This window comes from Triturus cristatus, chromosome 10 (genome assembly GCF_964204655.1).
Source record: "Triturus cristatus chromosome 10, aTriCri1.1, whole genome shotgun sequence".
NCBI lineage: Eukaryota > Metazoa > Chordata > Amphibia > Caudata > Salamandridae > Triturus > Triturus cristatus.
Genome location: NC_140593.1, coordinates 916,880,915 through 917,025,093, shown reverse-complemented (window position 1 = coordinate 917,025,093; position 144,179 = coordinate 916,880,915).

Below are 144,179 nucleotides of genomic sequence, written 5' to 3'. Positions count from 1 at the left end.
AGCAGGTCCCGGTGAAGATGGTCGTTACACGGTCCGCGGCAGCGCCAGCAGGTCCCAATGAAGGTGGTCGTTACAACGGTCCGCGGCAGCGCCAGCAGGTCCCGACGAGGATGGATGTTGCAGAAGGCCGCGGCAGCACCAGCAGGCAGGACGATAGTTCACAAGGCAGGGCTACGGCAGCGCCAGTAGTCCGTCAAGGATGAGTTCTCTCGGTGTCTCTCGACTCCAGGATACAACTGCCTTCCTGCTCTGGAGCTGCCCTAGTTATAGGTCTGGCGCCCTTTGATGTCCGGACCCTCGCACTTGGAGGTCGGGGGGTCCGGGATGAGGGAGTCCAGACACCCAGCAGGGGGTGGAGCCAGCGCCTGGGGGAGCTGGAGGGTGATCGGCACCTGGCGGGGGAGAGCCCTCGACGCTTCTTTCTCCCATTGACCTGCCAAGTGGTCCGTTCACCTCCTGGGTGGATGGTGGTGCCGGGATGTCGGGGCCGGCCAGGCCCAGGGTTAGGGTCGGGCTGAGGCCACGCAGCCTCGTGGCGCAGTGTCCAAGATGGCGGCTGATCCGGCCGGGGGAGCCGGTAGTGGTTCGGCCCCATGATACATGGATGTCCGGGGGCAGGAGTTCCGTTGGGAGACGGGGTGCGGGTTGCCCTTGGGGGTAACACCTGGGAGTCCGGGGTTTGGGCCCTGTCGTGCGGGGAGGGAGCAAGCCCTTCATGTGGCCTGTCCAACATGCGTCCCCCCCAGCTGAAGGCGGGGAGAGTCACCCATCCTCTTGGGGACTCTCCTCGTCGAGGCAGAAAAAGCGTGACAGGCCATCTGCGTTGGCGTGGTCTTGGCCCGGTCGATGTTCCACAGTGAAGTCCATTCCCTGCAGGGAGATGGACCAGCGCAATAGTTTTGGGTTTTCCCCCCGCATCTGCATTAGCCACTGCAGGGGTCGATGATCGGTTTGCACCCGGAAGTGGGTACCGAAGAGATAGGGCCGGAGCTTTTTGAGGGCCCACACCACTGCGAAGGCCTCCCTCTCGATTGTGCTCCAGCGCTGTTCTCGGGCCAGGAGGCGTCTGCTGATGAAGGCCACCGGCTGGTCAAGACCCTCGGGGTTCAGCTGGGAAAGAACCGCCCCGATGCCGTGGTCGGAGGCGTCCGTTTGTACAATGAATTCCCGACTGTACTCGGGGGCCTGGAGCACAGGGGCGGTGCACAGGGCGGCCTTCAGCTTCTCGAAGGCCGCTTGACAGTCGGGGGTCCAGTTAATCTTCTTCGGGTGGTTTTTGGACGTGAGACCCGTGAGGGGCCCCACAATGCTGCCATAGTCCCTCACGAACCGCCGGTAGTAGCCGGTGAGTCCCAAGAAGGCTCGAACCTCGGTCTGCGTGACGGGGGGTTGCCTGGACTGGATGGCAGCAATTTTGAGTTGCAGAGGGGCCACCAGACCGCTTCCCACCTGGTGTCCGAGGTAGGTCACGGACCCTTGACCAATTTGGCACTTGCCGGCCTTAATCGTGAGGCCGGCCCGCTGGAGGGCCTGCAGGACCTCTTGGAGGTGATGGAGGTGGTCGGACCAGTGGCGGCTGTACACAGCGATATCGTCCAGGTAGGCGGCGCTGAACTCTTCGAGCCCCGCCAAGACCTGGTTCACTAGACGTTGAAAAGTAGCTGGGGCATTCTTCATGCCGAAGGGCATGACCTTGAAGTGGTAGTGGCCATCGGGGGTAGAAAAGGCAGACCGTTCCTGGGCCCGGGGTGTGAGACCGATCTGCCAGTAGCCCGCTGTCAGGTCGAAGATGCTGAGGTAGCGGGCGGCCCCCAGGCGGTCGATCAATTCATCCGCTCGGGGGATAGGATGAGCGTCGGTCCGGGTGACAGCGTTCAAGCCCCGATAGTCGACGCAGAATCGGAGTTCAGGAGTGGTGCCGGGGGCAGCGGCTTTGGGGACCAGCACGACCGGGCTGGCCCAGGGGCTGTCCGAGGGTTCGATGACCCCGAGCGTGAGCATCTTGGATACTTCCTCTTGGATGCAGGCCCGCACCCGATCTGGTACGCGGTAGGCCCGGTGCCGGATAGGGGGACTGTCCCCGGTGTCCACCTCGTGCAAGCACCAAGGGGTGATCCCTGGGGTGAGGGAAAACAGTGTAGCAAACTGCAGCAGGAGGTCCCGGCAGCCCTGGCGTTGCGCTGGGGTGAGGGCATCGGAGAGCCGGACCCCGTCCACGGAACTGTCGTTCTCCTGGGTCTTCAGGAGATCAGGGAGGGGCTCAGAGTCTTCTTCCGCCCCACTGTCTGTAGCCATCAGGAGGCTGAGTTCCGAGCGCACAAAGTGGGGTTTGAGTCTGTTGGTGTGGAGGACCCGGAGGGGGTTCCGGGGGGACTCCATGTCGATGAGGTAGGTGACGGGGCTCTTGCGTTCGACCACTTTGAAGGGCCCCGTCCACTTATCTTGCAAGGCACATGGTTCGGTGGGGGACATCACCCACACTTGTTGACCAGGTTCGAATTCGACGGAGGAGGCATTCTGATCGTACCATTTTTTCATGTCCTCCTGACTGGCCTCGAGGTTCGCTTTTGCCATTTCCCTGAAGCGCCGGGTCTGATTGCGTAGTGCCAGGAGGTACTTGAAGACGTCTGGGGGGGTCTTTAGGGGGGCCATCTCCCAACCTTCTTTGACTAGGCTGAGGGGCCCTCGCACAGGGTGCCCGTACAGGAGTTCGAAAGGGCTAAAGCCGAGGGACTTCTGGGGAACTTCTCGATAGGCGAAGAGGAGGCACGGGAGTAGTACATCCCACTGGCGACGGAGGGGCTCTTCCAATCCCCCAATCATTCCCTTGAGTGTGCGGTTGAATCGCTCAACTAGTCCGTTCCCTTGAGGGTGATAGGGGGTTGTGAATCGGTAGGTGACCCCGCACTGTTGCCAGAGGGACTTCATATATTTCGAGATAAAGTTTGTGCCTCGGTCGCTGACGACTTCTCGGGGGAAGCCCACCCGGGAGAAGATCCCCATTAGGGGCCGGCCGACCACCGGAGCTGTTACAGTTCGCAGGGGCACAGCCTCGGGGTAGCGGGTGGCGTGGTCCACCAGTACCAGGATGAACCGATGTCCTTGTGCTGTGCGGGGGTCCAGGGGCCCCACAATGTCTATTCCTACCCTCTCGAACGGGGTGGTGACCACTGGGAAGGGTTGCAGAGGGGCTTTGAGCTTACGGCCGCTCTTCCCGCTGGCCTGGCACGTGGGGCAGGACCGGCAGTGGTTGAGGACGTCGTTCCGCATCTTCGGCCAGAAAAAGTGGGTCACCAGGCGACTGTAGGTTTTGTCCTGGCCCAGGTGTCCAGCCAGGGGAACATCGTGGGCCAAAGTTAGTAGGAAGTCTCTGAAACGGAGGGGCACCACCAGCACTCGACTGGCCCCTAACTCCGCGATTCTTTGTTCACTGTATAGCAGGTCGTTATCCCAATAGACCCAATGGGTTCCGGTGGAGTCCCCTGCGCTCTGGGCGCTGGCTTGCTGGCGGAGTCCCTCGAGGGAGGGGCAGGTCTTCTGTTCCTGGCGGAACTGTTCCTGGGTGGGCCCCCCTTCTTGACGCCACTGAGCCAGGCCGGGAAGGTCCTGGGGCTGGGCGACCCCTTCGGGCGTTGGCTCTGGGGGGTCGGTATAGCCGTTGTCCTCTACTGGAGCGACCGGGGGAGGAGGTGCTGGCCATTCTTGTTCTTCTGGTCGGGGGACGGCACGGGCGGCCATGGACCGGGTGGTTACGCAGGCCCAGTCCGGGAGGCCCAGCATCCCCAGGTGCTCTCTTCTTTCGACGGCAGCCCACGGGGAACTCTCAAGGTCATTCCCCAGGAGACAGTCCACGGGGGCATCATCCCGGACCGTCACCTTCAACATGCCGGAGACCCCTCCCCATTCGAAGGGGACGCAGGCCATCCGACACAGACTTTCGGAATTGTCGGCTGAGCGGACGGGGCAGAGAATGTTCGGCAGGATCTGCTCTGGTTTCACCAGGTGACAGCGGACGGCCGTCACACTGGCCCCTGTGTCACGTAGGGCTTCGGCCCGGCGCCCATTAATGTTCACCCACTGGCCATATTTCCGGGTGTTGGCGGGTAGGGGAGCCCGCGGGACCATGTCTTTTCCCCCTAGGCACGCTAGAACCATGGCGGCCGGTTCCCACTCTTGTTGTGCCTGCTCATATTCTCCCTGTTCCTCGGAGATTTGTTCTCCCCCCAGGGCGGCGGCAGCTACCTGGCGGGGCTTTGGCGTTTGGTTCTGCAGGCAGCTCGGGTCATTGGCGTAGTGGCCGACTCGCTGGCATCGGTGACACGTGACGTTGGCTCGGAACCCCGGGCGCATCGGGGGGTTGCCCCGGCCGGCCGGGGGCGGGGTGCTGGCCGCGGGAGTGGCCGGGATGGTGTCTCTCCCTCGCCCCTGGCCTCCTCCTCCTCCTCGGGGACGGTGCTGACCTTGGTGGTTTCGGTTTTGCTCGTGTGGCCCTCTCCGGCCCACTCGGGTGCTTTCCCACCGGTCAGCTTCAGCGGCGAGTTGCCGTGGGTCAGTCAATTTACTGTCGAGGAGGTGCTGCCTGAGCTCGACGAAGCAGTTGTTAGACAGGTGCTCCCACACCATAAGATTAAAGAGTTGCTCGTAGGTCGTTACGTGGCTTCCCTTGATCCAACCCTCGAAGGCTCGGCTGAAATAGTTGACGTATTCCACCCAAGTTGTACCCGGGATCCGGGTGCAGTCTCGGAACCTCTGGCGGTACATTTCGGGTGTGAGCCCATATCGGGTGAGGAGGGCAGCCTTCATGTGGTCATAGGATGACATCTGATGATCTGGGAGCTGTAGTAGGGCATCGCGGCCTTCGTTGACGAACCTCCCCCATAGGCCGGCTCCCCAGTCACTCCGATCGATCCGGTGGGAGGTCATGGCGATCTCGTAGGCTTTGAACCACTGTTGTATGTCGTCCTCTCGGACATACTCTCGGACAATATCCTTGGGGATGTGGACTTTCTTCTCGGTTGCTCCCGGGGTGTGCGGTCGCTCAGGCACCCCCGGTTCTTTATTCTGTTTCCAAAGTTCTATTTCCGCCAGTTTGCACTCATGTTCGAATGTTAGTCTTTTTTCTTCGAGCTCTCTCTGCCTCTGTTTTTCTTCCCGTTCTTCTCGGAGCCGCAGATGTTCTAGATTTAGTTTTTGCTCGGCTAACTTTAGTTCACCGTCCATCTTGAGTCGTGCCATTTCCAACTCATGTAATCTGGTTCTTTCTCTTTCTTGGATCTCTCCCTGCGAGAGGCCCGTTCCTCGCTCCTCGGGAGCTGTGGCGTTCCCCTCTGGTGCTACACCGTTTTGGTCGGGGGATCCGGCGACCCCGGTTTCCGCCCACGACTCAAGGGCGTGCTTCAAATCGTCTTTCGTACTCAGGCCGGTGGTAGCAATGCCTAGTTCCATGCAGAATTGTTTAAGTTCGCGATGGCTATACTCTTCCAATTTATCCATCTGGAATTTCTCGGTGGAACCGCTCTCTTTGGTTGACATCGTGGTTTTGTCGTGGGGTGAGCTACTCTCTGTACGATTACGCGTTGATTCGGATCCCACCGCTGCCACCAATGTTAGACGGACCGGGAGGGTCGGCCGAGGACAAGGGGAGAGGTCTCCGGGGAGAGCCGTCTCCAGCGATCGTACAGATGAATAACTTCCCCCCCACAGATATACACCACACAAGGATAATATTTAGCGTTCTTTATAGGTGATTTCTTAAGGTACGATGAAATGGTACAAGGAGGTCTGGACTCAGGGGTCCCCTCGACTCGAGTCTCTTGGTTTGGGGAAAGGGGGTAGCGGGACAGTCTGGTTACCAGTCTGGTAGCTGAGATGGTATGGTGGATAGCTCACAATCCTCGAGCTCGGTGTTCTAGCTTGGACGGGCCGCGGCAGCGCCAGCAGGTCCCGGTGAAGATGGTCGTTACATGGTCCGCGGCAGCGCCAGCAGGTCCCGGTGAAGATGGTCGTTACACGGTCCGCGGCAGCGCCAGCAGGTCCCGATGAAGGTGGTCGTTACAACGGTCCGCGGCAGCGCCAGCAGGTCCCGACGAGGATGGATGTTGCAGAAGGCCGCGGCAGCGCCAGCAGGCAGGACGATAGTTCACAAGGCAGGGCTACGGCAGCGCCAGTAGTCCGTCAAGGATGAGTTCTCTCGGTGTCTCTCGACTCCAGGATACAACTGCCTTCCTGCTCTGGAGCTGCCCTAGTTATAGGTCTGGCGCCCTTTGATGTCCGGACCCTCGCACTTGGAGGTCGGGGGGTCCGGGATGAGGGAGTCCAGACACCCAGCAGGGGGTGGAGCCAGCGCCTGGGGGAGCTGGAGGGTGATCGGCACCTGGCGGGGGAGAGCCCTCGACGCTTCTTTCTCCCATTGACCTGCCAAGTGGTCCATTCACCTCCTGGGTGGATGGTGGTGCCGGGATGTCGGGGCCGGCCAGGCCCAGGGTTAGGGTCGGGCTGAGGCCGCGCGGCCTCGTGGCGCAGTGTCCAAGATGGCGGCTGATCCGGCCGGGGGAGCCGGTAGTGGTTCGGCCCCATGATACATGGATGTCCGGGGGCAGGAGTTCCGTTGGGAGACGGGGTGCGGGTTGCCCTTGGGGGTAACACCTGGGAGTCCGGGGTTTGGGCCCTGTCGTGCGGGGAGGGAGCAAGCCCTTCATGTGGCCTGTCCAACATTTTCGTTTTCTCTCTCCGCCCTGTATGGCTCTGTGTGTATTGATTTCTGGGCCTCTATTGCTCCCAGCTCTAAGTGCAGACAAAAAAACTGCTCTTCTGAAATCACCAAATTGTTCCTTCTAGTTTGTTCTTTTTGTTACCACACACCAACTGCGCTCCTGTCGGTGTGTGAGATTCCCCAACTATGCTCCTTTGAAATGTTCCCTTTGCTACGATTTGCCCGACACTCTCCTGCAGGTGTGTGCGCTTTAAAACGCTGCTCCACCTCGGTAGGTGATCGGCTGGTCTCCTATGTGGTTGGGGGAGAGGAGGCTCGAGCGCTGCGTTGCTACGGCCACAACTATGCTAGGGGAGCACAGCGGCCTGTACGCTGCCTGCCGCTGGCTCCGGTGCTCTTTCCAGGTGGCGGGGTGGATGCTCAGCCCAACGCTGCTCCCGTTGATTCCGGTTGAAGAAAAACAAGGGGGGGAGGCACGAACATAGTTTGATCATGGCCTACTGCTCCACCCTTTGCTCTCTGTCTTCTCCGGCGGGGCTGGGAAAAGGACTTGAATGCGGCAGCCCTCCCGTTCAGCGTGGTCCTATGATCCACTCCGGTTCGCCAAGGCGGGGGTGGAGGCTCGGCTCATGCTGCTCACGCCGCAGGACAAAGGAAAATTGTGGCGTGAAATTAGAGTGGATGCACTCCATTGCCACCTTTTGAACAGGGCGCAGTCCTTCGGCGAGCAGTTGTCCAACGGGCGTCCAACAGCTAGTCAGCCTTCCTTTCTTCTTCCTGCAATGAGGATGTGGAGATGGAATGTGCCTATTTCGGGCCGTGGTCCCCTTTTTATCCCCCCCAGCACGACCCTACTTGCCCCTTGATTGGGAGGGGGGCTCGCTTTGTTGACTGGGCCAATCTTGTCCCCTGACGGCATGCTAATAGGGGGCGGGGGGAGTGCTCCCGCCTCCGAAGGTCGTTCTACCCGGGCCCCCATCTGGTCCTTTCTACTTTCTCGCGCTTAGCATAAACACACTCCATTCTCCTTGCTCAAACTAGAATTAAAGAAGATCTGCTTCTTTTTATATTTTGAAATCTTTATTTCAGCCATGAACGTAGCCATAAATGTGCAACAGATAAAAGTACATCATAAAGTTAAAAACAATAAATAACATTGCTGTCCATAACAACGCAAACATCATGAACAACCGTACACAAGAACAATTCAGAATTCAGAACATCAGAATGTTTCTAGCAATTCACACGAGGAGGCAGAATCCCACTAGTAATCTTACCTCAGTACAGCCAAATAACGTGAACGTGACAATTTGTTTTGCGAGAAATAAATAACATCATAACATTTCTGCCAGTGCTTAACAATTATTCATTTGGGAAAAAAAAGAGCAAAGTAAAAAAGCATTGGGTTCCTCCAATTAATAGTGCATTCTAAGAAGGAGTGTATATTAACACTGTTCGTTGGGGACTCGAACATTTGGAGGCATTCTAAAGCCGCCATCAGTGGCGGCTCCTTGAAGGAGTGCTGAGGGGCAGTGGGGTGGGGCAGGGGAGGGGCAGGTTGGGGGGTAGTAAACTCCGGAATATGGCGGAACGGAGTTGAGTAAATAAATAGAACAATTACATTGCGCACTGCATCGTCGATTTGGCGTTGCAGCGCACGCAATGTAATTTGTTTTATTTATTTACTCAACTCCGTTCTGCCATATTCCAGAGTTTACTACCCAAACCCTGCCCCTCCCCCACCCTGCCTTACTGCCCCGCAGCACTCCCTCGAGGAGCCGCCACTGGCCACCAGTAAACTTTGAATACTATATTTCCTGATAATGCAAATGAAATACTTTTTGCTAAAATCATGAATAAATTTGCAGAAAAAAGTCAAATGTAGCAGACTCTGGGGTGACAATTTGTCACACGGGCACAACAACATTTTGGACTTGTCGAATTGTCCTGGGGGAAACACAAATGGCATCTCACAAAGCCCAAGTGATAGCGAATGAGTAACATTCTTGCCCAAGAAGAATCTGTCCACTCCAAATATAGGGCATGATTGGATGGAGGAGGGACTCACGTCTGCCTGCCACCCTAACGGAGATGGTGCCCATCCAACATATTGTTGGGGGTCCCACAGGTGAAATTAAAATGCGACCACCACTGTGGCTGTCGCATTGTGCATGATTTCCATTGTGGCGGGTGCTGCTGGCTGCAGCAAAAAGATGCAATGGAAAAAATGCAGGTTTTGCATTTCCATGCACTACGTGGCAGGCACCAAGCGGTGCCTGCCACATGGTGCAGGGAAATGTATGGGGCAACATAGGTGCCCCCCAAGTGAAAAACAAAGTGCCTGGGGAAAATGAGGGCCCGCTACGGGCCCCAAAAGTACACCTCCGCCAACCTTTCCATGGCAAATGAACCACTATGGAAATGCTGGCGGGGGATGGACCATCATAATATGACCGGTGGTGCCTGACAGGCACTGCTGCCATTCTGGGCAACGCGGCTGCTCCAACAAGTGGTCAGAAAAGGACCGCCTGTCAAAACCCTGGTGGTCAGTTTTTCTGAATGCCACGTTTCGGCCAGCGATTGTAATCTGGCGGTCGGAAAACCGCAGTACTATGGCGGTGAGCCTGCCACCAGAAGCCTGCTGGTGGCGGGTTCGCAGCCATCGTAATCAGCCCAATCGTGCCTTGCCCGGTGTATTATGTGGGGCAGTATGCTCTATAACAGTAATTTTGAAAGACTCATTTGCCTCTTTGAGGTTATGTTTTTTAATGTTATATAAAGTATTTACCCGGGCCATATCACGTCTCTTTCCTATTTTGCCACATATTTTTCAAAATTAACACTAATTATACTCCTCTGTCGAGTCTGCAAGGCCGAAAGCACACAGCGTCAATCTTATAATTTTCTGGTCTCTGGCCCCTGTTTTTCTTGTCTTTACCATGAAATCTCCATCTGTTTGATGCCTCAAAACCTGTTTTCAGTAATTTCTGGGTCCAATAGCGCATGTCGCCAAATATTGCTGAGATTCTATCACAGAAAACATTTGGATAGTAGCAATATTTATTTCTTAGATAAATTAACATCTAATCAACAAGGGGCTCAGACAACTCACTTTCCTAGAATGCCCAGCAGTCCTGACCTCACTACATTCTAATAAATATCTACATTGTATTATTAGGACATCACCTCAGGTGTTTTATAGTTTGGATCATTTGTGTTCTGCTTTTTTGCTGTTCCCACCACTAACAGCCCAGCAGCATCTTCTGCTTGTGTTTTTTGGGAATTTCATGGGAACTGGCTGAAGGAGGTCAACCTTTTGCAGTTGCTCAACATCCACTGGAGGAGGATTAGGACGAAATTGCAATGGAGGAGCAGGAGTTGGAGCAGCACCAAAAACGTAGTTGCTTGTATGACAGTTCTTCTCCATCCCACCAGGTGACAAGAAAGTGAACGCACAGCAGTTGACTTGTTGTTTATGCATCTAACATGGAAAAGGGCAGCAGTACCCCATGGGTCAATTGGAATGAGAAAGTCCTTCTTGTATAGAGCCTTTAAAGTGCAGCAGGTGCAGTTTTTCTGAGTGCAGTCCTCTGTTGTGCAGTCCAAGGGTCCAGCAGTGCAGTCTTTATTCATCAGATGTTTCAGGTAAGGATCTCAGGTGCTGTTGCAGCTCTCCCAAATATATTTCCTTCTCTGGGCTGGCAAGAGGGGGGGGGCCCAACCAATAGGGTTCAAGTTTCCACCCTCTGTCATGACAGCTTCCTGGGAGGTGTGGCATGTTTGTGTCCCAGAATGTATATCTCTTTATAAATCAAAAGGGAAAACATCCCTCCTTGGCTTCAGGTCTGGCTAAGTCAACCCACAGGTGTGGCTACCTGTTTCCCACACCCCTCTTTCAATCCCTCTCTTAATCTAATTAGAGGGGCTCCCATCTGGCTGCAGATCAAGGAAGTGGGGGCTATTATCTCCCAGGATGCTTGTTTACGGTCCAGGAAAGACCCAGCTTTGCAGTTCGGGCTGGACTGTTCTCATGAGGCACAGGGCCAAGACTGATTTGCATGCAGCTGGGTCTTAACTAGGGTGGTGAAGTGAGCTAAAAAACGATGATGGATTCAACCCAGATCTGTGACTGGGGGTGAGAGTCTTAAATGTTTCAGTGCTCCGTCAATCATCTCCTTGTGTTTGCTTTATCATCTCCCAGCCACCATCCTGTTCCTGGCTTCTCTAAGAAGCAGATCTCCTCCCACCAAATGGTTGTATTGTTTAAGCCCTAGGACTCTTCACACCTAGCCTGGTTGCAACAAATCTCCGGCTGTCAGAGACTGGCCAATCTGAAGTGGCTGGTGCAGGGCTAGTTTAGGTAACTTCAGGAAAGTAGGTTCTAAAACTACTTTCCTGCGATAGCAATAATAAATCAGAACCTGGCATGCTGTTGGATTAATTGTAACTATTATTTTGATGTTTTAAATTATTTTGCTAGCTAAATCTTATCAAACATTAGACTTTATTAAAGTCTACCCATGATAGCCGATGAAACTGATAGCACTACAATGGGGAAAAAATACTTTGGCTGTTTTTCCCTCACCAGGGAATATAAAACATATTTTATAATGTCCCTGCATCTTATAAGAAGGCACCCTACATTTGAGGCACCTAGAGGGCAGACCTTAGTTGGGACTTATATGTAATTAAAAGGTAGTTTTAGACTTTAGAAGTAGTTTTAATTATAAAGTCGAATTTTAATACCATCCTGCAAGGCAGGCCTGGCTTTACAATGACACTAGACACCACAGCAGTCCACACTTAAGTGCATTAAATTCACCGTGGTCCTCGAACCTCCATGCCTTGCCATATACTAGGGACTTACAAGTAGGTTATCTTAGGCAATTGTAATTGCACTAATGAGCACATACCTTTTAAGGACAGAGCACTGGTCCTGGCCTGGTAAGCAGAGCCCAGCGCACTCTCAGAGTCAGTAACAAGACTCAGAAAACGGGGGTTATAAGGGCAAAAAGGACTTTCCTACACATTTAATTTATTTCCAGGCCCGTGTGCTACAGACCTTCAGTATCCACCCAGCACCCTTGATTAAAAGCATACTCTGCAGAACATTATACAGGGTGTGAGAAAGTCATACATTTATACCTGATCACCCAAATGTTTTGACTGATACTGGTGGTAACTGACTCTGACTGCACCTTGGACCATGCAAACCAAGCCCAGTGCTCAGATTAAAAAGGTATATGGTAATAAGGTGTAATTACAATTGACACTGACAACCTACAAGTAAGACCCTATTATATGGTAGGGTCTGTAGATTTATAGGCCCAGCAGCTTTGTGGCACTTAAGTGTGCACTGCTGTGTGTCCCGCTGTCATTTTAAAAGTCAGCCCTGCTGTGCAAGCAACTTTTAAATTGAAATTACATTCAAAATCATCTTTGGATTTAAAGGTGGTGCCAAAGTATTAAACTGCCTTATGTTTATATATAAGTCACCCCTAAGGGCTACTATTGGTGCCCCCAGGGTAGGATGCTATGTAAGAATAAGCAGGGACATTTTAAAATATGTTTCTATGCCCTGGTGAAGGAAAAACTGCCAATTTTGTGTTTACCCCACTGTAGCATTTTAGCTCCATTGGCTAACATGGACATTCTGTAATACAGTGTAACAGGAGTGAGCTAAAATTATATTTCAATGACTTAAAAGATTGGTAATGATAAATCCAACAGCTTGCTACTGTTGAATTGATCATAACTAATACAGAGAAGAAGTTATAGAACTTTCTTTTCTGTGAGCCAAAATCCAGCCTAGCCTTCTAGCAGCCTCTCTTGATTGGCCAGCCCTTAACAGGCTTAGCCAAACTGATTTGATGAGGTGATAAGTGGCCTGCATAGAGACAGAGATTATCTGGTGGGGGATCTCTGCAGCTGCAGAGAACAGGCCAGGATGGGGGCTGGGTAATCAAACTAAGCTTCAATGAGAGTAGGACAGTAAGAACCACCAGCCAGGCCTACCTCCACTCCCTTTACCCCCCACCCCCAGTCCGATAGGAGCCCAGGAATGGAATTTGAAGGAGGTCTGAAAAGGGAGTGTTGAGGGAAATTACCCAAACCAGTAGGGTGGCTTAGCTAGCTCTTATTCCCAAGAAGAGAAGTTCCCCTTCTTGAATTTTAAAGTACAGTTCTTTGTGGGACAAGAAATGCCACACTTTGGAGGAAGCAGTCATGCTTTTGGGTGGCACCCTGTATCCAATTGGGCAGTGGATATCCACCTAATTGTTGCCTCAGAACATTCTATACATATGTGAGAGCTGCTTAGCGACTCAGATTTGCCGCCTGAAACTACAAGGAAAAGAATGATTGCCCTGCTGGAATCCAGGTCTGTACCCCGACAGATTGCACTCTGAAGGACCGCTCCTGCTGCACACTGGAAACTACAGCCCTGAGGAATTTGCCTTACTTCAAGAAGGATTAGGGAGTAGACCCCTTGAAATCAATAGATTAATAGAGCCCCCCTTCACCATCTTCCCCAAGCAGTTCCCAGCCTGGAGTGCATCCAGTGGACTTTTAATGATTTGGCCTGGTACATTGTGGGAATTGTAGTTCCAAACTTCTGAGGACCATCTCAGGGCTTCTGGATCCTTGGATTTGTGGTTTTGGCACTTTGAACACTCAAGAGGAACTTCAGGAAGAAGTCCCAGAACGTTGGAGAAGTTTGACGGAACTTTTCAAAAAAGCTCTATATTGTGACCAGCCCGTCGTCGACAGTCAGGCCACCGATGTCGAACCGTGACCCCGCCTGGATTTAAGGTTCGTCCCACTGAAAGCTTTAGAGTTCAAGACTTCCAGGATCCCCCTAAGGCCTTACGCAGTGCCAAGCTACTGTCGTCGACTCAAATCCCAGCCTGAAGAGGAGCCTTGCTCTAAGACAAGAGAAAATCCTCCATCTAAGCAAGAAAGTACAATTTTGACCGGGGTCTCCCGCTTAATGTATCCAAACAGGGCTCCATTGTGGTCAGCCTGAAACTTTGACTTTGTCCTGGTCAGGCATGACCAGATGTCTCAAGTTGGCGATATATGTTTCTAAGCACTAGAAAGTGTTTATTCTTTAAAAATTCATATTTCCTATTCCTTATATTGGATATTTGTAATTTTAATCATAATAATATTTCCAATTTGTATAAATTGGTTGTGGATTTTTATTGTTTGCTGTGTCTTACTTATTTAATGTACTGGTGTTTTTAAATGCTTCACACACCTGTCTCCCAATTTTCAGCCTGCTTGCTCACAACCATCTACCAAGGGTTGAGCCAGGGTCTAATATATTGAGACCTTGACTAGCCCTTATATTGTGTGTGTGGCCTTATTGCAAGTGGTAGGTGCACACTTACCCCTTCCCATAACCCACCTTCCAACACAGGGCTAGAAGGATTTGTAGTACTGAAACCAATTATCGGTTGATAGAACAGAAGATGGAAGGTAGATTCAAGAAGAGAGGTTATACAGAAATAATTGTGACGGCAGCAACCTTTAGGCTGAGGAATTGCAAGTTAGAAACTGCAGTTGTTGGCACTAAACTGAGTAAATTACGAAGCACTGGTTTCATCACAACATATAATGCAGAGCACATGAGGGTGAGGGCTGTATCAACTAAACACTAGCATTTGATCAGGGGTGATCCAGTAAGTGGCCAGGAGGTTTCTAGATATCCTTTAATTCGTTTCAGGTGTGATAAGTCCATGAAGGATCACTTAGTGAGAAGTAACACAGTGACGACTGGCAGCAAACACAATTGTTTAACACCTGCAGGGAGCTTTCCTAATTGTAAGAAAGGTGAGGTATGTCTTAATGGAGTAAACATCACCTCAATTGACACACCATCGAGTAAGAGGGTCAGTGTTAGAGGAGGACTGACATGTGAGTGACTTTACAGTATTTATGGTGACTTCCTAACCTGTAGATATACGTAGGTAGTACCACACTGCCATCACAGAAAAGGATCCTACAACACCTGATGCCTGTCACGAACAAAGACCTGACCTATCCTGTAGCCAGAAGTTTTAAGGAAAAACAAGAGGGGGATACATCTCTATTGCAGTGCAGTGGAAGAGCGCAAATCTCTAAAAGCTTGCAGAGAGGAGGCATAATTTTCTCCGAAAATGGCTGTATACAACTCTCTAACACAGCAGTTGACGACATTGCTTAGGTACAAGGATGACATTTGCTGATATTTTATCTATTGTGAGATAATTTGAAAGTCCCCCCATTTTTCCGGTGTCTTTTCTTTTATACTTTTTGCAATAAAGGAACACCAATAAGGTAGAGGTTACTTAGCTTAATGGCACCCCATCCATGTACAAGATGGACTTCACAGGGCACAAGAGAGGTTAATACTGTGGATGATGAATAATGTATTCCCTGTGAGTATTGTACCATTTGTCCCATGCAATCAAATGTTTAGAGGCCTAGTGCACTTTGAATATTGATAAGCATTGTTTTATTTTGAATTAATGGTGCTCAATTATTAATGTCCCAAGATATTTCAATTATCGTTTTATGCTGTTTTGTGTTTAAGAGTTGGTTATTTACTCTGGATATGCCTAAATGAGGTACATATGATCTGATATGGTATACGTGATGGCATGAATGCTGTAGAGAAAACATTACCAAATATCTAGATCAATTTGAAAATTGTAATATATTTAGCTGTGCTTTATTTATAATATTAATTTAAAGTAACATGTTCTAAGATGGCTAACCCTGTGCAAACTTGTAGCAAGTTATTTGAGTGCTAGCCTAGTTCTTAATCTACGAGTTGGTTCTCCATTAGCCGAAGAGGGTACTGTGTTTACGAATTAATGTAATATATGGCATTCATGGCATAAGAACGTTGTAAAGGACGAATTAAGAAATATGAAGATGTGAGTATTTCATTCTAATTTAGAACGAATCTAGCTGTGATTTACCTTGTTATCCATTTTATTTATCTAATATATCATCTTCCAAGATGGCGACCACTGTGTGATTATATTGGTCCTTAGTTTTAATTTGCTGCACTGGTGTTAGGGGTGAGATTTAGTGATATAAAGTGACTGAAATTCAATTGCATCTTCTATAGTGAACAAGGCTGTTATGTATAGCCGAAATGCTTTGATTCTTTAGCCTTCAATCTATATTAAAATATTTTGGAACCAGCGTTGTCCTGGAGAAGAGTGAGTAATTTTGAAGACATGCAAGCAGGCGCCTTCCCAGCTGAGCATGCTGGCAACTGCACATTTGCTTGAAAAACAAATATATATATTTTAGTAAAATAGTCTTTTTTAATGTATTTTTCTTTTTTTATGCCACAATGAACATTTAAAAAAAAATAGCCAACAGTCACCCAATCCTTCTGTACTAACCTTGGTTTGACCTCAACGGATGTAAAGACAGTCCACACCCCCGATAGGAGACATTTGCAGTGGGATTTCAGAGCTTCCTTAAACTGTGGTGCCACTAATTTGCAAAATATTGGACTGTTGTCCAATCTTCAAATGCATACATGTGGAACAATATATCTTTCGATTTCATGACTGTTTAAATGAAGAAAACACAAGACTCCAGTTTTATTTTTGTGTTTTTATTTGTAAAACGTTCACCCCTCATTTTCATTGCTTCCACTGGTGAGGACTTTGTGCGCCTGAAGTGACTGGAGGCAAAACGTTCCTGTTTATAATGAATGTTACATGCTTGTTAGTAATATTATAGATAAACAAATCGTGAATGTGCCATTGAAAACTTTGTAAAATATATGGTTTATTAAAAATCTTTCTTATGAATTACTTGTGTTTTCCTCATTAGACAAAATGTTATTGGTCACATTATGCGTTTAATTTTGGTCAAATATTTTAGCTTAAGAGGCAATTGTGTGATTCTTTTAAAAATGGCGTTAGCTAAATAAACGTTTGTCTAAAACGTTTCTGATAAATACCAGTAATTTTCGATTCTATTGCTAAACATGAATGTCTTTGGGCACCATCTGAAGGCGTCCCTGAATCTACGGAAACCGTCTAGAATCTCGATAGTACGCGGGATAATTATATCATTGGGAATGAAAATGTTAAAAATGAAATTGCTTCCAATTTCGCATGTAATTGATTGCATTTCAGGCAATGCGAGATTCATAATTAGAGAGTACATTAGAGAGTTATGTTCTCTATGTAATTGCAAACAATTGCAAATGGCCGGCGGCTCGCACCAGATGCTCTCGTGCATCTAAATCAAATGCCAAACATTCCGGGGGATGTATGTTAGCAACCTGATTGGAAGAGGGAATGCATCGTGTTCGAGGAAATACAAAATGTAGCCAAGTACGCTCACATAATAAACAAAACCTGTCTTCAATTTCTAAAATACCACTATTTCTGATCTGCCTACGCCATGGTCCCGACATGTCGCTGTGGTGTAAATAACACCAGGCTTTCCCCAGAAGGATCTCTGCGCTCCTTATTTTTCGATGAGTCAAAATCTGCTTTTCGCTACCACATTACAAGAAACACGAGAGTGTTTGGAGTGCATCTCATGGAAGTTTCTGCTTTGATTTTCCACCAAACAAGAAATGATGAATTTAAATGGATTTCACCTCCCACCCCCAGGGGCAGGAAAATAAAAAGACTTTTCTGCTCCTAATAGGATTTTGCATTTGACTATAATGAAAGGCACAAGCGGGGAGACGTCTAGGAGTGCTGTCTTTCGCACAGAGCGCTGTTTGTAAAAAGGGATCTTGGTGAAACTGAGCAGGTGAAGGTAGAGTTATTGCGAGCAGCTTTTAAGAGATGATGAAAGAGAAAAGAAGAAAGTAAACTGGACACAAACAAATGGGTCGCCTCTGCAGCAACATAAAAACATTCAAGCATGTAGGCACACCTGCTTTCCTGGATAAAAACAGTGTGTCTGTTGAAGACGGATGTCGGAACATGTTTTTTATCACTATCTAAAAATATAGGGGGATATGTAAAAGGAAGTGGGGGAGAGAGGCGTTACCCTTCCTAGTTTAACACCTCTCTCAGCCACTTCTGAAACGCAAGGCTGCACCATATTTACAAGAATGTGGCGCGGCCCTGCATTTCCCCTGCGATAGCGCCAACGCAGGCACCCTTGCACCATAGGGCAAGGGTGTCTGTGTGCAGGGAGGATTGTTTACGTGTAGGAAGGTGTCCCTTCCTGCACATAAACAATCCTAAAATGCCATTTTGTCACTGTCATGTGTGCTGCTTTGTGCAGCACACCTGAAAGTCACACAATTGATTTTTTTAAAGGAATGTTTATATACAGGAAGGGACACCTTCCTACACATAAACAATCCTTGGCATTTCGCTTTTTCCATGTGTGCTGCACAAGGCAGCACACATGGAAAAAGCAAAAACGAGCAGAAATAATGCATTTCTCCTCGTTTTGCCAACTTAAGATCAGGTTTTCCCTGGTCCTAATTTTGGCGCTGTCTCCTATGTATGCCACCCATGTACATCGGGGGCAGCATCAAAATCAATGGATGTTGCGGTGGAACGCCCACCGCAACACCCACTGCCCACCCCTTTCACGCTAACCATAGCGTGAAAGGGGACCTTATTTACAAGGCAGCGTTAAGACACGTTAAGTGGCTTAATGCTGCCTTGTAAATAAGGCTAAGCCCCTATCGTCACCACAACGTTGGTAAAAGAGACGTTGTGGTGGGGATAGGGACTTGTACATATGCCCCATAGTATGCCTACAATGCGCGATTCGCCCCACTACTTAACACACCCCACCACCATACCTGAACCAGTGACAGAACAGAACAGTTGTGTGGGTCAGCCACGGCGTAGTCCTTTATTCACACTTCACATCAACTTTGGTCTTTAAGCAAGCATAACTGTCATCAAAATATTTTCCTTAAAGTTAGATGAAAGATAATCAGATGCAATCCATAAGCCTGAAGGTTACATTAGGAGACAGAATGTATTTACATTATTACATTACAGTAGGGTGAAATCTCCAGCGTCATTGTGCCAGTAGTCCCCAATTTGCAACATCCCCAGACTTCCATCCAGGGAAACACATTGAACAGCAGTCATTGGCAGCAACTTTCTGCCAACCCTCCAATATATGGGGAAACTACCAATCCAGGGCACTGCCTAAGGCATTAACGCCGGCGGGGCACCTTAACACAGGCACAGTCCTAAAAGTTATAAACCAGGCATCTTTGATAGGGCAGGAGAGTCCAGGACCCTTTCCCACCAGGCGGGTGCTCTGATAAATCCCCCCCCCCTTTCCAGGGATCACTCAGTCCAGTCAAAGAGTTCACTTCTCTGTATCTCCTGCTATTTTGTTGCAAGGGTTCCCGCCCCAGGGTGAGGAGCTTACTGGCACTCTCGCCCTCCCCTTACCGACACTGACCATTCTAGGTCTCTGCAATGGCCACCAATATGGCCTGGGTAAATAGCTTTTGACCCCTGTGGTTCAAATAAACGCCATCCTTGTGGAACATCACTGCCTTTGATACCTAGATTAAATTGTGTCCACCGTGCCCATTGAGGAACTCCCGGAATCTTCTTGACTGAATGGTTCCATTTCTTGACTGAGTCGTTCACAACCTGAACGGGAGTCCTAGACCATACCTGCTGTGGAATTACTTCAGTCCACAAGATGTTAGTTGATGGAATATATAATTCGTAATCCTTGACAGTGCAGATAATAAAGCCTCCCATAGTCCTCTCCGACCAATGGGGACAATGTCATTGCTGCCAGCATGAATAACAAGAATGTTGGGGTGGACATCCTACCAGTTTCCAGAGCCCGCCACAGGTGATCAAAGAGATCCCCTAGCTGCATCCCCCAATCTCAACCCAGTGATGCCTGACACCTGCCGCCAACTGCGCCCTTTCCAATCCAGATCCCTGAAAGTACAGTGCTGATCTGCGAATAAAAAAGTGCTCACTCCAGCACAGATGAGACTGCCCCTGCCTGTCAACTGTGGTAAAGAAAAAGGGGAGACAGGCGTTACTACAGTGGGGGGGGGGGGCTGTGAACACTATCCTCTCCCTTTAGCCAAATGGGGCTGAGCATAGCACTCGAAACGCAATGGCTTCCAGCTGCCCATTGTTTTGATCGCATCTGCTGGCAACCCAAACTATGCCGCAGTGGTGGCTGCCCCAACACTGAAGGAGTGTGACGTGAAATGCGATGTCTCCTCACCCAGCCGGGCTAAGGAACACTTGCATATTAATGTAAATTGGAATCGGGTTGGTGGGGCACCGCCCATGTGCACCAACAGTTTTGTCCCCACTCTCTGGCCGCATCCACAAGAGCCCCTGCATCAGTGCCAGGGCTGCACGTAGGATCACCCATGCCTATTTCCCAGTGGGACTGTCTTATATCTCTTAGCCCTGACCTGGAGGAGGTCCCCCGACATGGTGACATCCAATATGTTGACACCAGTGCCTAGGTTTGACCTTGATGAGGCCACGAGTTTAGACATCCCAAATGGCGCGGAGAAGGCAGGCAAATGGGCAAGACTGAAGAGGCTCGCCTCATAAGGTGATGGACAGGCCTGAGTTAAAATATACACTATGCATGACAGCCTTGTGATGTCAATAGGTCTCCTGTCGTCTGCCGCACCCGGGCCATGCACTTCCAGGCCTTCACTGCCCAAGGAACACTGGGATCCTTGGTCAGATTTCCAATCCCCTTCAACCCTGTGAAAAAGGCAGTAGCTAATAACTGCTTTCAAATTAAGGACAGGGACTTGCCACCCCTTTCAGCCTAACCAGAAAATATGGTGCTATGCAAAGAATTGGTGGACGGAATGCTGAATTAATCATACATTCACCCCCAAGTCAGGAGATCTGGGTTAAATCCATTGTTCGTTTGCTGACCATGCCACCCCAGTTTAGACCCAGCCATATGCAAATCAGTCTTGACCCTGTGCCTCATAGGAACAGTCCAGACCGAACTGCCGGGCCGGTCCTCCCTGGACCAGAAACAAGCATCCTGGGACCGGTTTCAGGGTATGTCACCCTTCATCAGGCAGGCTAGCTTGAATCCAGTAGCACAGTGAGCAAGGGACCCACGTCTGAGCATACCCATCCCACTTAGGGCGAAAAGTGTATCTGCAACACATGATGGACGGAATGCTGAATGATTCAGACATTCTCCCCCAGTTAAGAGAGCTAGTTTAAATCCATTGTTCTTTTGCCCACTACGCCACCCCAGATTGCACCCTGCCATATGAAAACAGTCTTGACCCTGTGCCTCATGGGAACAGTCCAGACCAAACTGCGAAGCCAAGTCCTCCCTTGACCGGAAATCAAAAATGCCCACCTCGATGTCCTTTTTCTGGGATATGAGCTGTCAAGTAGAGGCAAAAGACTTGCAACATACTTCCTGGAGAAATGTGTGCTTCTTCAACCACCAACTACATTGAAAAGAGTACAATCCATTTGAGGATTCCTAAATTTTGACAGGATATACATTTCAGATTAAGCAGAATGTGTTAAACCATTCTACGACTTAAAACATCCTGACTTTTCAAGCATGCATTGGATACACAAACTCTTTACATTCTGTACAAGCTGACATGATATCTTCCAAACATTTACATACACATGTGAACACAACAAACGTGGTGATCTGCGTCATCGTGGGAACATCAGGATACCCATATGTAACGTTCAATGAAGGTGACACATTACTTATTGCATAGAAAGTGCATTTATACACCAATGCTGAAATGAGTTTTGCACCTACTGAAAAAATTCTGGTAGCAATAGAGACTACTGCAGTGAGACAGAGTTCCCTGGCTCAAGATAAACGCATAATAGTCATGACCCCAGTGCAGACCTTGGAGGCTTTCACCAAAGCAACTGTTCCTAATGCTAAGGCTTTACATCCACGATGGATACATTGGGTTAATTCTTTTACTGCAACAGATGTAGACTACAGATTTTGAGCTACACTTTAAACACAAGCTTTTCTGCAGTATGAACAAGAATATCCTCTGCCCAATGAAATAATGCCACTAGATCACTATGATTACATCATATATATACCGATTTCTATTTTCTATTTTCTAGATTTGGTAAAGCGCAACAGCTACCCCAGCAATGGGGTGTCCCGGCGCTAGCAACAAGCAAACTCCTACTAAACGGGGGGGGGGGAAGGCCAAGAACCCTAGAAAGCGGGGAAGAGGTGGGTCTTGCTAGCTTTGCGAAAGATTGGGAGACAGTCTATGGAGCGGATGCTGGGGGGGAGATCGTTCCATAGTTTGGGCCCTAGGACGCTAAAGGAACGGCCACCAATGCGACTAAGTCTGACTCTGGGAACTGTCAGAAGAAGTTGATTAGAGGAGCGAAGGTCACGGCCAGGGACATAGAGTCGGGCCAGCTTTCGCAACAGAGGGGGATTTCCCTTTCTGCAACTGATGGGTCTTCCCAACCTGCCGTAGGGACAAAGCACCAATACTCAGCTGCGTGCGTGAAAGGGTGCATGCATGAGGGAGAATTCCATCCTGAGAAAACCTACATGCAGTCACTAGGTGACAGCAGAGCACAGCTGGTGGAACTAAAAGCTCTAATACTGGCAATAGAAAATACAGATCATGTATTTCCCACACTTATTGTGTGTGGTTCGGATTACTGCTAACCCCGGGTGGAGATTTGCCTACTTCATGCTTCATTGAGAATGCAGAGTTCAGGCAAAACTATGACTCCTTGGTGGAGTGGAGTTAACCGGTCCCTCTACCCTCCCTAATTTAAAATATTTTTCAAAAAGCACTTACCTGCAGTGGTGTCTCCGGGCTGCTTCCTCCTTGCCGTGGTCTCTCTCTCCTCCTCGTCCTTGTGGTCTTCATCCATGCAAACCCAAATACAGCTCGCTATTGGTGGCCCAATCTCTACAAACAGACCAAGGACTTTGTCCTTAAATGTGACATCTCGCAACAAATGAAGGACTCTACAGTAGCAAGTCCACCAAAGACACCTCTATTGATTTTAAACAAACCATTGGCTTGTGTCTATTTGGATCACTGCAGCACCCTGCAATCAGATGGGGCTTACAAGTACATCTTGGAGGCAGTACATTCCTGCTCTAGATTCCTGTGGGTATGGCAACAGCAGTTGGCTGACGCCTGAACTGGTATAAAGGATCTCTGAGTTGTTATCAGAAAATATGCAATTGGCACATTACACTCCAACCAGGGTCCGGTGTTTAGCCCTATGGTTTACAAAAAAGGCCATGGGAAGTTTGGGTATGAACATACGTGACTCCTCACTCTATCATCCCAAGGGAAATTTGGTAGTGGAGAGGAAAAACAGTGGCTTAAAGCAGACTCTAACAGAAAGGGTCCTAGGCTGAGTTCACAGTTGGGTCCATCATTTATATGGGGTCCAAAGGGCTTCAAATGACATGCTAAGAATATCCCTGGGTGGTTGGACTCCTTATGAGATCCTATTTGGGGTAAAAATGTGGGTTCCAGACCTCTACGGTTTCAGCACAGTGGTGGCAGAATCACTATTTGTCAGTGTAGCACTAAGCATTGCATTATTTCTCCATTACAAAGTACACTCCTGTAACTGCAATGTCCCTGTGGTAGAGGGCCTGCATCCTGGTTCTATCACCCGCAGCCGGGAAGTCCATCAAGGTAATGATTGGTCTAGCCTGGCTTTTGGCTGGTAGGGGGTTGTGTAGGACTTGGCCTTTTTGGCTAAAGTTCTCTAAACTTTTTGCTTTCCCCGTAGACCGTTTTCCTGACATAGAGTTGCCAATATAGACGCTTTGGGTACTTTGCCACTGCTGATCAGTGTAAACATACAAGTGTTCCTTGTGTAATGGTAATTGGTTGGCCATGATTTGTATGTTTGCCTTTCTAGTAAAGTCCCTAGTGATGTGCACTGTGTGTGCCAGGGCTAGTAGAAGTGAACTCAGGCCTGCAGTGTAGGGCTTGCACGCAGTTTGCTAAATGAGCATGTTGTCCTGACAAGTGCAAGCACTTGTCAGGCCTTACTTTCCCTGTTGCGTACACTGTGCGCACCCCTGTGGTAGGTCCCGGGTAACCCCTGGGCAGGGTGCAGTGTAAGTAAAAGGCAGGACATATACTGAGGTGTGTGCTATGTCCTGACAGTGAAAAACACTCCATTTCGTCTTTCACTGGTGAAAGACCATCCTGCCCATAGGACAGAATCGGGGGAGGCTGGGTATTGTGTTTGTTAGCCTAGTTTCCCATAAGTTTAAAATGGAGAGGTGACGTTTAGTATGTATGAACTCACAGTGTCATAACACATCTTTCTATGAAAGTGGTTTTGTCACTGTGTGTTCAGAAACCACTCTTCTAAAAAGTGGCTGCAGCCGCGGTCGGTAGTAGGAGTAACTGCAGGGCGGTGACGTGGGGAGGGGGAGGGGCAGGGTGGGGGGTAGTAAACTATGGATTACGGAGGTTTACAGGTAAGTTAACATATACATTAATAAAAACGAATTTCGTTGCGTGCACTGCATCCCCAAATGCGATGCAGTGCACGCAACGAAATTCGTTTTATTAAATTATATGTTAACTTACCTGTAAACCTCCGTTATCCATAGTTTACTACCCCCCACCCTGCCCCTCCCCCTCCCCACGTCACCGCCCTGCAGTTACTCCTACTACCGACCGCGGCTGAGTGGCTGAGCTTTGTGCTTTAAGCATTTCTGTGTGTCTCTGCTGAATGTGGATTGACTGTCTGGATCTGAGAGGTGAGAGGAACTGAGGGAGGTCTTGACCCAGGGAGGGTTTGAGATGGCACCAGGCTGACCTGCATCTGGAGAGTAGGTGGAGGAGAAACCCCAGGAGGTGAAGAGGCCAGGGTTGCTGCTATAAAACAATTGACCTGTCTCCTGCTGAGTGATTAAGGATCCAGACACCCAGTATCAAAGGGAGGAAGGTGACACTGGGAGGGAGACACCCAGAACTGATTTAGGCAGGCATCAGGGACCCCTGAGCACAACAAACTTCAAAGACATTTAGGGGTATAACTATGAGAGCGGAGACCTCTGAACGTTAGAATAGAAATGGATTGAGACTGAAATGGATTGGACCCATTTCGTGGTCAACAGGAACCTCTGCTAAGGAAGGAACAACTGAAGAGACTGCTGGGAAGGAAGACCTTTGCTTCGTGATCTGGGTCTGGTCTGCAGTTTGCTGTTTTAACCAAGGAAGAGGCTGTTGGGACTGTGCTTTGTGCGTTGGGTCCCCCTGCTTGAAGAAGACTATGCTTTGTGCTGTGTCTTGTAACCCCAATGGCCCGAGGTGAGCTGGCTCCCTGTTTTGAAACACAGGAACATAAAAGTTTCCAGAGAAGTTTCAAGTGACGTGGTGGGCGTGTGTTGTGGCAGCTTGAGACCCTCAGAAGGTGTGCCCAGTGATCTTGGACACACTTAGGAGAGGTGAGACTCAGACACGCAGGGTGCGTGTCGTGGTGCACAGGAGGCGTTGGTGAAGAGCACCTGGTCAACGTGTGCATCAAAGGTGAAGTGAGTCTCGGACGCGCTGGATGAGTGTCGCGGTGCACCGCAGGCATTGGTGAAGAGCGCCTGGTCAGCGTGTGCATTGGAGGTGAAGTGAGACTCAGACGCGCAGTGTGCGTGTCGTGGCGTACCGCAGGTGCTGGTGTAGAGCACCTGGTCAGCGTGAGCATCGGAGATGAAGGGAGTCTTGGATGGCAGGACGCGTGTCATGGTGCACAGGAGGCATTGGTAAGGAACGCCTGGTCAACGTGTGCAACGAAAGTGGAGGGAGTCTCGGACGTGCAGGGTGCATGTCGGGGTGCACTGGAGGCACTGGTGAAGAGCGCCTGGCCATCGAGTGCACTGGAGTAGAACTGAGGCTCGGACACGGTGAGCGTGTCCGGGTGCGGCCAAAGGCGTTGGTGAAGAGCACCTGGATATCAGGGCACCGGAGTTAGAGTAAGTCTCAGTAAAGCAGTGTGCATGCTTTGGTGCAACCTGGGACTGTGGAGGTGATCGACTGATCATCGTGTGCATTGGAAGAAAGGGAGTCTCTGCAGCGCAGTGTACGTGTCTTGGTGCCAACTGAGACCGCAGGAAGGAGTGCCTGGTGAATGTGCACTCGGAGTCGACATGAAGTCCCATCAGCGTTGTGTGTGTGGCTTTGTGCCAGAGGGGACCGGGAGGGTGCTGTGGTGAACGTGCACCCGGAGTAACGTAATCTCAGAGGCGCGAGGTACGTGTGCCCTGCGGCCGCCTGAGACCTTCCTAACAGTCGCGGCCCAGTCCGGCAGCCCTGGAGGAGCTGAGCTGTCAGGCCAAGTTGCTGAGGCCCATTGAGAAAGTTCTGCACGGAAGGCCCAGTTCGCTGAAGGAGGAGAGGAGATTGGGGTCGTGCCCCCAGGTAACGTGGATCACTGCCTGGGCGGGGTGCAGGCTCGGAGGGAAACTCTCTCGGCCTCATAGTCCTTCTGGTGACGTGAGCCTTTGCTTCGACTCAGATTGGGGCCCATACTGACCAAAGGAGTGGCAGTACTGGGGCCAGAGTGAGAAGCTGTACTTTAGATCATCGCTGATACATGTGGGGGGCAACTGTTATCAAAGAGGCTGACTGTCGTAACACATTGCCAATATTGCTGCTATCAAACTGCCAGACTGTCTTATGACGCCTGACATTATTTCTGCATAACAAAGTAAACAATTGTAGCGCTACGCATTGCATTATTTCTCCATTGCAAAGTACAGGAGTGTAGTGGCCCGCATTGCATTGTTTCTTCATTGCAAAGTACATGATTGTAGCTACACATTGCATTATTCCTTAATTGCAAAGTACATGACTGTAGCGGTGCGCATTGCATTTTTTCTTCATTGCAAAGTACGTGATTGGGGTGTGAAGCATTGCATTATTCCTTCATTGTGCAGTACATGATTTTAGCGGTACGCATTGCATTATTTCTCCAATTGCAAGGCACCGGGGTATATCGTTACGCATTGTATTATTTCTCCTTTGCCCAGCACAGGATTGTATTGTTACTCAGTGCACTATTGTTTGTCCATTGCAACGTGTGTGATTCTATCATTGCGAACAGCATAGCATTTTGAAAGCGGTGGTTGGGATTTGAACCTACCAGCCAGCCGGAACTAATGCTACCCTTTATTATATGTTGGCTTTTGTATCGTGTGGTCTGATTGTATATCTTTTTATATAAAGTTAATACTCGTTTTATCAAACTCGTGTGGAGTCCATTTGTGGAGTCACCAGTGGGTTGCTGTGAGTGTGGTTGCACATACTGTACACTCGTGCCTTGGAGATAGCCCTGGCTGCTCGTGCTAAGCTACGAAGGGGGTGAGCAGAGCTATCTCAAACGGTGTCCTTACTTGTATGAATTGCTGTTTGGGTGGAAAGTTCTGGACTTACAGCGCTACAGTTGTTAGGGCCCAATTTTATATGTGGCACAGTCCTCGTAAATGGCTAACACCCAAGAGCCATTGTAGAGTTAAGGCTGAGAAACGGTAGAGGGTAGTGCCTTCTTAATTAGTCCACATCATTGGATAATCCACATCAAAAATTTCTCAAGTCGAAATCACTTGTCTGATTTTATTTGTATTTTTTGTCAAAAGAGTAGGACTAATTAAGAAGGCACTACCCTCTACCGTTTCTCTTGGTGTCCTTACTTGGCCTAACGTTGAGTGAGGAGTCCCGGGTCTCGCATTTGGTGACAGTGGTGCGGGACTGGGACTCCGGCATCCAACAGTCATCAATAAACCTTTGGCTGTTTCACAGGAACTGAACAATTTCTGGAATGAACAAAGCACCATTCAAGTAAAATTAATCGCCACTGGATAAGTGAAGGTAGTGCCGGCAAGACCTGGCTGGGTCCCTAACATTGGGGTCTGATCAGGGAGAAAATTGTGGACAAAAAAGAGTTTGGACTATCCTACAGAGTACTCCTAGCTGTTCTGGCAGTTGAAGTTACCATAACTGTTCCTCTTCAGCCCCTTGCCAGTCACAAAGACAAACAATGTTTCTCAATTGTTGTGATCAAACCTCACTATGTGGCCAATTCTCAACAGTAAGCCATGTGGACTCCTGGGTATCTACCTGCCTCCTCTCCCTACTGTTCAAATGTTCAGATGGAAGATTTGATAACAGAAGAGGCATCCTCCCTCGCACGAGAGACATCAAGTAATAACAATGAAGTTTATCTTCTACTTGTTGCAACTACAACTGTACAGTCAAATAGTATGAAAACACAAAATTTGATTTCAAAACTTGACAAGAAAAGAGTCTACATCAATGTACCACAGATTGAGTCACCTCCCAGTTCTACAAAACCCTGCTGAGCTGTGAAAAATAGATCAGATGGCCTCTGGCTATTTCATCGACTTTGATGACTTCTCATTGGATTTAACTGATCCACCCACTCCACCGCCACAGCCTCTCCCTTTTAGACTGAAAGTGCATGTTTTCTATCTTTGGTTGAAAAGGAGATATTTTGTTCCTCTTCAGTTACATCGTTGGATTAAAATTGGGTTACTTTGGATCGGTTGGGTAACTGTCTTTCTCATGCTTTAAACTGACACTATCTTTCAGAATGCTCTGCAGTACAACTGATGAACTTTGCACTCAAGCCTCATCACACCGTGAACGGAGAGACTTTTCCCTGGTGAACATTACTGTGATTCCATTTCCCGAGGGCATTGAATAGGATAGGGTTTTGTGTGATGAATATGGCTGCACTGAACTGCTAGATATTCCATATTTGTTTAAAATTTCTTTGAATGATGTCATTATCCCTAGCCCTGTTTCTGATGACTGGGACAGTGGTATGGTGCATGAATGGCTAGACGATCTAAATCATTCTACTGTGTTTTCCTCTGATTAATTGCATGATGGTACATCTAATTAGGATGGCATATTTTGTTTTCAACATTATGATCATCATTTACTGCATAAAGCCAATGTATCGGAAGCTGTATACAATTACATTCAATGGGAACATTGCCCTACACCATCAAAGGGTAGTTCAAAAACATTTGCACAGACGTATACTTATTTTTCTGGTTTTGACACATCTGACCCAGCCTCATATTATTATAGACTTGCACCAACACCTGCAAAGAAAAATATGCTAAATGACACCAAGTTGATATATTCTGCATGTTTTCTTTCCCAGCTGTCTGTACAGGGTTTCGACTTCTGGAGGGACACTATAGATGTAAAATCTACTAGGAGGTTAAGAGACTGGCAGGATCAGGGAACAGAGACTTTGTTTAGATCATGTCTGATACCGCAACAAATGATTATCCTGAACAAAACTGTGCATTATACACCATGTCTTGGAATAGCCAAGATAAAAGACTTGAACACACTACAATTCCTACAATTGCACATTTTGACAGTTGTCAACAATTTACACATTACAGTAAAGATACATTAGATGCCATGGCACGTAATGGCCTGTACAATTCATCTGACCACAATTGCAAGGACGGTTGGTTTGGCCCCTGGACACTACCAGGTATCAGGCATGATTCCTTGATAACCCCAAGGGTTTCAAGGCTAATAGACCTGATGTGTTATGTACAATCTGAACATTCGGGGTGGTGATAATTTACATTGTTGGGAAGGTGTGCCTGCCCTTGATTAGCTAAAAACCATGACACTCTCTCAAATGCAACAACACTTGCCCCTTTTGTCAGATGACCTGGATCTCAGTGATTTTTTATTGAGTCCCCAGAAGCCACGTCAAAAGTGCTTCTTGTTTGCAACATACATTGAAAAAATGAAGGTTTCTCAGCAGGATGCTACTAAGGGACTGTGCGAAATTGACAGGGTTAAATCTGAAAATGCTTTTGCAGTGATTGACAATGATATGACCATTTCAAATGATAGAATATACTCTTTGGGTAACATATTGTCGTCAGCAATAGATGTTATACAGCAGGACATGTCTACCTTACAACATGGGCAGTCACAACTTAGGTCTATTATGCTATTGAGCTGGAATCTTAAAACATTACCTTCAGGCCACAAGCGATGACGACATATTAACACCACTAGTCAGTTTTCACCATATCAACTGACAGAACAGCAGATACTCAAGGCACGAAAAGATCCTAAGTACACCATGTTACACATTGAAAAGATAGAGAAATTACCTTTCATCATTGCGTAAATGCCATCCGCGGATTGGACAATCCATGGGTATACTACTTTGCCAACTTCGACATTCCACTTCCAATATTGTCTGCAATACCAGAAGAAGGCAGATATGAAGCAGTATGGGAAGGGTATGTACACGAGTATTGGGAACTGCCTTTCAAGTATTGATGTAGAAATGTGGTACTGTAAAAATCGGAACCGTGTAGGTGGCATGGTCCCACCATGCCAAGTTTGGTATCAGCTAACCGCAAATGAGCAACGCGATATGTATGAGTGTTTTCGTCATGTTTCACTGATGAATTCACTGTGAAGGCGATGCCACATATCGTACCCTTTGGGTTCCATTTTAGTACAGTAGCCATTTTGTGGTTGCCCTCACATAGGCTGCGCACTAAGGCCATGCCCAGGCCTAAAGGACAAGTACACCTTCTGTGACTTCTCCCTGACCTGTGCAAGCCGACTCCGCTGCCCGAGGTCAATCCTGTCCGGCCGGTTCCTTTCTCGCGGCCTAATGTGATTAACATCAGGGCTCGACCCATCATAAAGCCCCTGTTCGCACACGATCCCTGACTAAGCTGTTTTCACACCTGACTCTGTTTCCTACTTTATGGCTTGTTATACGAGCAGGAGGTGCCCGTTTTATTGGGTTCTGCTATTATCTGATGAGGGTTCTGAGCCTTGCTGGGTACAATGACTGCATGCTTAATGAACTGAAATGTGGGATTGTCGTTATGGCTCTGCTGTTCCTTTGAAACTAAAATATGTGAATGACCACTTGTAAAACAGGGGCGGTGTAGCCCCCAAAGCGTAATTTTGGGTATATAAGTAAAGACTGGTTTTTGGTTCAGGAGCAGTCTCCTGAGAACATACATCGTGTTGTACTTCTCGGATATCTGTGATTGGTCTGCAGCCAATAAAGACGATCTTTGATTTCACCTAGAAGACTCTGTGTTTCTGTGGGTCTGAAACAGGAAGAATCTGAAGTCTTAGGGTGTGTTCCCCTGCACCGCTGGGTTCTAAAAACCCGGTACTTCAGTTGGCGCCCAACTCGGGGCGATTTCAGTGGTACCGGTCCAAGCCAGAGGTTCGTGAGGAGCTTCGTGTGGAAATTCTGGAGGAAGGCCGCCACTTCATCGACCCCTGCATGTCGACGTGGTCCGAAAGTCTTTTCTGCGAGGTTCTCCGCGTCCCGACGGCTACGAAGGACTGCTGCCCTGATTAATCGCCCTGTTTTGGACCCTTGACGATTTGATAGAGCGAAACAATTGAGAGAGTCTTCTGGTGAAGTCATCGATACCTCAGTTAAGTATAAGTGGAGCATCTCCCAGTTTGTTTGGTATCCTTCGGGATTTTGGTATCCTTCGGGATCGCTTTGATTTGGGTCTTGCAAGTGCCAAAGCCAGAGGACTCGTGTATTCACGAGACTATCGTATTCGATAATCCTTTGAAGTTTGAAACTAGACTAGTGAGCAAAGATACCTGGTTCTAGTATATTTGGAAATTTGTTTTGTTTTGGTTGTAAAAGGGACTCCCGATTGGAGGATTCGTGTCCGGTTCCTCCAATTGGAACTCCAACTTATGAGCTTTATGTGAAACATGGTGTGGGCCCCATTACGTATAATGAAGTATGGGTTCGGTACACCAGAAAGGATGGTGTTTTAAAATGGCCCCAAAATGGTAGTTTCGACACAGAGATCCTAGATAACCTAGAGGTTAAATTGTTCAAGAAGAAAGCCCGGCCGGCGATGTTTGATTCCTTCCGCCTATGGCGAAAGGAAGCCAAACAAAAAGAAATTAAATTAGCAAAGAAAAATAAAAGAGAGAGAGGTATGTCAATCATGCAAGCAGCTTTGCAGTTTAAGGATAATGAAGAGGACCGAATGGATGAGCAGTTGCATAGGCAACGCAAACTAGTGATTGATAAATGTTACCCAGTTTTGTCACCCCTTCAACAAGATGAGTCAAAAGAGAAAGATTCCCTAATGTCCCATTTGCTAAGTTCGCCACCCCCTTATGCGCAAAATGGTACAGCGCCTCCACAGCCCGTAAATGTGCAGCCTCCAGTTAATGTGCAGCAAGCTTTTCCGCAGCCGCCAGCTCCTCCTCAGTCGGCTCCCGTCCTGGTAGCACAGCCTTCCCAAGGGCCACCGATTTTGCAACCTACCACTTCTGCGCCCCTTGCGACTTTCCCTAGCACATCAGCTGCCTCTTTTGGTGCCCTACCTGCTGCTACTCCTGTATCTGTATCTGCACCTGTTTTTCTCCCCTCTGTTTTTCCCCCGGTTCTTACCTCGACTTCTCCTTCTGCACGACAGCGAATAGCTAGTGCAGTCACTAGTCTTATATCACCCCTCTTTGGGTCGTCTACTACGACCCCTGGTCCTCAGCGTAAGCAGTTACGTAGTCAAATACCTGGTTCTAGAGAGAAAAAAGAACTGGACCGCATGGCACGTAGATGGATTGTTTATCCTTCTAGGTATGATGTAGAATCTGTTGTTAATGTTTTTCATCAGTGGGAAGCGCCACAACAGCGGTACGTTTTTGAGAAAATGTGTGAAATTATATGTGAGGAATTGGAAGATAATGATGTAGACTCCAGTCCACAGGAGTTGTGTCAAGTGCGATTCGAATTTGGAAAAGGTACGATTGTGGGTTCTGATGTTGAGAAAGCAGTTGCGACACTGCTGTCTTTCAGGAATGGGGATTGTCAGCAATCATTGTTTGGACAGGAATTCCCTGAAGGGAAACAGGTAAAAGTGTGACAATATCCAATGCGTGAGGTTCCTCCAGTTTGGAGACCTGGTGATGCGAATGCTGTTCCACCTGTTCTACCACATTTTCAGCGTGTTTGGGTACATGTTCCCTGGAAACGATCTGAAGTATTAGCCCTTAAACAGACATTGCCTGACCCCCGTAAGAACCCTGCAGGATATTATAAAGAGTTATCGCAGACCGCAGAATCCTGTGTCATGAACCTGGCAGACATAGATATGTTGTTCGGAAACGTTGATCCACAGCCTATGTGGGGATTGATTCATAATGCAGATCATGCTGCAGAATTAGGTGACACATGGGCTAATATCCTTAATGCGGACAATAGACAGGTCGGTGGTGCCAAGCCTGAGCCCGTGGTAGCAGAACTCCCTGGTAGAATAATTAATTATATGAAAACTTTAATGCCCGCAATACGTGTAAATTGGGATAAATTATCCGCGTGCAAACAGAAGAAAGATGAAACAGTGTCCGATTTCTTCACTAGGTTTGAAGAAACATTTATAGACCACAGTGGTCAGGACATGAGTACGGAGGGTGGCCAACGGTTATTTGTCGATAAATTCGTGCATAATTTGCTTCCAGAGTTGTGTAAGAAATTAAAAGATTCGGAGAGTTCTTGGGCCGTTTCCACTTCAGCACAAATACTGGCTACTGCACAGTATTATGAAAATAGGGAGAAAGATGAGAAGGATAGAACAGACAAGAAAACGAAAGAGTTGAAAACGAAGGTTCTTTTACAGCAGGCTTATCCGCCATGTGCAGGTCAGAATAATTATAGGCAAACCCAGGGTATCTATCAGCAACCCCAACAGTTCCAGAATAATCAGCAAATGTATGGGTATTATCAACCACGTGTCCCTATCGGTCCCAATCAATGTTCATATTGCAAGGAGGAGGGTCACTTTAAAAATAATTGTCTTAGATTGATGCAACGCACAAATAATGCTTATGGCGCAAGAGGTAGAGGTGGCCAGCAAGCCCCAAGAGGTAGAGGGCGTGGAAATATTCCCCAGAACGCGCGTCCTCTTCCGCCTCAAAATACGTTGAATAGTTTTGATCAGCAAGCCAATGCGACTGGCAAGACCGCGCAGTACTATAATAATGACTACTATGCAGAAGATGATAATGCGGAAGGGAATGATTACTAGGACAGCCGTAGACAGAGAGAGGGAGTTGTTACAGTGCCAGTGGATCAGAGCGGACCGTATGTTAAGGTGACTACAGCGGGTATAACAGAGCCCTTTCGGCTGGACACTGGTGCTGCAAAGAGTTCTATTATGCGCTCCAAACTCCCTGGCGCGCCTTTGTCTGGCGAAATGAATGTTTCCGTAGGTTTTTCTGGCGCCCCGGTTAGGAACCCGATCTCAAGTCCTATGGCCCTTTCTGTTGGACCTTGTGAGCTGAAAGCACCCCTCATCCTGACGACAGGATGTAATGAAAACTTGTTAGGATTGGACCTGTTGAAGAGATTACATGCAACATTATATTGTTCTCCCTCAGGAGTACAACTTACGCTGGGTAAGGAAGTGATTTCTCCCATGTATTTGTCAAAGACTGAACTACCAGCTGAATTGTCGTCTTTTCCTGATGCCCTGTGGGCCACTGGCCCTAATGATGTGGGCCTTTTGGAAATACCGCCGTATGTTGTCACTTTAAAAGCCAATGTTAAATTGCCCCGCATTCCCCAGTACAAGATCTCTTAGGAAGGTGAAAAAGCGTTATTAGCAATAATCTATGATTTAATTGAGAAGGATGTCATTGAAGAGACAAGAGGCAACGTTTGTAATAGTCCAGTTCTGCCCATTTTGAAACGTACTGACCCTTCTCAACCACCTGTTTACAGATTTGTGATCGACCTTAGAGAGGTCAATAAGGTAGTTGTGCCACAGTTTCCAGTGGTCCCTGATATAACCGCCTTGTTAACTATGATCCCAGCTTCCGCTGCTTGGTTTTCAGTAATTGATTTAAAGAATGCTTTCTTTAGTATTCCGATTGCAGAGGAGAGTAGGGATATTTTTGGCTTTTGTTTAGGAGGTCGAAGTTTCCGTTTTAAACGTGCTCCACAGGGCTACTGTGAAAGCCCATCAATATACAGTCAGGCTTTGAAAGCACAGCTTGATGCCCTTGTTTTACCTAAAGGTGCTACCCTTATCCAGTATGTTGACGATTTACTAATCGCCGCAGATACTGAGGAGATTTGTAAACAAGCTACATCATCATTGTTGCGTCATTTGTCTACCTTCCATCACAAAGTGTCTCTCTCTAAGCTGCAATATTGTCGACAAGAAGTGACCTACTTAGGTCATCTCTTCTCGAAGGAGGGAAGGAAGCTGACCCCAGAAAGAATCCAAGCCATTGCACAATTAAGCTTGCCAAAGACAAAGAGAGAAGTGCGTGCTTTCCTGAGCATCACTTCATATTGTAGGCACTGGATCCCGAGTTTTTCTTTATTGGCAAAACCATTGCTAGCATTAACATATAAAGATATACCAAATCCTGTCCCATGGTCTGAAGAGTGTCAGAGAAGTTTTGTGGAACTACGTGAGGCATTATGTTCAGCTCCTGTGTTGGGTACCCCTGACTATAGTAAGCCTTTTACCTTGTATGTTTACGAAAGGGACGGTTGTGCATTGTCAGTACTGACACAGCCTTTTGGAGACAGACCGCGCCCATGCGCGTATTTTTCATTGACTTTGGACCCTGTAGCGAGGGCATTGCCAAGTTGTTTAAGAGCGGCAGCAGCTGCGTCTATTCGACAGTCTGCTGGACTAGTGATGAATAACACATTGATTGTAATGGTTCCTCATGCAGTGGACACATTGTTAAATAGGACCAAGACACAGCATTTAACTAATGCTCGATTGTCAAGTTACGAGTTGACGCTGCTAGCGAGTCATGTGCACATAAAGAGGTGCAATACGTTGAATCCAGCCACATTATTGCCAATTTCAGCAGACTCAGATGAGGTTGAACAGCATGATTGTCTGTTCAGAACAGAAGAAGAAACAAAAGGGAGAGTGGATCTTAAAGATACTCCCCTGGTTGAATGTGATGGTACCTTATGGGTGGATGGTTCATGCTTCAAGCTTCCGAATGGTGATACAACTGCTGCGTATGCTGTCACGACTCTGCACACGATTGTTGAAACTGCACGCATACCACATAATTCGGCTCAAGCAGCAGAATTAATTGCACTTACAAGAGCATGCGTGTTGTCGAAAGGAATGAAAGTGAACATATATACTGACAGTCAGTACGCTTTTGGTGTGGCCCATAGTTTTGGGCGTTTGTGGAATGAACGTGGGTTCCTGACTTCGCATGGAGCTAAGATTCAGAATGGTCAGTTGGTGAATGTTCTCCTTGAGTCGCTGACCTTGCCACTACAAGTTGCGATTGTGAAATGCAGCGCACACAAGAAGGTTACCGATGATGTTGGGCGTGGTAATGCATTTGCTGACGAAACTGCGAAAGAAACAGCAAAAGATGTGACAACCCGAATGTATGTTGCAGGCCCTGCAAGATGGGTTGGTGATGTTGGAATGTGTGAAGACACGATAGAGAGTGTGAAGTCCCTTCAAGCTGAAGCCACAGAGAAAGAATTAAGTATGTGGAAAGAGAGTAAGGGTAAATTAGATGAAAACGGTTGTTGGATTGATTTGTCAGAATACCAGCGATGGTTGTTAGCTGATGCATATGTGCTTCCAGTGGTTACGATGGCGCATGGAATGGCACATATCAGTGTAAAAGGAATTTGTAAGTTGTTGGCTCCAGTATGGCAGAATGCTGGGATCCCTAAATGTGCAGAGAATGTAGTCAAAAATTGCATGGTATGCCTGAAATACAATCCTGGTAGGGGAACCCCAACTCCACCTGGTCATTTTGCGCCTCCATCATATCCTTTTGAAGTTCTGCAACTAGACTTCATCCACATGGAAAGATGCAACAATTTGAAATATGTACTGGTTGTTGTTTGTGCTTTTTCAAAATGGATAGAAGCATATCCCCTAAAAGACAATACTGCCTTATCCACAGGTAAAGCCCTAGTTAAAGAATTTTTTCCTAGGTTCGGACTGCCAAGGATGGTATGGAGTGATAACGGGAGTGAATTTGTAGGCCGACAGATGAAGAATGTGTGTGAGGGACTAGGCATTAAACAAAAGTTTCACGCTGCAAATCACCCCCAATCAGCTGGATTAGTAGAGTGCTACAATGGCACCTTGAAGCTTAAGTTGGCCAAAATTCAGGCGAGCTCCGGTCTTAAATGGCTTGACGCTCTGCCCTTAGCACTCCTATCAACGAGAATGACTGTGCATTTGCGAGTGGGACTTAGTCCATATGAGATAGTTTTTGGCCGTCCGGCCAATGTGTGGGGAGTGCCAAGGCCAACGAAGTTCAGTGAAATCGAATATCCAGTACTGCTTGATTACCTGTATGAATTGACGGCTAAATTGCGTGTCTTACACCAACATGTTCACGATACTCTGCCCCAGGCCTCTGAAGCTCCAAGACACCCTATTAATCCTGGAACGTGGGTGCTAGTTAAAAATTTTCAACGTACAAAGAATGATGAGCCCCGTTGGATCGGCCCCCACCTAGTCCTGCTGTCGACAAGATCAGCAGTTCGAGTGAAAGGGAAAAAGAATTGGATCCACGGCATACACTGTAAGAGGATCCCTTTACCTCTACCGTATGATCAGTGGATCCAGGAGGGGATCGCTGACTCCGAGGCTGAGACTGTGCCTCGTTTTGTGCCTTTTAGCGATGCACGTGTAAAGGGGACAAATACAGAGCGAGAAAGTGACGACATTCTGCAGGAAGCTATATCGCCATCAATTCGATTGGATACCACAGAGCCTGAACTCTTGTTTCAAGACCAGACAGTGCCTGGCAGAAATAGGTATAACTTGTGGCCAAGAACTATGGACAAATAAAAATTCTTTTTCTTTGATATCTTTAAAAAGTGCAGCTCTCTCACCTGAAAAACCTTTTGACCTTTTTGTTTTTCGAACCACCATCCGGGTTCAGCTGCAGGGTCGCGGTGCCAAGACTTTGGGGTACAAGCCGAAGACGTTAGGTCAACGGTTCTGGTTGGTCTAGGGCGTTCCCTGAACTGACAGGTGTACTCCTTAGCAGAAGATACTCATCCGCCGCGAGCAGCACGATTAGAGGATGGAGTTTTTCAGGATGAAGAGGCCCACCGAGGAAATAAAATTCAAGAGCAGAATATGTAAAATAATGAATAGCAAATGTTTTATAGTATTATGTCTGTTTGTGCTCTCTAGCATAATGATGTTTTCTGTAGGTTGTGTATTATTGTCTTTCCAAGTGTCATTTGCACCCACTGTACAGCCCACACCTCTTCCTACTGTCTCCCAACACTCTTTCCACCCTCTGCCAGAACAGGAACAAGCTAGACGTGCTGAATTTGTAAACAATTCGTTCATTCAACTCCTGCACCAGCACCAACTAGTTATGAATACAACGAACTGCTGGGTGTGTGGTTTGATGCCGCACACCATTAATAAGGGCATCCCATACCTAGTACTGCCGTTTAGCTATAATGGTTCATCATGGGCATTCCAGACCATGTTTCTTTTTGCGCTCGAAACCTACTCCCAGCGACCACCGCGTTCCATTAGACCTAACTCGAATAAAAAAGCCTTGATGAAGGGAGTTGCAGATATGAGTAGAGATATCGATGCATATACATCTATTCCCAAGGATGAGTTGCGAGCTTATGTAGGCTGGAACGCGACTGGGTATAGCATCAGTTTGGGTGAAAAACAGCGCAAAAGTTCATCCCCGATTTGGGTCGTACCCCACATTGGTCGGTTCTGTCTACACGGTAATGGTCAGAATCCAAGAGCTCAGCTAGGGAAGAGTAACTGTACTGAGACATACACTTTTCCATCACAGTTTTCCCCTGCGTTTTTGGCTGCCAAGGGTACATACTTTGTCTGCAATGATCGAGCATATAAATGGTTGCCCCCTGATTTCTCGGGCACATGTTATGTTGCGAATTTGCTGCCGCCAACATTTACTGCCGCCTCTGATTATCACAAGACCAGAGTTGTGAGAGGCGTTGTCAGCAAGGAAGATACTGCCGGTCAGGAAGCGGGAGACTTTTTCCTGGGTTTCCTGCCGTTTTGGGGACCAATGGTCAATAGTCGGAACCTGAGACAACTGACTCGTGTAGTTGAATCCACTGTTAATGTAACGGCCGGTGCCCTTGGTAACTTGACAGCGGAGCTTCAAGCGGATCGCCTGATGATGTTGCAGAACCGTATGGTTCTAGACGTCATACTTGCAGACCGTGGTGGGGTATGCAAGGTCATCCAATCGAGCTGTTGTATTTTCATACCAGATAACGCTCCGACAGTCTACCAGGCCATTTCCAAACTGCATAAGATTTCCGAATCCATTCACGTAGATAAAGGAGATTGGTCACTGATGGGATGGTTCTGGGGACTGATATCAGCTTGGGGATGGAAGATCCTAATAGTCATTGGAATGATTTTAGCCATCCTTTTTCTGTTCTGTTTATGTGTACAGTGTGCCCCTGTAATATGTAGCCTCTGTGTTACATCATGTGTAAGGGAACCTATATCGAAGGACGAGCTAAGCAATAGGATGATGCTACAGCAACATCTCAATGACTTTGTGAATGTAGACTTGGACTCAGATTAGTATAGTTCTTGCCTATGTAAGGGCAAAAGGAGGGTCTGTGGTACTGTAAAAATTGGAACCGTGTAGGTGGCATGGTCCCACCATGGCAAGTTTGGTATCAGCTAACCGATATGTATGAGTGTTTTCGTCATGTTTCACTGATGAATTCACCGTGCATGCAATGCCACATATCGTACCCTTTGGGTTCCATTTTAGTACAGTAGCCATTTTGTGGTTGCCCTCACATAGGCTGCGCACTAAGGCCATGCCCAGGCCTAAAGGACACGTACACCTTCTGTGACTTCTCCCTGACCTGTGCAAGCCGACTCCGCTGACCGAGGTCAATCCTGTCCGGCCGGTTCCTTTCTCGCAGCCTAATGTGATTATCATCAGGGCTCGACCCATCATCAAGCCCCTGTTCGCACACGATCCCTGACTAAGCTGTTTTCACACCTGACTCTGTTTCCTACTTTATGGCTTGTTTTACAAGCAGGAGGTGCCCGTTTTATTGGGGTCTGCTGTTATCTGATGAGGGTTCTGAGCCTTTCTGGGTACAATGACTGCATGCTTAATGAACTGAAATGTGGGATTGTCGTTATGGCTCTGCTGTTCCTTTGAAACTAAAATATGTAAATGACCACTTGTAAAACAGGGGCGGTGTTGCCCCCCAAGCGTAATTTTGTGTATATAAGTAAAGACTGTTTTTTGGTTCAGGAGCAGTCTCCTGAGAACATACATCGTGTTGTACTTCTCGGATATCTGTGATTGGTCTGCAGCCAATAAAGACGATCTTTGATTTCACCTAGAAGACTCTGTGTTTCTGTGGGTCTGAAACAGGAAGAATCCGAAGTCTTAGGGTGTGTTACCCTGCACCGCTGGGTTCTAAAAACCCGGTACTTCAGAAATGGGGAAGCAGAAGTCTTTTTCTACAGTTCCAACTGTGAGAACATATTAAGCGGGTCCTTAGTCTGCTAGGACATTTTGCTTCATGGGGCTTCTAATGTGTCTGGGCCGACCCTGTCCGGTTACCTGAAAGGTTCCTCTGCAGCCATGATTTGTCCGGCTTTCAGATTGCTCTTTAATGGGAGCTATTTGATGCTTAACAGTCAAGGTTGATGTGGGATAAAACACTACATCGCCTATCTGGAGAAGATAAATTCCATAGTTACTTGTACTCAACTTCTGATTACACCTGCCAGCACAGCTAAGGGGGCAATGCTGTGGCCTTCAATAAGCATTTTCAACATACGCTTTGATGCTCTGAGCAAACTGAAGGCCATGATTTTTCTAAAAGTTGTGGCCTTAATATTTGCTTAAGAGATGTTTGATCTCCAGGTTGCAAGGTCCTCTTCAGAGATACAGGCACTACTTCATAGTAACTTCCCACTGCATTTTGGGGAGCTGGTCCACCACATTTTTAACATGTCTGATATGAAGGGAATAGCACACTTTTTTAAAGTCTCTGGGATGGGTAGCAGCTTCTAGACAATTGTCGGGGTCATTCCACCTTTCATACACCCTGTACTCTGAAGCATTTTATGAGGTCTTCTACTTGTCCTGCTCCTGATTGTTGGGACTCTGATTTATTTTTTTCTACTCTGCAATCGATGTCCCAGCGCAAACCGAAATAGAACGAGCCCTGCCATGTGTGCTGGTGTGCTTTGAATGCATGGTACATTGCCTCAGCACACCTCTTCTTCAGGAACTGAATGAGCATTGGTTGTTTTCCTTTCGGCATTCCTGGTTGCACTGCGTTCAACCTGAATTCTGCTGTCTGCTGTGAACTCTCGAATGTGCCCTGAATTTATGCCTCGGTCCGCAATTGGTTGAGCCATCAGACATACATGTAGTGGTGAAGCCCTTAAAGACCCATTTGTATAGTTGTCCCCACCATATTCCATTTCTGCTGAACGCATGTTTTGAGCAGTCGTGAGATAATCTAGGTGAATTTGCCAGGTCAAAATGGCAGTTTAAGATTGCACACACAGGCTCTGCAGTGGGAGGCCTCAGACATGGTTAAAGGGCTACGTAAGTGGGTGGAACAATCAGTGCAGCAGCATTCAATTTATAGTCCCTGGGCACAGGTAGTCGCTTTACTAGGGACTGATAAGCAAACCAAATATGCCTGTCGTGGATAAATAAATTGTCATAATATTTTAGGTACAGAGCACATGCACTTTAGCACTGGTCCGCAGTGGTAAAGAGATCAGAGTCCTAAAGCCAGAAAAACTGAAGAAGAAAGCAGGAGGTCATAAAGACAAATGACAGGGGAAAACATACCAAAAGATGCCAGGTCTAGCAGTTGTTATAAAGGATATGATGTAACTTGCTATAAGTGATGTAATATAAAAGGGTATAAGCAGTGCATAGAGAAGGCATGAGTAATAGTTCATGTAGTGTGGCTAGCAAGTTGACAGCACTGTGTATGGAGGTGTGTGAGTTATAGTATGTTTCGACCAGGACACAGATTATAACTGTAAGTTATAACTATAACTGTAACATTTCTAATGGTTGTGTAGTTCAACTAGATTTGCAAAAGAAATATAGTAATTGTCCTAACTATACCTAATCCTTAACTTTTGTTTTCTTTCATAGAATGTTATTATTTATTAAAAAATATATATTTTTAATCACACAGTGGAGTGTTGTCAAAGGGAGTGTGATCGAGTAGAGTGTCATTGCATGGAGTGTCTTCAAGTGGTGCATCATTGAGTAAACTGAAATAGGCTGAAAAATAGTGGAATGGAGTGTTGTAAAGTGGAGTGTCATACAGTGTGGAGGAGAGTGGGGGGCCAAACAGTAGAGCAGAGTCTTATAAAGTTGAGTGGTGTTGAGTAGAGTGTGGTAGAATGTGGTACAGTGGAGTGACATGGAGTGCCTTTGAGTTGAGTGACGTAGAATGGCATACAGTGGAGTAGAGAAGAGTGGAGTAGTGAAGTAGAGTTTAGTAGATTGGAGTAGTGTCTTGTAGAGTGGAGTAGTGACTCATACAGTAAAGTGGGGTGGAGTGGTGCAGAGGAACAAGTGTGGAGTATTGCTGAGTGGAGTAGAGTGATGTACAGCAGCATAGAGTGGTACAGAGTGTCATACAATGGCATAGAGTGAGTAGAGTGACGTAGAGTGGGATTGAGGGGATTGAGTGGGATTGAGGGGCATAGAGTATAGAGTGGACTAGAGATCATAGAGTAGGACAGAGTGCAGTTGAATGTTGTGGTGTGTGGTAAAGTGTTGTACTGTGGAGAGGAGTCAAGTGGAGTGGCATAGCATAGAGTGGAGTAAAGAGCCACAGATTGTAGTGCATTGTCAAAGAGTAGAGTGGGTTGGAGTAGAGTAGAGTGTAGAGGAGTGACACCACAGTGGAGTAAAAGTCATAGAGTGGAGTGGAGTAGCATAGAGTGGAGTGGCGTGGTTTAGACTGTCGGAAAGTGTCATAGAGTGGAGTAGCTTAAAGTAGAGTAGACTGCTGTAGATGTGAGTACATAGAGTAGAGTAGAGTGTGGTAAAGTGGAGTGGCATAGAGTGTCGTAGACTGGTGTGTAGTGGAGTAGAGTGGAGTTGCGCAGCGTACAGAGGAGTAAAGTGTCACGGAGTGGAGTAGTGTGTCATAGAGTAGAGTGGTGTGGTGTAAAGTGTTGAATAGTCTTGTAAAGTGGAGTGCCATAGAGTGGAGCAGAGTGTTCTAGAGTGGAGTGTCATAGAGTACAGTGTGGTAGAGTTTGGCACAAAGTGTTATAGGGTGGTGTGGTATAGAGTGGAGTATAGGGAGTCGAGTGGCATAGTGTGTCATAGAGTAGAGTGGGGTGGAGTGGCATGGAGGGAGTTGAATAGAATGTTGTAGAGTGGAGTACAGTGTCATAGAGAGGAGTAAAGCTTCATACATTGGCAGAGTGTTGTAGGGTTGAGTGCCACATAGAGTAGAGTGTGGTAGAGTGGAGAGGAGTAGACTGTCATACCTTGAAGTAGAGTGTTGTAGGGTGCAGTAGAGTGGAGTTGCATAGAGTGGAGTGCTGTATAGTGTCATGTCCTAGAGTGTCATGTTAAAGAGTATTGTGTCATGGCATACAGTGTTGTGGTGTACATTGGAGTGGCATACAGTGTCATAGTACACAGTGTTCTGGCTTAGAGTGGTGTGGCATAGAGTAGGGTGGTGTAAAATGAAGCGGTGTAAAGTAGAATAGCATAGAGTGGAGTGACGTAGAGAGGAGTGGCATGTTGTAGATTAAAGTAGAGTGGTGAAGAGTGGAGTGGCGTGGTGCATAGTAGAATAGATTGTCATGTCGCAGAGTGGTATGTTGTACAGTTTGCTATAGTGGATGGATGTAGAGTGGAGTGGCATAGAGTGGAGTGGCGTGGGGTGGAATGCTGCAGAGTGGAGTGGCATAGAGTGGTATGGCATAGAGCAGGATAGCATAGAGTAGAGTGTCATAGAGTGCAGTGGCATAAAGGGGAGGGCATAGACTGAAAGGAGTGGTCTAGAATGGAGTGGCATAGAGTGGAGTGGCATAGGATGGAGTGGCTTAGAGTGGAACAGTGTAGACTGGAAAGGAGTAGAGTGGAGGGGTGTGTCCTAGAGTAGATGAATTGGTGTAGAGTGGAGTGGCATATTCTAGAGTACAGCGGAGTGTCATGTCATAGAGTAGCATGTCATATATTGTCTTACAGTAGAGAGGTGTAGAGTGGAGTGGCGTAGAGTGGAATAGTATAGAATGGAAAGAGGGTACAATGGAGATGCATAGAGAAGAGCTGCATAGAGTGAAGTGGCATAGAGTTGAGTGGCATAGCATGGAATAGCGTAGAGTGGAACAGTGAGTTGAGTGGTATAAAGGAATAGTGGAGATGAGTGGAGTAGTGTGTCATTGAGTACAGTGGAGTAAAGTGGCATGACTGTCATAGAGGGGGTTGCGTAGAGTGTCCTAGTGTAGAAAAATAGTGCCGTAGAATAGCATAGATTGGAGTAGAAAGTTGTACAAAGGCACAACATGGTGTAGAGTGTTTTAGAGCGGAGTGCCATAGAGTGAATTACAGTGTGATAGAGTGGAGGGGCTTAGACTGTCATACAGTAGAGTAGAGTACCGGAGAGCAGATTAGAGGGGAGTGGCACAGAGTGGAGTGTCATACAGTGTCATTTCATAGAGTATCATGTTGTAGAGTATCGTGGCGTACAGTGGCATTGCATACAGTGTCATGGAATAGAGTGGAGTGGCATACTGTGTTGTGGAGTAGAGTGGAGTGGTGTATAGTGGAGTGACATAGAGTGGAGTGAAGTAGAGTGAAATAGCATAGAATGGAGTGGCGTGAGTAGAGTGGTGCATCTTAGAGTAGAGTGGAGTGTTGTGTCACACAACGGGGAGTCATACTGTGTCTTACAGTTGGGGGTGTAGAGTGGAGTGGCGTTGAGTGGAGTGGAGTAGAGTAGAGTAGCCTAGAGTGCAATGGTGTAGAGTGGAGTGACGTAGAGTTGAGTGCCATAGAGTGGGATAGCATAGAGAGGAGTGGAATAGAGTGGATAGATGTACAGTGGCATGGTGTAATGTGGAGTGGCATGGCATGGAGCAGTGTAGAGTAGAATATCATAGAGTGGAATGTCATAGAGTGGAATGGTGTAGAGTTCACTAGCATGTCATAGATTAGAGAGGAGTGGTATAGATTGGAATGATGTGTCCTGGAACAGAGTGGAGTGTTGTGTCATAGAGTTATATATTTTACAGTGTCTTACAGGGCATAGGTTTGGTGTAGAGTGGAGAGCGGTGCAATGGAGTTATGTAGAGTGGAGTGGCATAGAGTGGAGCAGAGTAGAGTTGGGTTGCGTAGAGTGGAAAAGTGTGGAGTGGCATAGAATAGAGTGGCATAAAGTGGAGTGGTATACAGTGGAGTGACACAGCATGGAGTGGCATAGAGTGGAGTGGAGCAATGAAGTAGTGGAGAAGAGTGTGGTGGAGTAGTGTGTCACACAGTGAAAGGGATAAAGTGCCATAGACTGGCATTGATGGAGTTCAGTAGACTGTTGTAGAGTGGAGGATAGTGTCATAGGGTGGCAAACAGTGGAGTAGGGTGTTGCACAGTGGCATTGAGTAAAGTAGAGTGTTGTGAAGTGGTGTGCCATGGAGTGGATTAGCCTGTGATAGAGTGGAGTGGTGTAGACTGTTTTATAGTGGAGTACAGTGCCATAGAGCAGAGTAGAGTGAAATGGAACAGAGTGAAATGGCATAGAGTATTGTGTCATAGCGTATCATGGCATACAATATAATTGCGTAGTGTTGTGGTGTACAGTGGAGTGGCATACACTGTTGTGATTCAGAGTGGGGTGGTGTAGTGTGGAGTGGTATAGACTAGATTTGTGTAGAGTGGAGTGGCATAGAGTGGAGTGGCAGAGAGTAGAATGGCGTAGAGTGGAGTGGCTTAGAGTGAAGTGGTTTAGAGTGGAGTAGCACAGTGGATTGGTGTAGTGTGGAATGGAATGGAGTGAAGTGGCATAGAGTTGAGTGGCATAGAGTGAAATAGCATACAATTGAATGTCATAGAGTGGAGTGGCATGCAGAGTGGGGGGAGTGGTGTAGAGTGGAATGGCGTGTTCGAGAGTAGAGTGGAGTGTTGTGTCATAGAGTAGCATATCGTACAGTGACTTACAGTGGAGGGGAGTAGAGCGGGGTGGCATAGATTGAGGTGGTGTAGAGTGGAGTGGCATAGAGTTGTGTGACATAGAGTAGAGTGGTGTACAGTGTAATTGAGTACATTGGAGTGGCATAGATTGGAATAGAGTAGAGTGGTGTGGCATAGGGTTGAGTGGTGGTTCGTGGAATAGAGTGAATTGGCATAGAGCGGACTGGAATGGCGTTTCGTAGTGTAGAGTAGAGTGTTGTGTCATGGAGTAGGGTGTTGTACAATATTCAACAGTAGAGGGGCATAGAGTGGAGTGGCATAGAAGTTAGTGTTGTAGAGCAAAGTAGGATACAGTGGAGTGGCATAGAGTGTAATAACATAGATTGCAGTGGCAAAGAGTGAAATGGTGGAACATGGAGTTGGGCTGAGTGGAATGGAATGCCCTGGAGTAGAGTGGTGTGTTGTACAGTGAAGTGACTTGTTCTAGAGTGGAGTGATGTGTTATAGAGTGGCATCTTGTACAGTGTATTAGAGTGGAGTGGCATATAGTGGAGTAGAGCAGAGTAGTGTGTCATAGAGTAGAGTGGAGTGAATTGATGTGCAGTGGTGTACAGGGAGTTGCATAGAGGGTTGTAAAATGTAGGACAGTGTTCTAGAGTGGCATAGACTGGAGCAGAGAGGAGGATCATAAAGTGGAGTGGGGTGCAGTGGCATAGAGAGAGTGCCATAGCGAGTATTGCCATAGAGTGTTGTGTTGTAGAGTGTTGTGGCATACAGTGTTGTGGCATATAGTGTCATAGCCGCGTACCATGTTGAGTCATAGCGTGGAGAGCATAGGCTTGAGTGGGTAGACTGGAGTGGCACAGAGTGGAGTGGCATACACTAGAGGGACAGAGATTGGAGTGGTGTACAGTTGAGAGGCATGTTGTACAGTGCAGTGGTGTGTCATGGAGTGGAGTGGTGTGGTGTGGAGTGTCATAGAGTGGAATGGTGTGTGGTGGAGTGGAATGGCATGTCACATAGTGAAGTGGCATGTCGTAGAGTGGAGTAGACTGTCTTTTGTTATATATAAAAAAATTGGTTTGATTTCAGTAGGTACTAAGGAGTGGAGTGGCATGTCGTAAAGTAGAGTAGAGTGCCATGGCAAAGTGTAGCATGTTGTAGAGTCTCTTAGATGGGAGGTGCACAGAGTAGAGTGTCGGTCAGTCGATTGGCATGTTGTAGAGAGGAGTGGGATGTTGTACAGTGAATTGCCGTGTCATACAGAGCAGTGGCGTGCCATGCAGTAGCGTGGCATGAAGTGATGTAGACTGTGGTGGCGTGTCGCAGACTGGAGTGGCATGTCATAGAGTGAAGTGGCGTGTTGTAGATTGGAGTGTTGTGTCATACAGTGGAGTGGTGTGGTGTGTCGTGGAGTGTATGTTTTGAATATTCTATCAATTTTTTAGACAGATGTCACAGCAAAAAGTGTTTTTAAGATATAGGAAGAAGTGAGGCACTTTATTAAAGTGTGAATAGTTATAGAAAAGTATTTTTGCTTTTGCATATCTTTTTAAATGATGAGGTGTGAGAAGAAATAATTGCTTGACCCTCTTAGCAGGAAGACCTGGTTGTGAGGTGTGTGACATATCCTCCATAAAGGAAGGCTTTTGGGAAGGGCAAAGGGAATTCCTTAACTGAATGAGACCAGGGGGAGGCCTGCCCATTCATTCTTAAGTGTAAGGGGAGACACGGGGAAGATCAGCCTTTGTTCGGTGGACACACAATTGGACAGCTTTGCACCAGCTGGGTGGGAGGGGAAGCTGGTTCCTGAACCAGTTTGATGAATCTGGGTAGGAGGGGACTGCTCAATTCCCTAAATACACACCTCGCTGTGACACCAGAAATCTCCAAGACAGAACGGTGCTGCCATGTTGGATTCACTAGCAATTCACTGTGAATAGTTTGCATTAGTCAAACAGGATGTGCTGCATAAGTGGAAAGGATTGCTCCTCTAAACTATTTTCTCATTGGTTAGGGACTGTCCAGGAGACACCCCACCTACTGGCTAGTGAGACCTAAAAAAGTGACATGTCGCACCCAGCTCATTAGAATACATCTGGACCGGAGGAAAATTAAAAGAGGACTGACCCTACTGCCTGTGACTTGTGTGAAGACCTGAGGGGCTGGATATGCTCCCACTATATTGCAGGACTGAGAGGACTGTGCTGGAAATAGCCTTTAACCATGACCCCCTGAAGATTTTTGACTTCCATAAAAAAAACTTAGGGCCAAATTTAGAGTTTGACTAACAGGTTGTCCATCATAAATGTGACAGAGTACCCTGTCCGCCAAACTCTCCGCCTGCTTGCGCTATAGATGATGTATGATGGTACAATACAAAATATTACAACGCATACCTTTACAACGTGGTTTATGCAACGCAGCTTCCATTATAACACATCCCATTACAATGCAAGTCATTACAGCGCATGTTCCATTACAACGAAAATTACTATTCTTACACCACTGGGTTCCTACCTCAGGGAAGGTGCTGGTCAGTGAGGGATGTGTGTTGTAATGCCATGCGTTGTAATGGGACTTGTGTTGTATTGACTGTATTGTAAAGGCATTGTGTTATACTGCCTGCGTTGTAATGGATGTTTCCCCAATAGCCTGCATTACACTGCCCTCTCTATTTAGGGCAGACAGTCTTTTTTTGTGTCTGTCACCACTAGAGAAAACCTGTCAGTTATTGTGAAAACAATTACGCTCACTGACATGGAACATCCTCAATGGCTTAGGGGGGCATTAATAATTTATTTTTCGAAAATAAAGTGTGGGTTTGAAACAGCAAAAAAGTTTGATGGGCAATGTCAAAACTTTAGAGGGCCATCCATCAAACATTTTGTACCTTCAGAAGAACCCCAGTGACTGCTGTTCTTCTGAAGGTACAGGGATTACTAGTGGGTTAGCATTGAGCACTAAATATGTCATATGGTAGTCATCAGGGTTATGGATGTAATGTCCTCCTTCACATCGACTAGTGATGGACTATTGTCTGCTAAACTGTAAATGAGACCCTAAGTTAAAAAGTAAAAACTTTGAGTATGATGACCCGCTTGGTGTATCTGACTTCCATTCCATCTCGGTCAGCCAAAATAATGCCTTTATCCTGGTCAACTGCCATCATTGACTTCTTGTTGAGCTTTACTTTTTTGGGGGGACTTTTTGACCTTTCGCTTTAAAAATTCATATCTCTGGTTACCCTTTTGAATTTTTATCATATTTAAGTAATTTGTCTAAATAGCATTTTCTCGAATTTTACAAAAATTGTTCGTGGGATTTTTATTGTATTGTGTTTTGACTTTTTGGATGTTTTGGTACTGCTAAATACTTTGTACACTTTTCCTTAAGTTAGGCCAGTCTGCTCTGTGCTATAGCCACTGAGGATTGAGGTGAGGTTGATTTATTGAACTTGTGTGTTGGACCTGAAATGATTAAGGATGCATTTATAGAAAATACTCACATCCTTCACATGTGATACACATTTTCCCACAACCAGGATGAAACCATTCTTGATATACAAGCCAAAATATTAAGGGTTTTATATGTGAGGTAAAAAAACTGGAATCCATAAAACGGATAACAGGAAAGGTTCCTCTGGAGTTAGAAATAGGCAAAAGCAAGTAATGATATGTTCCTTTCATTGGAAAGATTAAAGTTAACTTGGAATTGGTTTGAATGGAAACAGGGTGTAATCACCTACCATTTTCAGAAGGGAAAATATGTTATATTGAGAAGTAAGTGAAAATTCACAATCTGAAATTCCAGCACGGATTATGAGTTACGAAGTCAAAAAATACAGCCACCTCTCTATCTGGTCAGACAGATCATCGACTAGGACAGAGAAGCATCTAACTGCAGGTAGGGACACATTGGCTTACCCTAGAATGCTATGCCTCCATGCCATGTTCATGAGGAAAAATATTATGCGTTTAACTGACACTCCTGAAAAAACATGGGTGAGACTTTGTTTCCACCCTTGCTTCTACCTTTTAAGTTCAATGGAGGTTCCAAAACACTGCCTTTTTCAGAGTGGATGTAATAGATTCCTAACACTCTGTCTCCTCTCCAGTGCTCCATATACCTGGACAGCTCCCATCCACCTCTACAGGACTCACCTATCTATAGAGCATCCAAAGTGCGCAGGCATTGGCAGCACCAAATGGGGGCTGGTAGACTCCTGGAGAGTACAACATCCAGGGGATAGAGACTATTCTTTCTTCTCATATTTACATGAATTACACATTAGGCTTGATGCTGTGCTGTGCTCCCCAGAGCACTAGCGTAACGAAAATTGAGGGGGCCTCCCTGCATGGTACAGAAAGGGGCCCCCTCCAGGCTCAATCAGGAGCTCTCTGGCCAGACTGCAGTGCCGAGGGGGCCCCCTGGACCTTGGGGCCCCCCACACTGCGGGGGCTGTGGGGGCCTGTGTTACACCCCTGCCCCAGAAGTGCACAAATGTATTCAGACTAGTGAATATCAAGCACGGACGATTTTGGACCATAACCCAATCTTATTGGGTCTTACCTGGTCACAAAGTAGGCCTAATATTCCCACCTGGTGCCTTAGACCAGAGGCATTAGAAATTCAGGTGTATCAATCCACAATATGTACTGCTACTACGCTAAACTTTGACGACAATGCAGGCACTGCTACAAATCTCATGGTGAACTGGGAGGCCTTCAATGTGGTGGTCAGGAGTAGATGTATTTTTGAAATGGTAGGAGTGAGGCGGACCCTACTAAGGGATACACAGGAGGCTAAGCAGTGACTTCGGAAGCTTGAGAAGGCGAGGCCGGAGGATTGAAAAATGCAGGGGGAGTTACTCACAGCCAAAGAAACAGTAGCGGAGCATGTGGAAAGACTGTGCGGCTTCAACTATAAACAGTATATGACACGAGTGCATGCAGAATGAGATAAATCATGGGACTACTTGCATGGCTAGCCAATCCGGCCAAGCAGAGTTCGGGTATACTTGAATTGAGGGACAAGCAGGGGGAGGTGCAGTACTGCCAACAAAACATTAAGAGAGTATTCCATTATTGCTACACAGAGTTATATAAAAGCAGGACGTCACCCACGGAAGGGGAAATAGACGTCTTTATAGGAAATGGGGCACTGCGAACAATTAGTGAGGAGGAAGCGGTGGAACTGGGGAGGGATGTAGAACTAAGTGAGGTGAGACTTGCTATCAAAGTTATGGCCAGGAACAAAACGCCTGGGATCGACAGATTCTCAGTAGAGTTTTAATCCATGTGTTAGACGGCGACCTCAGAGGAGCCTGGAAGGGGTCCTGACTACCCTGAGACCCACCCTCAAAGTATCGTAGCCGGGCACTGGCGGGAGACTCCCCAGGGGGAGGAATCTCGTATCTAGGATCGTACTTCTGGCACCACACGACACAGAGTGACCACACCGGGTATTCTGAGAAAACAATCTTTATCAAGTAGGTTATCACGGCAAATATGTACAAGGTGAGCACGGGCTCAAGAGACTCGGAAGGGGTAGGGGGTAGCGGGACAGTCTCTGGTAAAGGTTCAAAGCAGGGACATATCCGGCGCACAGCTCACAATCCTCGAGCTGGGGGATACGATGTTGTAGTCGGGGTCCGGCGGGACCGTGAGAGTCTGTTGGAGCCGCGAGTCACTCAGCGGGCTCAGGTACAAGTTCGGAGGTCTTACGAGTTTCAAGGAGCCGCGAGTCACTCAGCAGGGCTCAGGTACAAGTTCAGAGGTCTTACGATCTTCAGGGAGCCGCGAGTCACTCAGCAGGGCTCAGGTACAAGTTCGGAGGTCTTACGATCTTCAGGGAGCCGCGAGTCACTCAGCAGGGCTCAGGTACAAGTTCGGAGGTCTTACGATCTTCAGGGAGCCGCGAGTCACTCAGCAGGGCTCAGGAGGGTCCAAGTTCCAGGAGCCGCGACCACGTCGGCAGGCTCTCGTTGTTCCAGCGTCGAATCTGCCGGACAGACCCAGAGCACCCCTTGTTATAGGTCGACCCCTCTTTGATGTCCGGAGTCTGTGCAGGCAGGGGTCTTGTCACCTGGGGGTCGCTTGTCGGGATTTCCTGCTATTGTCTTTTGATCCTTTCAGGGCCGGGTCGGGAGGAGTCCCAGACACCCAGCAGGCATGGAGCCAGCCCTCAGGGAGGCCGGAGGGCCGATCGAAACCCATCGTCCCGGGGGAGTTCAGAGGTGCGATAGAAACTGCTCCTCCCTCTCTCATCCCCTGGAAGCGTGATGTCCTCCAGCCGGAGTGGCGCCTCTAGGCCCAGGTCGCGCTGGGGCCGGGCGGCCATCTTGGTGCATGAAGTGGGCACGCGGGCCCGGGGTGGCCGAAAGGAGAGAGGCCAGGGACGGGGATGTCCGGGTCGGTGCGTGTGTCCTGGTGGGGAGGTTCGGCTGGGCCGTGTGCTTGGGCTGCAGGAACCAGGTTTCGGTGGTGCGGGGGCACGGAGGGCCATTCTCCGAGGCTGGGTCCAACACGCGTCCCCCCAGCTGAAAGCCGGAGAGAACTGCCCATCAGCTTGGGGGGTTCTCTTCGCTGAGGCGGAAGAACCGAGAGAGGCCGTCAGCATTGGCGTGGTCCGTACCAGGGCGGTGTTCCACGGTGAAATCCATCCCCTGGAGGGAGATTGACCACCGCAGTAGCTTGGGGTTTTCTCCTCGCATCTGCATGAGCCATCGCAAGGGCCGATGGTCAGTTTGGACTCTGAAATGGGTGCCGAACAGGTAGGGTCGTAGCTTTTTGAGTGCCCAGACCACGGCAAAGGCTTCGCGCTCTATGGTGCTCCATCTCTGTTCTCGGGGCAACAGCCGCCGACTGAGGAAGGCGACGGGCTGGTTAGGCCTTGGTCATTTACTTGGGACAGGACGGCCCCAATGCCATGCTCGGAGGCATCGGTCTGGACTATGAACTCCTTGGCGTAGTCGGGAGCCAGGAGGACGGGGGCAGTACACATGGCCTTTTTTAGGGCATCGAAAGCTTCCTGGCAGGCAGCCGTCCACTGCACTTTCTTTGGCTGTCCTTTAGACGTGAGTTCTGTGAGAGGGCCGACAAGGCTGCCATACCCCCGAATGAATCTTCGGTAGTAGCCCGTGAGTCCCAGAAAGGCTCGGACCTCCGTCTGGGTGATGGGTGGTTCCCAGGCCAGGATGGCGTCGATCTTTGGCTGTAGAGGGGCGACCTGGCCACTCCCAACCTGGTGCCCCAAGTAGACCACGGATCCTTGCCCGATCTGGCACTTGCTGGCTTTTACTGTGAGGCCTGCCTGGCGCAGGGCGGTTAGCACCCTCCGGAGGTGCTGGAGGTGCTCACTCCACTCGGAACTGAAGACAGCGATGTCGTCCAGATATGCCGCGCTGAACTGTTCTAGCCCGGCCAGGACCCTATTCACCAGTCGCTGGAAAGTGGCCGGGGCATTTTTCATCCCGAAGGGCATTACGCGGAAGCGGTAGTGCCCATCGGGGGTGGAGAAAGCGGACCGCTCCTTGGCCCCTTCGGTGAGCGCAATCTGCCAGTATCCGCAGGTGAGGTCGAATGTGCTGAGGAACCGGGCTGCCCCTAGTCGGTCAATGAGTTCGTCGGCTCGTGGAATGGGGTGGGCATCGGCTCGGGTAACGTCATTGAGCCCCCGGTAGTCCACGCAGAATCGGAGCTCGGGGGCGACACCGGGGGCCGCTGCCTTCGGGACCAGGACCACGGGGCTGGCCCAGGGACTGTCAGAGGGCTCGATCACCCCCAGGGTCAACATCTTCGAGACTTCCGCTTGAATGCAGGACCGGACCCGGTCAGGAACCCGGTAGGCTCGGTGTCTCACCGGCGGGCTGTCCCCGGTGTCCACATCATGAACACACCAGTTGGTGACCCGGGGGGTCAGGGAGAAGAGGTCGGAAAATTGTCTTAGGAGCTGGCGGCAGTCCGCTTGTTGCTGGGCAGTGAGGGCTGGGGAGAGGTTCACTCCTTCCACGGAGCCATCCTGCTCCTTGACACACAGGAGGTCCGGGAGGGGATCCGACTCATCTTCGGCCCCGTCATCGGTGGCCAGCAGGAGGCTCAGTTCTGTCCGCTGGAAGTGAGGCTTGAGGCGGTTCACGTGCAGGACCCGGAGGGGATCCCGAGGTGACTGGACGTCCACCAAGTATGTGACTTCACTCTTCCGCTCAACCACTTTGTAGGGCCCAGTCCATCGGTCCTGGAGGGCGCCAGGCTTCACGGGGGCCATGACCCACACCTGCTGGCCCGGCTGGAACTCGACCAGAGTGGCATTCTGGTCGTACCAGCGCTTCATCTCCTCTTGACTTGCCTCCAGGTTGGCCTCGGCCAGTTCTCGGAACTTCCTGGTCTGGTTCCGGAGGGCCAGGACGTATTGGAACACATCTCGGGGGGTGGTCTGGGGTGCTGCCTCCCACCCTTCCTTAACCAAACTGAGGGGACCTCGGACGGGGTGTCCATAGAGTAATTCAAACGGGCTGAACCCTAAGGACTTCTGGGGGACCTCCCGGTAAGCGAACAAGAGGCAGGGGAGCAGGACGTCCCACTTACGCCGGAGGGGCTCTTCTAGGCCAGCGATCATCCCTTTCAAAGTCCTATTAAACCTTTCTACTAGGCCGTTCCCTTGGGGATGGTACGGGGTGGTGAACTTATAGGACACCCCACATTGTTGCCACAGGGACGTCATATACTTCGGGATGAAATTAGTGCCGCGATCGCTCACGACCTCGCGGGGAAAACCCACCCTGGAAAAGATCCCCATCAGGGCCCGGCCCACCACGGGGGCCGTAATGGTGCGTAGGGGAATAGCCTCAGGATAGCGGGTGGCGTGGTCCACTAGGACCAAGATGAAACGGTGGCCTTGGGAGGTGGGGGGGTCCAGTGGTCCCACGATGTCGATTCCGACTCGTTCAAAAGGGGTACTGACGACCAGGAAGGGTTGGAGGGGAGCCTTGCACTTCCCCCCACTCTTCCCACTAGCCTGGCACGTGGGGCAGGACTTGCAGTAGGCTTCTACCGCTGCTCTCATTCTAGGCCAGTAAAAATGGGTCACGAGACGGCTGTAGGTCTTGTCCTGACCCAGGTGGCCGGCGAGGGGGACGTCGTGGGCTAAGCCCAGGAGGAAATCTCGGAAGCGGAGGGGTACCACCAGTACCCGTCCGGATCCCAGCTCCACCGACTTCTGCTCACTGTACAAAATGTTATTTTCCCAATAGATTCGGTGTGTCCCGGTCTGGTCACCTGCGGCTTGGCCCTCGGCCTGGCGCTGCAGCCCGACCAGGGAAGGACAAGTGGCTTGCTCCCGGCAAAATTCTTCCCGAGTGGGCCCGCCCTCGTGGCGCCAATGGGCCAACTCGGGTAGATCTCCCAACTCGGGGACCGGGGCAGGGTCGGATGGTGCGAGTTCGTCGCGGGCGACGGACCCTTCTGATGGGAGGACGGGAGGACCCTCGGCGGGGACTGCACTGGTCGGGGTGCTTTCGACTTCTCTCCGGGGAGTGAGTCGGGCTGACATAGATCGGGTGGTGGCGCACACCCACTCGGGGAGTCCCATCATTCCCAGGTGGGCCTTGCGCTCGACGTGCTTCCAGGGAGAACTCTCCAGGTCGTTCCCTAAGAGGCAGTCGACTGGCTGGGAGGTTCTTACGGCCACCTTGAGTTTACCTATCACCCCTCCCCACTCAAACGGCACCAGGGCCACCTGACACATACTTTCTCTATTGTCTGCGGATATGACTGGGCAAAAGACGTTGGGGAGGATCTGCTCCTCGGGGACTAGGTGCCTGAGGACACCGGTGATACTGGCCCCGGTGTCCCGCAGGGCCTCTACCTGGTGGCCATTGATCTTGACGAGCTGCCCGTATTTCTGTGTGTTGGAGGGTAGGAGGCTACCAGGGATCATCTCCCTATCTCCCAGGGATACTAGGGCCATCGCTGCGGGTTCCCACTCCTCGGCTTCCTCAACCTCCTCCCCCAGGGCTACGTTGGCTATCTGTCTCGCAGGGGTGGTAGGGGAGACTTGGGTGGCCATGGGGCACTCTGGGTCATTGGCGTAGTGCCCGGGTTTCTGGCAACGGAAACATGTGACGGTCACCCGGTGTCCCCGCCTCCCAGGGGGCCCTGTCACCGGTGGGGGGGGCGCCGGGAAAGGTGGAGGTGGAGGTTGTGTCTTCGGGGGGCTAGGCTGGGACTCTCTCGGCCCTCCCTGGTTCCCTCCCCCTCTCTGGTGGGGTGGTCCCTGACTGGCTCGGGGGTACTCTCCTACCATGCCCCGGGAGACCCGGGTGTTGTTCCACAGCCAGCTTCCGGGGATCTGTGAGCTTGCTGTCAAGCAGATGCTGACGGAGTTCTATGAAGCAGTTCGCCGCCAGATGTTCCCACAACATGAGGTCAGTGAGTTCGGCAAGGGTGGTGACTTTGCTGCCCTTGATCCACCCATCGAAGGCCCGACTGAAAAAGTTTACATACTCCACCCAGGTGGTGCCCGGGATCTTCCTGCAGTCCTGGAACCGCTGACGGTACATTTCTGGGGTGAGGCCGTATCTTGTGAGTAGAGCCTCTTTCATGTGGCTGTAGGAGGTCTGCAGGGAGAGGGGTAGGAGAGGGGTAGGTAGAGCAGGGTGTCCCTTCCTTCGCTCAGAAACCGCCCCCACAACCCCGCCCCCCAGTCCTTCTGCGGGATCCGATGGGAGGTCATGGCGACCTCGTAGGCCCTGAACCATTGCTGAATGTCATCGTTTTTATAATATTCCTTGACCACATCCTTGGGGATGTGGACCTTCTGTTCCGCTGGGGAGGCCGTCTCTCGGTTTCCCGGGGGCCTTCCTTCCTCGCTTCTGGCCTTGAGCTCGATTTCTTTCAAGCTGCGTTCGTGCTCTAGTTGGAGCTTCCTTCCTTCGTGCTCCTGTTGGAGCTTCTTTTCTTCTAGTTCGCCTTGTACACGCATTTGCTCTACTGCTAGCTTTTTTTCCGCTAACTTCAATTCGCCCTCGATTTTGAGTTTGGCTAACTCGAGTTCATGATTGCGGCTTCTCTCTCTGTCCGCGAGCTCTTCCGGGGATAGGCCCCCGTCTGGTACGATGCCTCGCACCTGATTGCTACTGCTTTCACTTTGGGGGGGTTCGGCTTCGTCGGGGCGCTCCCCCGTGCCTTCCGGGCGGGAGGCCCCGGTCTCCACCCAAGTTTTCAGTGCTTTCTGCAAATCCTCTTTAGTGTTGAGACCAGTGGTAGCGATTTTAAGTTCTTTGCAAAATTGCTTTAGCTCTTTGTGTGTGTATTCTTCTAGCTGCTCCACCTGGAACACCCTGTTGGCGTTGGTTTCTGCGGGGCTCACGGCGCTTCCTTCTGCCATCTTTGTCGGTAGTGCTTCCGTTGTTCACGGTACGATCTCTAGGTGATGGGCCCGAATCCCACCGCTGCCACCAATGTTAGACGGCGACCTCAGAGGAGCCTGGAAGGGGTCCTGACTACCCTGAGACCCACCCTTAAAGTATCGTAGCCGGGCACTGGCGGGAGACTCCCCAGGGGGAGGAATCTCGTATCTAGGATCGTACTTCTGGCACCACACGACACAGAGTGACCACACCGGGTATTCTGAGAAAACAATCTTTATCAAGTAGGTTATCACGGCAAATATGTACAAGGTGAGTCTCGGAAGGGGTAGGGTAGCGGGACAGTCTCTGGTAAAGGTTCAAAGCAGGGACGTATCCGGCGCACAGCTCACAATCCTCGAGCTGGGGGATACGATGTTGTAGTCGGGGTCCGGCGGGACCGTGAGAGTCTGTTGGAGCCGCGAGTCACTCAGCGGGCTCAGGTACAAGTTCGGAGGTCTTACGAGTTTCAAGGAGCCGCGAGTCACTCAGCAGGGCTCAGGTACAAGTTCGGAGGTCTTACGATCTTCAGGGAGCCGCGAGTCACTCAGCAGGGCTCAGGTACAAGTTCGGAGGTCTTACGATCTTCAGGGAGCCGCGAGTCACTCAGCAGGGCTCAGGTACAAGTTCGGAGGTCTTACGATCTTCAGGGAGCCGCAAGTCACTCAGCAGGGCTCAGGAGGGTCCAAGTTCCAGGAGCCGCGACCACGTCGGCAGGCTCTCGTTGTTCCAGCGTCGAATTTGCCGGACAGACCCAGAGCACCCCTTGTTATAGGTCAACCCCTCTTTGATGTCCGGAGTCTGTGCAGGCAGGGGTCTTGTCACCTGGGGGTCGCTTGTCGGGATTTCCTGCTATTGTCTTTTGATCCTTTCAGGGCCGGGTCGGGAGGAGTCCCAGACACCCAGCAGGCATGGAGCCAGCCCTCAGGGAGGCCGGAGGGCCGATCGAAACCCATCGTCCCGGGGGAGTTCAGAGGTGCGATAGAAACTGCTCCTCCCTCTCTCATCCCCTGGAAGCGTGATGTCCTCCAGCCGGAGTGGCGCCTCTAGGCCCGGGTCGCGCTGGGGCCGGGTGGCCATCTTGGTGCATGAAGTGGGCACGCGGGCCCGGGGTGGCCGAAAGGAGAGAGGCCAGGGACGGGGATGTCCGGGTCGGTGCGTGTGTCCTGGTGGGGAGGTTCGGCTGGGCCGTGTGCTTGGGCTGCAGGTACCAGGTTTCGGTGGTGCGGGGGCACGGAGGGCCATTCTCCGAGGCCGGGTCCAACACCATGTATACTGAACTCCTAGCCCCCTGATTAATGGAGATGTATTACCGAGCAAAGAAGGTTGGGAGACTACTGGGATCCATGAGAGAAGCTCTAGTTATCCCGTTACTAAAACCAGGGAAACAGGCCTCCAATAAAGCTGGGTATAGACCACTCTCCATGCTCAATCTGTATTACAAAATCCTGAGTAAAATTCTAGCCATGCGTCTCCTGCTGCATATGTCATACCTTAGCCAACAGGATCAGAAGAGGTTCATACTGTCTTGCAATTCAGCAATGAACGTACGGAGCATATTGCGAACATTAGAGGCGTATTCTTATTGCGAAGAGGAAGCGGCCGTCTTTACAGTTGAGTTAGAAAAGGCCTTTGAGAGTCTTGAATGGCCATATTTATTCCAGATGATGCTGAAATTTGGATTAGGGGCAGACTTTGTGGCATGGACAGACTTACTATTCATGGACTCTAGAGCTAGAGTTAAGATTGGGAGGCTAATATCAGAAAGTTACAAGGTAAATAGGGTAACGCGGCAGAGGTGCTCCCTGACACCACTTTTATTTGCCCTAGCCATTAGGGCCAGCACGGCAAACTCCTATCAGGGCCTGGAAGTCTTAGGTCAAATTCATCATATAGCGCTATACACTGATGATTTCCTGCATTTTCTTTGTAATTAGAGGGAAGACCTGGATGGAGCACAGGACCTCCTAGTGAGCCTGGGGAGAGTGGAGGGCCTCAAAGTGAAGTAGACAAAATCATGCCTCTTCCCCAACACAGCGGGACAAGAGACACCACAGGCCGCAGACAGAGTACTATGGGAGAACAGATGCCTGCCCTACCTAGGAATGCAGGTCTTCCATATCCAAACAGACCTATTAGAAGGTAACGTGGGAAAAGCGATCATAGGTGTTAAATCAGGCTTTGAATTCTGAGGGACTCTTACCTTATCAGTGGCGGGTAGAGTAGCTTTGCTGAAGATGGTGACTCTACCAAGATTATTATATTTCTTTTGGTTACTCTCGGTCTGGATCCCGGAAGGGGTGCTCCTACACCTACAGACACTGGTGACGTCACTCATATGGGGAGTGGATGCAGGGTAGCACTGACCACCCTTACGAAACCAAAGGCAGCGGGTGGGCTGACATTGCCAGATTTTTTAATATTACTATATAGCTGCACAACTGCATATGGCTCACAAGTTGGGTTGCTAGGCGAGTGAGGGGAAATGAACAACTGGACGCTGAAACCACAAACCTGAACCTCTTATCCCTTGTGGTCTTACATCTGTCCATTAAGGAGAGAGATTGTACCACCGAATTAAAAGTGACTCACAAATGCTGGATCAGAAGTTTACAAAGGTCCACAACTAGACAACCATATGCTCCAGATACCCCTCTATTAATTTGTAAGGAACTACCACATGGGGGTGACTGGGGAGGGCTAGAGGAGTGGGTAATAGCAGAAGTTACCACTGTGGGAATGGTATATAAAGACGGCACCTTGTTGCTGTTTAATGATCTTAGGTAACGATATGATGTGTCTCAGGGACACTTTTTACTACTCTCTGCCCTCACAGCGGCAAGACATAAAGAATGGGGAGGGGGGCTCTCAGAGCCACCATTATCAGAAGGGTGACAATAAGTAGTGTCTGCCTCTGGGACATAAAAGGCAGTTACCTGCCTATAGCGACAGCTCCGTAATGCGTCACTCCCAGCCCTAAATACTCTACAACAAAGGTGGGTAGAAGACCTAGGGGAACCCATAGATGAGAAAACATGGGATGGGCTTGTGGAATGAGTGAGCAAGTTCTCTGGAAATGCCAGGCTTCAACTAATTAACTTCTAAGTCCTTCATAGAGCATAACTCACACCGGCCGCGTTAACAGATAATTTAACATAAGGATAGCGGTATGCCCCAGATGCAATGACGAGGGAGAGGAATTCTTCCACATGATTTAGACCTGTCCGAAACTACAGAGCTTTTGGAAGGAGATAACCACAGTACTGACAAAAGCGACAGCGAGGGAAGTGGCCTCAACACCAGGACATTGCCTTTTACACTGGTTTCCCCACAGTTCTAAAAATAAGGAAACCAGTCAATTTCAGGACATTGGACTTTTAATGTTCAAACGAGAGATCACTAGTCATTGGAAGATACAACAGGGCCCCAGAGCAGATAGGTGGAGGAGGGAGCTCATAAAATGGGCAGACTGCAAGGAGGCAAAAGAGAAGCCAGAAGAAATGGGAGCGAGAAATCCCTAGAATCAGCAAGAGCAAGGGGAACGTTGGTGACTTTACTTAAACACCCAGAAACAGACCGGGGGGGGGGGATATGGAGGCACAATGACACCTGGGGACAGAGTTGTTAGAGCTCACAGCCAACATGAGCAGGGACCTAGCATAGCCTGATCAATACAGAATACCCAAGAAACGCGCACTAGGGGCGGAGGGGGAATAGATACACTAGAGACACGTCTACCCAATGTCATGTAGGATATAGGTAAAGACAGTCACACACCAAGACATTCTTTGCAGGGGAAGGGGCGGGGGGGAGTTGATGGCCACATACGAGAAGCAGATGAGTACACTTTGTGGCCCCTAGCACAGTGGCTATAGAATATCGCAGATGACGGACAAGTTATTAAATGACAATTAAAGGTAGAAAAGAGGAGCGCCCACAGTGCTTGAAGCTGTCAATCGAGAAGTATCACAGGAGGAAAGGTCAGAAGGTACTAGGAGCCATTATGCTCTGTATGAAACTAGTGTACTTGTACTGCCGACTGTAAGAAGTTTTTCTTAATTAATTGTTCAATAAAATTTGTTTAAAAAAAAAAAAAAGTAGCAGCAAGAACAAAGGAAACTATTGCCCAGGATTAATTACAAAGCCCATAACTCTTGATAAATCTTCAAAGACGAGGGAATTTTTAAGTGGACAGTTACAGAATTTATGATTCTAACAATAGGGAAAGGGCCATGAAATGTTGAGCTTAATTTAGAGGAATGAATAGAGTGTGGTAAATATTTAGCAGGCGGCCAAACAATATCCCCTATCTCATAGTCGGTGGCTGGATGTCAGTGACTTTTAGCCTGTAATCTCTGCTTTTCTTGCATTGCTTGCAGTTGTCGAAAAAAGGTATTTTTGCTTTTTCTTCCGAATTTGGGTAAATTCTAAACAGCTGGAAAAAAATCTTCAACATTTGTGATACTCGGAGGGAAATGGGGATTAATTAATTTGCTGTAAAAAAATGGACTGACGTCGGTAGAAGAAGGTCTGACATTATTAAATGTAAATTCAGCTGTTGGAAGAAGACATGTTAATTGACTTCACAGGCTGTAGGAAAACATCCAAGATATTATTCTAGAAAATGATTTAATTTCTCAATTTGTCTAATAACTTTTCTGTGGCTCTTTAACATTTTAATTACTTTCTTAGATATTTCTATCATGTAGAACTATACTGTGGGCCTCTGTAAGACAAAGTGCTGTCCAAATACCATATAGTGTGAAAATATCAGTGAGGAATGTTTTGACAATATATATAACATTTGGAATCTTATGGCTTGAAGAAAAATTTGCTCTTTTAGTGATCAAAACAACTGGAAAGGTGTTGCTGATTCAAAACTGATTGAACATTTTTTAAACTGTTTTTAGAGGCATTTTAAATACATTTGTACGCAGTCCAATTGAGAGCATCAATAATTGTTTACATAATAGTAACCACAGATATTCCACAGAATACATTCAAATAAGCATGCCTCAGTTAAGGTTTCAGTGAATAGGCTGCATCATTTCAAGAACGGAGAACAGTATGACGCAATAAAGCCTGCTAAAATGTTCTCAGTTTGGACCTTTGGGTTTGGCTTCTCCAAGTGCTCCTGTCTGCCTTCTTCCCCAATGGGTGTAAGCTGTGTCCCTCACATGGAGTCGTGCAATTTTAAAATACGAAAGACAGTCTATCCCAGCTGGGGACTGACAAACCAATAGAGCACAATAACATTTCTGAACAACTGTGTGGGGGGAATCACAGTACCCAGCCATAGGTGGGTATATGCGGGAGAGGCTCCCAAGGTGCTCATTAACTTTGAACAGGAATACGGCCAGCGGCAGTCCAGTGAAAATTCTCCTCAAGTAGGGGTCACTAGCTCAGGGGGCTTTTCGGTGAGTGGGGGGGGGGGGGCGCAGAGGCCCCTGGCAAGAGCAGGCGTGTTCTGAGTCACTCTCCCAAAATCCCTCCCTTCGGCCCTCACCCAAGGTTTCCACCCATCGTGTCTGGGTTAATAGGTAAATCAACGACTGGTTCCTCTTCAACATTGGGGCATTCCCAGGTCTCAAGCACCTCTGCACAGGCCCGATATGGGTCACCTAGGTACCACTTTTGCCTCTTCCCTCAGTATTGCCCTCTCCACTGCACTTGCGGTGACGTCATTCATCCATACTCCCAACTCGGGGCCTTCTCTAGACTTCCAGGCCATCGCTATCCTCCATCTCGACAATGCAAAGGCCAGATCCAGAGAACTGTTCCCCATCGTTCGGATCTTGGGCCTAGAGAATCTACCCAGGAGGCACACCTCTTATCAATCCTACCAGGGTGCGAATAAGGGAGGTGTTCAGTTTGCCCAGCCCCCCCTAACGTCTGCAAGCAGGGAAGTCCCACGTGATGTGGCAACAATCTGCATCAAGATGTGTGCACATCGCAGGCAGCCTCTGGTGTCCCCACCAGATATTGTCCTGAGTCAGTGAGGCATCAGATATGTCTAGTGTATATAATAGAATGGAATATATTTCAGTCTTGTATTGCAAGACACCTTATGGGGATATTCATGTGCTCTTTTCCACTCTGGCTCAGTGAAATATCTGCCCACCACTGTTTCCCTAATTTCCTTAAGCGTGCCCAGATGTTGCATCAGCATCCAGTTCAGTGCCTTGTAGAGCCAGGTTGCCAAACGACTACCCGACCCCAGCATTAGCTGAAGTTGGAGCACCAAATGGGTCAGAGGTTCATTGTTGCCTCTATCCCATAGATCCCAAAATGCCCGCACTAGGGTCTCGTATATAGGGAATTGGCCTAGGGGCAGTGTGTGTCCACTGGCAGCTACTCCAAGGGCATCAGGACACTCATATGAAAGCAGTCTTTCATCCTCGCCAGCCCAAATATAGACCATTCACTCAACTGTTCCGTTATAAAGTGAGATGATGGTGTGCCATGCGGGAGGCCTATAAGTGTCAGCCTTGGGGCGTAGAGATGTTTCCTCCCAGTCACAGCAGGACCAACAATGAAGTGCAGCCGCCAGCAGGGGCCGAGTCTCAAGTTCTTCACACCCTGTTTAAGCAGCCTGGCCGGGAGGGCCCCTGTGTTTGGCCCCAACCCCTATCGGGCCAAGCTCCTCCTGGTGGTTGCCCTCAAGCCAAAAGATGACCGATCGGAGCTGAGCTTCCATGACTTAAAGCTCAAAGTCAGGGAACCCTCGCCCACCAGCACTTGGAAGGCATTGGAGAACTGCCAAGGACACTCTGTGGCGACCACCATCCCAAATCAGGTTTCTGGGCACTATGTCAAATTGCTGTGACCATGGCCCAGGCACGTTAACCGACAAGTTAATTAAGTACTATAGCAAACTCAGGACCATCGCCATTTTGAAAATGGCTGTGCGCACCGCAGGTGGCAATTTGAGCACCTCTAGAAGGGAATGCACGACTTTAGGGAGTGCAGAGCTCCACCCAAATTACTTTCCCGTAAATCCTCCAACCTGCAATAAATCTGAATGCCCAGATATGAAAGGTTTGCGGAGCCCAAGTCAGGCCCGTGGGATAGGCCGTGGACGATCTAGTACAACTGGGAATAGACATGTTTTTACTCTTTTGAACCTCAAGTCGGAAAGAGAACCAAACTCATAGAGCAGCTGTACCATGTCTCTAGCATCTGAGGCCCCATTTGCTAAATGAAGCAGGAGGTCATCAGCCCACAAGGAGACTATTTTCTCCTGTCCACCCACCATGAAGCCTCTGCCCTCCTGCCTAAGGCATTCCGCAAAGGGCTCAATCTCTAGGGAAAACAACAGAGGGGATAAAGGCCATCCCTGGAGAGTTCCTCTTAGACACCATACTGCTTCGTGACTGTGGAACCCACCCACGCTGTGACCATTGGGTGGGAGTATAATAACCGTATCCATCAAATCCAAGGATCCACCAGAGCCATCCTATGTATTACCACCTCCCAAAAAATCCCACTTGACTGTATTGAATACTTTCTTAACATCTTCGGACATGATCATGGCATTAGGTGCAGAGTGCAAGTCTGGGTGGTACAGTACATTGTACAACCGCTGTAGGTTAATGAAATTATTATGTGTGGGTATAAAACCATTCTGGTCTGTGTGGATGAGTAGTTGAACGCGCTGCATCGTTTGCATCACCAACATTTTGCTCAGTATTGGGGAGTGAGACCACCAGTGTCTCCTTGGTTGAGGCTGGAACACTCCAGTTCTATATGACTCAGCATAGACTGCTGCCAACCTGGAAACATGTACATCAGTGTAGGCTGTTTAAATTTCCACTAGTAGTCCATCAGGCCCTGGGGTTTTGCCTGCAGCCCTGTCTTTATTAGCACTTTTAATTTCCGCCAAAACCTCCCTCACCCCTTGAGGCAATGTCTGGATTGTTAGTCGCTCTAGGTAAGTACCCATTGTCTCAGCCGGCACCCAAGTCAGGCATTGATAGAGGTCAAAATAATAATCCTGGAAGGTTACATTGATATCCTTAGGGAAATATAGTGTTACTCCACCCGGGGCTAATACGCAGGTTATAGGAGCAACTTTATTCTCTGACCGAACAATCCAGCCCAGCAGTCGGCCGGTCTCCCCTCCTCCTTGTGGGCCATTTTAACATATGTCCTATAATTAGGGCGCTGCAGGTGCTCCAACGCCACATTGCACTCCTCTTTCACACCCCACAGTTGTGCATGTGAGTCTGGGTCTGTGCTCACATTTTTATACAGAGTGTGTAAGACGCCCTCTAGAGTTTTTAGTCCCCTGTCCAATTCCCTTCTTGTTCCCACCAATTTTTCCAGGCAGTGTCCCCGGATAATCCCATTCCACCAAATGCTGTACCTGGATTGAGTTCAAAGTATCCTGTAAGGGGCATCCGTGAGGACTGCCGTATTCAGTCTACATGCAGGTATTTCTGGGCAGTCATCTCACAGCTGAAAGCCCATCAATAAGAGGCTATGACCTGAAAAATGCGGCCAAGGCATTCCTTTCTAGTCACATACTGGCTCAGGCAGCTCTTTCAGAAGTAGTGATCGATCTGTGTGTGGGGTTGGTGCATGTGAGTAGTAGGAATAGACTCTGGTAACATTGTTTTGCATACTCCAGGTGTCTTCAAACCCCCAAGTATAACCAGTACTAAACGTCCACACCCATCTTATGAGCTGTCGCCCCAGGCAATGGCAGAAGTGAGAAGTCAAGATCTGTGTCAAGCACACAGTTGAAGTCACCCCTCTAATCAAAGCGTCAGTGTGAAGGTGACTTAGAGGTGCAGAGACTGAATGTAGGAATGCGACTTGGTCCTCATTAGGTGCACAGACAATTTCCAGTGCAATCTGTCTACCATATAATCTGCCCTAAGACCCATACATACTGTCCCTCCTTGTCCATTGTAGTGTTCATTACTTTGAAGGAGGCCCTTACCTGCACCCACTGGAGAGCCCCCCTGGTGAATGCAGAGTATTCTGTCACAAACATCTGCCCTCTCCAACGGCACAGCAAACGTGCAACCTTCACCCCCACGAGATGGGTTCCCTGCACCAAGGCAATGTGTATCCTAACTATGCCTAAGATGACTGTGTATATTGTGCAGTTTAGTTGCAGACCCCATTCCTATTATGCTCCAGGTCGGAATGTGAGGCCTAGGCATGCGTCAGCCATCAGGTGGTTCAGTTAGTGTTTTTCTCAGCAGCGCCTCTGTGCCTCCCCCTGTTACAGGGTGGTTTTTAACCCTATAAATGTGCTATTTATAATAATAAGACACATGTGTGAAATGCAGGAACTGAGTCAGAACTGAGTCAGAGTGACACTTTATTAAATAACAATTTTAAGCCTTAAGGTGCCGATTCCGGTCCTGTAAAACCCGGGTACGAATGGTCGTACGTAGCGTATTCTCCGTACGACTCGTACCCGGGAAATGCACCTTACAAACCAGCAAGTACGATTCGTACAGAAATACCATTTCCGTACGAATCGTAAAAAACTACTTGCGACGAAAAAATACCCACAATTCCGATCCGGGACATCGCGTACGTGACGTCCGGACGGAGTCAGGCAGCGTTCTACGGACCAGCAAGTACGATTCGTGCCTACGTCACTTCGCACGGATCATTTTTTACGGCAGCCAAAAACTCCCGGGAAATTGAGGACGACCCGAAGAAGGAGCAGCGGTACGCGACGGACAGCCATGGACCCATCCTACGTGTCATCCCAGCCCTCCTAGCCTACGACCTGGTGCACCGAAACCGCCGCGCACGCCGCAGAAGGTCAGCACAACACCCTGGGGCAAAGGGGGGGCGAGGGGCAGGAAACATAACCTCTACCTAATTTAAAATATACCATATACTGGCCATACATCACCTCCAGGGTCTGGTCACTTCGGGGGGCGTGTCCACCAATCCCCGCGTACGCGTACCCGTCACCACTACAATGGTGGTACGGCCCGTAACCACGCCCTCAGAGCGTGGGTACGGCCCGTACCACCATTGGAGTGGTGATGTAGGGGTATGCGTGGTACGGGCCGTACCCACGCTCTGAGGGCGTGGGTACGGCCCGTACCACCATTGGAGTGGGGATGTAGGGGTACGCGCCGTACCCACGCCCTCAGAGCGTGGGTACGGCCCGTACCACGCGTACCCCTACATCACCACTCCAATGGTGGTACGGGCCGTACCCACGCTCTGAAGGCGTGGTTGCGGCCCGTACCACCATTGGAGTGGTGATGTAGGTGTACGCGCTGTACCCACGCCCTCAGAGTGTGGGTACGGCCCGTACCACCATTCGAGTGGTGATGTAGGGGTATGTGCTGTACCCACGCCCTCAGAGCGTGGGTACGGCCCGTACCACGTGTACCCCTACATCACCACTCCAATGGTGGTATGTGCCATACCCACGCTCTGAGGGCGTGGGTACGGCCCGTACCACCATTGGAGTGGTGATGTAGGTGTATGTGCCATACCCACGCCCTCAGAGCGTGGGCACGGCCCGTACCACCATTGGAGTGGTGATGTAGGGGTAGGCGCCATACCCACGCCCTTAGAGCGTGGGTACGGCCGGTACCACGCGTTGAGGGTGTGGGTACGGCGCATACCCCTACATCACCACTCCAATGGTGGTTCGGCCCGTACACACGCTCTGAGGGCGTAGGTACGGCCCGTACCACCATTGAAGCGGTGATGTAGGGGTACGCATGGTACGGGCCGTACCCACACTCTGAGGGCGTGGGTACGGCACGTACACCTACATCACCACTACAATGGTGGTACGGGCCGTACCCATGCCCTCAGAGCGGGGGTACGGACCGCATCACCCGTACCTCTAGGGCACCAGTACATTAGTGATACAAGGCGTACACACGCCACGAATGTTGGCTTAGGGCCTGGTGCAGCATATAACCAGTATATTGGGGTGTGTTCATGGCCAGGACAGCAGTGTACAGCACCAAGGGTGCGGGTGGGTGGGTGGGTGTCTGCCAAGGAGTCCCAGCAGTGGACATAGACATGTGAGGGGTGGGTGCCTGTCACTCCCAGCAGTGGACAGAGACATGTGAGGGGTGGGTGCAGAGGAATACCAGCAGTTGACAGAGACATGTGAGGGGTGGGTGCCTATCACTCCCAGCAGTGGACAGAGACATGTGAGGGGTGGGTGCAGAGGAATACCAGCTGTGGACAGAGACATGGGGGTGGGTGCCTATCACTCCCAGCAGTGGACAGAGACATGTGAGGGGTGGGTGCCTATCACTCCCAGCAGTGGACAGAGACATGTGAGGGGTGGGTGCCTAACACTCCCAGCAGTGGACAGAGACATGTGTGGGGTGGGTGCAGAGGAATACCAGCAGTGGACAGAGACATGTGAGGGGTGGGTGCCTATCACTCCCAGCAGTGGACAGAGACATGTGAGGTGTGGGTGCCTATCACTCCCAGCAGTGGACAGAGACATGTGAGGGGTGGGTGAAGATGAATACCAGCATTGGACAGAGACATGTGAGGGTTGGGTGCCTATCACTCCCAGCAGTGGACAGAGACATGTGAGGGGTGGGTGCAGAGGAATACCAGCAGTGGACAGAGACATGTGAGGGGTGGGTGCCTATCACTCCCAGCAGTGGACAGAGACATGTGAGGGGTGGGTGCCTAACACTCCCAGCAGTGGACAGAGACATGTGAGGGGTGGGTGCCTATCACTCCCAGCAGTGGACAGAGACATGTGAGGGGTGGGTGCAGAGGACGCCCAGCAGTGGACAGAGACATGGGGGTGGGTGCCTATCTCTCCCAGCAGTGGACAGAGACATGTGAGGGGTGGGTGCAGAGGAATACCAGCAGTGGACAGAGACATGTGAGGGGTGGGTGCCTATCACTCCCAGCAGTGGACAGAGACATGTGAGGGGTGGGTGCAGAGGAATACCAGCAGTGGACAGAGACATGTGAGGGGTGGGTGCCTATCACTCCCAGCATTGGACAGAGACATGTGAGGGTTGGGTGCCTAACACTCCCAGCATTGGAATGAGACATGTGAGGGGTGGGTGCAGAGGAATACCAGCAGTGGACAGAGACATGTGAGGGGTGGGTGCACAGGACTCCCAGCAGTGGAGAGAGACATGGGGGTGGGTGCCTATCACTCCCAGCCGTGGACAGAGACATGTGAGGGGTGGGTGCCTAACACTCCCAGCAGTGGACAGAGACATGTGAGGGGTGGGTGCAGAGGACTCCCAGCAGTGGACAGAGACATGGGGGTGGGTGCAGAGCACTCCCAGCAGTGGACAGAGGCATGGGGGTGGGTGCCTATCACTCCCAGCAGTGGACAGAGACATGTGAGGTGTGGGTGGAGAAGAATACCAGCAGTGGACAGATTCATGGGGGTGTGTACATCATGATCAGATGAGCACAACTCCATGGGTGTATGTACGCATCCCTAATGTTTGACTATGTTGATAGTGCCATAATAACACATCACTGACAGCAGTGTCCCACTCCCATGAGGATGAATGTCCTTCCCCCACTGCATGACACAACACATGTGGGTGTGAGGACAAATGACACATGCATACCCACCCCTGGCGGATGCAGCACAATACACACACAGAGATCATGCCACAAGACTGTATACTCATGTCAATGGCCACTACACTAAGAGAGCCAAAGGGAACACACACTGTCACGCACATCCCAGGACTGATAGGAATGTACAGGTGCTGGGACAGGCACCAAGATGTTGCCTCTCATGGAAGGAGTAGGGTGGACTTCCTACAGATACAATGCCCACATTTGTCAGTCAGGTGCTCAAATACCCTGCAGAACAAGTACCAAATGTGTGCTAGGCTGGGATGACACACATGCATAGTGCGGAAAATGCTGAATGTCGCCATTAAGGCATGAAAACATACTCAATACACAAGTACAGTGACTAGCAAGGATGGCACAGAGGATGCAGCCGGAGACATTGCTTAGCAGGCATGGCCATAGTTGAAGGGATCCGTCACCAACAAAGGAAATGTAGACACAGGTCAGCACAACAAAAGTGCAACTCCCTGCAGGGTAGATGTCAGGTGCCACAGAGGAAGGAACAGTCCTTGGGACAATGTCTCCAAACACAAATAGCACACATGACCAAATATACTTTACAGAGACATTGTGACGGCACACAGATACCATGGTCCACCCCATTAGCATCAGACTACAACTTTTTCCCAAAACATAACACATTACCACCCCCCCAACTCCGGGACCATCAGCACCCACATCAATACCTGAAATGCAAATGTGTTCAAACTGAAAAGAAAATGCTTTATTCAGCATTAAATGAAAATGTAGTTAAGGACACTATTTACAAAGGCACATGGCCAGTCCAGATCTGAAGTCCTTGGGGGGGCACATGGCCACGCGTCTCCCCTAGCTTGCCTGCACATTAGAACCCTCAGGTTCGTCGACTGGGGGGGGGGCATCATGTGGGGAAGGACCAGGCACCGCAGGGACAGGAGGTGGAAGGGTAGGTGTGGTGGGTGCAGGGACGGACGCCTCCACCACAGGGGGTGGGGCAGCGCCAAAGGTGGAGGTCAGCTCGGCTCTGCACACTGCTGCCAGGTTGTCCAGTGTCTCCCCTTCACCCGAAGAAAACACAGCCTCAAAGGAGGGGGGGGGTTCGGAGTGATGGGGTGCAGCGCTACTGGGGGAGGGGAGGACGGGGGGGGACTCAACTCCCCCACCCGTGGAGTGCCGTTCCCATTTGCGGGAGAGCCAGAGGGGCTGAGGCCCAGCACAGCCAAGTAGGCCTCTTCTTCAGGATGTGTGGAAGGGGAGCCGAGGGGAGTGCCTTTGGAGGGACTGGTTAGTGCGCCATGTGGCCTCGGACTGTGGCTGCGTATATGCGTGTGTGCCCCAGACCCATTGGGTGTGCCCTCATCCCCCTGAGTGTGCGTGCCAGGAGGAGTGCGCTTGCCCTTACGTGGTGGTGTGCAGCCTGTGTCTGGTGGGGTGCGTGCTTGGGAATGTCTGTGTGTGCTTGGGACAGGTATGGGAGTGGGAAGTGTGGATGGTGCAGGGGTAGCGGGGGGGACGAAGCACTGCAGGAGACTCACTGCTGCCGTCAGTGAAGAGTCCATGGACCTCAGCAACATCCGTTGGTCAGACATCGCTGATGACATGCCCTCCATGTACGACACCATCTGTGTCATCATTCGGGTGCGGCCATGGAGGACATTCAGCATCGATGTCTGGCCAACCTGCAACTGCCGCAGAATGTCCACAGACTCTGCAGTGAGGGCAGCAGGGGAGACAGGGGGCAGGGGGTGCGGTGCCTGGCACGAAGGAGACACGGTGTTGCCTAGCACGGACAGAAGGGACCAGAGCAACTGGGAGGGCGGTGATGGGAATGGAGGGGGCGGTGACAGATGTAGTGCTGCTGCCAGGTGTCGTAGCAGCCTCTGCCCCCTGGAGGAGCTCAGCCTCGGACCCGTCAGCATCGTAGTCAGTGTTGTCACTAGACAGGTCCTCCGCCTGACTCCCCTCGCCCTCCGTGCCACTTGCTCCCACAGACTCGGCAGCAGTGGTGGCAGCGGTGCTGGATCCCTCCTCCACGTCCGTGCAGGTGTCTCCCTTGGTGTCCTCCAATGATGCTGTGGGCAAGGTGAAGAGACAGAAAATAATCAGTCACCTGTATACTACAGACACATGAGTCCAAACAAAAATGTCACAGTGCATATCAGGAAATGCATCATGAGTAACATCTAGAATAGTCCGCACATATGTAACCATGCACTCCCCAGTTGGTTGACCCACCATGACACTTGGAAACAATGGAGATCATGACACAACAGCAAATAACTTGACATCGAATTATACTGAGAAGCCAGTGTCTGGGGACAGTTGAGCACAGCAAGAATATGAATCCATGCCACCTCTTGTTCACTGTGAACGAAACAGTATTGGTGCACCCAAGGGCAAATAACACACCTCAATGCTGAAGGTGTCCCCACACTCTGAGACCTGTGAGTACTAAGGAAACCATAGCCAAAAACATTGCAATCCCTTGGGACTCACAACACTTTACACAATGTACATGTTTAGAATGTGTGAATGTGCCACTTTGTGAACAGAAGACACATCTGCCTGTATGACAGAAGTCACACAATGATGTGCACACAAAAATACATGTACACAGTCATTGTATGAGCTGGCAGCCAAGTTTTAAAAAGCCACTGTAAATAAGAAATGGGGTATCAGTAAGTACATATACATGGCACCACGGTGGTCTGGATGACTTGACACTCGAGGGTTTTGTATCAGCAACAACCAAGGACTTACACACATGCATACACACTGTGTGAACATGGATATGTATAATCAGAAAACAAGTGGTAATCAAACTGTGCCTTCCAGTAAAATGTGCCAGCGTGTCCACGGAAAGTATAAAAGTACTTTATTTTGCACTTCCCTGGGAGACATCTGTCATGCAGGCACATTATTGTCCTTCACAACCAACTAGCAAAAAGAAGCATATGAAAAATTGAGACATGTTGACAAGTGTAGTGAGTGCCAAGGTACAATACTTATTGACTAAAAACTTGAATCATGCCACCTGTCACATGGCCATCCGTACCATGATGACACAGTTGGCAACACAACTGACCCATTGCCTGTCATGTGGAGTGGCACACATGTCCAAAAACAGGACAATGCATTAGCTAATGGGCCTGCAATGTGTCGGGATAAGGAGCCCCTCCACTGAGGAGACACCCTCATGGCAAGCAAGAATGTCCACACAGATGTCAGCACACACAGACCAAACTACGTAGCATCTCGACCACACACTGGTGGCAAAAATGGATGAGCATGAGCCATGTATTTACATTTTTGACACATGCTGCAAAGCACAAACATTAAACCCAGCACAACATGACTGGGTCACTGCATGTTGAGTGTCGGTCCAGACAATTATCACACACAGGTCAGACCCGGCAAGGAGACATAAGGTTTGGACATGTAGGCCTTGCCCGCACGATCCCCCCATGCCTGAGACAATGTTATTGAGACAGATCCTGAAGTTACACCTCTTAATCTGGGTTTACTCAAATGTGCATCAAGAATTCCTAAATGTACTCCACATCACCTCATGAGGCTGCCAACACATATTTGTGACAAACAACCATCAACAGATAGTTGTACATAGACACACAGGCACTGCCCAGTGTGAGGATGCACAAGCAAAATGGGGTCAGCCTGTACAATGGGCACATGTAGCACACTTTAGATAAATACAAATGAGGGCAGGGAACTATGCCACAGAGGCCAAACTATGCTGAACACACAGAGAATGGGCACAGTGTTGGATGACACACATGATTCCGATGCAAGGGTCGCTTAGGGGACTGTAGTGGGAACACTGCTCCATGGTTCTGGAATTATCTGACTGTAACATAAGCTACCGTCCCGGCACCATGCATATCTCCCACTCATGCACATCATGTCTGAGGCCACAACATCGGTCATGCATGCTGCAAGTCTGTTCATTTGAAAACTCACACTCCTATGTTGAGACTCAGCATCATTGCCAACTAATATGGACCCCCAAATGACTGAACAGGACAGGGCACAGGCAAGGTAACAACACATGTCTCAGACCCCCCCCCCCCCCCACATGATGCAGAAAGCAATGTGCACTTGGATTAACTGGCAGCCTAGATGACCATGTGCAATAGTGATTACACACAGACCAGAGAACACATGTCAAGGAGGGGAAGGGAGAAGGAACAGCACCGTTTGACTTTGGGGAACAGGATATGCACTGCACAAATTAACCGTCGCTGTGTATCCAGGCGACTGAGCACTTCCAAAAGCTGGTGACACACAACAAACACACATGTACCTACCCCCTTCCTGCTGCTGCAACTCCTGTAACTGCCTATCCAAGTCAGGGAAGACCACCGCCAGGACACGCTTCATCTGTTGGGTCAGTCGTCGGCCCCCGCCATGCTTGTGTGGAGGTGAGTCCTTCAACTGCCACCGGGCGATCCTCCGGGTCCAGCACTGGATGTCCTGCCAGTGTTTCCTCACCTGGGCGAGGCGCCGACTGCGGCCCTCCACAGATCTCACGGCCCTGACGGCCCGCTTCCATATCTCCCCCTTGGCGTAGGCAGTTACCTGTGAGGATGACAAAGTGAGACAACATCACTACACCTGCTCCATGTCACAGAGACACATATTTGAACATCTTTGATATGTTGAACAGGGCATAGTATGCTGGCAACAAATAGCACCTTTGTCAGAGGGACATTAGCCTATGTGGAAGCCCCAATGCACTACATGGCATTGAAAGTACACAGGTGGCATGAGGGGTGCAACACACTCCCTGATCATGGCACACGCTGTGCATCACATGCAACACCAGGCTGATGGACAGCACCTCCAAGCAGTCACATGCCCCAGGCCACTGACGCAACCTCAGCAGAGTACACAGACACACACAGGCACAGATCAATCACCTGCCATTGGCAACAGCGGATACAAACCTCACTCTGCACATGTGCCACTTGCCTGTGGGGTGTCACAGGTGTGGTGCTAGCTCAGCAAGTCAGACACTCTGCACGGCTTATTTCTCACATCAGATGGGTGGAGCTGTTGCCTCCTCCATGCAGCTGGGGTGCAACACTCCACATAGACACTCACCCACATGACAAGGAACATTCACACACATCAATGTCCAGGGGCGTACACATCATTTGGACACTCTCACCACAGCTCCACTCAACTCACACACATCTGTGGGTACAGTCACCTGTCACACCGGGGGGGCCAGTGAATCACCTCTGGACAATAGGACAAAAATTGCCCTAAGGATTGGGCAGGCTGAATGTGCCATGCACTATGCAGTGAATGTCACAGTAAGCACAATGCAAGTGAGGAGTGCACACAGGAACTACATCATGCTCTGCATGGGAGACCTAAGCCATTCCCCCCCCCTGGGATCCACTCTAAACAACATTGCATGTCTGTCACACCTGGACACAATGCCAGAAGTGACACTCACAAAAAAGGTGCACTGTCAAAGCTAGTGGAGTCAGCACTCACCTGCTCCCCTGGTCTCCCATACAGGCTGGGGTACTGTGGGAGGATGACATCAAGCAATACCTCATTCTCCTCATGGGTGAAAGGCTGGCCCCTCTCCACAGACCCTGACATGGTGCCAGAGGAAGCACAAGCAGCAGCAGTGGTGTCGAGTGAAAGGTAGTGCAGGCAAGTGCCCTCTCATGGGTTCTGGCTGACTTATATCTGCCTTGCTGGGCTGTTTCATTTACAGGAGTACAGAGTGATTGGTCAGTCTCATTTGCATCCTACGTTTCCTCCAATCCCTTTAAACATACCCCAGTGAGGGCCTTTGCATGGTTCAAAATTTGAGCATAATGTGAAGTCAACAACCACTTGGCAACATTGTATTTAGTTGCCAACTGTCTATTCCAGGCCACATGATTGAAAATTTGAACTTGAAAATCGGTATCCATGACAACCAGCATGCATTTAGGCCTTAATACTTGTCCCTCATGTGTCCCTATGTAATTTAGCTATTTCACACGTACTCCTACCGCATCAGTTGCACAGTGCGTTTGACACGTACGTGTATGACCAGTGTGTACATGTATGTGTACTACCAGTGTGTACATGTATGTGTACGACCAGTGTGTACACGTACGTGGACTACGGTCATACCTGTACGTGTACTACCGTTGTCCATGTACGTGTACACACTGGTAGTACACGTAGGTGTACACACTGGTCGTACACGTACGTGTACACACTGGTAGTACACGTACGTGTACACACTGGTCGTACATGTACGTGTACACACTGGTCGTACACATACATGTACACACTGGTAGTACACGTACGTGTACACACTGGTCGTACATGTACGTGTACACACTGCTCGTACACGTACATGTACGACCAGTGTGTACACGTACGTGGACTACCAGTGGGTACACGTATGTGTATGACCGGTGTGTACACGTACGTGTACTACCAGTGTGTACACGTATGTGGACTACAGTCGTACACGTATGTGTACGACCAGTGTGTACACGTACGTGTACGAGCAGTGTGTACACGTACATGTATGACCAGTGTGTACACGTACGTGGACTACGGTCATACACGTACGTGTACGACCAGTGTGTACACGAACATGTACGAGCAGTGTGTACACGTACGTGTACGATCAGTGTGTACACGTATGTGGACTACGGTCATACGTGTACGACCGTCATCCACATATGTGTACACACTGGCAGAAGGCATGAGATCCATTGATGGATGGCTGAACATCAGCCACCTGAGGCTGAACTTGTACAGGACTGAGGTAATCATCTGAGGATTGTCCCCTTACAGATGGGTCAACTGCTTGTGTCCCACCCACAAGAGCCCTGCACATGCACCCAGTGGCCACGCACACAAGATGGTGTGCATCATGGGTTTGTCACTCACATTTGCCATGCTAATCACCAGCATCTGTACCTCAGGGTGCAACACCCTCTGCATGATGCACATGATCCACAGATAGATCCACTCCAGGGAAAGACAGACCATGCCCCAGGACCACGACACCAGCCGTGTCAACTACTGCCCCACCCTCTATGGAGCAAGTACATCCTAACACCCGGGAAACCAGTCCACATTCAGGCTGCATGTGCACACCTCAGCTTTAACATCCTGCGCCCCAGCCACATCACCGTCCACCAGAGATAGCTGCAATGTATCACTGTGTGCTGCAGGATGACCTTCAGACTCCTCACCCACACTCAGGAGGCAGGCCACAAAACCAGACCCCACACCAACCTTGGCCGTCTGTCATCCGAGACCCCGTTGTGCCAACCCCGTGCATCCAACCTTGCCCTGGCCACCATTCTTCACATCCACCGTACTCCAGCATGCAGGACATAGTTCTCCCACCTGGCAAGACATACCTGCTACTCCCTCCCCGGCAACATCCACATGAGCCATGACCTCTACGCCTTCAGGATACTCTTCCCAATTGGTCTGTCCGCACAGTAATGCATGCCCCCCCTCAGCAGCTTGAGGCCATCACGGGTGAGTATTGTGCTCCATGTCTGTATAGTATGATACATTCTGACCCATGTGTGTCCTGTCCCAGACTCAGATTCAATGGTATGAATGGCTGGAGTTAGTTCAACACTCATGCATAGTTTGACATTTCCCCACACGTAGGTTGTGTACTCATGCAAAATGAATGCAACATGTGATTGTAGAAAAAGAGATTTATTCTCGGTGGGGGGGCCTGTTTAGTGTGGACAAATAGGTGCTATACAGTGTGGATGGAATCCAAAGTTCACAGGGGGAGATGGCATCCTTGTCAGTTGGAGTCATCAGAGTCCAGACCACTGTGTTGGTCATCATTGGTCAGACTGTGACCAGCAAGTCCATGTGGCAGAGAATGTCATTGGATGAGGTGCTGCTGTTGCGCCAGAGGGCCAGTGGCCAGGCCAGGTGACCTGGGAGATGTGGATGGTCCGCTGCCTCTCACGGTCTTTTCCGTGGACGACCCACCTTCCTTGCGGGACCCTCATATGTAGGCCTTGACGATGCTTGGGACGCTCCGTCGGACGAATCCTCCTCCTCCTCCCTCCCTGTGGCTGGTGCTGGTCTTCGCCTGGTGGCACAGGGAGGGTTGCCCATGTTGTCGGCGATCCGACGGAGTGAACTGCTTATGTCCGTTTGCCCCGCCAGGAGCTCAGCCAGTCTTGCCTCCATCCGTCCTTGGTGTTGTTGTTGACTGGCGTGTTGCTCGGCTTGCTGGTTCTTAATCTCGTTGAGGGTCCCCACTACCTGGCTGATGCCCCTGGTGTCACGCCGGTATGTCTCCAAGATGTGGCGTATGTGTGACATACCGATTCCCTCAGCTGGCTGGTCAGGCTTGCGCCTCCGCCTGCCTCCACTCCCACCACCCCTGCCCACACAAGCCTGGCCTGCCGTTGTGGGCACATCGGGTCTACCGGACCCCTGAGGGATGGCATTTGCAGGGTTGTCTGCCTCCTCCCGGGTGGCCGGAGAACCTTGTCCCTCCAGGTCAGACTGGCTCAGTTGTTCTGTGCGGGCAGGGCTCCTGGGTGTCTCCTGGGATGTGGCAAGAATGGGGGTGGTGGTTGGCACAGATGTACCTGATGCAGGTGCTGCAGGGGCTGGGGCACCAGAGGGTCCAGGTTGGTTGGGGTCATCCACAGAGTGCTGAGAGTTGTCGCTGCCGGTGGGATCATCTTCCTGCCGAGCCTGGGCCTGTGATTGTTCCCCTCCAGTGTTGGGGGGAGATCCATGACGTTGCCCTGTGTGTGAGAGAGAGACAATGTTAATGCTGTTTCATGCGACATCCATGTTTCATACATGTTCTGGTTGCCACAGTTACTCCAGGTAGTTGTATGTGCCTAGCATTCACATCAATGTTCACTTGTGGATGGGTATGTTGCAGGGGACTGATTGAAAGGTTATCCAGGGTCTTTGACATGTCGCATTTGGCCTTGGATGCTTTTTTGGCTGTGGCTTGATCTTGTTGTGTCATATGTCCATTGTGAGAGTGTGTGACTCCCTTGGCTGCCCCGGGGGTGTGTGCTTGTGTGAGGGGTGAGTGATCATCACTCAGCCCGACACTGTTCAACAACCACATGGCCCCCCTCACACAAGTGGCCCGCCACCACAACCTCTAAGACATCTCCTACGCCGACGACACCCAGCTCATCCTCTCCCTCACCAAGGACCCTCACACCGCCAAGACAAACATCCATGAGGGTCTGAGGGCCATCGACGACTGGATGCGGAGTGGCCATCTGAAACTGAACTTGGACAAGACGGAGGTCCTCATCCTGGGACCCACACCCTCACCCTGGGACGACTCCTGGAGGCCAATCGCTCTGGGGACATCACCGACACCCACCAAACACGCACGCAACCTAGGATTGATCCTCGCATCCTCCCTCTCCATGTCCAAGCAGGTCAATGGCGTCTCCTCCTCCTGCTACGACACCCTACGCATGCTCCGCCGGATCTACTGGTGGATCCCGACTTAAACAATAGAACAGTGACACAGGCCCTCGTCAGCAGCTGACTGGACTACGCCACTGCACTCTACGCAGGACTCCCATCCACACACCAACGGCGGCTACTACGCTTCTGCAACGCCTCGGCACAAGTGATCATCAATGCCCCCCGCCACAGCCACATCATCCCCCTCCTGAGAGACCTGCACTGGGTCCACATCGACAAGAGGATCTCCTGTAGGCTCCTCAGCCACGCACACAAAGCACTCCACACCGCTGGACAAGCCTACCTGCACATCAGACTCAGCTTCTACACCCCCACCCGCAAGCTCCGCTCCGGCATCCTCGCAGCTGTCCCCCGCATCCAAAGAATGCCCGCCTGCAGCAGATTCTTCTCCTACCTCGCCGCCAAGCGCTGGAACACCCTCCCAACCCACCTACGACTGACCCAAGACCTACTTGCCTTCTGATGACTCCTCAAGACCTGTCTCTTCGAGCAGTATTGGAACCCTCCCCCCTCAGTGCCTTGAGACCCTCACAGGTAAGTAGCGCGCCTTACAAGTACCCTGATCGATTGTTGATTCATTGACGGTGCCTGCTGGTGGGTGTAGTGTGTTTTGGCAGTTGGTCTCCCAGGTGATGTATCTGTCCCCCCATGGAGCATGCTGCCATGTCAGTGAGTGTGAGTTCCTGTCCTAGATATCTGAGCTGGTTGTGTTTGTGTTAGATTTTGCAGTTGTCACAGGAGGGCCTTGTGCTGCCTACAGCAGGGCCAAGTGTCAGCTACCTTGTCAGTACTTTGCCAGTCCCTGTGCATTGCGCATGGTGCATGTGTATGTACCTGGGCCATATGGGCTGAGGGCAATGGTGTCTGTTTCTGAGTTGTACAATATGTTTAGTGATCCCCACCCTCCCAGCATCCCGGACATCCTGTCTTGGGTTTGTGGTTTGTGTAGGCTGGGACATGGCATGGCCTTGCTTTGTAAATGGGGCATACTCATGTTAGTGGCCTGAGCGTTGTTTAGAGTGTGGTTGTGTCAGGTGAGGGCTTGGGGGTAGGTGAGTGCATTTGTTGTAGTTGGGGTGTGGATGCCATTCCCCCATGTTACGTCAGTTGTTTGTGTACTCACCAGGGTCTCGAACTCCTTCGACTCCGTGTACTCCCACCGACTGGAGCAGGGCCATCACCTTCTCCTCCCAGGGATGGTAATCTACCGGTCTGCGGGGCAGTCCACCTCCTGTGATGTTATTCTGGGCATATTCCTCGTTCATTTTGCACTTGACTGCCCTGCGCAGATCGTACCACCTGGCTTGACATTCCTTCCTGGTCCTTCTGATGGGCGCAACAGCATTCACCCGATCGACGATCCTCTGCCACAGGCTAGTTTTTTGGGATATGCTGGTCTGTCTGACCAATGTTCCAAACAGCTGTGGCTCGACTCTGATGATTTCGTTGACAAGGATGTCCAGCTCCTCCGTTGTGAACTTTGGATTCTTGTCTGTGGGCATGGTGTGGGGTGTGGGTGTGGATGGTTGTGGGTGTGTGGGTGTGAATGTGTAGGTGTGTGTGTATGTGTAGAGGAGGTCTGTGTGAAGGAGGTTGTGTGAAGGTGTGTGAGTTAAGGTGTATGGGTGCAGTTGTTTGTGTGTGATGTCTGTCAGCAGTGGGTCTGTTGCAAAGGCTCATGGTTTGCGTTTGTGGGCCCTTTTTATTGGTCCATTTGTGGGTGTGGCTGTGTTTGAACTTTTGGTGGGTGTGTTATAAGAGGTGGTTGTGATTTTGGGCCTCTGTTTGACTGTTTGGATGTGCCAGGTCAGTCTTTTAGTTGTTTTTTGTCCTGAAGACGTGTTTTGTGGTGTTGTGCGAGTCAAATTGACGGTCCTTGTGCTGTTTTACAGTGTCCTGGTTCAGTACGAGTTTTTTTCGCGTAGGTAAGGTGCGTCCATGGCTATGTTGTTGTAGAGTGTTTACATGTGCAATGGTGTTGTACGACTCGTACATACGCGATGCTGGGGTACGGTGTTGGGGACACGGTGCGTCCAAGTACGGGGCTGGGGTGGGGGGTACAGGGCGTACATACGCGGGTGCTGTGGTGGGGGTACAGCGCTTACATACGCGTGTGCTGGGGTATGGCGCATACATGGGGGGGATGCTGGGTACGGTGTTGGGGTAAGGTGCGTCCAAGTACGGGGCTGGGGTGGGTGGTACGGCGCTTACATACGCTTGTGCTGGGGTGGGGGGGTACGGTACAGACATACGTGGGTGCTGGGGTACGGCGCATACATATGCGGGTGCTGGGTGGGGGGTACGGCGCGTACATATGCGGGTGCTGTGGTGGGGGTACAGCGCTTACATACGCAGGTGCTGGGGTACGGCACGTATATGTGCGGGTGCTGGGGTGGGAGGGTACGATCTGTACATACGCGGGTGCTGGGGTACGGTGCATACAGGCGCGGGTGCTGAGGTGGGGGGTCCGGCGCATACATATGCGGGTGCTGGGGTACGGCGCGTACATGTGCGGGTGGGGTGGGGGGTCCGTACGACTCATACCCCGGGCCCAGTGTACCCGGGGTAGTGGTCGTACAAAGTTTGCTCCGTACGGGACGTTTTCCATACGCTTGGGTATTCGGGACGCCGGTACGGATGGGACTTGTGTGCTCAGACTTCAGTTTTACGACACGTACGTAAATCTGTCCGGGGACGTCTCGTAGACTTTTCCCGAGGCAATTCGTATGTAATTTTATGGTACAAATCGTACTTCGCCATTTGTACGGGACTTGTACGACTCGTACATAAAAAAATACGGATACGAGTCGTACGGGGAATTTTTTTACCGGATCGGAATCGGCACCTAAATGTCAAAGGCACAATGCTAATTGAAAATAGCATCATGTAATCTGGAAGATAACAAGTTTCAGAGACACCTTCCTAGATGAAAAAGTAAATCATGCAATTTTGTAAGTTTAAAAATCACAGCAAATGCAGAGGAGAGAGAAAGAGACAATTTCAAAATATAATAAGCATTATAGCCTCAGCCTCAGCCAAAGATGCTAGAGAAGATGGCTGAGGGAGACCACACACACACGTCATGACCCAAGGGTTCATTTGTGCGAGGTAGTCCATCGAATGGACTGAAGAGCAGATTATTTATACTCTTTTAATTAGGAACTATTGACCACAGAATCACAACATTATCATGTGCTTTGACTGCAGAACATGACGCACTTTGGCCACTTCTCAAAATATTAGGAGGAACACTTTGGTAACTTCTCGGAAATATTAGGAAAACAGAAGTGACACTTCATTTCAAAAATTTACCAAAAGGTCACTTGATGTTTGACCATAAACCATAATGAAATTGAACATTTATCGAAAAGGATTTGTGTCACTTCTCGGAAACTTTTTATAAGAAAGCAGAAGAATACAGAAGGCGGAAAGTCCCAGTTGGGCCAGTTGGCCCCCACTTCTACTTTTGACCAATTTTGTTCTTCTAAATGACAGACACATCCTGTTATTACTACATCTTGATGTTCAGAAAGGCCAGTCTCCTCTGAGGCATGGGGCTTACTGCCTCCTAGACGCTCAATGCAGTGTGGACAATTTTAATACATCCCTGTCTGTGGGCTGGCAGGGACAATTGAGATTCCTATGCTTCAGATGTGGACAGAATGGGCCTGGGGCACTATATGGTAAAAACTAGACCCAACTCCCACCCCAGCTCACCCAGAAATCCCTGAGACAGAAACACACAGACAAACCCCAAACATCCCACCAAAGAGCAGTCCAGCAAAGGCTGGCCACCCAAACTGTCCACTAATCCTGCAAAGTGGCCTAGTGAAGTGGGGCAGGTGTGAGTACGGGGTTTAGCTGTGCATCAGCCCCAATGTGTCTCATCAGCCCCAAAATGTATCATGTGATGCCGGGCAGTTCAATGGTCCCACCTCATGCAAGGAGGAGGCCTCCGCCACCAATTTCAGGAGGACAGGCAGGTCCACCTCAATCCACTCCTCCCCTCCCATGGTGGTGCTCTCGGCCCAGTCCTCCGAGTCATAAAGCATGGGGCAAAAGATAACTGGGGCTGCCTAAAGAGCAACCAGCATCGATCCCAACTTCCCAAATTAACTTGGGCAGATGATCTGCAGTAGTCAAAGGAGTTTCTCAGTGGTTTGCAGCATGACTGCTGGGAAGCCATCATTGTACACGGTCAAGTCCTCTGAATCTGATTGCCCAGAACATTGTCCTGAAGAACTCCCTTCTGTCTGAGTTACAGACATTTGCATGGTAATCTCAGCTGCTGCTAGGAGCGCCATGGCATTGTCCTTGTCCGCCTGGAATCTGTTGGTTTCTTCAGCGCCCATTACTGTGCAGTGTGGTGTTTCTTTTCCTCGACCTGCAGCTGGTGTCTGTGCACATCGCTCATTCCACTGGTGGGTGGCCTCCAGGCCTATAGTTCTCCAGTCAGTTCCAAGCCTCCACTGGGTCAGAGCAAAAGTGTGTGGTCCCATCCAGTAGAATATTTATTGGTGCCAGGAACAAGAGCGAGCATTGTAAGCATTTCTCTGATAATGACCATTTCACCTTCAGGAAGTAAGACCATTGTGACTGGACTGCCACAGTGAAGTCTGGAAAGTGAGACACCTTACTATTCAATGTGTGTTTGAGGTTCCTTCACTCTGTTCAACAGTTTATGATGGTATGTGTATGGCATCCCCAACTCCACAGACACAGTGCTTATGTCGCGTTGCAGGGTTTCTTTGATGTCTTCAATAGACTCCAGTATGTTATCCAGTTATATCTGAAGGACAGGTGGATGGGATTCCAGGCCCTCCATGTGCAGGTTGTTACTTCAATAGTGTTCAAAATGGTCAGCCTAGGAACCTAGTCTTCTGTTTTTTGACCTGCCCATGTGTGTGGTATCGCAGTGGAGAGGAGAAGGAGGAGCCCCAGCCTCCACCCGGGTATCTTTACTGTACTGTGACTGGTGCACCCTGCCTACCACTCCAGTGCTGGGCCCCAGCCTAAGGAATTTATGTCTCTTGTCTCTACACCCCCGGTGCCCTTCAACAGTGTTAGTGGTAGGTAAGCAGTAGTTATTGCTCAGGCCCCACTCACTCTGCCCACAATACTGCACATGCCCCACTCACCCTGCACACAGTACCGCAGGATCATGTCAGTGACCCAGCAGGGACCCTTCAGGGATCCTTCAGGGCAAGAGAAGGAAAGGAGCAGGGGAGCATTCACTGCCCCACATCGTAGGCCGTTCAGCCTTACAACCTCTGTGACCTCTGCAATGGGGCTCCTACCCCCTTCCTGTTGATCTGGGTGGTGGCCAGCTGTGTCTTGAGGTCCCCCCATTGCATAGCCACAGGCCCTGGGCCACCACTTTGCTGATGGTCCTCACTGGGTCGTTACTGGCTCATTGTCTGTGCCCTAATTGGGCTCTCCACATTCCGGGGCCTAGGCCAAGGTACTTTCAGACTAATAAAGGCTTTGGTCGGGCCCCGGAAAAAGCCCCCCCGGACACCTAATGCTCCAGATAGGGCTCACATGGCATAGTGTCCAAGCTCCTGGCTCCCAAGTTCAAGGATCCGCTGAGCTGCAATCTGCAATCCCCTTAGCCTGCTCAGCACTGAGGACACCAGCTTGTGCCCCGACTTCTCTCCCCTGACCGCCGCTCACCCCTGTACTTCGTGGCTGCTCCCTGCCATACTCCATGGAGACATGCAGTATCAAAGCCTGAGACGCTTCTCCCAAGACCCTAGCACACTGCTCAGCTCTTTCCATAGCTCCGCTCTGGGCTACTGCCAACCGATTACGGACCGCAGACCACTTGCATAACTTCACAGCAGGCTTCCAGTGCCATTTTCTAGGCCACTGGTCTTTAGCCGCACATCATTAAGTGGCTCATAAAGTGCAGCCTACCTCTCCTTTCAGCAAGGACATCTCCCCCTGCAGGGCTAGGTTTAAGGGTTAGTGTCGCTCTGGTCTGATGGCACATCAGGGTGGTTGGGTGAACAGGATTCAAGCCAGGGGGATGCAGAGCGAAGCGCTCAAACATCCACCATCACGACCAGATAGCCACGCCTCTGAATCAAAACTGATTCTAAGGGTGGTTTGAAGCATCAGTTAAAAAAAAATGTGAAGCATTAATTTGCAAATGTACAGGTACTTTAGTGATCTATTCCTTAAGCGTTGAAAAGGAGATACTAACCTGAGGTGTCCATTTAAAAGATCTGTTTTTCTTTAATAAATTGTAATAGGTGTGACTGGAAAAATATCAGATTCATTTTCTGTATGAAATAGCCAAACCTAAGGATTACTTAACTTCTCTGACAATTGTTGAAGTAGGTAAATCAAGTATCAACTTAACCTTGTGACTATCCATTTCTGAACCTTTAGAGAATAATTCATAGGCCAAATATTCAACCGAGGATAGATAAAAAACAGATTTTTCAGATTTAACTAGAAGATAGTGCTGACAAAGTCTTTTCAGTATCTCCTTAGCATGTTTGTACTTTTCAGGAGTCTTTGAAAAAATCGAATGTTATTGAGGTCAATCACCATACAGTGCAGGAGGAGATCAGGAAACAGTGATTCAATAAATCTTTTGAAGCTAACTGGGGCATTAGAAAGGCCAAAGGGCATTTGTCCATATTTGAAATCCCCCAATGGAGTGCAAAATTCCATCTATTGCATACACCACCAGCTCTTGTTTATAATGAGCGATACACTCCTCTAAGGCCTAGCTTTAACAATATACTGGAAACTGTGTGGTTCAAGCACAGTTTCCAGGATTTCAGAGATAAGAGGCAAGGGATCATTATCTTTAATAGTTACTTGATTCAGACCTCTATAATCCAAACAGGGCTCCTGTTCAAAGGATCCTTTCTTGAGGACAGAAGAAGAACTGCACCAGCAGGGGATTCTGAAAGTAGGATAAACCCGTTCTTTGAGGTTTCATCTGAATATTCTCAAATAACTTTTCTTTCTGAATCAATAGAGCAAACATTCTCCCAAAGTGGACTATGGAGTTAAGAAATAGTGTGATAGCACCATTAAATCTCTATGAGGCGGCAACTCCTTTCCTTTTTATTACATAAACACATGAATATATTAATTATACTAAGCTATAAAGAACAATTGAGCCACCATGACAAATCCTCCATCTTGAGATGACATAGAATACACATAGACTGACAGAAGAGTCCCTTGGTTAAATCATTTGTATAATATTCAAAACCCAGAAGCAAGGTTCTCGCTGATCATTTATGAATGGATTATCTAAGGAGAGCCAGGCTTGCCTAGGTTCTTGAATCCGGTCCTGAGATTAGATGCTTACCTCACTCGTCCAAGGTACGAATTCCGGGCCCTTATCAGGGAGCCCTAGAATGCTACACCTACAGCGCATTGATTGACATTAGCTCCCACCTATGGAACACTGGGACACTATTGCACTCCGCATTGCACTCTTAATTGCTGATCTACTACCACACCCCAACATTGGATCATTTACTGTCCACACAATATAAAAGCCCTGATGAAGTTCAATCTTTATTGAATGAAACGAGTTGGCAGGAGCCTATTTTATTATGTCATTAAAATAAAGGAAATCTAAACATGAAGAAATGTTGTCAGTCTATATCATTGGAAAAGACAATCTAGTGGTGCACCTCTCCACAATCATCCCTTGCCTAGAATCATTGCATATCATGAAGTGGCAATAAAATCAAAGGAAATATTTGCCTGATGCCTTAAAATAATCACAATTAAGTACTGGATTTGGTCAATGACAGGGTCAGATGATATAGTCGTTCCATCAGCTGCTTCCACAAAATGAGGATGTTCTTTATTTTAAAGAAAGTTTGTTTTCAATGTCATATGCCCATTTTATATATGTATACGAGTTACATGTTCTAAATTCTATCAGTATCAGATAACAGAAAGACTTGTCCTAAATAATTATGATTAAACTGCTTTGTGAATTAGAAAGCAGGGTAGAATCATTACTACTTATCTCTAATCCCTGATCTAGGGACTAAAATTATTGATTTCTGCATTCTTTCTTTTAAGACTCGGATGGTTCGGGCAAGTACCAATGACATGTCCTTTTACTCCACAGCATGGACACAATCCAATCCTACGTTTCTCTCTCTCGTCTTCATTTTCAGATGATGGAGCCCTTGCCAGTCCTATTTGTTTTTTATCTGACTCAATTTAATATAACAGTTGATGGACAGAATGCTGAACAATGACATTCATTCACCCCAGTACATAGATCTGGGCCTAAATCCATTGTTTTTTTGCTCACCATGCCATTCCAGTTTGAACCCAGCCATATGCAAATCCGTCTTGACCCTGTGCTTCATCGGAACAGTCCAGCCTGAAATGCCAAGCCAGGTCCTCCCTGGACTGGAAGCAAGCATCCTAGGACCGGTTTCGGGGTTTCACCCCTCTTCAGCCAGGATAGCTTGTTTCCAGTGGCATGGAGAGCACGGGACCCATGTCTGGGCATGCCCGTCCCACTCGGGGTGACAAATGCAAAAACATTTGATGGACAGAATGCTTAACATTGTCATACATTCACCCCACTACAGATATCTGGGCCTAAATCCATCGTTTTTTGCTCACCATGCCATTCCAGTTTGAACCAAGCCATATGCAAATCAGTCTTGACCCTGTGCCTCATGGGAACAGTCTAGCCCGAACTGCCAAGCCAGGTCCTCCCTGGACTGGAAACAAGCATCCTAGGACCGGGTTCGGGGTTTCACCCCTCTTCAGCCAGGATAGCTTGATTCCAGTGGCATGGAGAGCACGGGACCCACGTCTGGGCATACCCGTCCCACTCGGGGTGACAAATGCAAAAACACCAGTTGATGGACAGAATGCTGAACAATGTCATACATTCACCCCAGTACAGAAATCTGGGCCTAAATCCATCGTTTTTTTCCGCACCATGCCATTCCAGTTTGAACCCAGCCATATGCAAATCAGCCTTGACCCTGTGCCTCATGGGAACACTCTAGCCGGAACTGCCAAGCCAGGTCCTCCCAGGACTGGATACAAGCATCCTAGGACCGGTTTGGGGGTTTCACCCCTCTTCAGCCAGGACAGCTTGATTCCAGAGGCATGGAGAGCACGGGACCCACGTCTGGGCATACCCATCCCACTCGGGGTGACAAATGCAAAAACAACAGTTAATGGACAGAATGATGAACAATGTCATACATTCATCCCAGTACAGAGATCTGGGCCTAAATCCATCGTTTTTTTGGTCACCATGCCATTCCAGTTTGAACCCAGCAATATGCAAATCAGTCTTGACCCTGTGCCTCATGAGAACAGTCCAGCCCGAAGTGCCAAGCCAGGTCCTCCCTGGACCGGAAACGAGCATCCTAGGACTGTTTTCTGGGTTTCACCCCTCCTCAGCCAGGATAGCTTTAATCCAGTGGCACAGACATGGATGCCGTGCTCCCCATGCCACTGGATCCTGGCTGAAGAGGGGTGAAATCCCGAAACCGGTCCTAGGTGCTTGTTTCCGGTCCAGGGAGGACCTGGCTTGGCAGTTCGGGCTGGACTGTTCCCATGAGGCACAGGGTCAAGACTGATTTGCATATGGCCAGGTCTCAACTGGGGTGGCATGGTGAGCAAAAGAATGATGGATTTAACCCAGATCTCTTGACTTGGGGTGAATGTTTAGATTTGTTCTGCATTCTGTCCATCAATTGTGTGTCTTTTGCTTTCTTGCCCTAAGTGCGCGGGGTATGCCCAGACGTGGGTTCCGGGCTCACTGTGCCACTGGATTCAAGCTATCCTGGCTGAAGAGGGGCGAAACCCCGAAACCGGTCCTAGGATGCTTGTTTCCGGTCCAGGGAGGACTTGGCTTGGCAGTTCGGTCTGGACTGTTCCCATTAGGCACAGGGTCAAGACCGATTTGCATATGGCGAGGTCTAAACTGGGGTGGCATGGTGAGCAAAAGAATGATGGATTTAACCCAGATCTCTTGACTGGGGGTGAATGTTTTGATTTGTTCTGCATTCCGTCCATCAATTGTGTGTCTTTCAATTTACTTTACACCTAACTTAACCTGGGGTCTGAAATTGGGATGCGTTTTGGGCTTCTTTGATTCTCATTTTCTCTCTTCTATTCTACTGTCAGCTTGAATGAAGAGTTTCAGAAGGCCATCAAACAAGCTGGTCTTGAGACTCTTGCCAGTTCACCCTGTATATTATCATTTAATCCTTTCTGGAAAAGAGTAAATTTAGCTGAATCAGGCCAGACTGGAATATCTGGCCAGAGCCCTAAATTGACTGAGATAGGACAGGAAAAACTAAAGATCCTTTTCTGAAGTGAAAGGTTTCTTCGTTGGCTAAGTAGCTTTGATCATGTCCATCAAAATCGTTCTTGAATTCGACAACAAAGGATAGAAAAACATCGAAAAATGTACTTTCTTGCAATACTGATGATGTTGCCCAAGTTAGTGCATTTCCAATGGTATGACTAACTATGGCACCACTTTGGATTCATTTCTTGCCTAAGTATGAGGTTTGAAGACAAAAGGAATTTGGCAGGTGTTAAGGATTTCTTACACTTATGTGGGTAACATCAAAGGTTTGCGGAGCTAAAGTTGTCTAAGTGGGTCCAAGGAGCTTTGTTATAATTTTACTGTTCTGACCTTGAGCGGTAAGATCATTAACGGCCATCAACATCTCTTAGACCTGATCCATCTTTTCAGCTTATTGGCACCATAGTATGTCAAGAGCAGGCAGGTCTTCTTGGTGACATGGAAACAAATCTTATCTTCTTGAGATATGGTCTGGCAGCTACTGAGGTCCACCTCCCTTTCCAGATTGGAAACAAGACAAGAAGTGAAGCAGCAGCATATATTGTCAAGAAAGGGGACAAATTGTAACCAAGGAAAACTCCTTTCTTGATATACAGGCCAAAAGGAGTGCAGTTTCAAACGCAAAGAAAACAAACTGGAATCCAGGAAATAGGCTAAAGGCAAATGAACTTTCCTGAGTATCTTTTTTTAAAGGAACGATTCAATTCAACCTGGAAGTGTTTTTAAACGAAACATGCAGTAATTACCTATCATCTAAGAAATGAAAAATAGATTCTTATTAAAAGGAAATAAAAACTCATAATTAACAATTCCTGGTAAGGACTATGACCTATGAATTACTAAAGAGACTGAAATGGATTCAGGATAAACAGTCACCCCTCTGTCTGAAGTGCTACATACGGTAAACTGCGAGGACCAAAGAACTGCTGGCATTGAGAACACCCGGCACTGGAGAGGAACAACAATGTGTGTGCCTGGGCTTACACTGAGACACCTGCAGCCAATTACCAAGCCTGCAAAAACATTCCGGGGCAGATTTACGTTCCCTGGCGCATCCCGGCAAATCAGCAGGGATGCGCCAGGGAAGATGCGTCACACAAGTTTGCCCTTGCGCCACCGCAGATGCGCCGCATTTACAATGCGGTGCATCATGGCGCAAGGGTCAGCAGATGCGTGACCCATCTGCCGGCGTAAGGTTGGTGCAGTGCTGAAGTTGTGTCGCAAGCACGACGCAACTCCAGCATTGTTCCAACCTGCCCTATCCCTAACATGGTGCGTCACGCCTTACGCCTACTTGAAGCAGGCGTAAGGATTTGACGCACCAGTGTCGGAAAAGTGACTGCGTGAAATCTTGTAGATTTCACTGCGTAACTATTCCGAGGCGTTCCTGCGCCGAAACGCACCCCCCTGCGCTGGAACGCCCACATGAAACCTGACGCAGGTTTCATGTGGCACAGGGCTTTACAACGTGACGCATCTCTCTAGATGCGTCAAGTGGTAGATGGGGCGCAAGGTTTATGCCACTGCTGCATCACAAAAGTGATGCAACAACGGCGCAAAAGTGGCTCAAGGACATTGTAAATCTGCCCCTCCTTGTTTAAATGTCACTCCTAAAGAGACGGGTGAGACTTTGTTTCCGCCCTTGCTTCTCTTCTTACTCAAAGTTAGTGATAAAACTCTGTCTTTTTCAAAGTCAGTGTATGCAATTTATAGCATGTACTCACTTTATCATTTGGTGCTTTGTGTTATTCTACATCCAGTTTTCTTATTGGTAACTCAGCTATCACCATGGACTTTTCAAATTTTAAGATGTAGGGAACCATGGGTTCTTCAAATATTATTATTGAAATCTTATAAAAGGGTGTTTAGTGTCGGTCAGATCAGTATGTTTGACATAGGTAGTGAAATCTTGGTGGAAATTGATTGAAAATAATTTCCTACCATGCCTAAGTAGGGTTAGGGAACAAATATGTTACTAACAGAGCTGTGTCTTAACTCAGTGGATTAATGCATCCGCCCCAAGGATCTTTGCTTAACCCCTTAGCCTTTGGTTTAAATCCAGGTGTGTTAACTCAGACCTTCATTCTTCAGTGGTCGATACAATGAGTAACATTGAGTTTAGTAACAGTAAACATCTGTTATTTGTGTATAGAACCAAGAGACATCCATGGAACTAAAGTTGTTCCATGTTTTAAATACAAATCATGTTATTAGCTGCTTGTGAAAACGTTTGTTGTCATAAAGATGGCAAGGAACTTTTTGTCACAAACATTCAGGTTGTTTACGTGGCACACGCCTATATGAGGCTGATGAGACAGAATGTTGTGATGATGATAGGACCTGGATGCAGGAAAATGAGGGCTACGCCATGTTGAATATCTGCTGGTCAGTGGCGGTGAGTTTGAGTTATGACCTGGATCTGCCATAAGGTCATGTATCTTGGTGTACTTCTCCTTCAAATGCCTCTCTTGATTTAGCCATATATTTTTTTTGCCACATGGTGCCTCCCTCTATTTATGCATCCATGGTATTAGTTGCGTAGGTTTTTATAAATTCATCAAAGTCAGAGATGTATGCACGTTCATCTGTCGGAATATATCACATGTGAATTTGTGTTCACACTTTTTTGTGAATTTGGCCCATTCTGTGTACTAGTCCTAAAGTATTCGACCTTGAGGCTTTAGATAGTGAGTGGTGTGGTAATTGTGGGTCTAGAGTTTTTGTGTTCCTTAAAGATAAAGCAGTGCCACGTTTCTTTTTTTTATTTTTTTTTTATTTTTATTAAGTTTCTGATATGCATATAGAAATATATACAAGGCACGACACATTTGAAATAAAGTAGAATACAAAACAATAACCAAATAGATACCCTTTCTGTACAAAATAAAAAAAACAGGTTTTATAAGATACTCTTATTTCTACAAAGCTTCAATAAGGAGTCAGTTAGATTCCTCTTTCCATCACTTAATTGGATCCCAAACTTTTCTCCCTAATTTTCTCCCTCTTTTCCCCTTTCTAGCATTTATTGCCTTCTCTAAGTTATATATTACTGCAGTGCCACGTTTCTCCTGATCAGGAGAGACAAACACATTGGGCATACCACACATGAATGCCACACCTCAGGTTAATACTTTGAGAAACTCTCTTCTATTTATCCAAAAAGACTGTGCCTGACTTAGTTAGGCCTCCTTGGGAAAGGAACTAAATCTGCCCCTGTAGTGAAACAATTCTAAGAGCAATGGTAGCTAATAAAGCCACTCAAAACGTATGGTCGTTCTGTGCAACTCTGAAAATCACTACGATCCTTTCTCTCAAGGACCAGTATTTATGGTGGTTTGGGTGTAAGCTGCTGCATTTTCACGGCCATAAATGGTTGATGTATATTAACAAAAACAAATTGGGCAGTTAAACCCTTTTATCCCTATTTACAATAGTAAACTTAAATGTGAGAAAATCTATACAAGTACATTCACTCTTACATTTTGTAGTGAATTTACTACTTTTGGCTCTTCACCATTTACAAATGGAAATTTACCACAAAGTACATATCTCCACACCCTGGTGTCAGTGGGTGGAGCACAATGTATGAGTGTAAAATTATTACTCGTGATTTTTCAAAAATAGGGACTTACCACGAGTCTGGCGGTCCATGCTCTTTCAATCACTCTATTAGGACCAGGGTGGTCGGGCTGCCCTGGGATCACCACAACCACTAGGGATCAGAGATCCCTGGCAGTGACGTGGTGGTCTTGAAGCTGCAATATGCGTGGCAGGGTCGCTGCCTTCCCGCCAAGCATATTATGTGTTTCCTCAGCGACACACTTTTCATGGCATTGCTGCCGCTATAAAAAACATGTTGGTGAAGAAACAAAGTGCCTCACGCCATGTGGATGCACACATGGGGGGAACAACATGTGCCCCCTTGTGTGCATGCACACCAGTACCTGCACTGAATGGACTGACACAGGTACTGCCTTTGACGTTCCCATTGTGATGCCTATTTCATAGGCACCGCCTGGGAACATCAAAGAACAGCCCACCAGACAGGAGAAAACTCCTGATCTACCGGACGGTTCCTACAAAGGTTTGGCAGTGTGGGAGCAGGGCAGTCCTGCTCCCGCACTACCAAACTTATAATAAGGACCATAGTCCTGAACCACCAGGAAGTAAAGCGTAGGGCAAAGTAAAAAATGTTCATTAAATTAATAAAAAAATATTTTTAAGATAATTCTTATTGTCCATTAACAGCACTGTTAACCTAATTTTAAATTAAATATGTGTTTCATTTAAATTTGTTATTTAAATTAAAATTATTTTTCTAAAGATTTATTGGGAAACATTCCACCTAAATGTTTATAGTTATGTTTTATGTATTAAAATGTTACAGAATGTTATAAAAAGAGACAATGTAAATGAATGTAATTAAATAAATAAATATAAAAGTATATTTATTTTTAAATTCATAAAAGGTTATCCAGATATTTTAAAAGAAAATTATATTTATTTATTTAGTCATTCAGTCAAGCATTCTTTATTCATTTTTTTTACAACCATGAAAGTATCATACAAATACATTAAAAAAAATACTGAATTTAGACACGAATAAAAAAAGAACATTTCAAATTTAGGACTCACGATGTGCTTATCTTATTAGGCAATCTAAGAGTGTTTTGATTGTATAGAGGTGATCATCATAGCAGCACCAAAACTGTAAGTCTTGAGTAAATTGTGCATGAATAAATTCATATGAATTGTATTTAAAACCACACGAGACAACCAAAGGTAGCTAAAAGAGATAAACATATTAGCAAGAATTAAAAAAATGCCAGTGTCTATACAGGACCGTAGGCTTTGTAACATCCTCACTTTTTTTTAGAACTCAAACCCCATATAAAATTCTCTGTTCATAAAAGTTACATTAGAAACTACTAAAACTGGCCAATAAGCTAATATAAAAACCTTAAAAGTTAAGATTAAAGTGCAATGTGCAGCCTAGGAGAGCAAAACGTACTAACCTCCATATTAGAATGTTATCATGTTCAGTATTGTACTTCTCATATTTAGTCAATATAGAAAAAGGTTTTGAGGCATTGTTAGCATAAAATGCCATACAATGTGAAATAAATAATCAATTCCCTACTATATTCCTTAATCGTACTGCAGATGAAATAAATTTGTATATCATTTGACATACATATTCAGTTTTAAGGAGCTGAAGGTAGTACAAAGCCGGCCTGCATTTCCTAATATTCAACACCCTTAAAAGTGGAATAATAAAAACTCTTTGTGGTTTAGAATATAACCGACAAAAAAGAGAAATGCAGCATGTACTGGGATGGCTTAGAGTCACATGGACAGGGATCAAGAAGGGCCTCACAATATTCTTTACTAGGGTGAGAAACCAATAGGTGAGCAATACTAAACCTAAATCTGATGAGAAAAAAAACTTTTGGAGTGACTATAAAAGTCACATTTGTTCTGTGCAGACCAGGGGCAAATATTCAGCTACACTCTTCTTGCCCAGTTCCATACGTTCCCTATGCTCCTTTAAGTCAGAGGTAAATAATCGTGCAGTAAGTGAGATTTCGGAATAGTTGTAATAAGTTGTAGATTGCTAAAACAATCCCCTCTCCTCATACATTAGAGGTGCTTTTTAATGTAGCTAAGCCACTGTATTTTGTGCAGATAACCAAGGCTTAGACAGAACTGTATTATTGCATGGTTAAGTGCTGGTTCTTCCTGTGTCCAGATGGAGAGCCATAACATGATTGGGGCAGCTTGGATGCTATGTGTTAGAGGGAACAGGCCTAATTCAATGTGGCATAGTATGATCGGAAGGCTGTTGGGGAGTCTTCTAAGAAAAACTAATTCTGTTGTCTGCAGAAGTGAGGCATTGCAAAAGCCCCAAAAACCGGCCCCATACAATATCAATGAATTGCAATGGGCAATATAGATGTTAATTAGTGAGTGACTAGGTTAAGATTCCAATTTTCTTACAAACCTGAATAACGCCTCACGGGTTTGGTCAAAACTAATTTTCCTGACCCTTATCAGACGATGCCAAGTGCCTTTGTGATCAAAAGGGACACTTAAATAGGAAAAGTTTGATACATGAAGTAGATTGTCATTGTTAATAAAACAAGACCTTAAAGGGGAGTGGCTTTTCCCAACCACCATAAAGCATGACTTAGTCTATAGGCCCAGATTGGTCATAAAATCATTGAATTTATTTTAAAGTGTTTGCAAACCCACGCCAGTTCTAGAAATAAATACACAATCATCTGCATATAGCAGTGCTGCTAGGTTTCTGGAACCCACCCTCAGGACGTCGGATGTCCCCTCATTCAAGTAGCTCTCAAGATCATTAATATATAGACAGAACAAAAAAGGGGCTAACAGGCATCCTTGTCTAACACCACAACTCATTTTAATGGGTGCGTAAAGTTCACCATCTGCCCTACATCTCACTCTTCCGGTCACATCTTGCATCTGCACTAAGAAAGTGACCAGAGATGTATCTATGCACACTCCCATCATTTTTTATCAGAGTTTCACTCTCTCCACCCAGTCCAAAGCAAATGTCAAATCTATGAATCCTACATGGAGAGTGCCATTTTCAACCTTCCTATACTTGCTTATGACCAGGTGAAGATTGAGACACTGCTCGACGGTGCCCAAGCCTCTCCTAAAGCCATAATGTTTATCTGAGAATTTCTCTTTTTCAGCTACCCAAGTTTCTAAACAGTCAAGTATGACCCTGCCAATTAATTTACATATGAAATCAATCAATAAAAACGGTAAGTAACATTTAGGGTTTAACATGTCTCCTTTTTTGAAAACAGGAACGATTATTATAGTAAGTAAACGTGGAGAGGTGCACCACTGGACTGCCTTTTCCAATGACAAAAGACTAACCAACTTCCTTTATGTATAGAATTCCTTTATTGAAATAACATCATAAACATAAGCTCTAGCCAACCCGTTTCGTTCAATGGAGATTGAACTTCATCAGGGCTGAAAATCACAATATAAATAACATGAATATACACATACACTGAAACGGACACCATATTACAAGATGACATAAACCATGTACATTGTGAGAGACAACAAAGACATGACAGCATACATTTACCAAATTACCATCAGAGAGAGTGAGCGAGCGACATGAGACAACACACCAAAACAAACCATGTACTACACAGTACGTGCCATACAAGAATATATGACATGTACTAACACAACCTGTAGTGAACATCTTCTACACACTATGTGCTAAACATGAATACATAAAATGAAAGTACTTTGATGCACTGACCCGTGAGACGCATCTAAGAAGTGGAATATAAAACTTAAAATGATAAATAAATAAAAATGTCTTTAAAAAGAGGCCTAATGCGTTACAGATGATTATGTACGACAGTTACAGGTGAATGAGGGGCAAAAGGTCTTGATGCATATGGTCATATGATATATTGACAGACTAGTGGGCTAACTAGTCACACACAACACAATTGGTGCACCAGGAGGTCATCCTTAGTGGTGCATCATTACTAATTTGATAATAGAAAAAAGGGGGTGTATTGACATAAAACTATAAGTGAATCTCAAAATTGTCAGGGCGGTGCTCCACAATACAAGCTCTAAAAGTGGGACACAAACACCCCATTCGTTAGCAACCAACACACAGTCTATTCTTATAGTGGGCCTGGATTTAGCAGGCCCGAATGTTAATTTAGTATTTATATATAATATTATTAATCTTACATTTATATAGATTTTTAAAAGTTCACCTCAATTTCTGTCTACTGAAGGATATTGCAGTACCATTGCTTGACTGTGTGTCATGATGAACTTACTCCAGGTTTAAATTGGAGTACATTGATCACTGTTTTTGGTCCTGTTTGGCTACAATAACTATAGGAGGGCAGTTTGTGTATAGCAATTGGCTTACTGTTTTATTTGAGTGGGTGCATGTCGCTCCTAAACCCCTCTTTAACTCACCTTTAACCCCTGCTTACTCCTCCCTTAACCCCTTCTATTTTGTAGTAGGTATTTCCAGTTATCTAGCCACCTTCTTTGTCCCCTGCATTAGTTACTTAAAAGCAGGCCTTTTTATGCAGAGACAATCACACATAAATGATAGGGAAGGCAGAGGCGGAGACTTACGCAGGTAGTTTGTGAATTACATTTTCTAGTACTTAAGTGGTAGTGCTGTAGTCTCCCAAAAGTAGTTTGTCAGTAGGTGCTTCAGTCCTCCTTTTTTTGGTCTGTTCATAAAGCGCTATCTCAGCCCACTTCCCATGACCACCAGATTCCATTACATATTCTTTTTCTAGGTACAGCTGTCGGGGAATTACAAGATGTTGAGCAAATGTGGGGACTCCAACCAGGTTCCCCAGTTCAAATGCCTTTGCTGAGTTGGACATGAAGAAGGCGAGTTAAAATCTTCCGATATTCTGTTTTAAGATTTTATCAATCGCAGACACCTTTACATCTAGTGTTGGCATGCTTTCCAATTCAGACTTATTGGATTTTTTCGAGAACAAGGTTGAAACTGTCCCCCACTTCTTTTCACCTGTCCCGCTTTTTTGGGCATAGCCGGTGCTGGCTTGTACCCATTTTTAGGTTCAAATATATATATAGTGGATGATTGAAAGACCACTCGGGACCTGATATCTGCACCTACCTTCTCGCTATACCTGCATCAGAAATCTGAAATAGTCTAGGAGACTCTGTGACAAACTGAGGAACTGCCAAAATGGTGGTAGGGAGACTACAGGTGGCTCATTTAAACAAGCCATGAATTGTGCTTTTGACCTTTTAGAAGTGTTATGACTGTCTAGAGCTATTCATTGTATTACTGTGCATACAATATAATAGCTGGACTATGTGGATCATGCCATATTTCATTGTACACACTAAAGGACACAGCGTCATCAAATTGTATTGCTTTATTATATGACCTTATGAAGCAAAATAGTCTCTAATAAATTGCGAGATGGTTATTATGAGGGAAGAACGGCCACTGGAATTCGTCTGATATCAACAATCGTGACCTCATAGCTGAATTAGTAAATACATTGCTCCAATACTATTTTGAACACTTTATAAAAATATAAAGAGTGACAATTGTGCACTTCATTTGTAAAGTTTTTTTAATTAATTTCCTGATATATATTTCACATATTTGATATGTTGTAACGTTTTAACCCAAATAAACATAGCTGTTTATGAGGAGATCATGGGCTGCAGACACATACCCAAAATGTGGGAACATAATAGGTGACTCAACCTGGCACAGTGGCTGTAGAATCCCAGTAAAACTGCATTTAGAGCGGAAAGCAGGAGTTTGTATTCTTAATGCAATGATCTTTGTGAGAAAAACAAAATGTCCTAGGGATTTAGTAGACAGTAAGAAATTTATCCCAAGGCTACGGTTAAAAGAGAAACTGACAAAGGTGAGTGATTTCAATTATAAAAAAACAACCTAGTAGCTTCGGGGTATGTTACCTCGTCTAACCTGAATACATTAAATGCTTCCTCTTCTTGTGTTTTCAGTGAGCCCTCTACATGCTGTTCTAATTCTGATCCTTCTGGGATCTGAACATTGTTTCTCACCCTGCTTTGTCAGTTAAGCTGGTGATACAGCTCTATTTTCACCTGGATTAACACAACAAGAAATGCCCTACGGAAGCAAGAAAGGACGTTCTGTCACAATATTGAGCTCTCAGGATAGAACTAACAAAATATCGAATACAGAATATCAACTACCACTGCATTGCCACAGTAAATATAAATGGGTATATATATATATATATATATATATATATATATATATATATATATATATATATATTACCTACTGGCGGTCGCCAGTAGGTAGTTATAGTTAGGACCTAGTTTCCATAGGAAAAGTGTTTTTTGTTTTCCCAATAACTTTGGGGACGGATAACGAATCATCGCGAAATTTTCAAAACTAGTGGTGCGCTCCGGTCAGCTCCTGTCTTGAAAGTTTCGGGGTGATTCGGCAAGCGGGGGCCAAGAATAAAGGGGGTCCCAAAACGTGTTTTCTCCATGTTAATTCCCATAGGATACTTTAGACACGGCTACAGCCCGAACTGCTGAATGGAATTACACCAAATTAGGCAAAAAGGTAGTGCTTGGTTCAGAAAGCGCCCTTTTTTTAAATGGTGTAAATCCGTTCAGTAGTTGCGGAGAAAATCTGAAAATAGAGGTAAAAAAATCAATTTCCCATAGGAAACGCAGTGCCACTGCGCTACGTTGCAGAGAGATGGTCCAGGCCATGCCTCTTTTTACACCTCTCTGCAACGTAGCTCTGTGGCGCTTACTGGAAGTACCTGGTAGGCTAGTTGGCCCCCAGGGGCCCTCAGGATTGAAGGGGACTTTATCCCCCAACTTAAAATGCACCACGGGCGTGTTTGCACACATTGCACCTAAGGCCCCGCCCCCTTCCTTCACCGCTGTGCAAACGCACCCTGCGGCGCATTTTAAGTTGGGGGATTAAGTCCCCTTGAATGCTGAGAGTCCCTGGGGTCCAACTAACCCACCAGGTACCTCCAGTAAGTGCCACAGAGCTGCGTTGCAGAGAGGTGTAAAAAGGGGCATGACGTAGACCACCTCTCTGCAACGCAGCTCTGTGGCACTTACTAGAGGTACCGCGTGGGCTAGATGGACCCCAGGGACCCTAAGAATTCTAGGGGACTTAATCTCCCAACTTAAAATGCGCCACTGGGCACTTTTTCACGGTGTTGAAGGGAGGGGGTGGGGCCTGAGGTGACATGTATGCAAACACGCCCTCTGGCGCGTTTAAAGTTGGGGAATTAATTGCCTTTCAATCCTACGGGCCCCTGGGGGCAACTAGCCCTCCAGGTGCTTCCAGTAAGTGCCACTGCGCTGAGTTGTAGAGAGGTGGTCCAGGCCATGCCCCTTTTTACACCTCTCTGCAACGCAGCTCTGTGGCGCTTACTGGAGGTACCTGGTAGGCTAGTTGGCCCCCAGGGGCCCTCAGGATTGAAGGGGTCTTTATCCCTCAACATAAAACGCGCCACGGGGCGCATTTGCACAGTGGTGAAGGGAGTGGGCGGGGTCTGGGGTGCCATGTGTGCAAACATGCCCTGTGGCGCATTTAAAGTTGGGGAATTAATTCCCTTTCAATCCTGAGGGCCCCGGGGGCCAACTAGCCCACCAGGTGCTTCCAGTAAGCGCCACTGCGCTGCGTTGCAGAGAAGTGGTCCAGGTCATACCCCTTTTTACACCTCTCTGCAACGCAGCTCTGTGGCGCTTAACGGAGGTACCTGTTGGGCTAGTTGGACCCCAGGGACCCTCAGGATTCAAGGGGACTTAATCCCCCAACTTAAAATGCGCCATGGGGGGGGCAGAGAGTGTTTAAAAAATGCTTTTTTGGGCCCGGAGCAGGCCTGGGGGTCAGGGTGTTTCTACCCTGCCCCCTTTTCTTGTTTTTTGCATTTGTTTTTCTCTTTTCTTGTGACTCGGTTCTTCCGAGTCACAGATGGCTCCCAACACTTCCTGGTTGACAGCCAATTAGAAAAAAGCTCGTGGTCGAGAGGGTCCGCGGATCCACTGCGCCTCTATATATCAAAACTTTTATTTTTTTATTTTCTCAGCAACTACTGAACGGATTTACACCATTTAAAAAAGGGGGGCTTTCTGAACCAAGCACTACCTTTTTGCCAAATTTGGTGTAATTCCGTTCAGCAGTTCGAGCTGTAGCCGTGTCTAAAGTTTCCTATGGAAAATAACATGGAGAAAACACATTTTTGGGACCCCCCTTTTTCTCAGCCCCTGCTTACCGAATCACCCCGAAACTTTCAGGATAGGAGCTGACCGGAGCGCCCCACGAGTTTTGTGAAGATTCGTCATCCGGTGCCAAAGTTATTGGGAAAACAAAAAATGCTTTTCCTATGGAAACTAGGTCCTAACTATAACTACCTACTGGCGACCACCAGTAGGTAACATATATATATATATGAACACAAACCTCCTCTATACAGCCAATGCAGATCAACCAACGCGTTTCGGTATCATCATATACCTTGGTCACGGTTGTTTAATCACATGATTCTTTACATTTAAAAAGACTGCCTTCAAGGAAACACTATGACATCATTTCCTATTTGTTCCCAGGACTACCCCATTGATTCTTGGGAGATGTAGGTCTGTGATTCACAACTAATTATTTATCAATTAGCACACACAGGAATCATTGTTTTACCAATGACTTTCATAAATGTCACATTGCTCATTTGTTTTACTACAAATTATGTGTTATCGTTCTATTTTGGTCATCAATATTATGGCACATTGCATATTTATTTACCCAAAAGCTGAAAGTTCATACCAAGTTGCATTTACTTGTGTCGCTTTCTTTTTTATTCCCCACATTGAGGATTTCACTGATAGTTTAGAAACGGCTTCCATAAAACAAGAGAGGTTTTCTTGTCTTTATTTCTCTTTTTCCCTCCAGTGGGCGTATTTTTTAGACCGGATCTCACACCCCGTGCTTTCCTAATTTCCAGCCTTGTTTTCTTCTCCCTCCGGTTGGTGTTCAGAATATTGACATGCCGTTACTCTAACTTTGTGCACTCTCTACTGATGACCATTATCATTAAAGTGAAACATCTTGGATTTGATATATATATATATATAAATATATATATATACACATATATATTTATAAAACTATATATCCTTTTTTTTTATTTAAAGAGCTTTAAATACTGCAAACAAGACCCTTTCAGGTAACAGATTGCTTTACAATAGCAAAAGGAAGTTATGAATCAAATCATATGCTCTGTACAAATAAGTGGAGTAGACCATGCTAAAAAATAAAAGTTATGTAAGTAAATAATAAAGGCAAACTGAGTGGATCTCGGAGATGTAGACATGCATATTAAATGAAGCCTCACACTGAGAGGTAAGCATCGCAATAGAGGAGAGAGAGGAATGGCCTCAATGTGAGAGAAATCTGTTAGCTAGTAGGAGTTTAACCTATTTCCTGAAGATGGAGGAGGAGGGGTTGCACCTGGTCTCCCGAGGAAGAGAGTTCCAAATATTAGGGGACAATACCGAAAATGATCCATTATAGGTTTTCTTTTTTTAAACTTTTTGTGGCTTAAGTAGTAAAGAACTTCTACTTCTGGAGGTTCTGCTTCTGCCACATATGGTTAGTTTCTGGGACAGATAAGAAGGGGCGTTGAGATGTAGCACTTTATGGGTCATACAGGCAATTTTGAGATGGATCCTGACCTCATAAGGTAACCATTTCAGAGATTGGAGGTCAAGGGAGATATGTTCTCTTTTTTTGATCTGGTAATGAGCCTTCAGCAATGCGCTTTTGCTCTTCAGGCGGTCCGCAAGGGTAGCACTTTCATAGTTTAATTTCAGTATCACAAGTCCTTGAACCACTTGTTTGAGATCTGGCGTGGGAAGGAAAGGTTTTAATTTCCTTAGTGCATGTAGTTGACGGTTAGCTCCTCTAGTGGCAGCACTGATGTGCTTTTGCATGCAGAGAGTATTGTCCAAGATTATTCCTGGGGATTTAGCTAAGTCAATTATATGGGGGTACATTTCAGGACAGTAAGATGTGAAAACCAGTCTTTGATATTAAAAGGTGAAATTGGGTGGTGATATCAATAGTAATTCTGTTTTGAGGGCATTGAGTTTGAGCTGGTTACGAGACAGCCAATGTAGCATTGTTTTGGAGGTGTTAATAAGGGTGCTGATGTCACCATAGGAGGTAATTTCCATGTAGAGTTGAGTATCATTCACATACATTGGTAGGAGATATAGGAGAGATTTAGGATTTTGGTCAGGGGCTCCAATATACAGGTTGAACAGAGTCAGGGAGTGCATAGAACCTTTGGGAACACCTAGTACAACTGGCGACTGATCGGAAAGGACATGATTGATTAGGACATGCTGAGATCTGTTGTGAAGGATGAGGAGAACAATTTGAATATGATGCTGGAGAGACACATCCTGAGTTCTAATAGGTTTAAAATAGTTTCATGATTCACAGTGTCGAACACCACTGATATGTCAAGTAGGATTGGTAAGCAAGATTCATTCCGATCAAGTGAACATAGAGCATTGTCAACAATATGGACCAGAGCAGTTTTTGGATTATGGTCAGGTCTGAAACTGGATTGACATTGATCAAGGAGGTGGAATTGCTTGATGTGCTTGTGAAGCTTTAAGTGCACACATGTTTCTAGGAGTTTGTCCTGAGTTGGGATGTTGGAGATAGGGCATGTAGTTGTTGGGGTCACACAGGTCTGCACTAGGTTTTTTTAAGATAAGAGTAACCTGCCACGTTATAGGCATTCAGGTGTGGAGCCTTTTATGAGTAAAGCATCTATAATCCAACTCTATAACGGGAGAAGGAGGTGACTGGATTCATTGAGGAGTTTGGCTGGAAGGGGATCATTGAAGTGGTTGAAGTATTTCAGAGAAGGTAGATTTTTTGAGGTGTCACTTTCATTGATGGTTTTAATGCTGGACCAGGTGGCATTGTTTTTTAGGTTTAAGGGAAATGGCTACCGGGTCTTCTTCCTGAACATGAGTGTGGCAAACGGGGTGTGTATAAGGCAAGAGTTTCAAAGCATTCTGGATCTCAGTGTTAATTAGCATAGTTTTCTTGGCAAAGAAGGAGGCAAATGCTTCACAGTTTGTAGGGTTTTGATGTTAAAGATGGGGCATTGCTTTCCCTATTCATTTGTTTTTTGACAATTTTAAACAGTTTTTTGGTTGATTAAATGCCGTATCAAGTTGATTTTGAAAGAATGTTGATTTTGAGTTTCAAATATGCATGTTGTAGGTGCTCAATCTTTTTCGTAGACGTTTGAGGTTAAACCGAGATTCAGTGTTTCTCCATGTTGTTTCGGCAAGTCTGAGCCCTCAGCATTCCTTGTTGAGGTCATAGCTGAACCAGGGGTTGGATCTTTTGAACAGGACCCCCTTTAGTTGTTTGGCAGTAGTGGTATCCATAATTTTTGTAATGAATTGAAGTTTTGTTCAATGAGGTCTTGAGCATTTTGCAGTTTGAGGTGGAAGCAGGGTGCAGTTGCTAATAGCCAACAGAGTGAGTTGGTCGATTTTGTAGGTTTCTCCAACCCTTTGTTTGGCTTCCATAGGTTTGGCCTTAGAGATAACTGCTGTTTCAGATATGAGGAAGGTGATGTAATGGTGGTCCGTCAAGTCAAAGGGTAGGATTGATTCAATTTGGATGGCGTTTTCTTTTGCAATGGTTAGATAAAAGGTGGCCCCTTAGCTGCAAGCTTGGGTAAGGTTAAGGTCCTAGAGGAATGGTTTACAACTGTTCACAAGAGGGTCGCTAGTGTGGTTCCAGTGTATGTTGAAGTTGCAAGAAAAACCTGCTTATTACGCTCTTTGAACAGATCTCCATGATCTGTTTGTTGAATGTGTTGTTGTCGCCAGGAGGGTGCTAAATTTTGTGGACGGAACATGTAGAGTTGTTGTTGATGGTAATGTTGATCCTAAGGTATTCGCAGGAGGGAAGAGCTAGGGTGTGTGTTTGTTTCATAGTTAATTTAGACCTGTGTATATAGGCTAGGCCAACCTCAAAATCACCTGAACGGTCTTCTCTGAAGATATTGTTATTGAAAAGGACTAGTATTGGGGATGCAGAATCGTTCAGCCAGGTTTCAGTGAGTATAAGGATGTCAAGGTTAAGTATAAGATCAGCTATGTCACCCATGTGTGTTACCGCTGAGCGATAGTTGAGTAACACACATTTAAGGGATGTTATAGTGGTAATATTAGAGGTATGAGAGATGGGGTCTTGTTGGAGGTTCTTGTTATTGATGTACCAGGAAATAGGGTGGGATTTCCTGAGAGGGTGGGTAATAATATTTTTCCACCAGATCTCACTTGGTCAGTAGGAGGGAGATTGTAAGTGGCAAAGAGGGAGAGGATATTGTTATTTGATAACTGTCTAACTAGCCTATTGGGTCGGGAGGAGTGGTCAAGATTCAGTTTGCAGCTCCAGCTAGGTTGTGGGCCCCTGGTATGGGCAAGCCCAGGAGCAGTGTGGTATTTGGCAAGTGAGTCATGTGCAAGGACGAGTTATGTTTCAGGTTGCAGATAATATGCACTAGTTTAAGGATCCCAGCCCTATTCAGCTGTAATTCAAATTTTATATTATCATCCCCAGAAAGTGTTTGACGATTCCTGATCAGGGTCTGGGTGGTGGAGGCACTGAGATATGGAGTTCTTGCCAGCAGTCCAGACAGAGAGGGGGTCAGGGGAGGAAAGGGTCCATGGGCAGGGTCTTGACAGTGTTAGGATGATAGGGAGTGGAGTAGATATTATCCTGGCTGATAGAGGAGTTGGTGCAGGGTACTTTAGTGGAATGTGGGGGAGTGCTTTCAGAAAGTTGTAGTCATCAAACGTCAGCGCCAGCATTGTCAATGGAGGAAGGGGTATGAAGAAATTCAATTAAACCCATGGATGGGTGGGTGTCTACCAGGGGAGGGAGGAGGGAAGAGGGATAAGGGGGAGGGACATATGAGGTTGTTAAGTGAAAGGGAGTCAGTTGGGTGTTGTTATAGGGCAGTCACGGCAGTGGGCTAATTTCAGCTTGTACATTATGTGAGAGAAGAGAGTAGAGAAGAGTTCAAGGTTGCGATCAAAAGATTGAATGAGCACAGTGCAGTTGTTATGGATGCGGGTGGTGGCTTCTGCATTTTATAAGGGTTAGGGTGCAATAGTGAGTTTATTGCATTGTGGTACTTTCTTGGAGGTGGTGGTGTTGAGTAGAGAAGATAGTATTTTCCTCCATTGAGCACTCCGATTCATGGTGAAAATGACGTCATTCAATAGAATACCCTCATTGTAACAGAGGTAGGAGTCTACAATAAGAGTTTATTTATTAAGTTGGAGTAGAAGATAGTCCTTTGTCTGTTTTTGTTGAGATTGGAAACATACAAGCTCAAGGTGTAAACAAAGCAGCCATCTTGGCTGTCAAAAGGAGAGAGAATTTCAAAACTGAACTTGAGTTGAAAACATCATCTAGGTACAGTGATAATTGACTGGGAAAATTTACTCACAGAGAAACTGGATCGAGAGACAGGTTTCCCTCAGTTAGCGGGAATTGGTCATCCAAATCAGCACCAGAAAATATCCCAAAATAAGTGTAGGAGGCTCACTCTGTAGGAGCCCTGCAAAACACTAGCACGCTACACAGTGGTCAACCAGGAAGCACACACTCTGGGCTCCGCCTGTCTCGCAGGATGTCAGTAGTGCAGCAGTGACTGGGAAAATGGCCGGGGAAGGGGATGCATCAGGAGCAACGGCCAGCGAGAAAGCTAAGGCGTGGGAGCCTCTGGGCTTTGAATGTACTAACTAGAGGACAGGGCCAGCAGATCCAGCTCAACACATACAACCAAGTGAACACTGGACCCCAGCATCTGCTCCTCCACCTTTGTGTAAGTGGCAGCAGTATGGAGGAGTCCCTCGGCCACCACCCATCATGCACTAAGCTTCTAGAGAGCATGAAGGGCATTGATGGAGCAGATGCAGCTGGGGGGCTTCCCATTCCTCACAATCACCGTTGACCTTGGTGTGCGGTGCCCGCTTGAAGTCTGTCAGAGACCGCATTGGCACGCTCACCCTCGAGCCAGCTGGGTAGTCCAGGAATCTGTGACGGTAGCCACAAGGATGCACAGTATCCAGAGTCCACTGGATGATTGTGAGTTGCTGGGGGGTAAGTGCCAGCATTGCAACCTAGATGAGGTGCATGTGGTAGGCTAAAAAGGTGATTTTACCGACAAACGTTATCCCAAGCCCAGGAGCCCTTCAAGGGCTTGGCTCTCCAGTGTCCATCTTGTTTATCGTTTTTCCATGATGTTGTTAACTCAACTTCTACTTACCATAGCCATATATATGTATCATTAAGGTAAGTAGAGGTGGGGTTAAAAATAGTCCACTTTATATCTCTTTTTTTGTACTGGGAATTTAAACTCATATAGCAGATTGCAATCTCACATTGCCCTCCTACGCACATTTATTTATGAATCACTTAAATGCTATATATTGCAACTGAGTAGTTATAGTTTGGTTGGTGTTTTCATAGGCAATTTGTTTTGCTTTGCTAATACTTTTAATGCTGTTTGACAAATCTGCACAAACGCTCCAAACAAATTTCATCCCCTGCAGCTCGCTCGTTGAAAGTTTTGCTCTGATCTTTCAAATGGGAGCCAAGAAAAATGGGAGTCCGGAAAGTATGATTTCACATGCTAATTTTCACAGGAAACACTACTCTTTTATATGGAAAAACAGTAGAACTGGAGTACACCAAACTTGGCAAAAAGTTAGAACTTTACACAGACAGTGTGCTTCTTGTGAATTTGTGTGAATCCCTTTTGCTGTTTTTGAGAAAATCACATTTAAATACAGGTCAGGTTGGGAATGAAGGTCTTAAAATGGTAGGTATATGTGGACTTTTGGTGTCCTGATATGCTGCTATTGCCCAGTTTGAAGGCAACTAGGCGTTCTTGATTGGATGGCCACAACTTCAACAATATGTTGTGGCAGCTCTTGCAAGACTCAGGGACATGGTGTCTGTGTCCTAAAAATGAATTTAAAAAAAAGATAGGAAGGCAGGGTGACCACACCCTGATCCCCAGGTGCACATGGGGGACAAAAGGACTTCCGGCCATGACATATACGAGATTTGATTAAGCATGCCTATTAGATAACTGTAGCAACAACAAGAGCACATTTTCAATAATTTCACACTATGTTCATCAGACATGTGAGAATAATTTCTGATATTCTAAGTGCAATATGTACTAAAAAGAGCAGCTGCAGCCTGTCAGTTGTTTTCCAAGTGTGCTACAGCAGCATCCCACAATGTTTTGATGAACAAATGGTATGGTAATATTCTGTATTTATGAGAAGAGTGTAAGAAATCAGAATGTCACCTTGATGGAAGGAAATGTCCTCCATAGGATACTGCAGAACATTAACAAAATAGGGGGTTTATTTTTGTCCTAAAACTTATGGTAGAGCTAAAGGAAGCTAAAATCAAGAAACAATGTCTATGAGATCTTAAATATCTTCTTCCTCATCCATTTTAGTAAAGCATTCTTGGGGTTTGGTAACAAGCCATAATGGCAGATGTGATCATCTGAGCTCTACTACCAACCGTCCTGATCCAGAATAAAGGGAAGTGAAAAGCTCCATCAACGAACCCCTGCAAGGCAGCTGCCTTTCTGCATGGTCAAAAGCAATCAATGGTGGTCGCTAGCTAGGGAGAAGCAGCAGCTGTTAGCAATGCCACTCACCTGAAGACCAGGTCTTCTGCAGGAGCGACGGAGGCCCACCCACACCCCCTTGAGACTACTGTCAATGGTTGTTCTGTTACGCATGAATGCTGGCAGGAGTCTCAGAATGGAAGGAGGGTTGGGATGGAGACAAAAGGATAGAAAAGACACTGCCTCTCTAGTCCGGTCTCTTCTGCTATGCAAGGAATTTCCAACCCAAATCTTCTCTTGTCAGTGGGTGGTTTGGAAAGTACAGGGTACACTTTTCTGTTGGAAGAACAAATAACACATCAGGGTCACATCCATCATAAATAGCAATATAGTCTAAGGCCCAGATTTATGATTTTTTCATGCAGCGTAGCAGGACACCTTGTTGCACTGCGTGAAAGGGAGAAGGCAGGAATGTGCCATATCTATCAAGATATATTGCATTCCTCTCCTCTCTCTGCCCTGGTTCACTCAGTGCAGCCTGTACACAGTCAAGCTAGATTATTTACAAAGCTTCTCCCCTTGTTCTCTTTTGTTGTTTTGTTTTAGGGACGCCTGGAAGCCTTACTGTTGAAGCCCAAACTTGGAAAAGCACCACTGACAAGAGTGGTGTGAAAAGATAAGAAGCTGCAAGATCACGCTGTACAAGTAAATAGTACAACGGGTGTCCGGGTGTTTCTCCCTGAGATTTAAATGAAGCTAAGCACTTTCCTTTGTTTTGGGTATAGTATTTATACCAGGCCCACCTCAAAATAGCCGCCAGTCACATGGTGCCTCAAACTCTTACAAGAGGTGCATGAAAGGCCTACTCATAATGGACAAGAGGTGGGCCTGCTACCTGAGTCCTAGTCTCAGTCTGGAGGCACTTATGTTGAGGGGGGACACAAGTGTGAATGGATAGGACCAGGGTGAAGACTCAGACAGGTGAAGAAGCTAAGATGGAGATGTCAAACCAAATGTGAGGTAGCAGGTTCTCAAGATCGCTCTTCAAGGCTGTAGCCTTTCCCATCAATTGAATAGCATTGGAAATCATCAGTCTGTTTAGAATCCACAATCTTCTGAACCTCATATTCTCATTGCCCATAAATCTTGATCGGGAGAGGGAGTTTTTCTCACCGGGTCAAATCTGCATAGGGCTGCAACAATGACATTTGAAATCCCGGGTGTATTTAATGTTTAAGTGGCAGTATGAGTTTAACAACAATAGGATTAACAGCTTCCAGTACAGGAAAGGGTCCAAGAAACCTAAGTGTTAACTTTTGAGAACCATCCATTCACAGGTTCTTGGATGATAACCATACCAGTTCTCCTACTTGGTATGATGGGGCTGGTCAATGTTTGTCAACCTGCTTTTTCATTTGAGCCTGATGGGCAGATACATTCTCATGTACTGTTTATAAGGTGTCAGTGAGTTTTTTTTGTGATGTTCTGAACAAAGGGAACATGAGGATCATGACGGGGTATATGTACTGGAATGGTTCTTGGATTGAACCCATTCATACAGAAAAAGAGGGTTACTCCAGTGGCCACATGTGAACTATTGTTATAAGTGAACTCCGCCAGTGACAGCGCTCTGCCCAATTCAGAATCCCATGTGATTCACTTGTGCTTTTTAACTGTCGGTCTGTAGATGGAAAGTAAAAGACAGGCGGACATCAATATTGAAGGATGAACAGAAAGTATGCCTAAAATTTGAGATAAACTATGGATCATGATCCAAAATCGGGACGGTAGGCAAACCATGTAGGTTTACTATATGTCTCCGCATTTTGTGGAGAAGATCCACAGTCACCATTATAACTGAAATACCATCAGATACTAGCAGACTGGTAATAAAATCCATAGGTATGCGAAGGTTTGTCAAGGTGAAGAGGGGATGGGAAGAGGTTGTAAGAACCCAAGATGATTTGTTGTGAATTCATGTCAGGCAGTTTTGGATGTAATCCTTTACATTACTAAATAATGTTACTATGGATATCAATGCATTGACAAAAATGTATTATCAACCTTATTTATAGAATCACCCGCCCCAAACTCCAGATCTACCTCAACACGCAAGTATGTAGTCAGGCAGGCCCTGCGACCTAGGCCTGGAATCACTGATTGATGGGTCACAGGTGGGATGGGGCATAGCTGGCAGGCAAACACAAGGTCAGGAAACTCTTGATTAGTCCCACAGATAGGCACAGCAAGATCACAATGGGTAGGGGATATTTGTCCTGTGAGGGTACCCGCACTTCAGAAAACACCATAAAGTCAGATACCACATCAGTTAGGAACACATAACCAATCAGGACCTATCACACATAGTGGTCATGTGCTGCCCATGCTAGACATCAGGACACATTCACCATTGGCCACACTGTGTCCACGCGAAGTCGAGACCCACCTGAAGTACCCATTGACCATTAATTTATGACTCTAAGGCAGCAACCAACATTCCTCACCATATATGGTACACTGGATATGTTTATGGCTTGATGTAACATTGTAAATTAGACCTATGCGAACCCAATGTAAATTGAGACAGTCCTCAGACCTCGTGCCTATAACTTTCTCCCGGCCTAATTGTTTAATCAAATGAAACTAATCCTGTTTTGCCAAATGCCTCTTGTCTTCTGTTTCTAAAGGAATTCAAACCCGAGCACCATTTTGGCAAGCCAGATAGGAGTATTGGGACCTCACACCTGACTGCAGCCAAAGGAAGGTGACCTCGCATTGACCAATTCACGTTGCACAACCAACAGAGGAGAGCAAACATCGCCATTGATTGGAAATTTTGCTGAATCTGAGGGGTTAAGGTCCGACCTGAAGGAGCTATCACAGAAGGTAAGACACCACATCTGTTCCTGAAACATTGTCTTTTAAAGCATTTGTCGTATGGCAAACTACGGAGAAGTGTAAAAAGAGATCCTGAGCACCCTGCCACTGACAGGGTCTGGCTTATTACCTTTTATCTATGTCGCAGCTGTATCAGTCAAAAAGCGGATTCAGAGGTGATCCAGCGGAAGTCACCTTTTTTTCGATAGTCAGCATGCTAGGAAAGGTGAATATTTATTGTATAGCCCTTTATGACTTCCAGGATGCTATTTTTGTGATACAGCTATTCTGTATGGGTGGAGTTGGCACCTAGGTCTCATAGGGCCTCATTTATGAAAAGTGACGCATTGCTGCGTGAAAACAGCGATGCGTCACTTTTCATTGCGCTCTCCTTGCGACATGCTGAATGCGTCATATTTACAGTATGACGCATCATGTCGCAAGGTGTTACAGATACGTCAGTATTTCTGACGTATCTGTAGGCCCCAAAATGGCGCATTGCTGGAGTGTGTCACAAAAGTGACGCAACTTCAGCAATGGGTCATTTAACATGGGCAAGTCCCATTTCAATGTGCCTGCGTCAGTCTTACGCCTGCTGTGAGGCAGGCGTAAGATATTGACGCATTTGCGTCCTAGAAGTGGCGCAGTGAAAGCTCATAGATTTCACGGGGTCACTTCTATGAGGCTTACTTGCGTCAGAACACCCACCCTGCATACATTATACCTGGCGCAGGTATAATGTGGCGCAGGGGTTTACAAAGTGACGCATCTACCTAGATGCGTAATTTTGTAAATATGACACACCGTGGTGCATTTTTACGCCGCCGGTGCGTCACAAAAAGTGACGCACCAGCGGCATAAAAGAGACGTAAGGGCTCATAAATAAGCCCCAAAGTTTTTTGTTAAAAAAGATTTCTCAGTAGTAACATGTTTCTTAACACCATTAGTATCTGAAAGGAGTAAGAGGTGTTGGTCGCATGGACCTCTGGGCATGACACAGAGCATACACTTGACTCCTGAGTGTGACACTCAATTCTGATTTTAAGGAAACTTGGATCCAGGAAACGGCGCACAACTTGTATGGGCCTAGAGGGGCTGGTGATTCCCAAGTTATTACTAAACAGTGTCAATGAAAACCACGTTTGTCTAGTAGCGGATAGTGGCAGACTATTCGGCTCACTTAGGAACATGTTCCACTATAGTCTTCATTTTTTAGAGGATAAATTGCAATGAACAGTTAAGTTTTATTTTTGCCTAAGTCATTTTTCTCTGTCGATCATCGATAAAATGTATTGTTGTATATAAATGTTATTGCATTGGCTGTCATTGAAATTACATTTTATGGCAATTGAGTTCATGCAGGTTTTCTGCTAACCAATTGCATTTTTGCCCTGTGTTACAATGCTATGTATGCAGCATTATCTTGTTTCATGATGCTAGTTTTAACTGTTTTTTGTAAGAAATTGCAAGCGCTGAGCTCATAGTACGTACATTTTTAAGAGTGCACCACGTATGAATTGCCCCAATGATTAGACAAACCGAACAAGGAAAATGTCACCGTCGATGAGGATGGGGCTACAGGATTTACCCAGGTAGCTGAGGAGGGAATGGAGGGTGAACTTGAAAGCGAAGCTAGGTCAACAAAAGTAGCATGTAGTTCAGAGCAAGAGAGGTGTGAGCTCTTGCTTGAGAGATAAAGGGCACGCAACCAGGGATTAAACAAAGAGCACAGAACATTGTGCTCCCCACATGAGCTTTTCCTCCACTCATGGCAGCTGGACACCAAACCTTTCAGTAAGAACACAGCCTGCAGTCATTGTTCATGGGGGTGTTTGTCAAATGTGCTGTTTTCAGCAGATTTACGGAATGTTCGCTCACTACAAAAGCATGAGAGCAATGTTCTTGCTCTACTGAATGAATATAAACCAGATATGTTGTTTCTAACAGAAACTTGGCTCACAGATTTCTCCAATCCAACAATAACAGCAGCAGCCCCTAATGGCTATAAAATCCTTATGAAGGACCACATTGAGGGCAGAGGAGGGGGGCTTCAATAGTTCTAAAAAAAAACTTTGATTACATACACATCTTTCTCGAGGAACTGAAAGGTGCACAACTGCTGGGCTCTCACCTCTCCTTTGCCCCTCAGCAATCGGTAGCCAGAGCAATGATCTATAGAGCACTGGGATATGCAGGCCCATTTCTCAGGTCCTTAGGGAGTACCCTGGCTCCCTTGGCTCTTAAATACTCTCATTTTTTTTAACCCTGAGTGATTTCAATCTTCATAGGGACAAAACATCAGATTATGAGGTAGTCTCACTTCTACAAACTGTGCCCTCTTTAAGACTCTCCCAATATGTGTTTAACTTTTCATATCAAGCAGGTCATATAAATGATCAATTTTTTTCCAACATGAAGGTTCATATAGAGAAACATCTTCCATTGGTTTGGTTGGATCATTATCTAATCAAATTCAGCTGGCATAAGCTGGTTAATGCTTCCCCCACTTTAGTTAAAGCCCAAGTCGCATCTAGAGCTCATCATAAAATACAATCACAGGATTTAATTCAAGCTCTGGAAGATGATATGCCTTCACTCTCCGGAGCAACAGAAGTAGATGTGAATCCTTTGGATGACTGGGTTCAGAGATCTGTTACATAACGAAATAATCTGCCCCTTGTTACAAGTTGAGCTTCAGAATTGGAAAAAAAGCACTGTAAACTTTTAGAGAGATAATGGTGACAACCTTGAGGACAAAAAGACTTATTTGGCAGTATTGAAAAAATATTATTCAGAATTACTCCCAGCCAAAAAAGCCTACTTTGAGGCAAGCATAGCAGTAAGTCCAAAGACATTTTTAGAATAGTAAAAACATTTATGAACCCTGCGGCCACCATCAGAGACCATCATCCCTTGGTTGATTATTGAAATCAACTGGCTTCACATTTTTAAAGTAAAATACCAACTATCCAAGCTAGCCATTAATTAGATTATTTGGGAACTAACAACCCACCTGAGGTTACAAGTAGAAGTTAGTTGGCCACTGGAATGGCAACTTTGTCTTATTTCCTCCCTCTTTCCTTGGATGAATCTTTAGTAGCCATTGAAAACCTCAAATTAGGGTCATCTTCAAATCTGTGTCCACCCAGTCTACTTGCAAACAGGGCATCAATCATCAATCAGCTAGTAAATCAAGTGCTTCCTTGATTGTTGTGGTTCCTGTACAATAGAAGCAAACTAAAATTCTACCCTTGCTTAAAAAAATCTTCAGTTGACCGGAGTGTTCAGGAAAACTTTAGGCCAATATCCTTACTTCCGGCTCTTTCATCAGTTTTAGAGAAAGGCGTAAATCAACAACTTTCACAATATCTTGAAAATTATGGTCTACTACACCCCAGCCAGTTGGTCTTCAGACCCGATTTCAGTACTGAAACAGCACTTATGGAGGTCTCTGAACATATCAAAGACACAATGGATAGGGGGGGCTGCCCTGGTCCTGTTAGAACTTTCAGCAGCCTTTGATGCAGTCCCACATTCAAGGCTGTTAGCCCGTCTCCGTTCAATTGTGGTCAGCAGTATAGCCATAAAGTAGCTGTCCTCTTTTCTGGAAGGGCGAAGCCAGGAAGTATGGCTAGTCCATTTTCTCCTTAGAAGCACATGAGGTGTCAGTCGGAGTCCCCCAGGGATCGACTCTTAGCCCCACCCTATACAATGTCTATCTCACGCCCTTAGCCTGGTTAGCTGAGGAAATAGGGGCTAAAGTAATTTCTTACACTGACGATACCCAGCTGTTGTTTACCTGTGGTAGGGATAAAGAAATTGGTGATGAGGCTGTTAAAGAATGCCTGTCATCTGTGTTTCATTTCATGATTGTCAATAAATTGAAATATAACTCTAAACAGAGATACTATTCTTTGGCTCTATCTCGCCAGTTCTATAGCAGACCTGTTGGCCTAATGATGGCCTTTCAGCAGGCCCTCAACTGGATACAGTCAAGAAAGTATGCATCAAATTTGATAAGGACCTGTCATTTCAGCCACAAATTAAATCAGTAGTAGAATCCTGTTTTGGTATTTTCCATATTCTGAAAAAGTTTCTTCCTTTTCTCTCCTTTTCAGTAAAGAAACTGTAATTCAGGCTATGATAACATCCAGATTGGACTACGGAAACGCTAAATACATCGGTCTTCCAGATTATAGTTTTAAGAAACTGTAGTTTGTCCAGAACGCGGCAGCTCAAACTTTCCTGAATTTCCCCCCAAGATCTCATACATCCCCTCATTTGAGGACTCTTCATTGGCCCCCATTTAAAAAAATGATGCTTTTGAAAACACTTATCCTGGCTCCCAAAGCACTGCCGGCCACCGAAGCAAGCATTCTTAGAAAAAGGATTAAAGGTTACATTCCTTCCAGAAGCCTCCGGTTGACCACTAGTTAGTTGGCAAAGATCCCCAAGATTAATCGAGCGAGAATTGGAGGCAGGTCTTTCCCCTATCTCGGGTCAGTTGCCTGGAAAGATCTTCTTCTGGTGTTACGCTTAACAGCTGACACAGCAATCTTCAAAAAAAAAGCTAAAAACCTGGAAAAAGCATGAAGTCAGCACGGAGACACTGAATTGAGTAGTTGTACGCTTTACAAATCTCATAGTTACATCATCATCATGATTGAAGCGAAGATAGGTATAGGGGGCAACACTGGGATGTAACGGAGGTGGACAAAAGGATACTAGCAGGGCTCAGAGTCACACCGTCCTCTTATCGAAGGATAAGGGCAGACAAAAAATTCAGAGATCAAGATAGTCTGGTGCTCACCCACCCACGATGCATAAAAAACAGGATGTCACCTTTACGTGCAGGCGAGGAGAACAGCAATGAACACATGTGCTGCTCCACATTGGAGCACAGCAAAGACAGACCTACCGCCCATGGAAATAATAGCAAAAGAGGAAGGCAAGATGTTGTGAACCAATTCTCCGACCTGTTAGTGGACTGGACTGAGGAGAGGGACCAATTTGACTGTTCTTGGACTAGGGAAGGATCATTTGAGCCAGAGGACATGGCAGTAGTGGAGGATTGCATCAGACATGAAGGAGGATACCCCAATTGGAACTTCCCCTACATGCTGTAGTGCCTCGCAAGTTGGTAATCCTATGTCGAGGATAAACCTGTAGGACCACCTAGGTCAAGAAGGTGCCCACTACTGCAGAAGGTTGTAGTGGGGTCATATACTTTCCGCGGGCCCAGATGGACAAAGAGGGACTTAGAACGATTTTACCATTGTTGCTGGATGGGGCAGGGAAATGGATTCCATGTTTTGAAAAAAACACTGCATGTATTAACCTAGAAATAGGCAACATTGACAGTCTGTTGAGGAGCCTAATTGGGGAACAAACAAACACCGTGTTAGCCCAAGCCGGCATTCTAGCAATAATGCTAACAGAGACACAGCATAATGGGGGTGCATTTAATTCATACCGGCACCAGATATGGATCGCCCTGAGAGAAATATTGCACGACTGCCCAGATGTAGAGGGGCTAATGGCAGAGACCATGAAGCTGGAAGAAGGCAGTAGCAAGTTCCTGAATAGAATGAGAGAACAATAGGGACAAGAGACAGGACAGCCGTGGATAGATACAGCCCCACAAGTCAAATTTTTCTACAATATTCTTAAAAAGGGGTTATCCACCAAGATTCAGAGCAGGCAGGACAGTGTGGTGGGTTTAGAAGCAAACCCTGGTGGGAGATATAGGCTCATATCCTCGACTGCTGCAAAAAGAAGCGAGAAAAGGATAGAGAAAAGCTGGTATCAGGCTTAAAAGACACCACAAAACTGGTTCAACACAAACTGATAAAGACTGCCCTCAAATAGGCAACAATGGCTGCAACCAGGCAGATGGCACTAGTCTCAATAGAGGCTCACCCACAAAACCTCAGAGGGTTCCAAATAGGATATGGCATCAAAGGCCAGGAGGGTTGTCAGCAGCCAGACCCTTGGGAGTACTACTATTTCCATGTGCCGGATCATTGGGCGGAGAGATGTCGGCTAAAGGCCTACCAAGAGCAATAAAACCATCAGCCATCAATGAGCCCTGGCCAGCCATCACAGCACCCTATCAATGCCGCTCCTCAGCACCAAGCACAGGGTAATCAGAATGTACCCAACATCCAATGACCAGGAGGTCCGCTGGTCACCACACAACTGCGGCAGGAAACCAGCAATTTGGCCAGCATGTGGCAGCAGCAGTCACAGAAAGGGAATTTAGCGCAGCATGGACAAGAACCACAACACTCGCAGGGAGGGGTGGCAGTGTAGGGAAGGTAGCACCTTCAAACAAACCCAGTGTCAAACTGGGCAGTGAAATAAACTCCCCAGCACAAGTAGGAAATTACCCCATCAACTTAAAACCAGTTGATCCCAGTTCCCCCAAACTATTACCAGATCAAAAGAACATCTAAAAGACAGCAGTGGAAGTTTTTACTTGCATCCAGAAATTCAGAGCTGCTGAGAGCTGTGTCGATCAAGAGCCTGCTCCAAGTTCATCATGTAGCGGTGATCTCATGGGGCCCCACACTGCTGCTGATCCCCCAGTGCTGAGTTAGCTGGACAAGCCCCAGGGGCAGAGCAGTCTGATGAGGGGGCATGACTAAGAACTGTTTAAAAAGAGATACCCAGGTCCCGCAGCCAAAGTCACAAAGGACGCCTTCAGATCACCAAGTCAAAAGGTCTCCATTTTCGGGCACTATGTCGGGGGCCAATGTTTCCTTCATGGCGTGTAGCCCACACAGCACTGCCAAAAGCTCAAATCCTCCTCAACAATGGAGACCCCTTTCAGTTCTAAAACGAAGCTATCTTCGGTGGCGTAAACCCAGATTCCCGGGTGCCTGGGATAGTGAAACCCTAAAACTCCACAGCACACACACGAAGAGCCAGTAAGCTACGAGGCCTCAGCATGATGTCAAGTTGAGGGAGGTTCACAAGGATGACCAGGCGTCCCGGAGACAGTCCTGATTTTTCATCATGACCCGGCAGCCTTTTGAAAATTTGGAGTCTTAAGTCCATGGTTTTCATCTTATTGATGTTACCAGTCAAATACTAGCTGAGCTAGCTTTCATCCATGTTTTTTGAACTGTCTCATATTTGATTTCCAAAGTCCGGTCACCCTGCCCCACCCTTCAAAATTTGACAAAAGATGCACCAGTTCATTAGGCAGCACCCAACCATAGAGACCATGTGGCCACAAGCTAGGGACTGCGGGCTCACCAATTTGTTTAGAGTTGTAGGGGGGGTTGTTCTGCGGAGAGAGCAGTGTTCTGGAAGGGGGTTGCCAAATCTCCACTCCAACGCTAGACGAATGTAGGGCACTGTGTGCACTCACCTCCATACCAAGTATAGCGACTAATGGAGCTCCAACCTTGCCAGCACCATACAGGGGAAAGCAGTTTGTCCTGACCATGGGCACCATAAGGCAACCTAGATAGGAGAAAAGGGGGCCACAGAGCAGGCCGACTTTCTCTCTCACATGACAAGTGTAACAATAGATCACATGAAATTCAGGGAAATACCCAAAACACAAAACAAATGCCCAAAGCTAGCTCAAAAAGAACTTTCCAGCTATTTAGGTGGGGTCAGGATTATCTCAAGTCAGGTAACTGAAAGCCATGAGGGAGGGCCATGCCACGTTACACACCACATACCTGGCACAAAGAGGTGCAGATGCACCAAAATGTGCTCACGGTATGTCGCAGACATTAGCCACACCAGTGGCGATACTACCCCTCCTCCCACGTGTTCCACTCACCTATAGCGGTACTAAGTTAACAGAGCATAACAAATTAAATTGAGGGTAGCATCAAAAGATGTATCCCCAGCCGGGAAAATAACTACTGGAATGGGTCACACAGCAACCAGACCCTTAGACATAAGGGTAAGTGTCTATGACAAAAACTAGCATCACTGTAAGACTCCGACTAAAAGCTACAATTCCATCCCTCCCTGTGCTCATGAGACCACCCCACAAACATACTTAGCACCAATCTGACCATAGTTAGGATTGGAGGGGGGCTCACTAGATTGTAAAAAGCTTTGATCCATCTAGATAAGAAAATAATCACCCTTAGTTCCCAGTATTACTAAAACATGCCCAACAGGGGTCACATTCCGGTGTGTCCCTAGATCACAACTAGTGGAGTATGGAGATCATACCCTTATGGTAAAAATGCAGGAACTTCAAAACCATTATTTACAGATATGTGTAAAATGTTTCTGAGTTAACTATCAACAAAGTTCTTTCAAAACTAGGCAACAGAGAAGACAACTAAACTGCACCAACACAACTTGTCATCAACTTCCACCAATAACGAAAGAGGAAAAGGACAATTTCTAAACTCATGCTAATGGAAGGAGGAATAACCCAGAGCCTGCTTAACACCCAGGTGGATACACTGCTCCTTCGTGTAGTCTAGCCCTTCCATGACGAAGACAACCATGAACTATATATGGCAAACCTTTTCCAATTGGGCAGATGAAACACAGCCACTGGAAGAACACAGATGGCTCTGAAGGGAATCACACCTCAAACTACCTTATTGCGGCAAATGTTATGCATATTTCTGTGCATATGTACCCTCCGTCTACTATGGGTAATCCCACACTTACTTACCATTGAGGAACTGCTGAGTCGAAAGAGAGTCACTAATGGGGAATACAGCATCCGCTTAGGGACCTTTCATATTTCACCTACAATTATACTAAACCAAACATGAGCATCCTGCATGCACTACATAGTGGCCTCTTACATAACACCTGTTACCAACACATGACCTCAGTCAGTTCCCAAGCATCAGCCAGGTCATGTTTTGTCTGTTCGCTGAACCCACATGCGTTATTCACAGATAGGCTTTACCTGTCCGAAGGATGTAGCCCCTGAAAAATCCAAGTCCCTATTCACCTTTACTTACGCAGGATAAGGGCCAAGATCCAGCCCTACAAGATAGAACCTCACAGGGTAGTTGAAAACTTGTCCTGATATGACAAAAACTCAATGACATTATACCTCTTCACTGAACCCAATGATATCCAAACCAGGCTGGATATGATGCGTAGAAGGGGCACCATAGGGGAGAATACTGTTTGGCCCCAAGACTTCCCAGAGAAGAGATTATTGGAGGCAGAAAAACTCCCAACTCAATGCATGAACACATCCGCTCCTGCATCCATCTGTGGACCAAGGGTGGCCCTTAGCATATCTGGGGCAGTTTTCTTTAACAAAGGTAAACTTGGACGTTTGGTCTAAACTTAGACCAAACGTCTATGTTTACGATTTTGGGAATGCACAAAGGGCATTTTTGAGTACTATCTTTATGTCTGCACTCGGGTCGGATCTTTGCCCTGAATGTGGGCATAAATGTAGTAAGCGTAAATGCCCATTGTGAATTCCCAAAGTTGTAAAGATAGACGTTTGCTCTAAGTTTAGACCAAAAGTCTAAGTTTACCTTTGTGAATTGGGCCCATGGAGTTCCTGTGTAGGGATTTCTAGCTCAGGGATTAGAAGGGCAACGAGTCACATGGGGGAAGGTTCAATAAAAGTATGGCTAACCCATATCAGGAAATGTTGGACACCAGAGTGGGTGGATACACTTGGCTAGAAGGGAAAGGTCAGCCCCTGATTGTACGAAAACTCATACTGTAATGCTAATGTTTCAGAGGAAAAGGATCTCTTACAATGGGCATGAATGCTAACTGCAGCATGATATTGCATATTCCGGATATGCAATGGGACACCGCCTTGCTTATGGATTTCTACTGGCAGTGCGGTGAACATGCCTACACCCAACTGGTTCCCGGTTGGAGGGGACTGTGCTCCCTGGTGACCATGCACACCCCAACCCTAGTCATTCCCGAAGAAGAACTCACAGAGCTGAACCAGCACTCATTAAAGAAAAAGATTACCTTGCTGCACGAAGCTCACCAGAACAGAGCGGGGTACAATTTTGACTGGGTTCAATTCAAGGAGATACCAGAAGAGTTTAGGCTGATCACAGAGGCACAGCTGAGGGCAGGAGGGTTAATACCCTTCCTCAACCTAAAGAGAAAAGCTAATGCCTACTGGCTCCAAATAACCAGGTGGAAAATGCTTAAGATGATGAACAGCACTGTCTTCAATTTGATCAAGAAAGAAATATGAGCGATCCGCCTCATGGTAATGCAGCATCAGTATGTGCTGGACTTAATGACCTCAACGGAGGAGGGGGTCGGTGCCAAGATCCGCGCTGCCAGCTGCACTTTAATTCTGGGGAATGATACGAACAATGGAACTTTGACTCTTCCATCCATGCACTGAATAATCTACAGAGAAGCATGGGTGTAGAAGGAGGTGCCCCTGAGCAGGAGTGGTTTTTGAATTGGTTCTACTGGATCCCATGGTGGATCTCCGGTCTGTACACATCACTGTTGCCAGTTGTTATTGTGTTCTTGTTGGTTTGTGGAGTTATACAATTGGGGATCACTTACTGTAAAAACGCAGTCCTCAAATTAGGTAGAATGCAAATAACTTGAAAGATTGTCATAGTTGTGACGAGTTGGCCTGGTATATGCTGTCCACTAATTAAAGTGGGCCCCTTCACCAGTCCAAACGACCCTTATGATGTATGAGGTCAGTGATAACATATAGAAAGCTATCCTAGTTGTAGCTGTGGAGAGCAGCCTTCAGGCTTAATGTTGAAGGAATGTAAAGCAGCTTATTTTACCAGAATATCACCTCCTATATTGATCAAATGAAGGGAGAACCACACAGTAGTAATATAAAAATATGTATTTATTAATATAACACTCTCTAGTATCCTCTACTCAAGGGTAGAACACAAAGCACACAATATAAGATCTATAGAACAGTTGTAAGTGGCACAATATACAGGGGGCTCCAGGGGAGATCAAACCATATACTAAAATAGTGGTATAACAACCATAACTTGGGTCAAGACAAGGTCTGAAGCACACGTATTCATTGGGACCCCAAGGAACCACCAGAGGTGAGTAGATAAGGACCCCACGAAGGACAGGTGCAGTGTGCTAACACAACCGTCGGCCCGGTACAATTCTATGGGGAAGTCGCGGTTACAGTTTTACAGTTTAAGGACCCTTCTAGGAGGACTTTCGGGAAACCCTTTGGAACTTAAGAGGTTGGAGAGCCACACCACCCATGGATACCATAGTACCCAAGTTACCTATACCAGAGGAGCCGGGTGAATAGGTCTGGATTGGTGTCGGAAACCACTGTGGTTCTCAATGGAGGGCTGCGAAGAAATACTGTTGCGGCCAGGTGGAATCCAAGCCTGGATTCTGGAAGTCAGGAACCTGAAAGAAGAGGGGACAGAGTCTCGGTAACTTCAGAGTGGCCAAGGGCTCGGAAGATGAATGCCCAACTGATGTTGGGTGCTTCTGTTGCAAAGAAGGGATGCTTGACTCTGCAGCCACAAGGACCAGGGGATGTTGACGATGACCAGGAGCCAGATGCAAGCTGTGCCATGAAGGATGTCAAGTGCTGAGGGGTCGGTGTCCGACTGGAGTACCAATAAACCTTGGCAAAAGCAACCCACGCAGGAAGGTCAAGCAGGTTATGGTGTGAACCAACTAGGTCCAGAGGACTCACCAAGCAATGGAGAGTCAGGGCACATTGGGAGCATCCAGGGAATCCCAAAAGAAATTAAGATGACCCTCATGAGGACCCACAGGCCGAAGGACCAGGAGTCGCGAGGGGATCTCAAGCAAGATTGCAAAGTACCAGCCCACGGATCACTCGGTGTGAGGAGCCTGGAGTTCTTTGTTGCAAATACTGCTTAGGGTCAGGACTACATGGAGTCCAATGCACAAGCTAGGGAATCACGAAAAAGCATATGCAACTGCAAATAGACGCTGTGCACAGGGGTTTGGTTTATGCAATCCCTGCAAGGGATACTGGCCTCAAACTTGCGGAGAGGGCAGATCAACCTTAGGGGCCTTTGTAACCCATCTCCTGTGTTGCTGAAATCTTCGGAGTCCGCAGGAGTTCAGGAGCAGCAGACCAGTCAGTTGCATTTGAGGTACCTGCGAATGCAAGAGAGGGACTCATTCAACCCAAGGGAGATTCTTCAGTTGTCCTTAGTGCACCACAGGCCCTGCACAGAGTCTGTATGGAGCAAAGGCACAGACAAAACTTTGGACGGAGAGGGAGGCGAAGTCGAGCCCAGTCGAAGTCCAGCGAAGTCCAGAGTGTCCAGACGGTCGAAGGTCAGTGGTTTCTTCTTGTAGAATCTTATCCACGTAAATCTGAAGTCTTACAGCCAGGTAAGCCCTTTTGTACCCACTTGAGAGGGTTGGACAGATTAGGAGGACCTTCCTAGGGGAGGGTCAGGACAGAGGAGTGGTTAAACCTATGTCCTTGGTCCAGTTTCGAGTCAGAGCTGAAGCCAACGGCTCCCAGAACTGGTTTGAGCTGGACTATGCACAGGGACACCAGATGTGCTCCAGGTGCAAAAATTCAGGCACTCTCTGAGTGCACCCACCCAGTCCCCAATACACGAAATCCTGTAACAGGATGCCTATTGTGCTGCATTCATCTGATCAAACTTGGCTCAGCAGCAAGAGAGCAGAAATGTGTCTCTGGTCGGCAGCATCCATTTTGTGCTGATCAGGTCAAGAAGGCTGGCACCGGATAAGCCAGTGACCCCACGTAGCTTGCTTCAGAAGAGGGGAATCATACCGGTCTGGAGGTATGATTCCAAGGTGTTTGATACCAAACACGATATGTTTCTATGCAGCTGTTTTCTAGATAGCATTTACCGCAGGTTATGCTGCACCCCTACCTATATCTCTGGCTGAGTACAATCAACCTGGGAGAATGGTGTCCGAAGGTTGCAGAGGGGCTCTGCTCATGCAGGAGCACCCTCTCACGTAAAACCCAGCACCCTGCCTTCATGATTATTAAGGCGTGGCCAGCTAATATGGGCGAGTAGACAGATCAGCTCGGAGCTCCGTCCCGAGGAAATAAAACTCCTACATTAATCCTGGCGGCAGTGGCAGCATAGCCCCAAAAACCATGACGCCTACCCGCATGGACTCTGGTGAGGCAAAAAACGTGGTGTTTTGTCCCCCAATCTACTGGGATGCATGGTGAACTCTGAGACGGACTACCGGGGAGTACCTGACCGCAAGATGGCGCGGCCTTACTTTGCCGCGAAGTCTGATTAATGCCAAAGGAGATGGAACAAACATACCGGTGAAGACCGCGAAAGCCCCCAGCAAGTGACGGTGGGGCCCGCGAGAACCCATAGCAAGCTGACGCAGAGGAGATTCAGCCACGATACGGCAAAGCAGCCGGGAGGCTGAAAACTCGAGGTAGGCCCACCTGAGGCCCAAGAGATCCCCCTGTAAGCGAGCACAATCCCCCATGGACCATGAGAGGGGTGCATTGCAAGACAGCCCCCGCGATCATGCCGGCTGACCTTAGAGTCCGAGGTAGAAATATAAACGTGGCATTCAGCGGCCAGTGTGGTGAAACAATTGGGGTCTACGCAACCCCTGCATCGGGGAGTAGCCTGCCCTGTGAAGGAACTGCTGCCTAAATAAAGGGAAGCGTTAATGAGAAACGACAAGAGGTGCTCTGGGAGACGGTGGTGAGTCCAAGGGAAAACCTGACCCTGGCAGGGTCTGAACGATGTATACTTAGGGCCAGAGAGGACCCATAAACTGTAATAGGCCTACTGGATACCAGTCACAATTCCACAGTCACAAGAACACCATTCGAGGGCCTGTAATAAAGGGGTGCATTGGAGCAGTGCCCAGATGGAAGACTGGATGACCGGGTGCCTCTAAAAGAGAGTAGATTCCCCAGGAGAAAAAGGCTGTCACAAACTAAACAAGGCCAGAAAGCTGAGATCGAGTGAGCCTGGGAAATAGTCGATGAGTCTTACGGGGGCCAGATCTCCTTACCCATGCTGCAGGCCAGCATGGATAGTTTACCGGCCCACGACCCTCAATAGGGAAAGGGGGCCTGGACAAACAACATCCCTGGATCAACAAACCTTTATAAGGCCGTAAAGACTGACTTGAACAGGCAAACGGCGAGTCGAGGGACATCATACAGTTCCCTTCGCATACTGGAGGTACAAGGCCACTAAGGTCGAATATGGAAGATGCTGGCAGGTGGGAATAACAGACTCTGGGAGTGAGTGGCGCAGTACACCACTGGTATATAATAGATGGGAACAAGGCCTCCTACGCAAGTTAGCAAAGGTATTCACCTCCAGCACCACCTGCAGATGGCATCAAGGCGTGGCCGTGGTATGGGCAAGGACAAGTCAATGAGGGGAGGACAAACCATTCAAATTATACAATACACAGTAACAGGACCCAGCGTGTCAGAGCAGCCCAGTCGAAAACTGAACGATCCAACCACTTCTGATAAGATCACGCAAGACAAAACTGACATTCTGAATGCCATCAGAGACTGCCAAGTTGCCCTGGAGTCAAAACTGGATACCATGGAAATGGATATCAATAGTCTGCGCCTTGATCTTCGGAAAGTGGCTGACAGGGTCACTACTACGGAAGGAGAGGTTGGGACATTACAAGAAAAGGGCAATCGACTTCGTACAACAGTTTCAACGCTCCAGACCCAAATCATTTGACTAGAAGATAGAGTGGAGGATGCTGAAGGGCGTTCCAGATGAAACAACATCAGGTTCGTGAAATTTCCCAAAAAAGCGGAGGGACCGGCAGAGGATATCTTCTTAGAAGAATGGATTACCTCCACCATGGGAAAAGCCAGACTCTCAAACTTTTTTGGGGTTGAAAGAGCTCATCGCGCCTTCAGCCTCCGCCAAGCCCAGGTGTCCAGCCAAGGGCATTGATAGCCCGACTATTCAACCACAGAGACATAATCCTTCGATACATTCGGACCAATGGCCCGCGGAAATACGAAGACCGGACAATCCAAATATTTCCGGATTACACCAGGAAAGCGCAGGAGCTTCGGAACAGCTATCTTGGAGTGAAAAGGTGTCTTCGAGAGTATAATATTAAATACAGCCTGTTATTTCCTGCTAAACTGCATGAACAGGATAAGGAAAAGGTCAATTTCTACGACACGCCACAGGATGTGGTCAACTGGATGGAATCACTAGGACTGGCAGGTTTCGACCAGAATCAGGGTTGGCAAGAGCAGCGGGTGCCCCGTCACCGGCAAAGAGGACAATGATGGGGAAGCTTGGAACAAAGACCCCCACCACAGGAAGGACTGGGATCCAAATGAATCCTGGTCAACTTGAATGGTACATTACAAACTGAATCGTTGACTATTCAGCTCCAGAATTAGTTTTCCCCTCTCTGCCTGGTGTGAGAAACTCAGTCTCAATCAGAGGAGCCTGCAGCAGTCTAAAAAAGAGACGGAGGAGCTTACTCTGTAGGACAGATGGAAGGCAAAGAAGATGAACAAACACTGATCAGGAACCGTGAGTAACGGCTACTGGGGGGGGGGGGTCGGCCCTAACTAGTGGATGGACTACAACTTGCTCCTAAATTATATGACAGGTATAAGGGTGGGGAATGGGTGGGCAGAACATGAAGAGGGTACTTCTTATGTGACGCTGTGCTGTGCTGTGTGGCTCTGCCACTGTGATTTCTTAGGACTCCCCAGCCGCCTTCACCCCGTGAGCGGCCTTGCGGGGCAGTCTGATTCAGCGGGGTCCCGCGGGGTTGGGTGACTGGTCTTCAGGATATCTTTCTTTCTTTCTTTTTTTAGATAGACATTTAGACATTGACGTTGAACAATTTTGTGCTGCTCCAGTTGGGGTGGGATCACAGTGATCACGTATAAGGGGCAAGGGCTGCGGGTAGGTAAGTGTAATGGGACGGAGCCCTAGGTCCTTAGGCCATGTTTGGTACCAGAGGAATGGGAAGCTACTACCTAGGGGAGGGGAGGGAGGAAATGTTGCAAAATTGCAGTGTTGGGGATACGTTCAAAACCAGCAGACAAATTAGGAGTTCGGTTACACGTGGGGAAAGATATGTGATTGCTATTAGGTGGAGCCGAGGGCGACGTGGCCCTTCAGTAAAAATTTGAAGTCAAGATGATTCCAAGATATGCCTATAAGTTTGTAACCTGGAATGTTCGAGGTCTGAATAATTTTGTAAACGGAATTGCATTTCATATATGAGGCGATATGGGGTTTCAATAGCATTCCTACAAGAAACGCACCTCTGGGGGGACTGCCTTAAGTATGAATGGAGATGCTGGAAAGGTCAGATATTTGCAATGTTCTACTCGCAGCCAGGCCCAACTTAGCCCAGACACAAAATTACTGATTGCGGGTGACTTCAACTGTGCATTTGATGGTGCCCTAGATAGACTTCCACAGAAATTGGACACTAAGCCTAAAGTTAGGGAGGCCATGAGAGAAATGCCATCTAGCCACGGATTGGTGGATATCTGGAGCCACAGACACCCGCTCCAAAAAACATACTCGTGTCATACACCAGCGACCAACAATTATAGTACACTAGATTATTTCTATATGCAGGCGGGATTAATACACAGGGTAGATGCCGCACAATACTTGGCCCGATACCTGGCCGATCACTCCCCCTTGCTGATAACCTGTTCTTTAATAGACCCCTCCCAAAAATCCCGCTTTGGAGAATTAACGTCGATGCTCTGACGAACCGGTGTATAAAGAGTCAGCTGGACACGGAACTAAGAGGCTACTTCAACGCCAACTGGAAGACGACAAAGAAAGTGGTGCTTAGAGGGGTTTGAATGACAACAGAGATCGGAGTCAGAAAAGTGTTAGAAAGGGACCTGCAGGACCAAGAGTGTAAGTTAACAACCCTAGAAACATCAAATTTCACAAGCATAGAGGGTCTCCAGGGCTGGACAGAACAGAGACAAAAACTAGGTGAGTTATGAGACAGGCTGGATAAGTTTGACCGTACGAAAGGTAGGAAGCGATGGTACACAGAAGGGAACAAAGCTGGATGACTGTTGGCACGACTTATAAAAATGAAAACTCAGCCCAAGCCAATCCTAGAAATCTGGGACCCCGGAAGTCAGACAATGAAATACACGCAGCACAAAATAACTGCAGTATTTGTGGAGCACGTGAAAAACGTTTACACAGAACCCCGGCAAGAGGTTCCCGCCTCCGTGACGGAATCGTACCTGCAAGGGATCACCCTGCCTAGTCTGGATCAGGAAGCCCAAGATATCCTGGGTGCCCCTGTGACAAAAATGGAATTGATAACAGCGATCAATCAGATCAAAACCCTCAAGTCACCAGGCGCTGACGGCCTGTCGGCTGAATTTTATAAACAATTCCCAGGAATACTTGCAGAAAGGTTACTTGAGACTATAAACGAGGTGCAAGAGAAGAAGGAACTACCAAAATCGTTACGGGAGGCTCTTATTGTGCTCATTTCTAAACCAGGGAAAGACCCAATGCTACTGAGCTCGTATAGATGCATATCCATGTTAATGTGGGTACAAAACTTATTAGTCAAGTTTTGGCATCCAGACTGCTCCCATATATGACCCAGATTATACATGAGACCAGTCGGGCTTCATTCCCTGCTGGAACACCCTACGAAACATCCGTCGCCTGGCACATGTCATGCAATCACTGGAAGGGCGACCAGGAGAGGGCACCCTTGCCCGTTTGGATAGCGAACAAGCGTTCGACTCAGTCTGATGGGGCTATATATGGAAAGTATTAGAAGAAATGGGTCTAGGACAGAAATACATTGATTGGGTTAAACTACTATACACAATCCCAATGGCAAGGGTCAGTACCGGTCGCTAAGTGTCACACACTATAGAGCTCCAACGGGGGACTCGACAGGATGTCCACTGTCCCCATCAATATTTGCAATAGTAATGGAGCCGCTAACCTGTCACGTAAGAGGGGCACTCAAGGGACATGGGATATAGATCGGACCAACGGAACATTTAGTTTCCTTGTACACGTATGACGCTCTGGTATTTATTAACCACCCGAGGCAGTCTCTGTCAATATTGTTCCCTGCACTGGAAAACTTTGCGCTAGCATCGGGATTGAAAATTAATAAGTCAAAATCACATTTGTACCCGATCGGATCGTCCCACCAGTAAGAAAGGACAAGTCTCAACTCCCACAGATGGAGGTCCCATGGGAGGTGGAATCAGTCCGATACCTGGGAATTTAAATTGCAAGGGATAAGGACCGGTTCTATGAGCTGAATATGGGTTGATTCATAAAGGGTCTACGCAGAAGTGTCAACTTCTGGAACACCCTGAAACTATTCCTGATAGGCAAATTAGCCTTAGTAAAAATCGTGGTGCTGCTGAAATGCCTGTATGTTATGCAGGGGTCCTTTTACGAAATTTCCCGTAGTGCCTTCAAAGAAATAGATGTGTTCCTGAAATCTCTGTTATGGAACGGGAAGCGATGCAGGGTGAACCTTGAGGTACTCAAACTTCAAAGGAACAGAGGAGGAATGGAACTCCCAGACCTACAACTCTACTATCTGGTATCACTGTTACAGCACACAATACATTGGTTTGATTTGAGTCCTCTTGGGAGAGGAACCTGATGGCTGACACATATGGGAACCAACAATTACTGGCCCTCCTTATGAGGGGAAAAGGCAGGCCAGATACGCCCCCCCCGCCACGATTGATGGCTAGTCATTGGGACAGAATGGTCAGCACGGTAATTATGGGGAAGTCCTATGCCCCGGAAGCGGATATCTGGGCCTTCCCACAGTTCGCAAAAATAGAACATACAATGACTGTTGAAAAGTGGAAAGAGGGGATATGACTGCTGCTAGCGGACCTATACCCCGAAGGCAGGTTTATAACCTATCAAGAGGCAGTCAAAACATTTGAGCTGGGCAACGGAAAATTATTGCAATACGCTAAGGTAGCAGCCACGGCTAGAGACCTCTGGACAAATTTTCCAGACGGTCCGTAACATTTGCAGATACTGGTCACCATGATGGCCATGGCGGGAGGGCATAAGTTTGTAACTCACCTGTACCGATCTTTACAAAGTGATAGGCAGGGCAGGACCCTAAAAATAGAAGAAAGATGGGATGAGGTGGTGGATCATCCGGTAACACCTGCTGAGTGGGAGAAAAATACACGAGGGGGTGAGTAAAGTGTCTGTGTGTGCCAGATTCAAACTAATACAGTATAACGTAATACATATGACGTATCTTTCTCCCAGACGGCTTCACACGATTAATGCAGCACAAAGCCCAGAATGTCCTAGATGTGGTCACTCCCAAGCCGACTTTGTGCACATGGCCTGGCAGTGCCCACGAATACCGGTATACTGGTCGGCAATACTTGACCAACTTAATAGAGTGACAGGCTGGGAGATAGCGTTATAAATCAGAGCATACCTTTTGGGACTGATACCCAGTAAGCCCAAATGAAAAACGACCAGACGATTTTTGATAGAGGGGCTCACTATAGCAAAGAGACGGATAGCAATACACTGGCTGACCCCACAGGGCCCATTCATTGATAAACGGAAGATAGACGTAAAGGAATGGGCGACAGTAGAACAGGACCATATGAGAAAAACCAGACGAGATGAGAAACTGACGGAGGTACTATTATCCTGGAGAATGATGGTACAGGAACTGACAACAACCACTCACCAGACATTGCAAGTAGACCCAGGGGAGGGAGAACAACGAGACACAAAGACCTCACATAGCCAGGAAGGTCAAACCATCAGTATGCAACAAGGCCCCTAGGTATTGGATTTTAGCTTTTAAGGGGAACTTTTTTCAAAGAAAACGTACAATGGCAAATAACATATCTAACACCGTCATATGGAAGCTGGTAGGGGGAGCGGTTGAGGGATGTTTATTTTCAAGTTACTATCTTCAAGTTTCAAGTTTAACAAAGAACGGAATTCCTATTATAAAAAAAATAACAAATATAATACTACAGTAAACTTGTTGTGTAAAAAACTATTATGTACTGAAAGTCTGTACTGTATAATATGATGAAACAATAAAGAAATCCCCCCCAAAAAGTATGTAGTCAGGCAGGCCTTGTGACCTATGCCCGAGATTACTGATTGATGGGTCACAGGTGGGAGAGTGTATAGCTTGAAGGCAAGCACATGGGCAGGAAACTCTTGATCAATCTCACAGATAGGCACTGTGACATCACAATGGTCAGTGGAGATTGCCCCCAATAAAGCACACATGTCCAGAGGGGGTACGCCCGCTTCAGAAAACACCACAAAGTCAGATGCACATGAGTTGGAAACATGGCCAATCAGGACCTAGCACACGTAGTGATCAAGCGCTCCCCATGAGGTAGATCTGGACACACCCACCCCTGGCCACAGTGCGTCCGCGCAAAGTTGAGACCCACCTGTAGTAACCATTGACCACTAATTTATGACTCTAAGGCTGCAACCAACATTCCTCACCATATACGGTGCATCAGATATGTTTATGGCTTGATGTAACATTGTATATTAGACAATGTAAACCCAATGTTTATTGAGACATTCCTCAGACCCTGCGCCTGTAGCTGTCACCTGGCCAAATTGTTTAATTCAACAAAACTGTTCTTGTTTTGACAAATGCTTCTTGTCTTCTTTTTTTTTTAAGGAATTCAAACCAGAGTAACAATAATGTTGGCCAACAAAACAATTGCTTGCACAACCCCTCCATCCTCCCTCCCTGTATGGCTTGCTTGAACTGTATCATGACTTCAATACAATACAAATTCAATTAACTCTTGAATAGGTTAAAACAATTGCTCTTCATGAGAAAGCAAACCATTTCATTTACTAAGACTATCCTATACTTTCATGTATTGGCCTGCAACTTTGAGTCTCTCTCTAAAAACTCCTGGGATTTACTAGGAGCTAAAATCTTGTGTTGGTGAATGATGTCTCGAGGGAACATAATTTCTCTTGTCTATTCCTGAAAAGCAAAAACAAGATAAACTGCCAGCTTTCAGTTGATTTGGTCATGGGTAGTAGATGAACACAAAGTTGTTTTTGCTAAAAAGCAGTAGCCACCGCATCTGCCTAGGGGGTAGGAACGTTTGCTGCATGAAAAAACTGTAAGTTCCTGTGGTCAGTGTAAAGAGCAATGGTGTTTTGTTCTCCTAATAAATGATGAAATATGCTACAGGGTGTAAATGGCCGGACTGAGGATCTCTTCGGATCAGAACTACCCCCACGGATTCCTATGAAGCATCGGCTTCAGCAATAAATAGTTGTGACGGGTAGGAGTGACTTTATGCTGCTGTGGTGAATTGCTTTTACAGAGTTGGGAAGGCCTGTTCCGCCTCCTTGGTCTGAACAAATTTAATTCCTGATTTTTTAATACTCATAATAGGTATCACAATATTAAAGAAATGTGGAATTAAGTGCCTATAAAATCCTACAAAGCTCTGTACTTCGTTTAAGGAGATTGGACCACCCCAATCTAATATGGCTTTTATCTTTGTTGAATCTATATGTATGTGAAATGGAGTATCCTAAGAATTCTGCTGAGGTTGCATGAAAGTTGCATTTCTCCAATTTAGTGAAAAACTGATGCCCCTGCAATTTCTGGAGAATGGCCCTGACTTGTGTTATATGCTTGTCCTGTGTTTGGGAGTCAATCATGATATCATCGATGTAAACTACTACACAGACATACAAATTCTTAAAACACCTCGTTGATAAAAAATTGGAACTCTGCCGTGGCACTCCCAGGTCCCGAAGGGCATGGCGGTGAACTCGAACGGATCAAATTTTGTTCAAAACGTAGTCTTCCACTTGTCGTCCTCTTCGACTCTGATCTGATGGTAGGCGCCTCCCCTGGATCAACTTGCTGTAAATGGTGGATCTGAGAACCTGGTGTAGCAGAACCGGTATGGGGGCAGGGAGTACTGATTCTGAACTGTGGCTTTATTCACTGCTTGATAATCGATGCAGGCCCTAGATCCCCAGTTTTCTTGTGGATTAAAAAGTGTGACAATGAGTCAGGTGATATTGAATGTTGTATAAATCCCTTGTTTAACAGGCCGTCTATTACGCCAAGTACTGGTTCTCGGGTACCTGCAATGCATTTACCCTGCTACATGGTACTGATGTTCATAGGATAAGGTCTATACAACATTCATACGCCCAATGTGGTGGTAATTGGGCAGCCTTCTGTTCACTAAAAATGTCTTGGAAGTCCACAAAACATTCTGTCAGTTGGTGGGTTGGTGTCTCAGTGGTAAAAGCACAAGTCAGAGGGGAGGTTGGATTTGGAACTTCCTGATAACAGGAATACCAATAGGAAAGTATCTAACCCCCCCCCCATACACAAGTAAAGATATTCAATTGTGATTCTCTCAATGGGGGTGAGGATCTTCATAGGCCTGTAGATGACTACAGTAAGCCTTGTATTGTGCCTATACTGAAACCAATTCAGCAACGTCATATTGGATTTATCCTCAGATGATACAAGGGCTCTCCCTGAGGAACACATCCCCAACTAACAGCCGAGACCTGGAATACCCAAGGAAAAGAACAAGAGCCATGGCCCGTGTTGCTGCGCCCCACCAGGGTCAGAGGTTGCACACCTTCCAATCTAAATGGTTTGGAAGTCTAACAAAAACTTGGTAAAGAATTGGAATCCTTCTTCAGCACTACTCAACATGGAGGGGAGGGAGAAGCCAGATGGATTATCCTCAGGATCTCAGAAACATGGCATCCAAGAAAGATTAATCTTTCTTCATGAAAAATGACTTAAGGACCTGCCTAGAGGAGTTGAAGGACGAATGGAAGGAAGACCTAAAATACGAATTGCAGAGTGCAACTAGAAGTCCCACAAATTCATCTTATCCATCAGTAATGACATTGGCCATCTTGGTAAATGGTGGAAGCCTTGGAGAGTGACCTGCAGGAGCTATAGCAAAAGAGAACAGAACACTCTAACAGAATCCAGTCTCTAGAAAAACTGGTGGATATCCTACATGTGAAATACAAAGACTTAAAAATAGAGCACAAAGGGACAATATCAACATTTGGAATACAATCAAAGAAGCAGAAGGTACAGCTATCACTGCTTATGTCCACACTATGTTACTTTCAAATTTTGCAGATGAGAGAAGATGAGACTATTGGATTTGAGAAAACACACAGAGTGGGCCCAAAATATATCTCTTTCAACATCAGACTTAGGCATACGGTCGTAAATCTCTCCTCATTCTAATAAAAGGAGATAATCCTTAGGGAGGTGCTCAGAGCTGCACTACTACACTGTGAGATGACACACATGTACTCCTATAGGACATTTCGCAGTTGCTCTTGAAAAGCAGCAGAAACTAAAATGTCTCATTGACGCACTGTACAAGAAAATGATCAGAGTCTGTTGGACATTTCAATGCAGAATGGTATTTCATGTCGAAGGAAAGGGCCCCCACATTTGCACAGCAGAGCAGAGGCTTACAATCCTTGGTCAAAAACTTGGCAGCAGATTTAGAAGAAGGTGCAGCAGCATGGCACCGCAAGCCCTTGGGCTGCGCCACATTGCGGCACTTTTAGAGCACAGGAATGCTACATATTTGCATGATATGTCGCATTCCTGTGCTCTCCCTTGCACTGGCGCACAAACAGCTGCCATGCGCCGGTGCAGGCACCCTTACACCATGGTGCAAGGATGCCTGTGTTATGGGGAGATTGTTTTTGTGCAGGAAGAGGCACCTTCCCACACAAAAATAATCACTAAAGGTATTTTCTTCTTTCAATGTGTGCTGTAGAATGCAGCACGCATTGAAATAGGAAAAAAAACAGGAAGAAATGAAAAATTTCTTCTCGTTGCGCCTCTCTACACGCAAACTGACGCATTTCCAGATTCACGAATCCTCGTAAATCTGGAAATGTGTCTTGTTCCATGGGTGTTGCGTGGGAACACCCACAGCAACAACCATGGAACACCCCTTTCACGCAAATTGCTGAGTGTATTGGGGCCGTATTTACAAGGACAGTTAAAGGGGCAGGGAAATGCGCTGCCAGTGCGTCACAAAAACTGACGTACTGGCAGCACAAGGGGCTTGTAAATCTGCCTCATAATGTCTCAAGCATTCATAGTCTTCCTACCATAAATTCCTGACATTCAGATGAAGATGGTGTGCAGTCAGGGAGGCTGTTATCAAATGCTGAGCTCAACACATGCTTGAGTGTTCCCACTGTCTGGACCATGCTAGTCTTTCCCCTGTCATGGTCACTTGAAGGGGTTTTATGCAAACAATGCAGAGTTCCAGATGGTAGCAGAACTACAGATTACAATGCTCATTATCATCCTTTGAGTCGATAAATGTCACACCGATTGTCTGTTTTCACTTCTACTTTTGGTCCACAAAATTATAAGTGCGTTAAGGGCTTGTTCTAATTCAATATCCACACTAGTCTGTAGGCACTGTGGGTAGTATATATGCTAGTCTAACATTGTGATACTTTAATTTTTATTCAAACACAACCTCAGTAATTTTTGTATCCCCCAATTTTGTCTCCTAGAACTCTCCTGTGCCCTCAATCTGATTTTTGTAAATAAATCATAATGTTGAAATGTCATTGACATGCTAACAAACATACTGATCTATGTCTTAATGACTAAGGGCCTCATTATGATGTAAGTCGTATCGGAACTGACAGGCTGTTTGTTGGGGTCTGACCGACATCTGGTCCTGCAGTCCAACTGCAGCATTATGGTGCCGGTGGACTGAGGGAGAGGGCGGAGGCACCGATTGACACTTGGGAAGGGCTCAAGGAGCCTGTCTGATGGTCGGTGAGAATGTAATACCATACAATAAGGGCAGTGCCTGCTCAGGCACCACAGTAGGGATTAGGATGTCCCTTTCAGACAGCCTGGTCCGAATGCCATGAAAGGCTGTCAGAAACTGACTTTGGGGGCCTCTGCCATGGGCCCTGGGGGGCACCTGTGGTGCCCCCTTAAACATCCATACATCGTGAGGCAAGCACTGCATGGTGCCTGCCACATGGTGCTTGGGTGTTTAAAATTGTTATTTTTTCTATTGCGGCTTGTGTTGTCACCCTCAGCACAAGCCACAAAAGGAGACATACACTTTCCGATCGCTCAGAAGGCTGTTGAAATGTTATTTGGGAAGCGGGGCCGCTGACTCCTTGTTGGGTAGTCCAGTTTCTGACACAATGCCGGTTGGACGCTCATCCGACCAGCATTGTAATGAGGCCTTAAGAGATTTTACTGTGTTTTCTCAACTGTGTACCAGGCCCCCTATCTGAAGCCCATTTGTTTGCTTTGTACTTATAGTCATCAACAGAACCATGTTAACCAATTTCTGGAACATATCCATTTATATACTTTAGAAGATTAAAAGTTCCCCTCGTACATCAATTGCATTAGGAATTATGGGTCAGATGCACTATTTTTCTCTGCACAAATTAAAACGAGTGTTTCTGCGACTAGAAACTTATTTGCGAAACAACATATATGATTAGGTTGGTTCACAAAATGAAGATTAAAAGGTAGCCTGAATCAGACTTAACTGTTTAATATTTATTAGGAAGGTCAAAAATTGAAGCTCACTCTGCTATGGAGACCTACAAGGGACCTTTCCTTAAAAGAAACTGGCAGTTTTTTTGTTAGAAAAATGTTTACTTTTTTATAGTGTCTGTGAGAAGTGCTGCTGCTTACTACCTCTGAAAGCTTTCATCAATTCATGAAGGGGAAGGGCTCTAAAGGGGAATCCTCCTATTTTGTGAATATTTTATCACCTAAATTTAGGACTCAGTAGATTTTCAGTGGTTTAATTGTGACTGGAATTCTCATTGCAAATCACTCATTGAGCTGGTACCAATTTGAATTTGTAAGGGAAACCCACAATATTCCCTTCCAAATACTGATAGCAAACCCATTTTAGGAATCAGTAAAAGTTTAACAGATCCTAAAATGTGTTTTGGACATAGCAAAAAACCTTTTCACCCTCACAAACTCCGAATTCTAGTGCTTGTGACTGCAAAACAGGTTTTGTCCATCTGAGCTCAAGTTATTAAAAATATTGCTAATTTGGATATAAGAATTAATCCTTAGAGCGCAACTGTTACTTGCATTCCAAGCCTACCTTGTTTTAACATTTATAAGCTAAATAAGACATTAGTTTATGGCAAAAGTGTGTGTGGAATTACAATAGATAAATCACTTGTAAATGTTATTTTAACAGTCTCTGTAATATAACCTTATATTTTTGTAGGGTTCTCACACAGTCAGCCTGGACACCCAATTAAGCAGATTAGCTTGAATGTCATAAAACTGTGAGCAAAATATTGAAATGCAAATATATCAGAGCCATAGCATGTACTACGAGAATATATGTACATATTTACCATCAAGATATTAATCCTTAGAGAGCAACTGTTACTTGCATTTCAAGCCTACCTTTTCTTTACATTTATAAGTTAAATAAGACATTAGGTCATGGGGAAAATGTATGTGGAATTACAATAGATAAATCACTTGGAAATGTTCTTTTAACATTTTCTGTAATGTAACATCTACTTTTTGTATAGTTCTCGTACAGTGAGCTTGAGCACCCAGTTATGCAGATTAGCTTGGGTGTCATAAAACTGTGAGCAAAATGTTGAAATGCAAATATATCATAGCCAAAGCATGTATTCATATATGTATATATTTACCATCAAGATATTCTTGCAGTCAATGTTTTGACTATCATATTTATACATTTTACCTACAGCATTCCTCAAGCATGCCCAAAATAAATGTTCTGCCTCCAGAGAATCCTCAAGTTTCCATAATAGAGGAAAGCAGGGAAACATGTAGTGGTGACTTTGCAGGGGCTTTCTCTGGAGGACTGTACTGTATTCACCATCATATCTCTTAAAGCATCTAATCAATGGAAGCTTCACCGACCATCCCAGCAACCACCAGCTCCTCAATGCCACACAGTCCAGATTCAGGCCCAACCACAGTACAGATACAGCACTCATGGTCATCACAGATGACATCTGCGTGATTCTTGAAAGAGGAGACATGGCAGAACTCATTCTCGTTGACTTCTCTGCACCATTTCTCATGGTCTCACCCCCATCCTCATTAGGCACCTGCAATAAATTGGCATCGAAGTACTCACTCTCAGCTGATCTGCCCCTCTTAATGGATAGAACACAAGCTGTGAGCCTGGCACCCTACTCTTTGGAAGTCCGTAAACTCATATGCTGAGTGCCTCAAAAGTTCATTGACCATCCCCACCTTCTTCAACACATACATGATCCCTCTGACCAACGTCATCCATGCACATGACATCAACATCCTCTCCTAGCAGACAACATGTAATTGATACCCTCCCTCACACACACGGCCACCAACACAAAAAAAGTTCACTGCTTGCATGACCGAAGTGGCTAAATGTATGAAAACCAACTGTTTCAAGCTCAACACCGACAAGATAGAAGTAGTGAAGTTCAGGAAGAACACCTCAGCATAGGACTCCAACTGTTGCTGGCCAAACTACGGTCCATACCCACATCCAGGACCCACATCAAGAATCTCAGAATACCATGGACAGCAAACTAGACATGACCACACAAGCCAGTGTCATCACTTCATGTTGCTTCCACTCTCTAAAGATGTTGAGGAAGATCTTCAAATGGTTCCCAAGCAACATAAGAACAACTGTCACCAGCAAAAGGGACTATGAGAATACCTTCTAGGCCGGGATCAACAAGTAACTCACTAAAAGACTGCAAACCATCCAAAACTCGCCAATCAGACTTATCCTCATTCTCCTGCACAGAACTCAAATCATGCCACGCCTCAGATGACTACATTGGCTCCTGATACACAAAAGCACTCAACCCAAACACTTCAGACACACATTAAAGGCTCTACACCACTCAGACCTCACCTATCTGAACAGTTGCATCTTCTTCCACCAACCATTTAGAAACCAGGTCTCCCAGTCACATACATCCAAAGAATTCACAGTGCTAGATCAGGAGGGTGGGCGCTCTCTTACATTAATCTTAAAGTGTGGAATGACCTCCCACACCACATCAGAGTCTCCTTCTCTATTTTTGAATACTGCTAGATGCAGAAGACCTGGCTTTTGCATTAACCAACCTGCCAGAGGCAGGGCTGGGCACACACACCTGTTCAGCACCAGATACCCTTGCAGGTTATAGTAGGCTTTACAGATATTCATAAGATAACACAACATAACATAACATAACAATCATGGGGCTTTAATATAACCCTTAATTTGGAGAGGGCCACGTGCTCCCCACAATGACTGAAGTTTATAACTGCATTCCCATAAGGAGATACCAGGCGGTTGCTCTAATTTACCATGACCCCACCCTAGAGCCCCACTAACAGTGCTGGACTTCAACTTTGTTGGGTAGTCTATGAATAATTAAATTTCCTCTTTACCTATGCCCTTGTATCAGGACTCAGCTGGAAACCAAAATCTGCTCTGGGAAATATGTTCAAACCAGCCAAGCCAGGCAAGAGGCAGGTACCAAAATTAAATTATGGGGCTTACATCAGTGGTGTAAAATGGAATGGTGGGACTCTCTTGCAGAATGTGATGAGGGGACCCTGAGTCTCTCCTATCTCACAGATGTTGAGAGGCCTGGAGCTGAATGATGGACTCTTAAAGGGTTGACTCCTACTGACGGGTAGGGGCACCATGCAACTCCGGGGTTGCTCATTCAACTCTCAAAGGAAGCTTCCTCACCATGGGGTCATGAACCCTTGCAAATGAGGTAATTAACATTTTGTTTTGTGTACGTGCAAACTTTGTACCAGCTGTTAAAATAATTTCGATGGGGTGGCATATACCACTAAAGTCTTTTCACATTCATAGTGACTCAAGTTATTCTGAAAATATGTGTTTTCATCTTTCGCTTCACTGAGGGTAGATATTTATTTCTCCTATCCCTCTGTAGCAAAAAGAATGTCCTCACTTTGGCCATGTGAATGGGAAAACTACATCCCGAAAGAAACCTAAAAGGTGCAGGGGGCAGCAAGTCAAGATCAGAAGGCCTACATTTGGCTTGCTAGGCATGTGTTGAAAGAATGTCTTATTGAATAGACAGACAAGCACATTTAAGGCACATCCTGTCTTCTGCAGGAAGCCTACAAATTGATTTCCTGACCAGCGTGATGCAATTTCTCTTTTTAAATGTATACCACTGTCATACACTGGTAATCTTGGCAACCAATGCGTTCATAAATAAAGGTGTAAAGAAGACGAAAATGACTTTTTTTAGCCTAGGCAAAGCAAACGACAAACACACATTATACACAGACCAAAATAATCCACAACCTCATCTGCATCATAGACGTAAGATTTTTTTCGTGAACATTATATCCTTAACAACAGAAGCCATCCCACTTTTTAATAAGTTAACATGGAAATAAAATGTAATTAATGCCTTTTTTATTCTGAAGAATGTGACTACATTTATTGCTCATATAGCACTCTTGGGGTATATTCACAAGAAAGTGTGAAAACTACCACAAGAGTAGCTTAACGCAACTCTCAACATCGCAGCCTATGGCAGGAAAATTTTGCCGCGCCAACCACGTATTCACAACGTGGTGGTAGCATGCGATAGTCACCAGAAAACGTGTCAAATGTCAGCGTAAAAATCAATGCCACGCCACAAAAATAAGAAACACAAGCGCAATAAATCATGCGATGAGGCAAATCTCGGTACAAAAATCAGCGAAAAGCAGACACAGGCCTGCAAATCCCACGTGTCTGGCGGGAAAAAGCACTATAAAAGAAAAAGGAAAAAAAAAATTCAAATTGCGTAGCACCATGGATGCACACGGACCGAGTGCAGAGGACAAGCGAATATTCATCACAAAACAGCTGCTCCTAGTGTGATAACCCAAACGAGTTACAGGAACGTCGTAAGTGTGGGCATCTCACAAAAAGATACGGACTGGTCTCACACACCACCTGGTGTCATGCTTCATCATTGACCAGTCCTCGCCCTCCAAAACCTTCGTGTGATGGAGGGCGGGCATACACTTGACGACAAGGATGCACTTCTAAGTGGATGAGTGGGGGCCCGTGACTATGTGAGTGAGGTTAAAAATCATTATAGTAATCAGTAGCAATTCTTTAATGTGAAATGAATACTATATATGAGCTCTTTTGTGATGAATATTTAGTATTGGAGGCTGCTGCTCCTAGAACCCCATGCCTCTCGTTCCCTCCTCCACACATCCTGTGGAGTTCTCTTGTGATTGGAGGACAAGCGAATCCCACAAGCCCCATGGAGGGCCAGCAAGGAACCCGGTGTTCAGGGAAGGGAAAGGAGAAGAGGAAGAGGAAGACGGGGTTCAGTCCGCAGGATGACCGGATTATCATCACGGAGGAACACCATCAACAACTGTTCGGCACCTCCACTGCGGCACTGGCAACACAAACGGAAATATGGCAGGCCATCGTCACCAACGTCAAAGCAGTCGGAGTGTCAAGGAGGTCAATGGAGGAGGTCAAGAGGTGCTGGCATGAAGTGCACAGCCAAACCAAACAGAAACTTGCCGCCAACAGGAAGGCAGAAACGGCGACAGAAGGTGGGAGTCCTGCGACACAGGAGGAGCTGGATGAGCTGGAGGAAATGGTGGCCACAGTCAGCAGTTAGGAGACGGTGGCAGGATTTGAGGCCCTGGCACAGCTCGATACAACCTGACCCAACAGCAACAGGGTGAGTAACGACAAGGGACAGGGGGGACGGGGGAGATGGGCACAATGGCACATGTGCACAATTATATGTAGCACACTGTACACCCACAATGATCGTGGAAAATTTCCCTGATAGCCTTGGCACACTGCAGCACACAAGAAACACCAAGTAGGCCTCCGTCCTCAATGTACACAACGGGGCCCCCCTCCCTATCACCAGTATCACAACCGACCCATGCACATGTGCTGAATCCAGCAAAGCAGCGGCTCTGTGACCCACACTGACTATGCAAGTGACACTGCATGCCCGATATCATGGCAGCAGCCAAAAAACATGACATGGCCCACGACATGGAGGTGGCCCGGTGTGGATCACATCCGTAATGTAGCAGGTCACACTCTGACATTTCCACGTGCACCCACAACACATGCCATACAATACACGCAGCAGACGAACAATGCACCAGGCCACAAAATCTGTCCAAGAGCACATATGACCAAAGCCAAAAACATATCAAACCCACAAGCACACAATTCAAAGGCACCCCGCCTCAAAGGGAATAGGCTACATGAAATCAGAGCTGCAGGGGCAACTCCCCCACAATGCAGCACACACACATAGCAAGCACAGAACATCAGCAATGACGGCAACGTGGCACAAAGTGCAACACCAACACCACAGGACAGGGCTCACAACAGGTTCCGCACGTGCGTAGTAACCGTCCACTCACATCTGGCATTGCCTGACACTGTGTGATGACAATGTACGGGTAGTACCACACATCCATCATGTAGTCGAAAAACACAATGACTGCCATCAAATAGCCAGCTCCACCATACTCACAATGTACATTGGCATGCAGTCTGAATGTAAACATCTGCAAATCTTCAACCTACATGTGTACCTCTGTTAACCTGCATCTCCACTTTACATTGCAGAGGGACGAACAACACCTCCTGCAGAGCACATCACACTTCCCATCATTGATGATGAAGAGGACAACCTGCACATATGTCAAGACACCTTCCAATGGATAATGGACAGCCTCTGCACCCAGCCCCAGGAGCAGGGCAGGCCAGCTGCCCCGAGGTGACCCCACCACCCGCACAGACCACACAGCAGGCAACACACACCACCACTGCTGTCTCCCAGGACCCCCCCAACCAATACATGGAGTTCCAACAGCGTGTATGGGCTTGCCAGGTGGAGTTGGCTGAACAGCTATGGGTGGGTTTTGAGCTTGTGGCAGCCAAACTCAATGCCATATGTGGGACCACGTCCAGTCCCTATCAGACAGCCCCTGTATGCACCATGCTCCACCACAAACCTTGGCTGACCATGCTGGGGCCCTTAATCGAATACAAGTACTGTCTGGTCAGACAGGCACCAGCGATGACAGCACAGATTTGGCACAGATGCGGAGGTCAACAGAGACCATGGAGCAGATGCTGGCTGGAAGCATGGCTGCCACGGCTGGACACCAGCGAGTAGTAACTGGGAACTTCAATGCCCCATGGTTCATCATCTTGTCATTGCTGCCACTGCGCCTGTCCCAGATGACTGAAGCAGGAACATCGACACACGCATCTTTGACCCTGTCGTGTCAGTGGCACACAG